The 142,069-nt window shown below is 39.9% G+C and overlaps 4 protein-coding genes across 7 annotated transcripts; 1 reads left to right on the top strand and 3 right to left on the bottom strand.

Moving 5' to 3' along the window:
• Positions 1-12,971: 12,971 nt before the first annotated feature.
• On the bottom strand, positions 12,972-29,678 carry eral1 (Era-like 12S mitochondrial rRNA chaperone 1). The gene is made up of 11 exons (XM_038297611.1): positions 29,439-29,678; positions 24,898-25,056; positions 24,627-24,754; positions 24,468-24,545; positions 24,348-24,394; positions 24,205-24,266; positions 24,010-24,122; positions 21,065-21,370; positions 19,507-19,656; positions 18,095-18,175; positions 12,972-14,873 (listed from the first exon to the last, which is right to left on the bottom strand). The coding sequence occupies exons 1-11, from the start codon at positions 29,542-29,544 to the stop codon at positions 14,751-14,753; spliced, it is 1,353 nt and encodes a 450-aa protein (XP_038153539.1). The 5' UTR covers positions 29,545-29,678; the 3' UTR covers positions 12,972-14,750.
• Positions 29,679-40,765: 11,087 nt separating this feature from the next.
• On the top strand, positions 40,766-97,696 carry fam222ba (family with sequence similarity 222 member Ba). 2 transcript variants are annotated; one of them, XM_038297589.1, is made up of 3 exons: positions 40,766-40,895; positions 83,649-83,776; positions 94,101-97,696. In XM_038297589.1, the coding sequence occupies exons 2-3, from the start codon at positions 83,695-83,697 to the stop codon at positions 95,789-95,791; spliced, it is 1,773 nt and encodes a 590-aa protein (XP_038153517.1). In that variant the 5' UTR covers positions 40,766-40,895; positions 83,649-83,694; the 3' UTR covers positions 95,792-97,696. The 2 variants fall into 2 exon arrangements, with proteins under 2 accessions (XP_038153517.1, XP_038153518.1); XM_038297590.1 differs by lacking the exon at positions 40,766-40,895 and adding an exon at positions 41,434-41,974.
• Positions 97,312-116,894, bottom strand: LOC119791467 (transient receptor potential cation channel subfamily V member 1-like). Of its 3 annotated transcripts, none has more exons than XM_038297587.1 (16): positions 116,735-116,894; positions 106,544-106,774; positions 106,226-106,380; positions 105,979-106,131; positions 105,693-105,830; positions 104,482-104,780; positions 104,158-104,334; positions 103,916-104,080; positions 103,754-103,846; positions 103,590-103,660; positions 100,844-101,009; positions 100,698-100,764; positions 100,225-100,541; positions 100,029-100,150; positions 99,179-99,294; positions 97,312-99,100 (listed from the first exon to the last, which is right to left on the bottom strand). In XM_038297587.1, exons 2-16 carry the CDS (start codon positions 106,750-106,752, stop codon positions 99,015-99,017), a joined length of 2,334 nt encoding a protein of 777 aa, XP_038153515.1. In that variant the 5' UTR covers positions 106,753-106,774; positions 116,735-116,894; the 3' UTR covers positions 97,312-99,014. The 3 variants fall into 3 exon arrangements, with proteins under 3 accessions (XP_038153515.1, XP_038153514.1, XP_038153513.1); XM_038297586.1 differs by lacking the exon at positions 116,735-116,894 and adding an exon at positions 116,267-116,490; XM_038297585.1 differs by lacking the exon at positions 116,735-116,894 and having other exon boundaries at positions 106,544-106,788.
• A 958-nt stretch (positions 116,895-117,852) lies between these two features.
• LOC119791468 (transient receptor potential cation channel subfamily V member 1-like) lies at positions 117,853-128,612 on the bottom strand. The gene is made up of 15 exons (XM_038297588.1): positions 128,368-128,612; positions 127,851-128,005; positions 127,604-127,756; positions 127,308-127,445; positions 125,567-125,865; positions 125,248-125,424; positions 124,999-125,163; positions 124,835-124,927; positions 124,671-124,741; positions 121,068-121,233; positions 120,922-120,988; positions 120,458-120,774; positions 120,257-120,378; positions 118,955-119,070; positions 117,853-118,873 (listed from the first exon to the last, which is right to left on the bottom strand). The coding sequence occupies exons 1-15, from the start codon at positions 128,610-128,612 to the stop codon at positions 118,788-118,790; spliced, it is 2,370 nt and encodes a 789-aa protein (XP_038153516.1). The 3' UTR covers positions 117,853-118,787.
• Between the last annotated feature and the right edge of the window lie 13,457 nt (positions 128,613-142,069).

Genomic DNA, 142,069 nt, shown 5'->3' with positions numbered 1-142,069 from the left:
CCATGAAGCAGCAGCACATATAGCTTCCAGCGGAACCCCTCTCAAAGCAGCCCAGGAAGCGGTGACGCTCCTGGTGGAATGTGCTCTCACACCGACTGGCAGGGAGCAGTGACCTGCAGCGTAGGCGTGGCAGATGACACTCACAATCCAATGGGACAGACGCTGTTTAGAAAGAGGACAGCCTAACCTTGGACCCCCATAGCATAGGAAAAGCTGGTCCGAGCGTCTCAGATTGGCGGTGGCTGCAATGTATGCCTCCAACGCTCTTACTGGGCACAACAACTCCGACTCATTCTCAGTTGTACCAGATTGAGGCTGAGACCGAGCGAGCCGCAATGGCTGGTTACGGTGAAAAGGAGACAACACCTTAGGCACAAACGCAGTATTAGGCCACAGGGTAACACCAGAGCCATCTGGATTCCACCTGATACACCTAGGGCTGACAGAAAGAGCATGTAGCTCGCTGACCCTCTTAGCTGAGACGATAGCCATCAGGAAAGCAGCCTTGCAGGAAAGCCACTTGAGTTCTGCTTGTGCCAAAGGCTCGAATGGAGGGTGGCACAGAGCTGTGAGAACCAATGGCAGATCCCAATCTGGGGCTCGTGGGGCTGGCCGCTGGCACAACCTACGAGCACCACGCAGAAAAAGTGAAACCAGTTCATGGCGCCCCACTGTACGGTTGTCAACAGTTCGGTGAAGACATGAAATTGCTGCAACATACACTTTAAGGGTCGAAGGAGAGCGGCCCTTATCAAGGAGAGACTGGGGGAACTCCAAAATAGTGGGCACCGAGCAGGAAAGCGGGTTCTCATTGTGGGCAGAGCACCACTGAGAAAAGAGGCGCCATCTGTTAGCATACTGCAGCCGAGTGGAGGAAGCCCTAGCACTCAATACGGTGTGTCTCACGGTGTCTGTACACCCAGTCAGCCTCCCAGGGGCCATGCCCACAGCTGGAGACGTTGAGGGTTGGGGTGCCATATCTGTCCCCCCAACTGAGACAGCAGATCCCTCCTTGCTGGAAGACGCCATGGAGTACCGTGACACAGACTCCAAAGCAGCGGGAACCACGGCCAGAACGGAGCTACCAGCAACACTCTGTGGCCCTGCTCGAGAACCCTCCGTAGAGTCGGCCAAACCAGTGAGAGGGGTGGAAAGGCATACAGGAGAACCTGCGGCCATGGATGAGCCAGTGCATCCTGGCCCAGTGCGCCCGCCATCCCGGTTAGGGAATACCATAGGGGGCAATGGGTCGACTCCTCTGTGGCGAACAGATCTACCTCTGCCTGCCCAAAGAGGTTCCAGATTATGCGCACTACGTTGGGGTGAAGAGACCACTCTCCCGGAGCAGGTGCCTGGCGGGATAGAGAGTCCGCAACCTGGTTCTGCCGTCCTGGCAGATACGCTGCGCGCAGGGTACACAGACGGAGATACGCCCATTCCAGGAGATCCCTCGACACCTTCAAGAGACGTGCTGACCTGGTGCCACCTTGGTGGTTTATATGATAAACAACAGAGGTGTTGTCTGTCCGAATCAGCACGTTCCTTCCCTCTAGGTGGGGCAGAAGGCACCTGAGGGCCATGTGCACAGCCCGCAGCTCCAGCACATTTATGTGTTCGGTGCGCTCCCTTGGGTCCCAGAGACCCCGAACAGCTCTGTGTTGCCACACGGCACCCCAGCCCATGAGGCTGGCATCCGTGGTGACCACCTCCCTTCGACACACTACTAGCCCCATTGGAACACCACTGGACAAAAGGGTCCCGTCTCGCCAAGGAGCTAGGGCATGGAGGCAGCTCCTGGTCACCATTAGCCTGCGATGCCTGTGCAGCCTGGCGTCTAGGCGAAAGCTGTTGAGCCATCGCTGCAAAGGACGCAGAAGGAGCAGCCCTAAGGGCACGACACGAGTGACTGATGTCAGTTTGCCCAGCATTCGCAGGAATGTGATGTAGGGAAACTCCCTGCCCAGTCTGAATCGACGGACAAGCTGGAGTATGTCGTCCACCCTGTGAACAGATGGACGGGCCATCATGGTAGCAGAGTCCTGAGGCATCCCAAGAAAGGTGGTTGTCTGAGATGGAACCAGACAACTCTTTGCCAAGTTAACTTTGAGGCCTAACATTGACACATGAAGTAGAAGCTGGGACGTATCCCGAGAGGCAGCTACCTGAGAGGGAGCACAAAGAAGCCAATCGTCCAGGTATGGCAGAATCCTGACTCCGGAGGCCTGTAGAGGAGAGAGGGCTGCTTTCACGCATCGAGTAAACACCCTCGGGGAAAGGGAGAGCCCGAATGGGAGCACCCGGAATTGCCAATGGCGCCCCCGATAGGCGAACCTGAGAAAACGGCGATGTTCTGCCGCAATAGGCACGTGAAAGTAGGCGTCTGTCAGATCTACTGATGTAAACCAATCTCCCGCCACAATGGTCTGAAGGACCTCTGTTATGGTGAGCATGTGGAAGGGAAGGACCTTCAGGTACCGATTCAGTCCCCTTAGATCTAAAATGGGGCGAAAACCGCCGGTCTTCTTGGCCACAAGGAAGTATGTGGAGTAGTAGCCTCTGGGTTGCTGCAGAGGATCTACAGACTCGATTGCCCCCTTGCCCAGGAGGGCGGAAAGCTCCTGGTCTAGTGCCTGAGATTTCACCGGGTCTGTGATGACAGTCATCTTGACCCGGTGTGAGAGGGGGGGCCGCCGTCGGAACTGGAGCCTGTAGCCATTGGTTAAGGTGGCAACCACCCATGGATCTACGGCATGAGCAGCCCAGAAATTCAGCTGCTGATGGGAAAAATGTCCGACGGCTGGCCCGGTGGCATCATCTTCTATCCCCACGGCCCCTGGGGGCTCTGGGGGGAGGGCGTCCAGGATTTGAGGCCCGGGTCTGTCTAACAGGGCGGCAGACTGGCTCACGAAAGTCCCTTCTCGGTCTCTGCCGCACATCATGGGGATAGGAACCAACAGGTCTGCCACCGGTCTGAGGTCGTGGCTGAACGCTGGGGGTAGTGGCAGGGCGGCCCGAACGCTGGGGAAAGGCAGGTATGCTCCTGCGAAGGCCGGAAAGCTGCTGGCTAGTCTGACGTGCCTGAGCAGTCCGTTCCAGCGCCTCCAAGGCAGCTGATCCAAACAGCTCCCCTGGTACAACCGGGACACCCCTGAGGGTCCTACGGCATGCTTCAGTCAGAGGAGACTGTGCCAACCAGACCTGTCTACGAGCTTGGACAAGGAAAGACATGACCCGTCCAAGCTCTCTGGTCATCAGCGCGAAGGCCTGCAGCGCTGCGTCACTATAACCAATCGCCGCACTTGCACCACCAGTGTCCTGAACAGATGCAGACAGGGCAAACATGAGGTGCGCCAGGGAATTGCCAAGGCGGCCAGCACGCGCTCCTGCATTGTACGCCTTACAGAGGAGGTCATCTGTAACCCGACATTGAGTCCGCGGGCACCGGACATCAGGACGCAGGGCTTCATCTGGTGACACAATCAGTGAAGCAACAGCTGGTTCAATTGCTGGCATACGGTCCAGGCCGGCCTTCACTGACTCATGCATGGCAGCTAATACACGACCATCCGAGGAGAGACGCGACAGCGCTCTCGGTTCCCGCCAACAGGCGTGTAACTCCTTCAGGTACTCCTCTGATGGAGGTACAGAAAAAGGAGTAGGAGCCCTTCCACGTCTGAAAAAAGCACTGCCAGAGCTGGATGCCTCTCCTTGTGGGAGTTCCAGCTGCAGCTGCTTCAGGGCCATAGACATGACCTCCCGCATGGAACCGTCACCGGCCTCTCCAACCGCACTCTGAGATGAAAATGAACCAGCCTCAGAGGCTTGAGAGGACCCTGCCTCCTCCTCATCTCTAAAATGAGAAGCGGAGGCAGCCAGAGAGATAACGTCATCCTCTACAACCAGCTCGGGCATTGGTGGGGAAGAGAGCCCAACCACTGGGAGCGAGGGATCAGATTGCCGTGTCTGCAACAAGGACTTCATCTCTGCCAGCTCTGCTGACAACTGCTCCACCCTTGTGGACAGGCCCTGGTCAGGGTTGGCCCGCTTCCTCCGGGGGAGGGGCACAGATGCTGTGGTCCCACCACGGCGCTTAGAACGCTTGGGGGGAACCACCTGCCCAGAGGGCGGAAGGTCCGAGCCCTCCTGGGGGCACAACTGGGCCAACCGGGCCACCCTCACTGCATGGGGCATAAAGCTGCAATTCATACAGGGGTTCTCAGACAGCGCCTCCAAAAGGTGCTCATGTCCAAGGCAGGTAGGGCACAGGTCGTGGCCATCCTCTGCCTGCAGGGCAGCCCCACAATCTATGCAGCTGTGAGAGCCATCCATGTCGAAGGCCGACAAGGCTTAAAGAACAGAAAGTTATCGAAAATCGGGAGAGGGGGCGCAAACGCAGCCGTCACCAATTACAGCAGAGAAACGAAAGAGGCTGCGAGCACAAGGCAGCCGATACTGGGAGAGGGGGCGAGAACCGCTACCGTCACCAGGTATAAAACCAATAAACCAAAAAAGCTAACAACGTTAGCTGTATGGAAACTTAAGTTGGAAGTAGGAGCGAACAACGCTGCCGTCACCAATTATAGCGGATAAAACAAGAGAGGCTGCGGACACAAGGCGGCCGATACCGGGAGAGGGGGCGAGAACCGCTACCGTCACCAGGTATAAAAGCAATAAACAAAAAAAGCTAGCAACGTTAGCTGTATGGCAACTTAAGTAGGGAGTAGGAGCGATAAACGCTGCCGTCACCAATTAAGAGAGCAGACCAACGAAAAGGCTGCAAAAAAAGGTTGATATTGGGAGAGGGGGCGAAAACGCTGCCGTCACCATTTATAATTAAGCAGACCGATGAAGAAGGCTGCAAACAAACCAAAAAAGGCTAACAACGTTAGCTGTCTCCAACTTCGGCAACGAAGTAGACCACACTTGGTTGGGAGAGGGGGCGAAAACCGCGGCCGTCAGTAATTATAGCAGCGCAGACCGGTGAAAAAAAGGATGCAAAAGTAGGGAATATACTGGGAGAGGGGGCGAAAACCGCTGCCGTCACCAGGTATAACACCAACAAACTAAAGAAGCTAACTACGTTAGCCGTATATAACTTCGGCAGTGAAGTTATTCACACTGGGAGTAGGGGCGAAAACGCTGCCGTCACCAGTTCGGAACAAAACAGCACGAAGCTGTAGGTAAAAAGCTAAAGTCGTGAGCCGGGAGAGGGGGCGCGGACGCTACCATCACCAGCAAACAACTCACTTACCTTCCGTAATCTTCAGAATCGACCCGTTGCAGCCCTGGGAGGGCGGAGAATAACCGCAACTCCGGTCAAGAGACAGGGGCTTCAGACAACGGGGAAGTTAGCGAACCGCTTGCGAGAAGAAAAAAGGAGCAGAGCAAAGGATGACACCAGGCTATATAGCTTCTGAGTGGTCATCCGGTGTCACAGGTGTGACTCTGTTGGTATAATTACTCGAACTGCGCATGCCCGAAGGGAACATTCAGTGCTTTCAGCACCGCCCTCTGGCGGTCAGTAGGGATGAAATAGAACTACCAACCTGCTTTTGAGGAGTTTATAAACATTTTCTGACAAATTTATTTTAGTTTTACTCAATAGACACTTGTTTTAACGTTTTCTTTTGTTTATAAGTGAATTTATAAAGATGGAGTTATATTACAATTATACATATCTGTAATTTTAAGCTTTCTCCATTTTCTGTTACTCTTATCAAACATATCAGAATGTATACCCAATCATACTTCTTTATATTTACCAACTGGTGTTAACTGTCCTGAAAGGGAATTTGAAGCACCTTTTGGTCCATTAGACTGAAACAAAGTAAATTTAAATACTTAATAAAAAAAAACAAAGCTGAACTATTCCATGGTTTTACTCTTAAAAACTAAAAAGAAGAGCTGGTTTAATTGAATTAAACTACAAAGTTTCCTAAAAAGGTCCAAAGTGGTAATCATGTTTATTTAGTTTATACTCTTGATAAAATTGCCTGGGAAGATTTCACATTTTAAAGTGGTCCTTTTAAAGGATCAAAACGCAAATGGAAGAACCAGGAGGACAAAAGAAAACCTCATGCCACCAATTAGTGAAAAATCCAGTTTTAACTCAGGGCTGTTCACTATTTCATTAATAATAGTTCTGCTTTGGTCCAAGCAAATTTAAAACTGCCAGCTGAATCTGGTGAAATGTAATTTTCAGTCAGAGGATTACCCATCCTGACACTATCTTAGAACATGGCGCCTTGCAAAGACTCCCCTTCCTCACTTCAGGTTGCACCAAATTCAGCTGTTACATGACCTTTTTCCCAAGAACCAAAAATAAAGAACAATCTAACCTGCATTTAATTATTAGACAAAAATACAAATCTTCCAAGATCTTGTACCACAACCTCCCTGTTTTAACAAAGAAGATTTCATTGTCAGGAGAAAACTAAAAATCTGCACTCCTTTGCAACACTGCTGAAATACGAGGCGTGTTTTCTCCATGATACAGCAGCTCCATCATAATCTGGGATCTTTTTCCTCAGAGGCACAATGGAGCCTCTGGTTGTGCTGGATGTGTGAAGACGCTGCAGCAGGATTCCTCTTTAATAGAGAAACTCTGCAGGTCTGGGCTCCTCCAGCAGGACAATAACCTTCTTTTGGCTAAAACCTGCTTGTTCACCAGATCCAAAACCCTCTGAAAAGATTTGGCAATGAATTAAAGAAAAGGAATTCCCTTCAGAACCACTGATGTCCTTTAGTAAACCATCTTTAACACAGTAAACCATGAAAACACCCCCAGCAACCATGTGTGAACACATTTTTATACTATTTTAGAACAATAGTGCTACTTATAACAAGGTTCTTTGATTGAAACTTTGAGTTCTATTCTTTTGTGGGTAATTTTTAAAAACATTTTAGCAGCTGATAAGCAGTTCTTATGTATATAGATGCAGTTTTTCATTATGAATCCTCTCTACTTAAAAAACCTGGGTTTGAAAACTAGTAAATTTTTATTAAAACTTTGATCAGTAGCTAGTTTATCAGGTGTCTTCTTTCATTCGGCTGTTTTTAGGAGAATCAGTGAAGCCTTTTGTTTCTGAAAATTAAACATTTCCTGGATTTATTTCAGCTTATTTTCAACCCTTTACAGGCGTCACAACAAACCGGACCTAATTTACCAGCGAGAGCCTGATGTTCCAAATGTAGTCCATTTCTAACAGTTAAAAGCAAGATAATCTGTTTTATATTGTTTCTATATGTCAGATCTGTGGTTCCAAAAGCAGAAGGTCGTAAATCATCAGCTGTTTGCTTTTTAGAATCAGAATCTAGTTTGTTGCCAAGAAGGTTTGAACTTACAAGAAATTTGACTTATATACAGAATACAGAATCTATAGTTATATACAATATAAAACATACAATATACTATATGCACTATATAGTACATAGCTATATACTACATACACAGTAGACGGTGCGTTAATGTAACGCAGAAGGTCTGGAGATGCTACGTTGAAGACAAACATTATGTTAAAAACTCAACTTTTGGAAAACATAAACAATAGGTTATTGATGATGGAGTTTATTTTAGTTTGATTAACTTATAGTCAGTGTCAAGTGGAAATGTTTCTAAACCACTAGATTAGTTTGGATTATCTCATTCTGAAATAAAAGAGACTTAAACTTTAAACAGCTTTTTAAATTATTGTCAGATCTCAACCTAACTTCATTTTTCCCATTTCTCAGGATACCTAAACCTTGAAAACATGGCTGTTCTGCTATTGTGGAACCAAACACTCAGAAAAAGTCCACGATTAATAAAAACATCCCTTCAGAGCGGGATTAAAACATCCTGTCCTCTCTAGATGCACACACTTCTGCTCAGTCTTATCTCAGCTGATAAGAAAGTTCTCTGCAGCTCAATTTTATGCACAAAGAAATACTTCTGTTGCTGTGCTACACATTTTTTTCTTAATCTGTAAAAACAGTAATAAGCTGGCCTTCAAGTTAATAACCTCATCTGGAGAATGCTTGTTAAGAAATAAACTGATGTGGGATATGGGCCTCGTGCACTGCTTCCATTTACTCAGCTTCTTAATGAGGTTTGTTGTTCATTCCTCCTGTTTTTAGGGCTGAATCAGAAGGTAAAGTGCAACCAGAATCATTTTTTTTCTTCTTTTTGAGTCTCTTTGATCACAGCCTGTATAATGTGAAGTAAAAACGTCTTTCTTCTCTGTTCCAGTAAATATTAAAGACAACCCAAACCTTATCTATGTGGTGTAGAAAGAGCAGGAGGTCTTCTGCTGCAGATAAAAGCTGCTGGACGGCTGGGAAACCACCCAGATAGTCCAGCCTGTCTTTATCAGCCCCAGCAGGAGGACCCCTCACACCCTAAAGCAGATCCCACACCCTGAGCAGGAGTTAGGAGGCCCAGCCTGACCCTCTGAGCTACATGTAGAATTACCCAAATAAAAAAACGGATTTGGTCAGAACTGTGGAGCTTTGATAAATGAAAATGACCTTATAGGAGTGCATTAAGAGAATATAGAGGATATTTTCCTATTAATGAGCTGGTTTCAGAGGAGGAGCATTCATCAGTACTGCTTGGAAAAGTCACTACACCTGGACAAAGCCTGCTCCGATCGTGTTAATAAATCATCCAAAGCTGTTTGTTTGTAGCTCAACCAGCTTCCAGCGGCCTGTTTACAACCGGGATGCTGTCAGTTTATGTTGGTAAAGCTGAAAACCTTCAAGTCAGACTCAATTCCTCCCAAAAAAAATAGCCTATTTTTAAGCACATCTGGACAAGCTGTCAGGGATTAAAGACAAAACGCAGCAGGGAAAGCACTCCATCACAGCTTTGCAGCAATTGGATGCTGTGAACGTGACGAGAACACGTCCTCCATGTCTGAAATAAAGGACAACGAGTGGCTGAAGCAAGTCAGATATAAAGGAAATAAATCCAAAACAGTGAAATGACACATGCAGACATGCTCAAGAGTCAAAGGACATAACAAGACAGAAAAATGACAACAGTATGTTTAAGTTCAGCATCTAGTGAAGGAATCCTACTGCTAACATTAATTCACACCTAAAATCATAATAATGACCGACATACACTGATGCATAACCTGGAAATAAAAGGAGAATTTCAAATTCATTTTTGCTAAGTTTTCATATAATTAAGAGCTTCAGTTTTTGGTGATGCATGGTGGTGGCAGCGTCATGGTGTGGGCTTGTTCTGCGGAAGCTGCTCAGAGTTAACAGGAAATTAAATGAAGCCAAACGTTGACTAATCCTGGAAGAAAAACCTGTTTCATTGGGCGGCTGCAGGTTTTTTTTGCTGCCTGTGGCCTGAAAAGTTTCTGTTCTTCTCTGCTTTAAATCAGATTGGATGGTGCATATTAACTATCACATCCTGTCAAACATTCTCATTTTGGTTAATATCCTGGTGCCTACTAAAAAATGAAGTTGTTTTTGATTTTTTTGTTTTTTCAAGAGTGGGCTGACAGGAAAGTGGGTATGAAAGAGGGGGGGAGAAATGCAGCAAAGGACAACAGGTGGGATTCAAACCCGGGTCAGCTGTGTCGAGGTCCACGGCCTCCATACATGGCTCGTGCACGTCAACCACTGCACCGCCTGCACGCTCAAAATGAAGTCAGGTTTAACAATGAAATGCAAACTTTATATCATATATATAACTTTATATTATATAGGGGACACCGGGTATGATTGTAACATAGGGAGAGTTGTAACACCATCAGTTCCAGCAATCAGGGATAACATAGGAGTCACATGATCATTTCAGTGTTTACCCGCTTCCTCCCCTATCCCAAATTGTGATTGTCAAGGCTGGAAACAGGAACATGCAGATACTAAGGAGAAAAAAAAGATTTTGAGGTAAGAAAATAAATCTTTTAAACAAAACTATATTTTGTTTAGTACTTATACTGTTGCAAATAAAACCGTGTTACTTACAATAGATGAACGACTAATTTCTCAGGCAAAATGTGATGCATTTTAAAAAATGTGATGCTAATTTTAAACCGCTATGCTACTACAGCTAGCTAAACATGGCTGACAGGGTTGGGGTGGGTTTTAACACATCTTTAAAAAGTGTTACAACCATCCCCTTACATACAACTAAGAACATTTTGATTTGAATAATTTTACAGAATGCCTAGGCAGTGGATACGAAAGACTGATAGAGGTTTGCCTGCAGATGTTTTAAAAAGTTATCTGATGAGGTCACAAAGAAGAGCAAGTCAATCAGACCAGCTGCGAAGGTGCATGGGATCTGCCATGCAACACTGAGCAGATACTGCAAATCACTGCAGAAGCTGAGAGAACAGGGATCCAGTGATCTTCCCAGTGTAGGTTATTGGAGCAGCAACACATTGAAAAACCAATGCGTTAGACCTACATGTTTGTTCAGTGTTCATTAAGCATAATTATACATGTTAAGGAAGTTTGTTCTAGTAGAATAATGGGCTCTATGCACAGCTCCACTACTTCCTGAATTTAAGGCAGCTCCTTTGTTTCCTGTCTTTCATTACTGGACGAACTGATTAATCCAGGTGTTTCTGGCCAGTTACTTAGGTCATACACACCTGGATTCATTAGTGCATCCAATCATGAAAGACAGGAAGCAAAGGAGCCTCCTGAAGTTCAGGAAGTGGTGGAGTTGTGCATAGAGCCTATTGACACACATACACACACAGAGTATATTTGAGTTATGGTCAGAGAGAGAGACGTCGTTCTTGTATTGTTCTTTTAATTCAGTAAACCTCTTTTTGAAGCATATCACATGGTGTGGCTTCTGTTTTTGCTTCTTTTGTCTAATTGTTACAACTCACCCCAGCAGGTGAGGAACACCATGTATTTGACATGAACTCATGAAGTCTGTGATATTCTTGCAGAGGTTTGAATTGTTGCCATCAAATATTCTGTGAGTTAAAGTTGCTGGAGCAAAAAGTGTCACAATCATACCTGGTCTCCCCTACTTTATACAGCCATGTGTTTACATCACTGCTGCTTACCTTTATTAAGGCTGCACTTTAAAAATGAAATAGTCTAGAGCAGAGGTCTTCAACAGGGGGTCCGCGACCCCTAGGAGGTCTACAGATGTACTGCATGGGGGTCGCGAAGTTTTGGTTAATTAGACTTATATTCCCCCCTGCAATATTTTCCACTAATTGAAATGTCTTTAAATCCACATTAACATGAATTCAACACACTGTAGTAAACAGATAAATGAAGGCAGAAGATGTCTTTCAGTCATCAATGCAGATCTGCGTTTCTGAGTAAAAATAAGTCAAATATCTGACAAAAGAGTGGAAATTAGAAGATTATATAAAAAATGTTTTGTTATTGTTGTTCCAATAAGTTTAATAGTAAGAACAGAAACATAGACTCTAGATTTTATTAGTTCTTTAAAAAGTCAGAGAAAGAATATCAAGATTTGATGCATAAAATATCTAAAAACATGACTTATATTTTTAGATAGTCTTCAACATAAATGACAAATGAACCAGAGAAAAGAGGTCAAACAGGTGTCCCATCAACCAGGAATCAGAATCAGAAATACTTCAATAATCCCAGGGTGAAATTACTTTCATTACATTACTCCATCTGTAATAGAGTGACTATAGGACCAGTTTAATATAACACAATTTCATACAATATATATAATTAGGGGGTCCCCGCTCCATCTCGCCATCAGTTTGGGGGTCCTTAGCCTGGAAAACGTTGAAGACCCCTGGTCTAGAGAGCTGTACTTGACAAAATTTCTTTTGTGTGTACAAAATGACAAAATAAAATCTGTTCAAGTCTAACTTTACCTTCATTTGGAACAGATGACTTTGAAACACCGAGCCAGAGTCCTTCTCTGCGGAGCCCAGGTCAGGAGCTTCTGGTGTTCGCTTCTAGCATGAAGTGGAGCATTTGCAGCCTGTGAGCAGCAGCTCCTGATGCCAGTCCAGAACACATCCCGCTACTTCCTACCACTTTTTCCCTCCACTCAACTTTCTATCAATATCACTCGATAGAAATACAATAACTAGCTTCTTCAGGTGTCCTCGTAATATCTGATCAGTCATAATTATCTCCTTCTGGCCCAGACTGAGACCCTTCAGAGGTTCAGGAAAGCTTTGCAGATGTTTCCATTTAGTCAGCTGGTTGGCGTTTGACTCCATGAGTTTATAATAGTTTGCAATAATCTAATTTGAGGAGAAGCTGAATCATATCTAGAACCCATAAGGAAAAAAGGTTGGATTTAAAATAGATTTTATGCAACCTTTCCTGTTATTCTTGGTCAACCATTTGTTCATCACTATTATCTAACACGCCGCTATGGTAACCATGTCCAAAGTTGGTCTTTAAGCTCCACTGACCTGTGGGTTTTTAATATTTCTCTGTTTAGATGCTGCATTTCAACTAATAGCCTGTTAATCAGCCGTCCATGGAAATGAGCAGTGGAAGCCTGCAGGACAGCAGCCCTTCAGGCCTACATTGGACATGTCTGCTTTATAGGACGGAGGTTCAGGTTTTAGAGGTTTCTCTGCTTGATTTGCATTCATAGCTGATTAACAGACTTATCAGAATTTACGGATCAGCTGTATTTAAACTGAAGCTTTAGTTTTCTACTTATAACTCACTAATAAACTAATAAAATGGTTGCAACGATTCACAATATCGGAGTAAAGTGGGCTGAATATAAAGCAACTTTGAAAAGTTTTCACACTGAAAAATCTAAAATAAACTGATTTAATTTTTATACTCTTCAAATGTATTCCTTAATTAGTGATTCACATAAAATACACAGAGGTTTCTTGCTGTAATGTGTTCAGATTCGCTGAGTATGGATCCTTTTTTTATGCCAGGGAACCACAGTAGTGCATCTAAGTAACAGGCTGCGCTCACAACCATTTTATTTTGTTGGTGTATTGCAGAAATAAAATATTTAACAGGTAAGAATAAGAGCAGACTTCATTGTTTTTTTTTTTTTAAACCTTTATTTTATCAGTGAAGTTATTTTTATACAATAACGAACTGGCGAGGTGGGAGACACAAGGACAAAAGCAACGCATCATTCCAAACTGAATACAGTTGAAGCGTCTCTCTGCTGCTGGGTGTTGTAAAGAGGGTGGGGACCATTACTGGACTGTGGCAATCAGGCTGAAAAAAGATAAGGAGGAAAAAAAAAAGGCTCTCCGGTCCACCCCAGATGTCATCGCCGTATGCTAATGAGCTGAAGGGCCCCTCTTTAAGTGTCGCAGCCCAACAGACAGAGCGCCAGACGAGAGAACCAGATGACAACATGCTAACAGGTGAGAGCAGCTCAGGCAGGAGCTCATTTATTTGTTGTCAGATGATTTCCATCCAAACTATCCCTGAAGGAGGGCTACGGGTCTGTCTTGTGCCCTGGACAGGATATCATCTTATACTGTAAGTTTTTTAAAGAGACACTACAGTATAGATGATGTACTATCCAGGGTTTTCATTCCACCTCCGCCTGCGACAGAGGAGAGCTGAAGCGACGGGGGGGCCGAACACGCAGACGAGGGGGGCAGTTAAACCGTTACCATTACTGAGTTTAAGTAATGGTAAGGGTTCTACGGCCTTCGCTCAATATCGACGGAGGAGACGAGGCAACGCCGCTTTGTTGAATTTTACGGAATGACCTTAAATAAAGAAACAGATTCCCGCTTACATGAGTGTCTCTCTGTGTCTGAATGACTTCTGCTTTTAAACTGCAGTTGGCTCGTCTAAGCTGGCGAGCTTTGCTGTCAAATCAGTGGGTAGCAGCTGTTCAGAGAGCTTCAGGGTCTGACACAGCTTCTGTTGGTAACTCCCTCCTTCCCTGACTTCAGGACGCTAGCTGGTTATTCATCAAGATGCCCTGAACTGCTGAGTTAAACCCACGGGCAGCAGGGATGAATCTAATCCCGATTATCTCACCCAATTTAGCATCCAGTTAGTGCTCCACTTTGCCATCCATTAGGGAGACAATGCAGCCCTCGGAGGCAGAGCTGCGCTCTATAAGAGCCAAAAGAGCAGAGCGAGCCATGAACTGAGGGACGGGATGGGGGGGGAGCAGAACAAAAAGTGATGGTCGTAGAGATGGATGGCTACACTTCAAAGGGCAGCAGAGGAGGCTAACGCCATGAAGGGAGCGCAGGGAGCTGGGTTGGACGGTACATCAGGGGCATGTGAGTGAACATGACGGTGCAGCTCTCGCCCGTCACTTTATCTACAGCGCCTGTTTGTGCCCGCCAAAAAAAAAAAAAAGAAGAAAAAGCCCTGAGAGCCACAGATAAAACGTCGGCCTTTTCACAGCCTGCCAAAGCCGCTCAGCCATGAAGGAGCCGTCAAAGTCGTGTCAAAACATCCATCTGATGAGCCGCCGTGTCATGTTTGTTACCAGAAAGGTATCGGAGCCTAGAAATATGCCAACACTTCAGCTGTTTCTTTTTACTGCAGCGTTTAGATTTGTCTCCATGAAATTTGGGCCCTCATCGCTCTGAGTGCAGCAGCACGGCCCTGTAAACAGGTTAAATAATGATGAAGGGCCTCCAGGAATAAAACAGGAGTAAAATGTTCTCTCCTCAGACGGGAGCCAGGTCAGCGGCAGTTCTTGGAGCGGAGATGAAGCATATGCTGCCTCCCGGCAGCAAGTCAGGCTCATCATGAGATCATAACCTCTTTAGCTGAAGCTCTGTCTTTACCAAACAATAGATCTAGCAGAACTAGTTCTACAGGATCCTTCAATTCTTCAGCTTAGCAGAGATCTTCAGCCTTACTTCCCTCAGGTAGACCCTGCTGAGGTCCTCCGCTGCTTCCCGGGCGATCCGTGCCACCATCTGCCCCGCTGTGCCGATCACCATCCTCTAAAAATAGAAAAGGAACAAGGAGCAATGACTCAAAATCAAAATAAAACCTGAAATGCATTCAAAACAGTAGAATCAAGCTGATAAAGAAAACAAAAAAAATCAATTTATCTGCTCCACTGATAAAGACGTGTAAAAACGCTCTAAAATAAATTAATCTTTTATTAAAGACAACATTTTAAATCTGACATTTAGTCTCATGTTTACAGCACTTCTAAACAGTAATCCATCACTTCCTGTTAAGTTGAAGCATAAATAAAACAGAATCCTTGCTTTAATCCATCAGGTAATGGCTATCAGGTTTACCCGGACAAGGTGACAAATCTCCAGCATTCACTGTTAAAGACCTGCAGCAAAGGGCAGCATCCTGTCTCCATAGCAACCATTAACCCCATTAAAACATCATTATTATGAAGCTGTTTCTGCTCTCATCCCAAACATAAACCTGGTAAAGTGCAGCTTTAATACTTCAGGGCGTCTGGTTTACATGCAGAGTCAATGGGAGATGCCAGTGAGGATCGCGGAGGTCAAGCATCCAGAGCGGCGGACGCTGAAGTCGGAAAATCTGACCTTCTGTGTCCTGATCCTGAGCGTCAACCAATCAGAGAAGCTGAGACAGACTACATGAAAGCTGTGATCTCTGCTTCTGCAGAGCTGTCAGCATGAAACTATGAAAATATTAGGGCTGTAACTATTTTACAATTGATTGATCTGTCAATTATTTTTTCGATTAATCAATTAATAATCGGATTGCAAAAGGTTCCTTGAAGAAGATTTTTTATGAAATTAAACCAGGTGAAACTAAAGCTTTACATTTGAGGAGTTCTGGATAGAGCAGATTGACAAATAAAACGCTTTTTTATCCTAGATGAAAAATGTTTATATATTTTTTTTACAATTTTGGTATAATTACTGGTCAAGGGTTGGTTGCTGTGTCACCTAAAGGCAAATTTTACAATCTCTAAACTTCAGTTAATGATTAATCGATTACCAAGTTAGTTGACAATTATTTCAATAATAGATTAATTGGATTAATTGTTTCAGCCCTAGAAAATATATATTAAGAGGTTAAACTGCACTGATTTAAAAAAAAAAAATCTTCCAAAGTGTCTGAGAGGCATTCGGGTTTAACACTGACAACTTGTTTAGTCTGAACGCAGCATAATAGTAACACCATTTTATTCTGGCTGGTGTTCCTTTATATTTAAATGTACATTTTTAAGATGCCTCCGACTCCAATCAAAAGTATTTCAACAGTATTTCAATTTCAAGTTTTCAACAGTTGAAGAAAAAAAAAATCCAATTGTAGTCGACCATATTGCAATGAAATAAACATTCCTCTCCTTTAAAGTCACAAAACTAACTTTCAACATCAAATTATTTCACTGTTAACTGTTTACTTTCCACTGTAATGGAATCAAAGATTTCATTAAGCTTTTTCTTTTAAAAATCACCTTGCTCGACCCCAACCCCCACCGACTCACACTCACTCACACTTTGGAACTGCTGGTTTAAGGGGAAAAGCTACAGACTTGGTAGAAAGCACCAGATTCTCCACCCAGATGTAGAAAAGTTTGATCCTCTGGTTATTTGACTTTGGAACATTAATGAATAAAGTGTTTTACTGGGTTTGCAGATCAGCTACCCAGAAACTTCTTAGAGAGAACGGGATGGAAAGAGACTTCCAGGAAACCTCCTCCTCAGGGAGAAACATTTAAACAGTATTTAGAGTTAACATTAATAACATCATAATACAAACACATTTGCCTCATCGCAATAATTACTTTAACATAGGGCTTCAACTAACCATTATTTAGCAAATCGATTATTTTCTTGATTTTTTTTTGCTATTAATTGATTGATAGTCGGACAGTAAAAGGTTCCTTAAAGAAGATGTTTTATTAAATAAAAAAATGTGAAACTAAAACTTTTCCACTTAAGGAGTTCTAAATAGAGCATATTGACAGACGAAAACATTTTTCTTTTTTAATTCTTAAAATACAAACAATTTTGTTATAATTAGTGCTCTAAGTGTGTTGCTCCATCAGATAAAGGCAGGTTTTAGAGTCTCTAAAAACCAGTTAATAATGAATCAATTACTACATTAGTTGACAATTATCTCAATAATCCATCAATGATGATTAATCAGATTAATTGTTTCAGCCCTACTTTATTATTTATCACTTTACCAACTTAAATGTTTTCTTTATATTGCCAATGAAGCTCAGCGTTATTTATTTTCTGTACTTTTGCTGTTTTTAAGCGACTGAAATGTAATCTTTTTTTTTTCCATGTACAGCACTATTTCATCTGAAATTAAAGTTTGGTGGATTGCATTCCAAAAATTAAAACAGAGAATAATGTTTGGTTTGAAAAAATATACTCTTTAGTCTGAGGATCAGTGATCAGTTTGCAGACCTACAATTTGCTTTTTATAATCAATCCAGGGAAAATATGTTGATCCTCCTGTAGCAGCCCTGAAAGATGCATCCACATGTTCTTCCTCGTCTGATATGCAGTCCAAAAAGGCTATTTAAATATTTAGGAGTTAAAAACACAAGAAAAGAAATGCACGTGTAAGGAAATGGTAAAAAATAGATATACTGAAGACCAGGAGAGAGGCTACCACTGGAGAGAACAAGAGATTCATTCATTCAGCTGTGAACCTCAGATTCCTAGAATAGTCCAAACAAAAATGACGTTTTCTGTAACTAATCAAACAAAACGATGACAGAAGAAAAACTGTGGTGCTTTTGCTGACATGTTTATCCAGCGGTTTTCGTCGTGGTGGTCAAACGTCTGCGTTTGAATGGATGCTATATGAACACAAACGCTTCAACGTTGGCTCCTGACACATAAACAAAAATGAAGCATAAAATAAATGCTCTAAACAAAACCTCACAAACACGCCTGCTAGCGTAGCCATAGGCTAACTGGGTAAGGCAACACTTAAAGGTTCCTCAGAAACAAGCGCTAACATCAGCATAGTTGTTTGACGCTGGTCTGTAAACAGCCTGCAGCTGCGCATCCAGGCCAAAGGCTCAGACGTTTACACCGTCCAGGACGTTTGTCTCCGTCTAGCAGATGGACAGCGGGGGTTAAGCTGCTGGACAGCTGCCACAGCTAATGATAGCATGTATAAACAGGCTGAACTGCTGGTAAACACAAAGTCCTACCAGCCAGTGGATGTAGAAGGACCAGAGTCTGTGAGGAGGACTTACCATGTGAGTTTCCTTCTTGGTGTAGAGTTTCACAGAGATATCCAGCTCCCCGTTTTCTCCATCTTGCCAGAGTTCAATAGACTGAAAGCAAAGACTCTTCATTAGAGAAACTATCTGCACTGACATGTAAAACTAAAGTTAGAGAGATTAAAACAGGGATCAGAGGTTCTCATATTATCGCTTTTAGTTGAAAACTCCTGAAGATGCATCAGGCTGACACATCAATACATCAGAGGCAACAAATAGAACAAATCAGATTTTAAAACCAAATGCCCAAACATTAGAAACTACTGTGTGATTTCAATAGGGGTGTGGGAAAAAATCGATTTGGCGATAATATCGTGATTTACGGCTGCCCAATATAATATCAATCTTTCAGTTCCTAATATCCATTTGAAAAAAAAAATTACCTAACACAATGAGGGAAAATGGGCTTCCTCTACACCGTCATTCTGGTAGATAGCGCTAGGGGTGAGCATCGGCTTGTGTGTTGCGATATGATATGTGCCACGATATTCCAATATCACTATATACGCAGCAAAAAATGGCTCCAAGGCACCATCTACCAGAGTGGCGGTGCAGAGGAAGCCCATTTTCCCTCATTGTTTTAGGTAAAAAATTTTTTTTAATTTATATTAAGAACTGAAAGGTCAATATTATATTAGGCAGCTGAAAATCCTCATCAGTGATAGCATCAAGGTGTTAATTTATTGCATCTCTTATACTATATCCGTTGGTTTTGCTTTTCTTTTTACATCTCTTTGCAGGTGATGAAGCAGACAGAAGATGTTTTATCATTATCTCCCTTTTATCTCCTCTTTCTTTCATCTGTTCTCCTTTTTTCTGTTTTTCCTTTCCAGTTCTACTTACATTGCAGTGTCCATATAATCTGTAATACTCCCTGCATAATTATAATAAAGCTATTTATGCATAAATCAAGCGGATCACTATGGCGATAGCCGTACTGCTCCACTTGTGAAAGTAAAATCTGTTGGGCTCTTTTTGGCATCAAGACAATTATTCTTATTGCCACATTGCCAGACAGGACATTGTTTAAAAAAAAAGAAGAAAAAAAAAGAAAATCATGATATATCGCCAAATCGATTTTCCCCACACCCATAAATCCTTAGAACCCTTTTGCTGTGCGGCGCAGAACCATTTCTGTAGTTGAAGCAAGTCACAGTAAAAGACATGGACTGACTCAAATGTATAAATTAATGCTTTTTTATCTATACATTTCATTTTGATAGCTGGGTAAAATACCCCAACATATAGTGATATTGCAATTTCGTGATAATATCATATTGTGATCCAAGAATCGTGACACGTATCATATCACAACACACATACCAAAACTCACCACTAGGTTTCAAACATAGAGAGACACAAAGCAGAAAACAAGCCAGTCTCACCTGCGTCATGGAGTAGGGCACTTCCTGTGGAAGATACTCCAGCAGCTTTTCTCTGATGATGTTAGTGCAGACTTCCTCTGGACTCTGGTCTGTTAGGACCTCACTGTGGTACTGCCAGGATCCAGGCTTAGCTGCAACCAGAAAGTAGCTCTGCAAGAAGAAACAAAAAACATGTTGTAAGGAAGGTTAACAAGCATCAAGATTAATGTGTCATTGGTGGTCGCATAGATTTTGATGCAGAAGTTTGAAGTTGCTGTAAAGTAGAAGGCAATTATGCTTTAAATTAAAATAATTAAATGATATAAAAGGTTTTCAATCATTAAAAACTAACACCTCTTACATATCCTCCCTTACAGTAAAGCACAGTGGTGGCAGCATTACAATATGGGAATTGGGGCTGCAGCAATGGGTTACTTTAGTACCGTAATTGATTAATCTATCGACTATTTTTTTAACTAATTGATTAATCTAGAAATAATTTTTTTTGTGTATTAACATTTCTAGATAAGCAAACATTTGAAAACAATGGGAAGTAGAAAAAAAGAATCTTTACTGCACACTTTAATGAAAAATTTGCATATACTTTATGTGTACAGGTTATATTTGAAGGGTTTCCTTATCAGCAGATTATGTTTTAGAGCCAGTGTACTATTACTCTAGTTTAGGATTTGGTTAGATTACCAAATTAGTTTATGAATATTTCAATAGTCGATTAATCCCAATCGATCAGAATAATGGTTTCAGCCTTAGTGGTACAGCTTCTCTTTAATAGAGACAGGAAAACTGATGAGAGCTGATGAGAAGAGGGACGGATGGAGAAGAATGCAAAAATAAAACCTGTTAACAGGCTAGAAAGGTTTTGATCCTGGAGCAGAGGTTGATCTTGCAGCTAAACCTATAAAACAACTTAAAAACTGATGTTAGCAGGAGAAATATCCCAGAGTTTAGGTGTCCATAGCTGGTAGAGACAGACGCCCAAACACTTTCATCTATAACTGCATCACAAAGTGGATCTGTAAAGTACTGACTCATGGTGAACACACTGCAACACTGTCTGAAAAGAAAAATGTTCATTTTTCCATCCACTGCTTTATTCATTGGTCTAGCACATTAAATACTTAACATTTTTAGGCTGAAGCATGACTGAAATAAAATAGTGTTCAGATGGGGACTGAATTTTTTTTATTGAATGATGTTAAAAACAGGACTTAACTGCAGGGTTTCACAAACTTTTCTGCTGCTGACCCAAAAAATAACAGCAGACGAAGTCCAAAACTCCAACTATCAGCCAAGTAGATGAATATTTCCACCAACCAGCTGAACAGGGGTGTAAACACTACATAAACATATACTAACAGCCAAAGATCTACTTTTATAGATTTGCAGCACAGATATGCTTTATCTCTTATAAATTTTATTTTGAAAAGGATCATAGGACCCCACTTATTGGAATCCACCTCTTTAGACATTTTACATACCTGGATCATCAGCTAGTGCAGCTAAATAACTTTTTACATCTGCTGTAGCTCCTTTCCTGCGGTGACCACAGACTGTTTACCTTCAGCGTCTCCACATCCTCTCGGTCCACAGACGACAGCATGAAGACGTCCTTAAAGTGAGGCCAGCCCTGCTGACTTCTCAGCTCCTTCAGTTTCTCTTTGCTCAGCACAGAGTTCAGCTCTGCGTCGTCCTCAGGTGCTGCGGCGTCCTCATCGGCGGATATCTCAGAAGCCCTCTCAGGTGTCTTTTGAGCCCACGGTGGCTTGATCACCGGCCTGACCCGCATTCTGCGTCCGTTCACCACTCCGCACGTCAGCTGAGCTGTGATGTCCAGCAGCCTGTCCTTAGCCTTCACCAGATCCACCTTGAAACCAGACAGACATCAGCAGGCTCTTTTACTTTGATAGTTTTGGGTTACGATCAAGAAAAGGTTGGCTCTTTAATACGATGTGAATTAAAAATGGATGAGAGGGGAACCACAGCAGAGCTGCAGGAGCCAGAAGGCTTGAAGCCAAGAGCCACAAACTGGAAATGAGAAGTTAGAATGAACAATATGGCAGACTGACAGAAATATAACAGACTCACTTTTCTCTATCACTGATGACATAGAGTAATGAATGCAGGCAGTGACTCTTTAAAGGGCTGATAAATAAGATATGTTCATGGATTATTTAAAGGACTAGTCCTCCCTCAATAAAGTAACTTCTCTGATAAACCGTATTAATAGATGTCTTATAGTCCTGTCCTCATGTCCTTTGCATTATTTTGACATCTAACTGGTGTCTAAAACTTATCCGTTTGGCGCCCCCTGGGGGTTAAAAACGGATCACTGCATCATATTTCTCTTATTAGCATAGCCGGGGATGTGACCTCAGCAGCTCTACTCTGGACAGCTGCTCTCTCCTCCAAAACAATAATTGAACTTTATTGATCTCACATTGGAGAATTTTACCTCTGCTTTTAACCCATCCTCTTGGCGAGCAGTGGGCTGCCACCGTGGAGCAATCTGGGGTAAAGGGTCTTGCTCAGGAATCAAGAGTAGAGGCAGTGGGAATGGGTTTCGAACTCACAACCTCAGGATTCCAAGCTCTATGCCCTAAGCACTAGGCTGCAACTCCCCTTACAAACAAAGAGGTTCATTGAGGGACTGACGATTCATTAAATTGTTTTCTTATAAAGGAAAATTAAGAATAAAGCATGATTTTATCTGATAATACTAGTAAAAAAAAAAAAAAAAATTTTGAAGTACGAAATAGAAGATGTATTAAAATATATGCAATTTAACAAAATGCATATTTTAGAAGAGAAGAAAGGTGCAGCTAAAAGATACATTCATGCATGCAAGTAGAAGTAAGCTATTTTTTCATTCAAACTTTTCAGTAAAGTCCTGCAGCAGTGGACCCTGAACTTTCAATCTTATGAACAAACCGTAACCCTGGAGTGAAACATCTAAGTGTTTATAGCTAGTGCAAAGGAAAATAGAAATATAATCAGAATATTAGTTAAAAGCAATTGAAATTCTGAATCGATTCAGCCCTGATTAAAACTGGATAAAAATTGGCATTCCTTGTCTTTCCAGTCTAAAATAATAATTTAGCATTCATTTCTTTATCATTGAGTCACAACACATGTGGGAGGAAGGATCGGCCACACAGAATCTCTGTCTGCAAACCGGTACAACTCAAAGCTGCTGCCACAGAACCTTCCTCTCTTCCCCCTCATATCCTCTGTCTCGGTTATAGACAGTCCTTCGCCTCCATCTCTACACTAACATCAGTAGAATTGCTCTGCTCGCCATGTTTGTGTTGCTGTAATCACCAGTGTGCCACATCTGAAACATTTCATTTGCCTGCTTGCTTGATAAAATGCCAGCCTGTTTTTAAATGATGCCGTTATTGTTGAGGTCAACAACATATAGCAGGAATCATTAGAAATCATGTCGCTAAGAAACGCGTCACTACCCAAGTTTTGCATAAAAAAGCAAACTTGTGCCTCCCCCCTAATGGAACGGATCTATACAAACTGGAGCTCTACCGTTAAATTAGCAGGTATGATATTAGGTTTGGACCCTGTAAATTTTGGGGTCAGTTTTAACCCATAAAACAGTTCTGGTCTCATTCACACATGACCTTGACCCAGTAAATTACTGTATAAGGTAAGGAAAAACATGAAAATCCTCATTTAACAATGATTTACTCTAAACTGCATTGATAAATTCTGTTAATTTTATTATCAATATATTTTTAAGTATAAATATGTAGGAGTTCTACAGACTTTGAGGTGTTTTAATGAGCTTGGGAAGTTTCTTCTGCACAAAAACAGAACTTTCAATGATCATAAACATTTGTTTCATCTGAAAAGACAAATTTCTTTTAGGGTTTTACATTAAACTAATACAAGTTGTATAATAACAAATAAATTATTATCTATAGTTCTTTATTGGACGAGTCCTTGTTCTGCCATAAAATCCCCAAATTTGTATTTCATTAATTGTTAATTTCCCATTTGATCCTTCTTAAAATCTGCTGTCTGTTTAAATTTTCCTCCATGGAGGCAAGTAAAAGTGTAATTAAAGAATATTCTGTAGAATATTCTTTATAATTGTCATGTTTGATATTGTTGCTATTGTAATAAATATAGAATTGTATCAAAGAAAATATGTTTATATGCTGAACAACTACAAAGATGAAACATTAACACAAAAAGTTAATATAATAAAAACAAAATCTGCAATTTGTTTGTAATTAATATTAAGTCAATTATGACCATTTATGCAAATAATCATTAGTTACTGTTATAATTGAATGACTGCTGCTGGCAAAGAACAATAAGTGCTAGAAGTTCCAGGCATTTATTAAATGAAGTAATTAAGTTGAGTGCACATCAAATGAAAAAAAAACAGTATCGTCAGCATGCAGCATGGTGGTGGTAGTGTCATGATGAGGGTATGCTTTTCTTTTACAACTGAAGGAGTGAAAGCATTAAGAAAATGGGTAGAGTTACCTTGTTGAGGACTAGGATCGCTGGGATATGCGGATGCTGCGCCAGACATTTCAGCACCTCAAACTCCAGCCTGGAGCACATCCATCTGTCTGAGACGTCCACCATGACAACCACTGGAAATGAACACAGACGCTCAAACTTTTAAACCACCACTCACTACAAACAGAGAGGTGAAGCTCAGGTCTGGTCTCATACTCAGGTCAGCTTCTTTGACGGTGGTCCAGGGGTCCAAAAGCAGGGATTTCTCCAGCTGATGTCTGTGGAATCAGAAGGTCCAGTCATGAATTAAGACACCAAAGAAACATTAAATAGTAGAAACTCAGTGAACAAAGAAACACCTTTTGGCTTTTGATGGTGTGGTGAGACCAGGGGTGTCCAGCAAGATCTGTGGAATAAACCCCAATGAATTAATGCAGGCCTTTGAAATCTTCGGCTAAAATCTTTGATGAAGCTCTTACAATCTGTGTGTCGGTCTCCGTTAGGACACCAAGTGCGCGTGAACGAGTCGTGTGAACTTTCTTGGACACAGCAAACACCTTTAAGCAACGAGGAGAGACTTGTTAGCACCACCTCCCACGCAGATGAAAGGATTGCAGGTTTAAAAGACGGATGAAGACCTTTCTGCCAAGAAGCTGATTGGACAGCGTGGACTTCCCGGCATTTGGAGCTCCGATTATAGCCACTCTCAACACCTTTGAGTCAGGAGGCTGATCGGGATGTCTCAGCAACAAGGATACCTGTTCACCTTTAAAGATGCAATGCACAGGAAGATAATTAGAGAGAAAATGAACAGATCGGTGACAGGATGACATCAGCACTTTTTAAAAGAAAATAAAGCCGGGCCTGCACAATCAGATCCGTAAATCTCTGAGGCAGCAGTCTGCTTACTGCTGTCTGGAGGTACTGAGGCTGGATGGTGATGAATGCTGCCGTCAGTCTCTGCTGCTTTGCCTTTCATCAGTCCGCTGAGAAATGCTTCAGATGTAATAAAACAAGCGGGGGTGAAGATGAATCCGGGCCTCCCGCCTCGGCTGCAGGCGGCGCTTCCTGTTAAGACATCAAAATCTCTGTGACTTTGGTGTCGGCACTACAGCGAGATGACCGATTACGCTTCCTGGATACTAATTGATTTGACACATTATAAGGATCTATTCACAGGTTCCTTGTTAAAAAACGCCTTTGCTAAAATTAATCAAAAAAACTGCTTATTCTCATGAAGTAGGTGCTGAAAAATGCATGAAGTCATCAATGTTTCTTAGGGTTCTTTTTCATAAAAATCTTCCTCTTGTAGCAGTTCCTTCTTTGCTACAGCAGATCATCATCTTCCATTTCATCCAATCTCCTCCGTCACCCCAAACCGCGACATATCCTTAGTTACAAGCCTCCTCAGCTGGATCATCCCTCTTTATTCCAGAGTAGGATTGCAACTAATGACTATTTTGCTAATCGATTCTCTTTTTGATTCATTGATAAATAATTGGAAGGAAAAAGGTTCCTTAAAGAAGACTTTAAACAGAATTTAATCTAAGTGAAGCTAAAACTGTGCCCTTTGACGCCTTATGGATTGAGCATGTAAACGGAAAGGTTTTTCTTCTTAAATGCAAAATATTTATACGTTTTTATTTTTATTTTTTTTTGGTAAAATAATTGCTTTGTGAGGGTTGCTCTTTCAGCTGAAGGCATGTTTTAGAGTCTCTATACCCAAGTTAACAATTAATGATTATTAAATTAGTTATAAGTATGCAAATAATTGATTAATCTCTGTTAATGCGATTATTTGTTTCAGTTCCAGAGTGTACCACTAATTCCCACAGCCTAATTTACTCTTACTTTAATTTACTATTAGAGCCATACTATTGGTTAGTACGTTTGGTGTAATACCTGAAAGTCACAGTGGGGTGTGTCATATGTTTAAAAGGAGTCACAGGTAACTTCTCAGCAGGTGTGCTGATTGCGGTGGAAATATACAGTTTTTGACTGTCGTGGATGTTGTTCTGTTTTAAACGTGTGTTGCAACCAGAAAGTGAATGCTTTGGGTGTAGATGGACTGAATGTAAAACAGAAAACGCATCTTGTTTGAGAGCAGAAAGGATCAATAAATGCTCAGAAATAATTTTCAAGCTTCATTCATTGGATTCAAGAAGGCAACGTGGCAACTAACTGCTCGTCAGCGGCCCCTGAGTGGCTAAGGTTGTTTTTTTGTTTTCTTTGGAAATACAAGTCACTCCAATCGCAACATCATCTGCAAACATCATAATCTTGGGAGACTCAAGGCAATATCTGTACACCTGTCCATCAACACTGTAGCTAGGAACCCTTTTATGACACCAAAGTCCAGGGGACACGTCTTACTTTGGAGGGACATGCTGACAAACATTCATTTGTTTTTTTTCCCCCTCCTTCAATTTTTTAATTGGTCCAAGCTATCAGGACGATGTAATACAGCTAAAATAGCTGCTCCTTGAATTCCAGCATAGTCGTTGGTTTAAATTACATAGTCACCCTATATGCCCCGACCAAAAAGACCCAAATCCAGGAGATTATGATAAAATACATATTTACACTACAAGCATCCATCCTGATAGTATTGTTTAAGTACTTTTTGAGCCTAAATAGAACTGCAGCACCAGACACCATGAGCTGACATAAACAGATGTGGCGCCATCTATTGGCAGTCCTGCTGAACTACAAAAAACTGGTGGCCACTGAAGCGACTACTAAATAAGTCCCGACTTTGCTATCATGCCTTGTTGACAACCCACAGCTCAGGGGAAAGGGCTTAAATGCACTGCTAACACCAGTAGCATTATTAGCAAAGACATGTATCCATGTTTCAATTAACTTTAGTTTCAGCGTACTCCAACAGTCATCCTGCTTTCCCAGCACAGCTCCAGTTTTATTCCTCTTGGAATCAAGTGTGTAGGACTTCCAGACCCGCTTGCCTCCATTGCTTCGGCTTGTTGACCAACTTCACGCATGAGCAGTGATGTAATCATAGATTGCTGTTTTGTAAATATACACAGAACAGCTATATTTACTAATAAATTGACCAAAAACAACTCATTAAGGACAACATAAATATTACAACAGCAGGTTGACATTAAAGAATGCATGCAACCAGAGTGAGTTACTGTCGAAGAATTATGTGACTAAGTCTCTGCTTTGGTTCAACCCAACAGTTTTTTCACAAGAAACGCACATGAGATGAAAGCAGCAGGTTAATTTCCTCATTTTTATTTAATGAGGGGCCCATTTGCCTTCCTACTGTAAGTGAGCAACACCAGAGTTTTACTTGGAAGTAAACCAAATGCAGCGTTTTTGAGGCAGTTCGGAATAACTTTTGATCTGCCCAAAACAATTAAGACATCATGAAAACACAATCTCTGCTCTATTTAAAGCAGACAGATCTGCTCCAAGTCTGTCACTTCTACCACACACTACTTAGCTCTGTCTCACTTTCTTTATGAATGTCCTGCACCATTCTCACATACATCTCCACCACCTGACTGAGTCCTTTAGAATCACATATCTTCTCCTGTCACAATTTGTTGGCAATTTTTGGACCCAAATGTCCAAAACAAACAGATTCTGAATAAATTATTTAGAAAATTAAATATCAGGTTTTCTCCAACTAGTTCATTTTTTTAACTGACATCCAAACAAGAGAAAAAACTAGTTTATTTCTTCCAAACACGATGCAAAACTTTGTGTGCTCTATGTTAAACCTCCCTCCCCAAATTAAAATGTTTTAAACTATTCGGGCCAAATCCAGTGAGCAAAAAGAATCATGACAGTTTGTTTAATATATGCTTAAGATGCACATCAAAAAGGCATGGGTCTGTCTGGATTTTTACATAATTAAAGACAAAATAGAGATTTTCAGGGTTTTTTTAGAACGCGATGTAGAAGACGAACAAAAGTAGATTGTAGATTTACCAATAGAAACCTGTGCCTAAGCCCTAATGGAGGATGCTTTCAGGTCGTAAATTTTAGAAAAGTTGACATTTAAAGATAATTTTCTTTAATCATCTTAAAACATTTCCCTTAAACATATTTTTTTTTATTATGTTTAATTATAGTCCTATATTATGTTTCTATTGGTTTGTAACATAACCTTGACCTCTATTACACAATTTTTTCAACTTTTAAGCAGCACTTAACTTCCTACTTTGGTGTTGTTGACGTTTCATTTTCTTTTCAAATTTTAAAATGTGCAATAATTGCATTATTTTTGCTGTAATTAAAAAATTGATTTCAATTCAAGAGTTAAAATTTTCCTTTTTTTAAATCCAAATCTATTGTTAATACACTTAATTACGCTACAAAAAATATACAGTATCTTCTTATACATGAGAAATCCAATCTTTTTGCTTTGTATAAACATCTTTCTTCACTTAATTTCAGCTATCAGATTGAACCCACCACGCTTTAAACTATTTCATACTGGTGAGTAAATACCACTGAACAATTACATATTTACAAGAGATGCACAATATCTTCGGCTGATAAAACTAAACATTGCAAAGAGTTTTTTTCCACCAATAAAACACTGATATAAAAGAGGATTCTGCCTGCAGCACCACTTGGATATGTGCACCCAACTCATATATGCAACAGGACACATATGCTGAAGTAAAAATGTGGAGGATGGGAATGTTTTAGAGATTTTAGAAACAGATAATCAAGCTGGTTGCAATGTCTACAAAGGCCTGGAGGGAGAAAACTAATTATTATCTCTGTAAGTAGGACATGTCAGTGTTGGTTATCAGCCAGTTGACTTATCAAATATGTGTATCCTTAATTCACCATGAGATAGAAAGAATATCAATGTCTAAGGAGCAAACTCTTTCTATTTAAATGGATCAAACCTTAACTTCTTTATAAAACATAACTTTTAATAGAATCCCCACAAAAATACCCTAAAATCTCAAAGTGGATGGATCTAATTATTATGCATTATTCTTATTACTATCATTATGAAAACATACCTTCCTTCTCAAACTGTAGATCTTAGTTAAATATGTGTAAAACTGTGACAATATACTAGTAGAATGACATTTAATACGACAAAACCGACTCAATACATAAATCACATGGAATAAATGACACTGAATGAATAAAATTTCATTCTACACAGAAATCTTTACAGCAGGGACAAAATAAAAATAAACTACATAAAAAATGCTTGATTTAGTTAAACTGAAGCAGTGATTAAGAACAGTGTCATTGTCTTTAAAGCGCCAAATAATTACTTTTAATAGCTAAGACAAAACAATCTGTCCATTAGTTTCCCAATCGACGTGAAAGCCTCCATTAGCTACATGTCGTATTATCACAAATGACCTGCTGCTTTTATAAGGTTCATATATGTGTCTCTCCTTTAATGGCCTCAGATAAATGAGCAGAATAAACCTTTAGTTAGCTCTGACCTGTAGCTAGAAGATGTGACGCATTTTCCAGCCGAGCAGACCCGACCAGCCGTCTGGAGAGGACGGCTCCGCCTCGGAGCAAACGACCGCATACCCTGAGAGCCATAATGTTCCTAAACACAAAACTGTTACACGTCAGATTATTAAACTCTAAATAAAGCGACAAATGTGTGGCCCTTGTTTACATTCACATTGCCTAAACGGGGACGCCATGTTCATTTGACCAACGACCACCTGTTTCCGCTTTGAAGAGCGTCCCTACTGATTTCTGTGGCAAGCTACACCGCCCCCTAACGCATACCATGGGAACTGCAGTTCTCTACTTCTGCACTGAATGCTTTGGCTGTTAGATGCTGGTGAAGATTGTCAGTCATCCAAGTCATAGCCATTCCGGAAAAGTAAAAAAAAAAAAAAACAATCTGTTAGAAGCTGTTAGATATTTGTTTTACTCAGAGGCGTAGCCAGACAATTTTTATAAGGGCGGCCAGGCATTATCCAATGTAAACTGAGGGGTGGTCGAATGCATATAGGCACCAGAACCTCACAGTCACTCTACACTGTTCCAACAGAAAAATTAACAAGAAAAACACCTATATTTTCTAAATAAAGAAAAACAATACTTTCCTACAACCTTTGCTAACAAATAGATTAATATATTCAAACATCCGATAAAAGGTATAGGGGATCAAATTCTTTCAGGTTTTGAGTTTTGAGCGAACGTCTTTTCCATTTTCATTACTTACCTACTTTTATCAGTCATCATTCTGCATAAAATTGATATTTACAAGTACTAATATCAACATAAATTAATAATAAGTTTGGATGAATATAGTTATTTATCTATGATTTCACTGAAGACTTATAGATGATTTGCAGAGACGCATCATTTTCTCTTTACCCCATAAAACACAAAATCTAGTTCTGAAAAGAGCATGAATTCTGTACTTATCATCTTTAATGAAAGTATATATTAGTTCTCATAATAACCACAGTGTTTTTGTTGTCAAGTTATTGTAATATATAAAAATTAAAAATGTTTTGAATAGTCCACTTAAGAGTATTACTGCTGCCACCATCTATATTAGAGGGAAATAAAGGGTAGGGGTGACCAATGATTGGCTAAGTGTGGCCTTGGCCAGCCCTGGCCCCCCATCTAGCTCCGCCCCTGGTTACACTTGATAACCCCGGATGAAAGGCAGACACATTTTACAGTGAATCGAAAGAAAGCAAGATTGTTGGATTTCTAGCCAGGTTAATTCCACCCACAGATATATTATATCTAAAACTATAATCAGGCTCAGACTGGGAACGATTTTCAGCCCTTGCATTTTTTCATCTACACCGGCCCATTAATGGACAGCATTTTAATTTTATCATAATTTAGTTTGTTGCAAGGATTTTACAGTTTGAAGAAATAGAAAAATGACACCATATACCAACCGTCACACGGATATGCATGAGAAGGAAGGGCTATATATACTGCATGCATCATTTAGGTACCGGTAGTTAATATTGTATTATTTCTTGAGCTTCTTGAGTTATTTACTGTCACAGGTAGAAGCTTCGGTTGGAGAGTAAGTGTTGGGGCCGGTATGATTTAAAGAGGGGCGGCCCTCGCATACTGAAATTAGGACGGGCCCACCAGGCAAATGTCCGGTATCACAGATTACCAGTCTGAGCATGACTATAATCTACCATTCTCAATACAAGAAATTGTGAGAAAAATGATAGAGTTTTGGTTAACATTAAAAAATTAAGAGTTTACTGGTTAATTCATGCTGTACAAAGACACCTATTTTTGCAAACATATCCAGAAACACATTGCCTTTTCTCAACAGGCGCAGCAATTTATCCACTTCTGCTTCTATTATCTGATAAAGACAGAGAAGTATTTGAGTCTGGAAGACTTCCCTGCTGTATTGGCTCTCTGTAGATGCGTACTATCTGTGATCCAAGATTGTTTATCTTTTTGTTTTCTTAAATTCCTCATGAGGACCAAAGAATGATATATTCTAGGCTTTCACCTTCTTGCTCCCCTTTAACCCCTGCCCTACGTCCAGAGCAACCTTTCCTTAACCTGTATTGACGTATGGCTTATCCAGGCATATATTTACCTATGGAGCGCTTAGTCAGTCTTTACCAGGGGTAAGCAACTTTTTCAATAAGCTGATAACACATTCAGCTTCAAATTACGAAGAAGCAAGAAAAAAAGGGAATGTTGATCAAGAATGAAAGTCAGACAAACACAGTTATACAACCTGCGAAAGCTTTCAGACCTGTTGAGCTGTTGTATTTTTGTGGGTCTTAATCTGAAAGATTAACACAAGTTGGTGCCAAAAATATCAGTCTGACATTATTGTTTGTTTATTTGTTTCAAATCAGCCACACAAAAAGAATATCCATATTCACATTTATAATTCAAGGAACACAAAGAAAACTACTATTTATCTATGAAGGTTACAGTGACAGTGTTTTTCTAAGTAATTCACTTTTAATTTTTCAATTTTAGGAAAAAAAAGGGGGTTTCTGTGGAAAATGTATTTTAGACTGAGATATTTTGTTTTACTTGCTGAGATGTACTTGTGAACGAAAAAAACCATAAAAGGGAAAAAATGATCAAACTCATTGCATCAGATTGTATCTATGGTAACACAACAATCAATTAATTATCTGCACTTTGTTTGTACTTTACATCAAAGTAAGTTTGATGATTCATTTTTGATCTTTGGTTCAAATAACTTAAGATATTTCAGTGGAACCAACCAAATCAGTTGTATTCTCATTTTCAAAAAATCCTTCAACTTTATGATGTTGGCTGATTACTAATGTTTTCCAGGAAACCTCTGAGGCGTTCAAAGAACATGTGAATTTATGCAGAGGATAAGTTACACAAAGGTGGACCCCTTTTCAACTCAATGCAACTCAACTCAGTTTATTTATTAATAGCACATATAAGTGATGATATTTGCTGGTATTATGTTCTTGACACTTCAGCAATCCCTCATACCGAGCATGCATGCAGTGACAGTGTAGAGGAAAAACTCCCTCTATACTGTCCAACAGAACCAGACAGAGTGTGAACGGGCTTCTGGGGGTTCAAGAGGAGAGAAGCAGATATACAAAAGGTAACTGTAAACTAGCTCCACGGGTGACTCTGTCTAAGAAAGAAACAATTAAGCAGACAATCTCTGAGCCAGTATACATGTCAAAGGACAAAAGGAACACTTAATATTAAGTCCCATTTTGTAAATGGCACGCAAAACTGAACCGGACCGTGCCAGAGACAACTAAACCGGTACTAGTTCAACGGTAGGGCTCAGCACAGTTCAGTTCTGGCTCAGTTCTCAGATAAGAAAGAGTGCATGAGAAGACTGAGTCATCTCCTTACAGTCAGCCTCCGTAATCATGACATTTCAGACATGCATGAAAATACTAGCTTCCCTAACGTGCCATACAATTTCCACTGGTAATTCTGCATAGCAGTGTGATGAAACTCAACATCCGTTGTTTTTACTGCGTGTGTGGGGCGGTAATCAATCAAGTCTGCAATCGTTTGTCTCCACTTCCCAAAAGCACTCAAGTAAATTCCCCAAAGGCTGCCCTCTTTGCCTGACTCTCCACAAACAATGAAATATGACAATTATAAACAAACTTCCTGAATGTTACGAGCACAGCCATGTTGATTTGCTTGTTTCCCTCTAGAACAGAGTAGTACCATAGATCGTCACTTGGAGGTGAGGAACCGTGCTAGCGCGGTGTGTAAACGGTCGTATGGAATCGAGCTCGCCAAGGTTAAATGATCCAAACTCTGCACGGATCAGTTTACAGAGGGTAGTGTAAATGGGGCTTTAGTCACAGTAAAGCTGAGCCCATAGCCATGTAGAGAAGAGAAACAGGACTAAACACTGAAAAACAGGCCAAAATCTAACATATATAAATTAAGGAGTTGATGGAGTCGCAGCTAAACAGGAACACACTGGATGAGACAACTATGAAGAGAGAAAGCAGAGAGAATATAAAGTTAGATATTTTGCCAAATGGTAGAACAGATATTGAAAAAAACAGAAAGATGAAAGGTGGTCCCTATGCCCTCCGGCAGCCTAAACCTATAGCAGCATAACTATAGAGGTTGCTCAGGATAAACTAATCATTTTTGGATGAGGTATGAGAAAGGAAGAACCATTTACTAATCAGATGAAATCTAACTGCAAGTGGTTCAACAGGATTTCCTTTAGGGGTATCTGGGTCTGAAGACATCTGCACTCCATGTTTCTCAGATTTCTACACCTTTGTCAGCAAGATACCACTTTCCTTTCACTTCACAATAATGCAGCCTCTCTCTGTGTTGTTCTAAAGTAAGCGTTGCAGTTTTACAACACTGTTGAACCTGCAGGGAGAAGAAAATCATATACATGCGTAATTTTGCAGCAAATCCTCTGTTACTCCCAGTGGGACCCTGGAGGTCCCCAGCAGAATCACTGTCAACAGTAGGAGAGACATTCAGAGGCGAAAAAACAAAAAAACAACCTCCAACAGCAATTCTATAAGAGCTCATCACAATGCAGAAAAACATCTGCTGATATGAGCAACTTGCAGTTTAAATGGATGACGGCGCTCGGGGGATTTTTAGGCCTGAAGAGGATGTTCTGTTGATTATTTTGGTTAGGGCTGCTGAGTCCTGTAACCACAAATCAGACTCTACTGCACAGACTTTTTCCTTCCCTCTGGTCCCCTGGAGCACACAGAACAGAGCTTATCCCCCGAGGGTGCTCCAAGCGCATTTGTGACAATGTTGTTAAGGTTATATTGAGCGTTCTGCCATGCCTGCTGTCATACCCACTCCCTGCAACTCTTCAGAACCGATCCACAATGACAAGCAGACATAATGACTTTATAACCATAAGGTCCGTAAGGTTAATCAACAGACCGAAGAGACACTGTTTGCACATTGATTGATTACTGTTACATGTTGTTCCAGACGTGCATGGCGAAAAGCAGGCAGAGCAGATGTCTCTCTGTAGTCTATCAAACCCGGCGGCTGTTTGTTAGTCCTTGAGGACTTGCTCGGGTTGGAACAAACACCTCCGCTGGGGGAAAAAATGATGAAGGATATCAGGTAGCTCACAATCTGTCATCATCTAGCTCTAAAAGCTGGGAAGGAACAGAGGGCGGTGGGGGGGTGGCAGCAAAAATGGAGCTTTTAGTAGACACTTACAGCCGAATTCCATTTGAACCAGAAACCGAAAAGGATATTTGAGGATCAGTAATGTTTAAACTTCCCCTACATCTGCCTCTCTCCCACTCTCTGCCTCTCAGATTCATTTAAGGCCCTTTTTTTTCCCACTCCTCCCTCTGGGCTTTCCTCCTATGGCCACTTCATGTGGGAGTGTATCCGAGTTCTTTCTGTAACACCATTAACTTTGGCCTTCCAAATAAAAAACCCCCACTACACCTCAACCCAAAAAAAAAAAAAAAAACAGGCTCTGCCTGCGTATCATTTAATCATAAGCACTTTGCTGTTCTGAAGTGCACTTGCCAATGAGATCCAGCATGTTGTGAGGAGAAAAAATCCTCCTTGTTGCTGCAATCCAATGTGCTGTTAGCAGGTTAGATCTCCCTGAATATGGAGGATGTTTCTGCAGCTGAACCAGGTGGTGTCATGACGCCCCCCAGACCTGCATCTCCTGTTGATTTAGTCGGATTAAACATGCAATGAGTGTCAGGTTCATGCACTAATAATAAGACCTCACCGCTCTCTGCGAATAACAAAGTATAAGCACAAGCCATGGGGCATGTCAACAGGGGAGGAGTGTGTTTGAGGGTGAGGGGAGGGCAGAAGGAAAACAATCTGTCAGAGCATCCATCTCTCCATCACTGCTGATTGCTGTGAGAAGCGTGATGTGGCACAAGCGGCTGACTTTCTATAAAAAAGCTACTCCTTAACTTAATCATGCTGAGACCTCCAGCAAAGATAGGCTATTTGTAAGGAATCCCACTGATTAATGAATATATGGATGCATTTCCATATGTAAAGACTGAGAAAAGTCCCCCAGGGTCCCTCCATCCAGCAATCACAGTTCCATACGTCCCCTGCTCAGGCCTTCTTTTTTTTTTAGAGGTGATTTGGCTCCAAACTACCCATATAGGTCACACTGATGCTCTGATTGTACAATCTCTTTCTCAGTGGGGGAGATAAAGGGGGGAAAAAAGAAAAACTTTTATTCATTCTAGGCTTGCAATCGATGGGACTTGTCTGTGAAGTGGATCAATAACGCCTCTCTTTGAAATCATCAGTCACGTCAGTGTTGAATTTAAAAAGCGTAATTAGGAACAGCGTTCTTAAACATCCTGTATTGACGTCTTCTTCGGTATGGAGAAAGACACCATTCTGCATCATTAACTTTGTATTATTGCCTGATGGGACCCGCTGCTGCCACTTCCCCACCTGCTGAACTGGGAGCGCCGCATGTGATTGGGCTTTCAGACCAAATTCTTCCCTCTTTCTGCTGCTGATGGGGGGAAGTGAAGCTTGCAGGCTTAAATTGGCTGAAGTATTGTAATAAGCCGGGGTCTGTTCTGCAAGCCGGGGCCTTGCCGTTATCTTTTCACAATGTGCCACATCAGGCATGTTTGTGGCTTCAAACGTGTGTAATTTTCTCCGGGACAATCATATGTGATTACTTCTGAGGTGACTCCATCTTGATATGACATTACACGGCCACCGGCACACGTTTTCAAGCGTCCTCCCTAACTCGGCCCAATCTTCAGTGTTGTCCGTCTGCCTCTGTCTGGTAATAAAAGGGTATCAATACTGTGGAGAGGGCAGGTGGGCGATTGTAATGGAGTAATTTATTTTAGTTGTCACAGAAATATAAGTCTTTGATTAGGGGTCCATACGCACCAGGCTGCACAAATAGAACATTTCATCAAATCACAAAGCATGTGACACTATTGACCAGGAGTGCTCTCTCTTGGCTTTATCTTAGCCGGCAGGATTTATTATATAGTTTAGAATGTGAGCAACACAATGACGAAGAACACTAAGATGATCCAGATAAGAGTTAGCTCTGTAAACAAAGAGGTTTTCATTACATAAAAAGTAACAAGAAAAAGATCTGGGTATTAATTTATTGATTTATTTTTATTTTTTTAATACATTGCATACAAAACAAGGCAACATTTGCATACAGAGCCCAAAGCAAAAATTGATTTAGGGGCCAATTTATTAGCTATGCTTTATAATTACAGTGTGAAAACTCACATTTTGTGCACTACATTAATTTATTTATTTAAACAATGAATGTCCCAATGTCACTCAGTCACTTTGTTGTTAAATGGCACTTTTTTTATGTTTTGGAAGATGACAGGTAGTAAATAAATTATAGAGACAATGTTATAACTTTAATATGCAACTTAAAGTCTGTCTACTTTGTTCTTTGTTTACTGAATGTCTCTGGACACATTAGGTTGTAAACCAATAAATGGGTTTGATTCTTTTCACATGCTGAATAAAAACACATTTAAAATTCAAAATAGTTAATTTTTAATCTGCTGTAAGATATAAGCCAATTTAAACCAGTCTCAGTCTTTAAAAAACTGACTGCAGATAAAGTTTTTTTTTTAAACTTCAGGGATATGAGCTCTCTAAGCAGTGGCTTATATGGGTGCAGAATAAGGAAGGGTTTATTTTGGTCATTTTGCAAAGATTTACTTTGGGCCTTGGCAGGATTTGCCTTTATTTTCTGCCTAAGCTTGTTCATGATCATGACGAAATATAAAGTTTTTGCCAAAATAAGTCTTATTTTTTGTTTTGTTTGTTTATAGTTTCAATAAAGAAATTAAAAGGAAGAGAGTCTTTGTTACAGTCCATTGGGGAAAAAACTAATTCCAGTTTGATTGTGTCACGATGGGTTCTCAAATGGAGACCCAATAATGCAGAACACCACTGACGGACACAAGGATGAAAGTTTAACAAGTTTATTAAGCACAACACACAGAATGTACAGCTGACTGGTTCGGGCCTGGGTTCTGGTTTCACCGGAGTCTGCGTGAGAGACAGAGCAGTTATGGACTGCTGACAGGATTTGATTTCCAAGTGAGTTCTGATAGTACCTTGAGGGTTCTTGAGGTTCTCTTTGGGAGAGTCACTGTTGGTTCTGGAGAGGTGTTTATCAGCAGAGTCCGTTTGCTGCTTCAGCATCTCACGTCTAGCTTGAACAGACCTTAGCTTTGGTTTCCCAGCTCTAGTCCAGAGCTGCTTGGAGGTTCTCAGAGAATCTTCAGGGTTTGGCTCAGAGGGTCGGCTCGGCAGGTTAGCTCTTCCTGAGCTTTCACGGAGGAGACACGGGTTTCCTGGAAACACAGAGATAGTGGTTAGAATCCAACCTGGATTCAAAGTCATGGAGATACTCAAAGATCTAGGCTTTAGCGCTGACCAACTGGAACAACACTGCGGCGTTGAGGCAAGGTCTGAAGACAGCTTATATAGTGGATCCTCTGATGATCTAGATGAGCTGCAGCTGTGCAGGAGGCTCCCTCAGAGGATCCACGGCGGACTCTGCTGGAGAAAGATGGGATTTTCTCCAGCTCCCAACAGATTGGAGCTTTAATACAATGAAGAAAATTTATTTTGATAATGTTAGTTGGTAGAAAGACAGTTGCATCATTTATTGACTTTGAGAAAACCTTGCTCAAAATCCAGTTTATCAGAACTGACACCAAACTGGGACAGGGGGGTGTGAAGTAAAGATGCACTGGTTTAGGAGTGTGTAAATTGAGTAAGATTTTAATTAACATACAAAAGAGGTGCAGCCCTGTGATAATGGACTGATACTAGACTTAAAACTACATAAAAATGAGTAAAAGAAAATAAATAACCCAAAAAAAGCATGACTTCATTCACATTCTAAGAAGATCTTTTTCCTGTTCTTATGATTTGCATTGAAATTATGGTTATAATATACATCCATACTGAACCTTTTTTAAAATTTTGACAAAGAGTAGAACGTTGTTAATTGTGATTTTATGAGGTAGAACAACATAAAGTAGCGCATAACTGTATTATGAAAGAAAAGCAGCACATAATTTGAATGGAATTGTATATTTACACGTTTTTGCAACACTTGTAGCTGTGAGTCCTTTAAAGAATGGCTCTTTATAATAGACAGATTAATGTACAAGCAACATTTTTTGAGTTGTTGCAGATTCTCAAACTGATTTTGATTCAGAATTGTTTTTCTATTTTTAATATAAAATATATTATGCATTGAGGTGTATTTGGCACGATCTACCTTCCAATTAATTCCTAAATCTGCTAATTAAAAGCATCCTTACAGCATGATGCAGCCAGCTCTGTTCCCTGTGAATATGTGGTTTTAAAGTTACAGAATGCTAAAAGGTTAAGTGCACGTGAGCTCCTCTGAGATCATACCATACCATAAAGGTGTGTGTTTGAAATAACTTTGTAGCTACTAACCTTCTGTGATTATTCTGCCGCAGCTTTGGGGAGAAAAAGTCTTACCCATATTTAATAATTCTATTAGGAAAAAAACCACATTCAAACACATATATAAATCAAATTATATATGAGATGATGTAAACCTCAACCTTCGGTTGCATTAAGATAAGATCACAGTTTAAGGGATGCACTGATTGCACTTTTATGGCTGATAATCGATCTTTATAAAGCCTGACATGTCGATTTCACTGATATACTTTATAACAGTTGTTACAAGTTCACAATAAACCTTGAATGTTTAAAACTTGTTTTATTCAAATGCAAAGATCATGACCCTGTTTTAACTGCACAAGATAACACTCTGGTATATAAGTTGAGGGCATTGAAAGTTGTGGTTTGTTAGAACTTGAGGTTGATAACATCAGAGGTTAAGATTGGTTTCACATCTATGTATCAGCCAATTACAGATATCCCAAAATTAAGGAAGTAAGCCTGATAAATATGTGCACCCTTACTTTTAATTTGAAATCATTGGAAAATTAGGAAATTACTATTCTTTTTAACCATTTGTATTTCAAAGCATTTTTCCATATTCTTTGAAATATTATGAAAATTATAAGAATTTTTTTATTTTTGTGCTATTAACAAATGGCACCCATTTGAGATCTTTCAGTATCCGACTTGTCAGAGGTGAGGTGTATTTAGCACGATCTACCTTCCAATTAACTCCTAAATCTGCTAATTAAAGGCATCCTTACAGCATGATGCAGACAGCTCTGTTTCCTGTGAGAATGTGGTTTTAAAGTTACAGAATGCTAAAAGGTTAAGTGGACATCTCCTCTGCAATCTACCAATGATATAATTTAAATCATACCATGAAGGTGTGTTTGAAATAACTTTGTAGCTACTAACCTTCTGTGAGGATTCTTATGGAAGAGGAATAGGGCCACAGGTAAAAAAATAAATAAAATTTACTGATTTTAAAAAAAAATTTCTGTATAATATGAGAAAAAAGTCAGAATTCTGACTTTAATCTCAGAATTCTGACTTTATTATCAGAATGTTGGATCTTAATGTAGATGGGCACCATGAAGCAAGAGATATGGGAGCACTCAGCTTCACTGACAAAGATGTGAGTTGTTTGGGAAGGCCAGTAACACATTGGTGGAAAATGATGAAATTAGGCAACTTTTTACGTGCCAGAGGGGTCCCTGGTGATACTATTTCATTAATGGATGAGCAGAGGGTCATTAAAACAAGAGAGCTCTACAACAGACATGGCTACAGCTTGATGCTAAAAAGTTGGTTAGCTGTCAGAAATCAGTCAGAATTCTGAGATTAAGTAAGAATTCAGGCTTTTTCCCCCCATATTAAAGTGAAATAATATTTAGGAAACAGTTAACCTTTTTTTTCAGTGGCCCTAATCCTCTTCTGTACTCTGTTGCAGCTTTGGGGAGAAAATCTAACTCATATTTCATAGTTCTATTTGGAAAAAATCCATATATAAATGAAAATAGATAAATAAAGCATAAAAATGACCATTCAGCCCGGTTCTGTTAGATGCGGGCTGATTTAGCCCGGGTTCTATTAGATGCGGGCTGATTTATCCCGGGTCTATTAGATGCGGACTGATTTAACCCGGTTCTGTTAGATATGGGCTGATTAAACCCGGTTCTGTTAGATGCGGGCTGATTTAGCCCGGTTCTGTTAGATGCGGGCTGATTTATCCCAGTTCTATTAGATGCGGACTGATTTAGCCCGGTTCTGTTAGATGCGGGCTGATTTAGCCCGGTTCTGTTAGATGCGGGCTGTACCTTTAAGCCTTCTGTCGCGCGGCTCTGTTTGGAACGGCAGCGCTCTCTGCGCATGCGCCGGAAGTTGGTGCCGCAGACAGCAGCAGCAGCAGTGATTCGGCCAGCGCAGGGCGACGGCAGAAAACCTGTCCGTTTTAAACCATGGCCACGGTCTAAAATGATGCTTTTCCCAGAGGTGAACGGAGGGTGAGTGCCTGCATCTTTTCCCTCGTGTTCGCTGCTCGGTACCTTGTGACATCCTCCTAAAGCGAGGCGTAAATGAGAGGGGAGGCTGGGAAGGCAACAATGGGACTGAGTATGTTTCAGACTGTCTGGCTAGCTTAGCCCGGAGCCCTGGCAGTCAGCTGGCACTCTGACTGGCAACCCGGGAGCTTTACGGCTCTCTGCTGACCCCGTTTTATCCCAGCTTATCTGTTTTCCTACCCGCCCAAGCAGCGGTGTAACTCTCTCTAACGGTAGCCTAATTTGACCGTTCACAGAGCAAACCAGGGTCTTATTATGGGGGCTTTTTATTTTAGCTAGTTCCATTCTGTGATGTGACACCAACCCCGCTGGGGGATTATTCATCTGCCTGCCATATTAAGATTCTCACACATATAAGTAGTTTTTACTCCACTTCTGATGTGTTTTAGGGTGTTTTCGTAAAATAACCATAGAAATAAAGTTGAGGTTATTTTTTTGTTACATTGATCCTTTTAAAAAGTGTTTTCCTGGTGATGATCCCTTGGATCCTGGGAAACCGCAGGCTAATTGTTCTCCCTGCCTCTCTAGTTATGTGGGGATCTGTGCAAATAGCAGCTTTTTCTCGCACAGAGGATAAAGTGTTTGCACCTGCAAAGGCAAGTGTTAAAGGTGATAACAAAAGGTTGACGTCACCGGGCTCATCCTGATCCTGCCGCACAACCTCGACCACCGAGGAGGAGGTGGAGGAGGAGGAGCAGCAGCTCCAGAGCAGGATAGCTTTAATGGATCGTGTCTGGAAGGAGGAGGACTATCTCTGATCAAATTTCGGGTATCCTAAGGGCGCACTTAACTAATGGGATCCTATCGATGCCTCCCCTCCTTCTCCCCGATGAGCCTGGTCTTTACGCGGAGGAATGTTAATGTTGCCACAGCCTGCCAGTCCGTGTTTGGCTGCCCTCAGTCTGCTGGGTTGATGTGATCAGGCTGTAATGTCACGGATTTTATTGAGGAACATACCGCAGTAGAGCAACTCCACAGCGACCGATGGGACTAGGGAAGTTAGAGGAGCATCTCGGCTCATGGTAAGACAGAACTGAAACAGTGGGGGGGAATGGATACCTGGTGGTGTATTCAGGATGGTTTTGTTTGTTTGTTTTTATTTATTTTTTCTTTTTTTTGATCAGGGTAACCAGATCCAGATGGACAAAGATTTTGTTCAACACATTTAAAGGACAGATAACATGGGCGGTTCTAGGCAGGGGCCAGTTCCCATTTAGAACAGAGTCATGGAGACCGTAGAGTTGCACCAGTGGAAGACCAAGCAAGTTAGGCTTTTATGGCATCCTTATATTGGCGGTTCATTCAAAATACAAGTAAATCTGTGACAGACCCAATACTTTTGGTAATTATGATCATGGGCGGATCTAGAGGAGGGGGCATGGCCACCCCTGTGGTCCCTCCGATCAGGTACCTTGCTGTTGTCATATGAATCTAAGGCTACGTTCATACTGCAGGCTTTGATGCTTAATTTCGATTTTTTTCGTGAAATCCAATTTTTTTGCGCTTCCGTTCACATTTCCAAATATATGCGACTTGTATGTGATCTCCTGTGTGAACTGCATTCATACAGCTTAAGTTTCCCACATGCGCAGTAGAGGACGCAATGACGTCACAAGCCGGCATACTTCTTGTTTACGGAAGTAAACATGGATGTAGTGATGGAGCGCATCTAGCGATCTTTCTAAACCTGCCTTTTAACATGGTTAAAAAAATACTGCTCTCCACATCATCGTCCACCAGGTGGTTGTTTTTTCTTGCCGCTTCTGCGTAGCAAGAAGCAGAATAGTGACCTATGTCGAGTATTGATGGCGTTCAGGTCGTATGAATGCAATCTGGCTGTTCAGACACAGTTCGCATTTAAAAAGATCAGATTGGTACCGGATCCAGGACCAAATAGCCAAGTGGCCTGGTCGGATTGGAAAAAAACGGATCTGTGTTGTTCAGACAGCCATGAAAAGATCAGATACAGGTCGCATATGGGCAAAAAAATCGGATTTGGGTCACTTCAGGCTGCAGTGTGAACGTAGCCTAAAGGGCTGGTTATCTTCCCGCAGCAGTGTGTCGCAGTGAGCTTGTTGCATATATTTTTGATTTCTGATTTGACCAATCAGATGCCTCCTGTCTGCTGTCAATTACAGTTTTTGAGAGGTCTGCGAAAGGGGCAGGGGCGTCTCCGCAAGCTGAAAGCAAAATATGGGTTAGAGTTTGTCTCTGTAGTCATCTAGCAATCTTCTATGTAGTCAAAGTTAAAGATCAGCTGCCTAACTCATTAAACGTATATATTATCAAGAATCATAAAATAATTTAAACAGCAGGGGTTATACGGGCGTATAATTATGTGAGTAGCTCTATTAGTAAGGGCCATGAAAATCTGGTCTGTTTTTACCGATTTATTTGGAAAATATAGATGTTGTGCTTGTTCATCTTACTGTTGGTTGATTGTGATTAGGGGTGGGTATTGCCAAAGAAGTCACGATTTGATTCGAATCACGATTCATAGGCCACGATGCGATTCTATCACGATGCATCACGATACTTGAATTATTGCGATGCATTGCAATATTTTCTCCTCCATGTTTTGTTTTTGAATGACTCGGCGCAGTATCCCGCGGCCGGAAATGCTTGTGACACAAGGCAGCGTGCGTCAACACATCCACAGCGAAATCTACTGGACTGGAAGTTGTATTACACTTGTTTTTGGCTGATGTTCGCCAACCATTCATGCAATTTTATTTATTCATTTTTTTAAATTAATAATCGATACTTGGCGTGAAGAATCGATACAGTATATCACGAAAATTAGAATCACGATGCATCATCATGACGATTATTTTGCACATCCCTAATTGTGATCGGTACAGATTAACTCTAAGCTGGTTTTGTTGCCTTTCACTTTTCAGCCACCCCTCATTCAACATTGGTCCCTGCTTGGCCACCCCTACAAAAATGTTTCAGGCTCCTCCACTGATTATAACAATAATTTTAGCTTTAAAAGCCTGATAAAGTGACCTAAATTGGATACATTTAAAGGGAGAAACATATTAACCTACACTGGTGGGTGAGCCACTGAGCAGATGATGTAAACCACAACCTTCGGTTGCATTAAGATAAGATCACAGTTTAAGGGATGCACTGATTGCACTTTTATGGCTGATAATCGATCTTTATAAAGCCGGACATGTCGATTTCACTGATATACTTTATAACAGTTGTTATAAGTTCACAATAAACCTTGAATGTTTAAATCTTGTTTTATTCAAATGCAAATAACATGACCTTGTTTTAACTGCACAAGATAACACTCTGGTATATAAATTAAGGGCAGTGAAAGTTGTGGTTTGTTAGAACTTGAGGTTGATAACATCAGAGGTTAAGATTGGTTTCACATCTATGTATCAGCCCATTACAGATATCCCAAAATTAAGGAAGTAAGGCTGATAAATATGTGTACCCCTACTTTTAATCTGAAATCATTGGAAAATTAAGAAATCACTATTTTTTAAACATTTGTATTTCAAAGCATTTTTCCATATTCTTTGAAATTGAATGAAAATTAAATGATTTTTTTATTTTTGTACAATTAACGAATGGCACACATTCGAGATCTTTCAGTATGTGACTTGTCAGCAATGATCACTCTGATTGCTAGCTCGACGAATAGCTAAATGACATCAAAATCCTACCTTCATATATAATTTTATACTAATTATGGAATTTTTTTTAACAAACTTTTAATTTATCGAATTAGTGCTGGGCAATAATAGACGATAGTAATTGTGATGATACTTTAATGTATATCAGTACATTATTTTAAGTCATTTTTTTTATTTTTATCTAGGGCTTTGTTCGTTAAAAAATTTCTGTTGGAAGTTGAGGAAAAGCGTTGATTCGACTGTTTGTTGATTTTTATAGTTACTGTTTAAATGAAAAACATTGAAATTAATATTATGTGTTGCTATTTAGCTAAATATTAACAAGATATTAGGAATATATAGAGGCATTTTTATCCCTTAAGTCCAGCCCTAAAAGGAATGTTAAAACATATTTATACAAATACCATCTTCTGAGCTCTAAATATACTGTAGTTCTTGCCACTTTCTCCAGTACAACTGTTTGAGTTGTGGCATCTATTTGTAAAAGTTGTTTTTTTGTGGTTTATTTTGCTGTAATGGTCAGTGAAGTCTCTAAAAATCAGAGCTGGCATATCATCAAAAAAGGGAAATATGAGTCTTGTTTTGAAATTGTTTAAACAGCTACTGGGTTATAAAAAAAAAACATGTTTTGGCCAATTGATACCAATCAGGATGGTACGTGCTCTGATTTGTGCATCAAAAAGTCTTCAGTCAACCTGCACCCCCTGAAAAATATCAAAACATAATTGACCAGTGATGGCTTCTAATCACTTTTGCTTAACTTCCATTGAAACCCCACATGCAGAAGGAGTATAAATAAAATCTGTAGTCATGTGCAAAAATATTTCTCCCCCCAAAAAAACAAAGATGAGACTGTTTAATTTATGGCAGCATGGAGGATGGGCTCAGTGATATCCTCCTCTTGCTCAAACAAGAGCCTGATATTAGTTGCCCCAAAGTGCAGTTTTGCAATGTGGCTTTCTCCCCCAACATTTTCCAAGGAGAAGATAATTAAATCTCAGACCTTGTTGTTGGGGAAACTCAGTCCCCTCGACTCCCTGCAATTATCAGTGCAGAAGGAACCTTCTTTGCGTTTGGGTGCTACGTTTCCCAGCACAATGAAGATTAATTAGGTCTTAGCAGCAAATTACTGTAAGGCCTCTCCTCATCTGTAAAATGCAGCTCATCTCTAATGACGGTAGACTGATAAATTACACACAACTATCTGCCTGAAGATGCTTGAGATACTTTGTGACGCTGAGGTTAACAACCTTTAAGAACACGCTGCCCGGTGTGTGGCTTCTATGCCAGAGGTGTGACTTTCTCTGTGTGTTCACAATGCTCTGTTTGAGTCTAAAAATGACGTTTATGTTTGCTCTTAGTCATAAAGCCAGGCAATCAGTCTGAGTGTCAGGAGCACCTGGTTCGCTTGTTCATGTCACGCTGGTCAGCAATGCAGAAAATTACTGCGTTCCACCAAATGGAAATACCACTTGAATGCATGTGTTAATTAGATCTCTGCGTGGCTTTTCAGAGTGCCTCTCCTCCTTAGACTTAGACTTAGACTTAGACTTCTTTATTTGTCATTTTGTATGCACAGGGTGCATACAGAACGAAATTGCGTTACATACAGCTTATGAACGTTGCATTGATATTTCACAATGGCACGAGTTATAGAAAAATACAAAAAGTGCAGCAGTGGTCAAAGTGTGAACAGTGCAGAGGATAAGAGACAGTGTGCAAGTTGCAGTGGTTCAGTGCAAAATGGCATTTGTGCAAAAAATGCGTTATTGAAAAATACAATGAGATGAACAATTTAAAGGGCTAAAAGTTAAAAGTTCAGCAGCATTTGATGCCCGATAATGTGCAATAGGTGCAGAGTTCGGATTGTGGATCAAAGGTTCAACAGTCTCCTCCTCTGCCCGTGAGTCATGTGCTGACTCTTTGACCTGTCACTGCAAATCCAGAGTCTCTGCTGAGGGCAAACGGACAGAAAAGCAAGCTCGCCCTTTTTTTTCCCCCTCATGATCATGACAAGTATATTTAAACATATTGATTTACAATGTGGTTTTTAGCAGGAGAAGTTTCACGGCCAACTTTGGCGTGGCACCTTAAGCCCTCTTTGTTTGCTCATGGGGTATGTTTGTTGTGTTGCAGAAAAATAACACTAGATTATAAGATAGTTTGGGCATTTTTCACTGTAAAAATAGGATCTGATGTTTTCTGCACTACTTTTTATAAGGAATTCATAAACTGTTTTTACATTTTTTTGAGGGAAAATCCACAAATGTAGATGTATTTAAATTGAATTAATGTGTTAGACCAATCTAGAGTATGTTTGTATGGAAGTGAAAACTCTGGATAAAGGGGATGCATGCACCGAATTTCGTTCTGTGTACACTCAGTGCATACAAAATGACAATAGAATTTGTCTAAGTCATCTGACATCCCTATTTAACTTCTTGTGGAACCTCCTGCTTTCACAAGAATCCTAATTAGTAAATAAAGTCCATTTGTATGTGATTTAATCTCAGGAATAATCCAGCTGTTCTTCAAAGTCCTCAGGATGTTTGTTAGAGAACATTGGAGACCAAACGGCATCATGAAGACCTAATAACACTGTAGACGAATAAGAGGGGGAGTTGTGTAGAATTTTAAAGCCCATTTATGCTGTAAAACAATATGGTCACTCAGGAGGAGCTGCAGAAATCTATAGCTCAGCTAGAGGAATTTATATGAACATTAATCTATTAATCACTTTTACAGGTGTGGGGAAAAAACATCTTTTTGGCACTATATTGCGATGTTTTTTGGCCACCCGTAATATTATTAGTCTTTTAGCTTCTAATATATATAAATTTTTGTATTCTGGAGTAGAGGCAGTCATAGTGGCAGGCATGGACTGACTCACACCCAAACATGGCTACCAAAATAACTGACTGATCAATACCTCGTGATGAACACATTCATAGTTTGCTTTTTTATCTCTTAACTTAAAGTTGATATTAGCTGAGGAGAATATCGCAATATACTATGATATTGAAATATCGCAATAATATTTTAATGTGACACATGTCGAATCGCAACGTCTTTGGCAATACTCTACCCTAGTCATCATGCTTATTGCTAAAGGTGGAGGGAAAACAGGTGGTGATGGTATTATGCTGCAGGGATTATTTTCTTTTGCTGGTTAGTGTTGATAGAAGGATCTGGAGTTAGAAGAGGCTCCAAATTACTTTAGACCTTCCAGCAGAACAAAACTCTAAACATGCCTGAATAAAATGCAGGGCCTGCTAGAGGATTGACACTTAATGTCTTCAGGTTAGCACTGGGAGAAATGGCTTAATCCTTTTTTCACCATTTCGTTTCATAATAAAAATAACATGCATTACTTTTAAAAACTAGATTAAATTTAATCATTTCCTTTGTGGGGTGACTTTAATGTTAAGGGCAATGAAATTAAAGCTGTGAAGATGCTAAACTCGATCATTTTTCACAACAAACAATTAAAATATATCAAGCTAAATATTTGCAGCTAAGCGTACTACTCTGAGCTAGCCCATAAGTTATGAGTATACATCTAAGGACGAAAAGTGATGATTGTTTATCACTATGAGCTACAGAAGCCCAAGAGCACATTATTGAGGGCAAAGAAAAAAATCCATATTTTCCAAAAATTAAAAACAGAAAATGACTTCCTGAAGGTCTGGATGAAGTCAAAATATCTTGGAAAGAAGCAAAACGGTCTCTAGATGTACAAAGTTTTTAGCTTCAATTCCAAGTATGTTTTTGGAGCGGCAACCACACTTATTAGATAATGTAAAAATTTAATAAAAAACAACAAAAAAACATGCAGTTTTCCTCTCACTTTTTATTTATAAACTGCTTTGTCTGATAATTAAAAAAATACATTGAAGCTTGTTTTGAAAGGACAAAATATGAAACCATTAAAGGGGGTATGAATACTTTTGCTAAGCTCTGTGGATAAATGCTATTCTTGGAAGCAAATGTGATTGTTGTTTGGCTTTAAAGGGATCAAATCAATTTTTCTGCAGATCGTGTTGTGACGCCCGGCTGTTTTTGTGTTGTTTCGGACAGCAGTAAAAAAAAAGAGGATAACATCAAAGCTCTGTTTTATTTCTCAGAGACTTCAGAGCGGTGCATGAATAACAGATCACAGGGTACAAAGAGTGAAAAACCAGAGAACTTGAGCAGCTTTTCATGTTTCAGCTGTTGTTGGGAATCATAGGGGGCTCATTAAAATACATTGATTAGTAACAGTCCGGACTCTGTGATTGTTGACTGTGAAATCACTTGCTGAAACCAATAGTGTTTTTTTTTAGATGCGATGATGTTCCGGGCTGAAATGAGCCACTTGGCTTGCGCTCATTTTGGGTTATTCAAAGCCAGTGATTTGGTGCAGCGTTTTTTTTTTTTTTTTTTTTAGTGGCGCTACTTGAATTGGAAATGTGTAACCGCATGCCCTCCCTGATGAAACGCCTTTGATTCTCTCATATTCCAGCAGGAACTCATGCATGCAAAATCTCTCCCAGGTGCTGGTGTACTTGATGTGCCTAGCAGGTTTTCACTTTTCCTCACCTCGTCATTTTCAGAGTAGAAACGTTTTCTGGGATATTATCCATTTAGCAAATGAGGCTGACCCCCACCCCCCTGATATTTTATCAGCTATCTGCCAGCCAGCTCCACCTTTTAGCCCTCTAGTGTCCAGCATAGCTGTCTGCCCACACTCACCCACTCATCCACCCACCAGGAGGAGAACCTCTCTGTGAGGCCACCCTGTGACTCCTCTGCTGTATGCTTTTGGTGTCAGACTGAGAGCAGGTGCTTGCTGGGATATTTCAGGTCATGTTCAGAGAAGCTACCTGGAATCATAAAGCATTTTAAATCAGGTGTTTCAGATATGAATATTACTGTCCTTGTATAAGTGCAATAACTTTTCTGTTCTCTTAGCAATAGTTTGTTGCCTGGTAGCTGATCAGGCCAATTAAATAAAAAAGCCCTGCTTTTCCTGGCTAGCTTGCTTGCATTCAGCAAACCAAATGCTTTAAGCCAGGGAATGACATTACAAACACTTGGACCAAAGGGATTTCTGAAATTGTTATGTCTTCAGCTTGAGGGTAATCATGTAGGAATCTTAAGCCTCCCAGTAACAGCAGTCAGAGCAGCAGGATCAACAAGGCTAGGTTTAGGAGAGCGTCTGTGTGAGGAGGCAAGGCAGAGACGCGTCGTTTATCCTCCTCCATCTCCCTGGAACAGCAGAGGAGCGAGGCAGATACCGTTATCTGTTTATGGCATGAGATAAGGTCGTCTCAACCGGATCCCCGACGCTCCTGGTCCGCACTGCCAAACGATCTGTGGTGAGAGGTTGCTAGGCAAGTCCTACATCACTCTTAAGTAATCCCAATAGATGCCATTAGCATGTCAGCGGTTATTGCTGCACTTTTCCAACGTGGATGCCAGCTGCACATATCAGGATGTCATTAGCTACCGAACCAGAGGCTCAGAGTCTGACCTGAGCTGTTGGGTCAGCAGGGATTTTACAACAAAGCACCAGTAAAGCTGTGGGGAATGTCAGGGGAAGGGGGGCAGAGAGCTCCAAGTGTTCTAGCTGGTGAGACGTTAAATAAGGCCCAGTTATGAGAGGATTAGAGATGGAGAAGATGTGAAAATGCTGCCGGCTAATTGGGCTTTGTGTTATATATTTCAAAGGCTTGGTTGGAATCTAAAATTGGTCAAGTGTTTCACCTCTGTCCTTCACGTGTGACGACGTGGGACAAGATTTACAATCTACAAAGATTATATTATATTTGTACATGCCACAGGTTTACAGCTCAGTTTTCTAGCAGTGAGATTCTTTGGATAGGTCTCATACCTTTGGCAGAAATTAATCAGAGGTTTGGGAGAAAGGAATAAATCCTGTAAGATGAACATTTGGGGATATTTTAAACCACTAACACTCCCATGTTCATTTTCTTGTAATACAGTCTCCTATATTTACCCTCTAGGGTTAAGAAAGTGTTGAATTTGCTGAAGTTTGCACCCAGCTGTACCCACCTGTATGATCAGCTGATCTTCAGCCTGCAGTCTACAAAACCACAAACACGTCGTTATGGTTTTTAATAGAAGTGGCTAATAATTTCTCAGAATGTATGGGTAAGAGAGCAAGGAAGTTTCTCCTGCTGTTGGGCATTGCAGGTCGGCTGGATGAAAGGACTCACCAAAAAAAATAAAAGAAATATATTATTTGACATAAAAGGGTTAAAATTCAGCTACTATTAACTTGGGATCATGGTTACTCTGTCAAAGCAGAACAGAAAAAATGTTTGATGTTTTAAGCGACTAAGCGATTAAGGCTTAAAATGTTTTAATTTTACCAAAATGGTTTAACTGTGACCCAGTTGGAGGCAGGGAGATTTCCAGCCTCAAAGCACAAAAAGATTAATCCTCAAATTATCTTTAAAACATGCAAAAAGCTGGATATCAACTCTAGGAAAGGTTTGATGTTTATAATGCTGATCTGTTTTTCATTTTTTAAGCTGTAAGGTAAACATTTCCTTTTTTTTATTAAAATGTACATAATAATTTTATATATATATATATATATATATATATATATATATATATATATATCTCCGTTTGGGATCTCAAATTATCAGGGTATGAATAAATTCAAATTATGTAGAAATTGCCTAAAATAAGTTTAATTGCTCTTAATTTGAGCAGTAAAATAGGATGATTTGTCAATGGAATTAGCATTTTTGACTTTAAAATAAGATAACTACATATGATGCACTTTGTAATTTGGTTGTTTTTTTATTTAAATGTTAGTCATCTTATTCTTTTGGTAATTGTCTTATCTGCTCAAAATAAGGGAAGATGCATATATTTTAAGGAAACTATACCTGCTTAGAATCCGTTTTTTGCATCGATCTGAATATTTACGGTTTAATTTGTTGTAAATTCCTTAAACACCGTAAAATAAAAGGGAATAGATCGGCTTTCCTTCACTCTTCAAATTTATTTCAACTGAAAATTTTAAGTATTCGAACAGATGCTAAAAACAACTTCTCGGAACCTCATTACAGAAAACATAAGCTCTCCCTGTAAGGCTTTGGTCCCAAGTGGAGGTAAAGGTAGTTAAAATAGGATTTAATTTCCTGCCAACCGAGTAGCCGTATGTGTGATGTTCACCAACAAACTATAACCTAAAAAAGATGATGATGGCTTCCAATTTCCCAATATAACAAAGCCTCCCTCCACAGGGCTGACAGAGAGTTGGAGCTTCAGGATGTGGTCTGTGTGTCAGGGTCAGCCATGGCTGAGCTGAGGGAGGTGTTCAGGAGGGCGGTCAGGCCGAGGCACTTGGCCACGACCCCTCCTCATTTTATCATGGATTACACCACTTCTCCAGGCCTCAGTGTGTGGGTGTGCTGTTTTTTTCTTTTTCCATGCATGCACTGTACTGGAGAGCCAGCTCTGCTCAGAATGAGTCTCTTTATAACCTTCTAACCCTCCGGTGCTGTTTGCAGCCATTGTTGGCCGCTGTGAATGGTATCTCCGTGCCTTGAAAAGTAACCAGATGACATTCTTCCTGTTGTTCAAAAGGGCCCGGGGTTCTGTTGTGAAAAGCGGCTGAAAGGATAGACTAGGACTGTGACCTTCAGAGGCTAATCTCTGGCATGTCATTCAGCGGAGGCAAATGCAGGCCCTGCTCTCTGATAGCAACGGACCAATTCAAACAAGGCAGAAATTCCTCTGAGGTTTTCAGCTGTAAGACGCAAAAAAACATTCACTGTAGTTTTTGATTAAACTTCCTGAGCGACCAGAGGGTGTTTTGTAGCAGCTGAACTGAATCGTTATTCCAGACAGGCAGTGTGTCTGACTCCCACATTGTCCAAACAACCTCCCCAGCCTGTGACTGAGCCCTCTGTGCACAGACCGGTGGCATCAGCAAGCCCCTCTGTGCTGCAAGCTGAAATACCGTCGCTGCTGTGAAAGCAGTGGGGATGAAATGCACTCTGTGAGACAGTAAACATCGTTGCAGCTTTCAAACTAGCTTACGTTGTTTATGTCTCTGCCTCTCTGGTGTATTTGCTGTCTTCAGCTGGCTTCCTTTCCTGGAATGTACAGAGATGCAGTTGCTGCTCTGCGGGGGAATGTTGGCTGTAATCACACTGCATAGTTAAACCGTGCAGTTTTTGAATCAGCTGAGGAACAATAATATTTCAGAATTCTTCAGTGCATTGGTATAACTTTGATATAAATATGGAGGTCTCTCTCTATTTCTGCTTAGTATCTGATAAACAAATCTTTGCTTTTGGTGGAGTGATTTCATTCATTTAAAAAATGACAGCCTTCATTCATGTCCCCTGCTTGTTTTGCTGTATTATAGGCTCTTCATATTAATTTGTTAGTCAAATCAAATCTATTTCCCTTTAACAGTTCAAGCTTTTCTCACCCTTTAATGTCACTTTCATGGGGAAGTGGAAAATGTGTTGACAGTTGCATTTCTAGAGTTCAGGATGTATTTAGACATCGGTTAAGGTAGTTTATCTTTAGGATTATGTTAAAGCAACCTTGTGTAACATTTACCAACTAGCATTGCTAAATATGTAACTGCCAGGTTAGCTCCTCTAAAGGCAAATGGCAGCACTGCCGTGTCGCGAAAGGAATCGGTCTTTCTCCGTGTCTTGGAATCTGATAGCAGACCACTTTAGACCAAAAGACTGGGAAGGTATGGAGCAGTCATATTTAAATTTCAATCATTCTGGCTTAAACGTGTATATAAATGTACTGTTTTATCAGACAATATTGTCCCAAAATTTAGAAAGTTTATATAAAAAAAAAAAATCCTGTCTTAAAATTTGTTGTTTTTTCCCTCGTTATCTTATGCAGGCCAGTTAGTTATACGTCGTACACCTAAATTCGGCCCATCATATATCAATGATCATCTGTCAATCACATTTTTTTGGTCATAGCATCTTGATTCATATTTCGCAGCTAATATACGCAACGGTTGAAATAAGAATCATTTACTTTACGTTTGAGTTCCGTCCCAGTGTTCACAGGGATGGACGTCTGTGTCTTTGGCAGGCGTAAAGCTATCAGAACTGGCAGCGTTGCGAGGCAAGGGCTCAAACATGTACGACTGTAAGCCTTCTACACCAATTCAAGCTTCTGCCGCCCTGGCGTCCTCTTCCACAACGTCTTCGTCCCCGTTTCCTCTTCTAAATAAAAAATGTATGATGGAGGAGACTCATCCATAACCTCCGACAAAAAACTCTCCTCCTCTTGCATGTTTCCGCTGTCCATAGCGTTCCTTGACAGCCTACTGTCGCAACAATCCCGCCCTCTTGATAAACGACCGATCATATTCACTTTATTCACTGGTGTAAAGTCGTGCACCACTCGGGAGAATTCGAAAATGCAACGCTTGGAACGGCCGTTTCCCTGCGACTTTAAAGACAAGACCACATTGACCCATTTAGGTTTAAAAAACCCACCAAAAATGTTTAATCAACATTAGCTTTCAGCTTAGTTAGGTTTGGTGCTTAATGGGAGTTCAGACTGTTGTAAAGTGGCGCTCTGGGTCACATGACAGCGACCGATCCCACCTTCTCAAGTTAAATACGTGAGTTTTTAGGAAGGGCAGCCAGCATGCAGCATTGATACTGCCCAAAGGCTGAATATTGACCTGAAAAATTATTTAATGTATTTCAAATTAAGCTAATACTGGGGTCAAAGGTTACATTGTTGCTTTGATTAGCTACCATGCTGCTTAAATTCTAAAAGTCGTTACATCTTAATTGTTGTTAAAATATTTTAGGAAGTGACTATTTATGTAATGTAAAGATAAATTTGGTAATGTTTTTGGGTGCAACAAATGAATTGCCGCTAAAACTCTTCTCATTAAACTTCAGCCAGAAAACAAGTTTTTGGTTAATTTTGTCGATTTACCAAGACTGGAACTTTACTGAAACATATTTGCCAAATTATTTAGAAACATAACATTAAAAAAGGCAAACATCAGCTACCATTAGCTAACCACTCAGATGTATTATTTATTTTATTTAAAAACAAGGTGGGCACCGGGTCACACACAGTAATATTGTTGTAGCTTTGCTAATTGAGTTAACCCATGTCTTCGTTTGGGGAAAAGTACATTGATTTTACAAGCAGATGCATGACATGACTTAACCTGTCAAGTAAACTATAAGATATATATTCTTTTCGCAATATGGAGTATGCATTTGTTATGAAACATTAGTAGTTTTTCCTCCTACCTAAAAGGAGGACACTGGCTTCAAAGCGTAGCCATTTCTGGGTGTTGCCCATTTTATGATGTCTCTGCGGCATGGTATCCCACCACTTCTGATCATTCAGTCTATTTTAGGAATGTTAAACAAAGTCTGAGACTGTTTTAGGCTGAAAAATACATTTTATTGACGTGGTGTGTTAACTGTGTAAATTAGCTCCTAAAAAAGCAACTTAATAATAATTTTGCTTTCCTTCACCACTCGCGAATCTGTGAAGGTTATTATTCAATCAATAAAAATACCACTTTATACAGGATCTGGAATAGCATTATAATATTAAAAGCTCCAAACAGTTAATCTTGCATGATATTAGCCATTTAACTAGCTAATGAAATGACTGGAATTTGATTCTGTATCAACAAATCCTTATGGATTCGAATACCTAGAGATGTTGGGGTAATATTGACCTAAATATTTATCACAGCATGTTGTTGTACTGTGATAAAGGTAAGAAGTATTGTTTGAAAATTCCTTTCAGGCTTTTTTTTTACTTACTCTGTTTCACAAAGTTATGATATAGCGAACATTTACGTCGCATGAATGATCAGCTGTTTCTGCTGCTAGCATTAAAATTTAAATTTCTCTCCTGACACTTCTGGACTGCATGTGCCTTCATCACTACTAGCTGATGATAAAGTAAGTGCAGCTTGCCTAATTGCAGCACATTGATTAAAATTTCACTCCATTACTGATCTGTGGTCTGCTTTAGCTGCCATTTCTACATCTTGTTTGTTAAAGCCAAGTGTAACCTAAAAGTAGGACAACATACTGTACCTTCTTTATAGTCGATGGAAATATCCCATATTTGCAATTTTTTGTGATGAACAAATTAAAAGTTAGCTCAAACTCTGCATGACTTTTGCATGGAAACATAGTTTGTGGCTGTAGCTGGGTTTCCATCCAACTGAAATGTGAAATTTAAGCGAACTTTTTAAATAAAAAGGAAATGCCATGTTTCCATTTGGTTTGGAGCAAATTAACCAAGCGACGTAAAGTGAAAACGCCGTCATTCAGGCTGCACTCTAGCATTGATCGCATATGGAGGAAGGTTTTAATGAATGGGCTGCCATTAGGCATGTTGTTCTTATGTTAACATGCCAGCTAGTGATGGTGATGTTTCTTTCTGCTGTTTTTTTCTATCTCCAGTTTTTCACAATAACCCCTTATTGCAGAAAACAAATACCACCTTAAGTGATTCTAAAAACGTTTTCGCTGATTTAATTTGAATTTAAACGCACCTTGTATGTCACTGAGCTCAAGCCCCAGAAGCACAATACCCTTCCTAAAATAATCAGACCTATTTGGGCATGGACCTCTTCAGGTTACCAGTTACTTAAAAAAGTGTGACTCTTATCTCTAAACTGCTTTTAATCATTAAAATTTTTATATGGCATTTTTTAATATAAATATCAAATGTTCTTTCTGGGATTTTCAAGCATCTTTTTGTTGCTATTTATGCTTGTCACTATAAATCCAAATGAGTATTATTACATTTGTTTTTTTGGTATTCTTCCTCTTTTATCTTCCTGACGATACCTGAGAGTGGTAGCGTCTACAGCATAGTACAATGTTGTATAAAAGTAGTTAAGGTTAACATTTTGACTTGCCCTTCAGCAGGTGCTTATAGTCTAAACTAAGAACAAGTCATGTGTTCAAGAGGATTTGCGTTGCAGCGCAAACATGTTTCCTGGCATGTTGGTGTCTGTGCTTTTCCAAGTTATCTTTGGAAACAGGTCTAAAAAAACAGTTTTTTCCTCATCGTTCCTGCTGTGTTAGAGCTGTAGCACCTGTATGGGGTTAAGATGGAGGTCATTTGTCTTTGAGTGCTCTGCTGTTCGGGGGGCTCTCTTTCAGGGGCTGTGGATTGAGTTGGAAAAGAAAAGCCGTCATGTTTCGAAGGCCTCTTTGTCAGACGTCTTTCAGCTCCCGATGATTGCCGTATCTCTTGCCATTTCCTGCTTTTGTTTGCTGCCGTTGAGTTATGAGAGCAAATAACGACCCTCACCCGTTATAAGCGATGCATTGGCAGGCTGTGTTTATGCGCACGCATAAAAAGGCGAGGTTGTTTATAAAGGAAGAACCGGATTAGAAAAGGAAAATGTCAACTTTTATCATGCTGGTCCACATCCATTTTACATTAGTTGGAGATTGTCCCCTGAAGTGGTGTAACATCTGCTAAATGTGACTGAGATAGTGCAGAAGATGCAAAGGAAGAAAGCCGGGCTGCAGGATAAAAGACGTACTTTGTCATATTTGTAAAGAGAGTCCTGAGGGAGGTTGCGTTGATGTGCGACAGAGAGGCATTGCTCTCTCTGTAGAGCTGTCCTCTAGAGGGTTGGCTTGCACTGCGTGTTCACTGTCTGTAATTAATAGCCAGTAGCCTTCTCACCTCATCTAGAGGCCAGGTGCTGCGTACATCCGCTCCAGCGCTAAGACACCGGTTGCAAGTTTCACTCTACTTTGCGACTAAGCTCGCAGATGTCACAGTCGTCTCGCTTACCGTCAACAACCCTGCTGACTGCGTACATGGAAACACACCCTCACGGACTCAAAACAAAGCGATGAATTTTAATGATGCAGAGCTGATGGATTGCTTGTTGGTGGAGGATGTGGTTCATTTAGTCCACTTTGCGTCAAGCACCATTGTATTCACGTCCTGTGCTGTTTAGCAGGGCTCGCCGCCCTGACAGATTGCCATCCCGATGGGGAGATTTACCCTGCCAGCACAGCCAATGGCACTGACACCATCATTAGGCTTTGATCAGCTGCAGTCTGCAAGGGGAAGAAGAGAGAGTAATATTCTTGATCTAATTACTAGGAGACATTTCAGGCAGTGTAATGTGTGATTTAACCTCTTGTCAGAGGCTATAAAAGGAAGCTGGGTTAATCTTCCTGACAACCTCTTTTCCACTCAAGGGACGGGGTCTTTAAATTTCCTTTTCCCATGAACATAGTGTAAAAGCAAGCGTAGCAGGGCTCTGTGTTAACTCACTGCAGATTTTTTGTAGTTGAAATCTCCTCTGGGAAGAGTCGTGTGACCTTTTGAAAGATAGCAACAGTTGGTTCTTAGAAAAGCTTGTGCTGTGTGCATTTTTACAATTGCAAATTGAACAAGAAAAAAAGTTGTCCTTTTGACTTTTGTATTCTTCCTCCAAATGGATTGTTTGGCTGCCCCTTTTTGTTTCTTTCCATCTTGCGCTCTCTCGCTCGCCATCGCCACCCACACACTGCATCAAGATGAGTGCAGGGGACTCGATTGAACAAATAGATTGTAAGTGGAATCGAGAGGTTTGGGTTAATCAGTCAAACATAGTTACACAATTCTTTAGACACGAAGGGATTAGTCCTGCTTCCGTTGAGCTCATCAGAGCTCATTCTCCCCAGAGCTGCCTGGGCTTTTAGGGCCAAGGGCCACGGCCTCTCCGGCTCTGAGGAGAACCACACACGCACCCCTTAGCATGCTCCATTGGCTCTGAATGCCCCACCACTCTCCTTTCCCTTTGTTGCGACGTACAATTGGAATGATGGATTAGCAAATTAAATGCGGACCTTTCTATTCACAGCCCTTCCCGCTCAAAGTCTCATTCACTGGATCTATCACAGTCCTACTTTCAAATGGTAACCATGTCCACAGTATGCCATCCCGTTTCTTCAGGAAGAGCCTTTTACCCTCATGATTGGAAGCCAAAATAAAGCAGCTCGATGACTCTCTCCCAAACAGCAAGCCTCTCTCCATCTTGCTTTTACAGGAAGACTTCCTGCACATTTTCTCCCTCCTCCTTCTTTAACCGAGTGGTGATCATTCATATGGGAAGTAGCCCTGATATGATGATGATGCTGCTGATGTGTTGGCAAAGGCAAAGTGCACAGCTGTGCCAGCCCAAGCCTGCTCTGTTGCTCTCATCCACATTTCTACATGCTGAATATTGACCTTATTGACCTACAGATAAACATTACATTCCTAAAAATAGGTTTCATTTGCCAGGTTTAGTTTATTTACTGTAACATCTTGAAACGCCTGCTTATAATTTCTTCAATTTTACACTTATAAACATTTTTCAGAACATCTAAACTGGTGAGCAGGCAGCTGGAAAACTCCAAAATATGACGTAGAACATCTAAGCATTGTTAGGTTGCAATAAAGACAACACTGTTTGGGGGTGGGGCTGTTACAAAGTGAGGAACACTATGATTTGGGTATTATAGTTATAAATACAGAGATATTTAACCCTGTATGTAAAGGGACTATTTATATTGAAGACAGCTGAGGATACGTCTGTGGTTCAGCCCACAATGAAGCAAGAAAGAGTAAACATGTTCCTTTTTTTATCCTTTTGAGCTTTTAATCTGTTTTTATGGCTCCTTCTGGATTTGCGATGTGTAGACAGCCTTTTGAAAATAGTGGGTCCTGAGCCCAATTTCAGCAGGTTCACAACTCTTTGTCTTTTCAAGAAACACCATGACAAATATATGAAGTATCGTCTATCTGTACTCCTTAGATAAAGTGGCAGTAATTCCCTTTAATGTGACGTGACACTCATTGCTTCTCTGTTAACAGATCCAAATGAAAATGATTCAGCAACCATTTCTGCACACAGAACACTTAAAAATGTTGAAAGGTCACTGCGCTAGTCGGCGCCGTTTTCCTGCACTTGCATACAAACTGCTTTATGTTGTTATGCTGTTATGTGAAGTTGTTATGCTGCAAAACACATGAATCTTACCTGATCAGACATGTTTGTGTTTCTCTGATGTACTCTCTCTGTACTTAAAATATGAAATTATCACATACTGTTCAATAAATGATGAGTGTTTTTAATTAAGACTAATTTCATTTTACTCTGCTTTACTGGAGACATCCATGTTTGTCAAAGAATACTACTGGCACCTACCGGTTTGTGACGTCACAGTGCGGTATCGGCCATTGATCAAGCCCCAGTGTTGTATCTTGTGTTTGTCACAACGTGCTATTATCCAAATCATCTTGAAAACATTCTTGTTGGCTACATATTACGTGTTTTTTTTTTTTCTGGCCAGAAGTTCAATGGCAAATCCTCCCTCTTCAAGTTGGCAATCCAACGACGAACCCGTGCAGGATCATGAATCGGAAAGGTGAAATAACACTTTTTTTTTTTCTGTTTTACGCGATGTATTACAACATCCAAGTGCCATGCACGTGGGCATTGTCGGTTTAACTATAGCTCTTGCGAATTTCAATGGTGAAGTCCTCCGGAAATCTTAAATAATTGTCGCGATTGCAGATGTTACTAGTAGTTCCCATTGATTTTGCTTGTAAAACGGGGAGAATGGCGCTAGGCTAACCGCACCGTGACACTACTGCCGGAAGATGTCAGAAATGAGGTGTTACTATATTTGGGCAAAAATGGCTGGTCACGTAGTCGGTGATCGGGACGAAAATTGATTAACACTAAATTCATTAAATCACCGTAAATGTATTAGTTCTAGGTATAAATAATGACACACTGATTATTCCTTGCTGACCGGACTTTTCCTTTAATCTAAAGGGAAGAAGATTGTAGCCTTAATTTACAAGGAGCTCCATAACTTCTCATTCTGTTGGTCCAAAGTGGTTCCCTACCAGGCACTGAGGCAGACTGATCATTTTTGCGACAGTGCTGTGTTGCCAGTTGCTTTCAAGGCCATTAAACAAGGAAGTTGCAGGTCTAACGCCCCCAAATGGCTGCTCTATTGCTGCTGTAGAGAAAGACTGGTTTATTTATATTGCACATTTGAGCCGCATCACAGTTTTGCCATACATAAGATGGAAATAAAGAAATACATAAAGGTTTCAGAAAAACTATAAATGAATATTGAAATAAGATTAATATATAAAAAATATTACACAGATTATTAAAATATTGAGAGAAAGTTGGACTGAAAGCTTAAGCAGTAATGTTTTGTTGCTCGTTTATAGGCTGCTCTAAACAAATACATTTTTAATGTTAACTTAAAGCAACTTATAGTGTCAGTTATTTTACCTTTTTTTCTGGGACTTTTTTCCAGATCAATGAAGCAAAAGAACTAAAACCTTCTTCTCTATGTTTGTCTCTGGTTCCGGCTCTGCCATAGATTTAGAGCCACAATCTCTGAGAGGTCTGGATGGTTGTTCCACCACCAGTAAGTTTCTAATTTATTTTGGAGCTAAGCCATTCAGTGGTTTATAGATTGACAGAAGTATTTTAAAGTATGCTATCTGAGAAACAGGGAGCCAGTGGAAGGACTCTAGAGCTAGGCTGATGTGTTCTACTTTCTTTAGTTATAGTGAGGATGCTGGTGGCATTAGTTTGGATCAGCTGAAGTTGTTTGATGCACTTTTTAAGCAGACCTGTGTGGATACAATCGCAGTAATCAATTCTACTAAAAAATTTTTATTAGGTCACGCATTGATCCAGGAGATGTTCTTTACATGATAGAAGGAAAACTTTGTTACTGTCTTAATGAGCCTCTGAAGATTCACGTCTTAGTCCATCACTGGTTTCTTGCTGTAATAACTGAAACTGTGTGCTAACTTTTGAAGGCTCTTCCTTTGGTCCAAATATATTATTACTTGAGTTTTTCTTTATTTGAGCTGAAGAAACTTTTTGCAAATCAATTTGTTGATTTCCATTATGTGTTTAGAGAGTTTGAAAGCATTCATAGTCGCCTGGTAACATTGAAATATATAACTGTGTCGTCTGCAGAGTTTTGATAACCTATGTTGTTGTTTTTTTGTTATAATCTAAGTTAGTTGGAGCATAAAGATTTAGGGAATGCTACATGTGGTTATTTTTCTTTTGTTTGTGGTCTCTGATGTAAACTCACCTACTGACACAAAAAAACTCTTTCAAGTAGGATTTAAACCAGTCCAAAGCTGTACCATAAAGGCTGACCCAGTTTTTCAGGTGCTCTAATAGAATTGAGTGATCAATACTCTTGAATGCTGCAGCAGGAGGAAGAGCTTAGTTGGGGTACGTTTTCTTGGAAGTACTTGTATATTTGATGGAATTGAGCAGTTCTAGTTAGAGACAACTTTGATACTGGGCATGATACAGATGTTCAGACCTTCTCTCTAGACATTTTTGTCCAATAAAGGTGTTAGTAGGTTTGTTACAGGCCCTGGTGGAGTGGCCAGTGGTAGTTAGGGGAAAACGTAAAGCAGATCTAAAGGACTTTCAGTTTTGGTTAATTTTGGCTCTGTCCAGTGGACAAAAGTTTTAGTTTTGCTGAAGGAAGACCACATCTCCCATGAGGGCCGGTGCATAGTGTGGTAAAATACAGATTTCACCATCCTCTGCAGTTGGATTGAACTACATTTCTGTTTCCAGTGGCTGTGTTAAAGATGAATAGCGATGAGGTAATGGATCTAATTGTGGCAAAACAATGTCATATGATAGTGTTGAAAAAATGAAATGTTTGACTTTGATTTTGTACAAAAGGTTCTGATATTATGTGGTTATTATATTGTTGGAAATAAGGGATGCACGATATTGGGATTTTGGCCGATATCCGATATGCCGATATTTTAAAACTCATGTAGCCGATAACCGATATCGATACCGATGTTAAAGCTGGACAAAAATAAGTAGTCATTGAAAATAGCAGTTTTGTTATCCATTTCTGACACTTTGAAAAATAATATACTCAAATATATTTTCATATGCTGATATCAAATTGATTTTTAAAAACGCAGTATCGATCTATTTTACTTTCAAAATCTCGTGAAATTTCATCGTTCGGTTACAAACTCTCGTGATATTTTACAAATTCTTGTGAGATTTTGTTAGTAAAATAGATCGATACCGTGTCAATATATCAACATATAAAAATATGGCAAAATTTCGTAGATTTTCGGGGGATTACGTTGCATAATGATGACATATAGCAATATTTCATTAGTAAAAGAGATTGATATGGTGTTTTTAAATGGCAATATATCAGCATATGAAGATATTGTGATATTTTAATGTATCAATCAATCAATATTTTTTCCCTCATCTTTAGAAGTTTTTAAGTCTGTAAAAAAGAAGTTTTTGAGGAAGAAGTAGTAGTATTTTTTTTTTTTTTTCAGACTTTAGAAACTCAGAAGCTGATCAAATATCGGGTTAAATATCGGTGGGGTGGCCGATGTTAGATATTCAGTTTTAAGGCCGATACAGGCCGATACCGATAGGGGGCCGATTATATCGTGCATCCCTATTGGAAATCTACATTTTATTTATCAATGTCCATGTTAAAGTGTAAAACTGGTTTGGTTGCACAGTCTAATCTGAAATGTCTAGCTGATTTTTAGGGTTTAAGAATGATTAGTTAAACATTTATAGATGTTTTTTTTTTTTACATTTTAAGGAAACATCATAAAAGGATTTTCAGTTTTTTGTTCATTTGAAATATTATTTTCTAACCAGGAGTTTTTTTTCCCCAAATTAGTTTCTGAAGTGCTTTTTTTCTATTTACCACAGAGCAGAAAATCTCTTGCTATCTCTCTCTCTCTCCCCCGATGCCCCAACAGCCCTTCAGTGCACTGTGAGTGGGGAGTAGATTGCTGCTCTCAGTTGAGACCCCAATTAACAAGACTTGCAGGCCTGCTGAAGGTCACTCCCTGAGCTTTGGTGTGAGAAAGGAGGAGGGATGGGCTGGTTAGGGGCACTTCTACCAGTAAGGAGGCCGAGGCCCTCAGCTGGACCCTGGGGTTCTCACACAGAACCCAGCTCTTCCTTAACCTCAGCAGCTGCCCACATAGTTATAGTTTTTTGTGCATTGTACAGCACTTGCAAAAAGTGGCTGAGGATTTTGTTAAAGGTCAAGTGTTCTCTGCAGACTGTCATAGTATAGTGTGACCATATCTGAGAGATCCATTTATCATTAGCTCCAAAGTCCCCTGCTTCATCAGCCCATGTCTGGTGTCGGCTATCACAGCCTGATTGATGGCTCTGTCCTTATTGCAGGGAACTGAGGTCGATAGCAAAAATTTGCTGCTGGGTGCATTAATGCCGTGTTCAACGGGATAGACCTTTGAGCAAGCCTCATCAGTCTTAAATCATCAGACAGCCACCGGAGATCTGTATAAACAGCTATGAAGCAAGAAAGAAGAAACTGAAGCAAAAAAAAAATCTATATATTTTTATCAGCTGGGTTGATTCTGTTATTTCCATGACTGTCTCAGTAGTTTGGGCTAGAAACAGATATTGACAGCTTAATGAGTAAAAAAGTCATCAGTGTCCTTACACTAAATAAATCATAGTATTGACATGTCTCATTATTGCAGCAGCCGTTTTCAAAATTCAAGGTTTTTGTCAAATTCAGCAGAGCACATGTAAATACATTCGAGTGTTTGCTGATTTAGTTTACTAATAAAAGAACTAACTGCTGTTGTATTTAGTCCAGCATCAATCATGGCTTCCATCATGTTTTTAGCATTATAACGGAGAACAATGTGAACAGAACATTGGGTAACCTTCCCAGTCCTGCTTTTTATTAAACACATTAATTAAGGCTTTACAAAGGAATAAAAACCTACAGATAGACCATTACCTCTCTCATTACCAATCTGAGTTTTATTGGCTGAATTTGCACCTTGAGATCATGTGGTGAATATGTCTGGTCGTTCCCTCTATTTTTATATGCATTGTTTATTCTTGGTTTGTTGAGGTGTCTGAATCTTTTTACATTAAGACTTTTAAAAATTGTATTGTCATCGGAGAGACTGATGTCAAAACAATGAAACAGTGAACATTTTGTCCTTCTTTAAACAGAGTTTTGTATAAAACTTTTTTTTTTTTGTATAACTCTTACTCAGGTCTTCGTTTTGTCACTTTCTTTCACCTTCTTACTGCATGTGGCTTTTTTGCCTTTTTACCTAAACTACCTGCATCTTGGTGCGGCTTCACCTGCTTTTATACTTTCCCAGTGGTTTAATGAAATTATTTCTGGCATTAATTATAAAAAGCGTATTAAACCACATTGTGTACAAGGTTAATATAGACTTTTGTCTGTTCTAGAAATGTAATCCCTGCCCTCCTTCCTGGAGCACATATTCCCCCATTGGATTGGTATTTGTAGTCATTTTTGGTTTCATATTTGCATTTCATTGTCGCTGTATGATATAAAGTTCATTATAAAAATAAAATACAAAACGGGTAGAATACTAAAAAATGAGTTGCAATCATATTTTCCCAGACTACTCTGAGTTGTGCGATGATGGCGTCAGACAAGCAATATAGCGTACAGAATGTAAACTCATCGATTCTCTTAGCAAATGTTTTAATTAGTGTTTTATATAATGTATTTTAGTATGCTTTAATAATGTAAGGATATAAATAAGGGCTTTCAGTAGTTTAATTAGTTCATTATTTAATGACGATCTACGGTAGATAGAATTTTGGTTGCCCATGAGCTGAAGGGACAGATCGTACAGATCTGGTAGTGACAGTCTGTCTTATATTCATTAGTTTGATCCCACTCCATGGTTTTCTTCTTCCTGTACTTACCAGGAGTGCTTAGCCTTTCTACCTGCAGCTTTCTATGCATCTTTTCTTTTACTACAAGTCCCACATTGTTGTGGTAGCTACTCTCTGTAATGGAAATCTAACCATGGAAATCTTAGTGTTGACACATGCTAAAGTAAAGCAAAAAAAGCTGGTACTAATAGAAAAGTGTCATTGGAGTAACAGTTTGTCCAAATTCTGTTAGTTTTCTTCTTTTAATTCAGTCTATGTTTTTTTATGGTGTATTACTGCTACTTTTTGCTTTGGAGCGTGCCTGTCTAAACTCATACTGGCTTTTAGAGGAAAAACAAAACTCCTATCCAACTGGTTTTGAGTCCTAAAGTATCAGAGCTTGTATATAAATACAAGTAAAATGCTCATTTTGTGTCAGGCAAACTAATTGTACTCAGATCTGTAAAATACTATTAGTGCCACACAGAAACACAGAACCTTTTTACAGATTTAAACCTAGACATATACAGAGATGGAAAAATGTGCATTAAAAACTATTTACTAAATTTTTTGTCTGATTGTAAATAAAATTAAAACTACATGATATCTGATTGCCATCATGTTTTCAAAATATTAGCAAAAAAAAAAAGAATATGAGAGGCAAAAAAAAAAAAGCACGAAAAATAAAACTTTTGTCAGAATTAACCCAAATATTTGATATTTGAATTTGTTCCTGACCTTATTTATTTATATGCCTTCCAAGTTTTTTTTTTTATATACCTTATACCTTTATATGTTTTCTTAAAACATGTGGTGAGATGGTAACGGTATGGAACAAATCACCTTCATGCAAGATGTCTGCTACCCATGTTGGCAAAGAGAAATATTGCTTATTGGAAATATCTCCATCACTATCAGAATCCAAAATGTGGAACCTGAAAAAAGCTTCACTCTTTACTTTGCCAAAACTTTTTTAAAGCTAAAGCTTCTAAGCAAACAAGCAACATTGTCTATTAGCAGATATTAATATGACAGCTTTTTGTGGGGGCACAAATAGTCCAATGTTCTTGGCGAAAGGAAATTAAAAGCAGCTTCTAATTTAATGGTAATTAGTTCTATATTTCAGTCTATTAAAATAACATAATGTTAGTTAACAGTGTTTTTTTTATCAGCATAGCAGCAGTAGAAAAATATCACAGCTTTTCACCTGTGAGAATAAAGAAAGTAGGTCACATTATACATTTGTTTAATTTATTTTGTGTAAATCCTGTAATACCCTGGTATTTTTAGATCAGTTTATTATACTGGAAGAATATCATTGTAGCCCATGCCTAATGTACTCTATGAAGAAAAACCTCCCCCCATTGTTGCTTCTCCCAGTTTAAAAACACTAATATTACTGCCTGTGATTCATGTCAGAATTGAAATATATTGTTTTTTTAGCTAATTATTTGCACTCTTAGCCAGTTTTTCTAATGTATCACAATCATAGATAACTAGATTTGGGTTGGAAATCTGTAAGCTGTACTCATTTGAAGATAAAATGAAAAAGTTCTTGTCTGCAGTATTTGACTTGCTTCTTCCAGTACTGCAGAGACTGTTTTTGTGTACCAACCAGTACCTGTGTAGGAGTTAAAAACTCTGGTGCCATGACAACACCAAGATACACCAACATTGTGTGTGGGCTCACATTTTAGACAGACGGACGGCCCTTTGAGCCTGCGAGGGCCAGATGTTCCCATGCAGTCACAGAGGTGAGATGTTTGCTGTGCCGAGCCTCGTGTTTGTCACCGCGTCTGCCCTCCGTCCCCCTCCCTCCCGGGGGAGCTGGGGGTGGAGATGTGCTCACATGTATACTGTAGACCAAAAATCGACCGCAGATGTTTCATGTATTGCCAGGGGCAAAAGTAGCACACTGAATTCTGCAGTGGAGAGGGATTCTTCTCTTCTTCTTGTCTGGTCTGCAGATGCGAGGATGTTGGTTTTGGTCATGTCTGAGGGCTTGCTGTTATAGAAGCAGCTGAGCTCACAACATTTTTAGCTACTTTATACTGAAAATGTCAGTTAGGCTGTGCAGTTACCCTGCATCACAAAAAAATGTCACCCCATTTGAACTTTTTCACCTTTTTGATGGACCAACACAAAGATTTTTCTGGAGCCTATGTTGATGGTGGTACAAAGAAAACTGCTACTTGGTTTTTCTTTCAGGTGAGGTCTTCTGTTCCCCTGTTAGGGAGTGGGGGTTGCAATGACAGTTGATTCCTTCCCGATATCCTCGCAAACCTCACCCCCTTACAGGGGAGCAGAACACCTTGTCTGTTCAGCCAGATTAACAATTCCCCTTAACAACCCCCCCTTTCAGAGACATAGACAGGTATCTGTTATTACAGGCTAACAAAGAAGCCAAACAACCCCCATTCCAAAGAGGCGGTCCAGTTCCATTTGCATGTTTTCTAAGCCAAAACGAGGCTTTTTTTTTTAATCCAATTTTAAAACTTTAAACTCAACACTATTTCTGACATTTTGACTTGAAAAAGCTTCCTTGATGGTAAGCGAAATTTCTTCAAACTTGGAAACCAGGTCCAGTGGATTGTTTTTTGACTGTTTTGGAATAATCTCTTAGATGACATGAAGAGGTATTGAATGTATTGTAAATCACTGCGTTAATTTTACCTCTATATGTCATGTGGTATTGTAAGATTGCCGTCTGTATCCTCTACTGCCCTTAGAGTCGACCAGCATAATTGGTAGAGCAGGGAAAGCTGCCACAGTTTTAATGCTTTAGTGTTTTAGCAATGTTCCGCAGAGAACGCAAATACAAGGGAAGCAAATTTTTGATTAATTAATCTAAAGTCAAACTTTCTTATCGATCAACTAACAATTGATAAGTGGACTTTTTCTTATAGAAACCTGAGTATTCTCTTGTATCAGGAGGATCTTTTCATAACATGAATGGCATTTGTTGCACATTATGCTGAATTAAAAGAAATAGGACATCATTATATTATTTTGTGCAAGCTGTATTAATATATAAACAAAAGATGTTTTCTTGCACATTATTTTATCTGGTTATAGAATGAAACAAAGGATCCTATTAGGTTACTGAATTATGAAATGTTGAAATGTTAATTATTTCTAATGTAAACAGATGGTACATCTGTCATTAAAGGTATAGAGCACAATCTTTTATTTTCGGGTGGATCATCTAAATAAGTGGTCCTCCTAATTGTCAATTATTCTGGTGATATGTTTATGTAAGGCCGTCCTACGTGCTGCATATCTGTGGTGAGCTACGGTTTCAGACAGTCATTGAAGCTCACATTTCTTACCATGATTTTAAACAGGGCATGCACAAGGAGAAATGGGCTCTTGCATGCCCTTGCGCACACATTCTTTTTTATAAAAAAAAAAAGGATCTTTTAAAAAAATCCTTCATAATACCTTTAAAAGACTGGGTATGTCGCTCTGATATACTGTCAGACTATTTTTCCACTTCTTTTCATGAAGTGGATGGTAGGTAAGATACAGGATCTGCTTAAGAATGAACAGCAGCGCCCTCTAGTCCACGGTGCTAACATTACAATACTGAAAGACATTCCTTTTACGTGGGAATTAATTGGATAGAGGAAATTTGTATCATTAACGCATTAATAGACAATTATATGTAGAATATTTGTTCTCCTGTAAAAGCGTCAAATAAAACAAGCGAAATTTGACAAGAAAATGTCCTCTATCAGAGGCTTCTTTAGATCAGCTGCAACACACACTGCTACGAGCTCCCAGTGACTTCCGAGGCGTAACGACTCTAAAGAACTACGTTTCTACTGCAGTGATAGTTTTCAGTGTTGTTTTCAGGAGGATTACGCCATTGAATACACGCTCCTCACTGCTAACCATTCCAAAAAGGTAAAAAAATAATCCACTGGACTTAGTTTCCAAGTTTGAAGATGTTTTGCTTCCCATCCAAGCTTTTTTTCTGCTTACCTCGCAGGTGGCAGCATCATTCTGTGGCGAGGCATTTCGTTAGCAACAGAAGCTAACGGCAGCCTATCAGTCTGCACCAGATTCTATATCTGTAGTCTACACTCACCGGCCACTTTATTAGGTACACCTGTCCAACTGCTCGTTAACACTTAATTTCTACGCAGCCAATCACATGGCGGCAACTCAGTGCATTTAGGCATGTAGACATGGTCAAGACAATCTCCTGCAGTTTAAACCGAGCATCAGTATGGGGAAGAAAGGTGATTTGAGTGACTTTGAACGTGGCATGATTGTTGGTGCCAGAAGGGCTGGTCTGAGTATTTCAGAAACTGCTGATCTACTGGGATTTTCACACGCAACCATCTCTAGGGTTTACAGAGAATGGTCCGAAAAAGAAAAAACATCCAGTGAGCGGCAGTTCTGTGGGCGGAAATGCCTTGTTGATGCCAGAGGTCAGAGGAGAATGGCCAGACTGGTTTGAGCTGATAGAAGGGCAACAGTGACTCAAATAACCACCCGTTACAACCAAGGTGGGCAGAAGAGCATCTCTGAACGCACAGTACGTCGAACTTTGAGGCAGATTGGCTACAGCAGCAGAAGACCACACCGGGTGCCGCTCCTTTCAGCTAAGAACAAGAAACTGAGGCTACAATTTGCACAAGCGAAATTGGACAATAGAAGATTGGAAAAACGTTGCCTGGTCTGATGAGTCTCGATTTCTGCTGCGACATTCGGATGGTAGGGTCAGAATTTGGCGTCTACAACATGAAAGCATGGATCCATCCTGCCTTGTATTCAGGCTGGTGGTGGTGGTGTCATGGTGTGGGGAATATTTTCTTGGCACTCTTTGGGCCCCTTGGTACCAATTGAGCATCGTTGCAACGCCACAGCCTACCTGAGTATTGTTGCTGACCATGTCCATCCCTTTATGACCACAATGTACCCAACTTCTGATGGCTACTTTCAGCAGGATAATGCACCATGTCATAAAGCTGGAATCATCTCAGACTGGCTTCTTGAACATGACAATGAGTTCACTGTACTCAAATGGCCTCCACAGTCACCAGATCTCAATCCAATAGAGCATCTTTGGGATGTGGTGGAACGGGAGATTTGCATCATGGATGTGCAGCCGACAAATCTGCGGCAACTGTGTGATGCCATCATGTCAATATGGACCAAACTCCCTGAGGAATGCTTCCAGCACCTTGTTGAATCTATGCCACGAAGAATTGAGGCAGTTCTGAAGGCAAAAGGGGGTCCAACCCGTTACTAGCATGGGGTACCTAATAAAGTGGCCGGTGAGTGTATATTTAAGAAGCCAGATGGTGAAATTAATCAAAGTAAACTTTATATTTCAGTTTCAGAGGTAAGTCTTCACAGATGAGAGACTGACTATGAAACAGCTAAGTTCTTACTTATCTTTATCGACAAAAGCAGTCATTTTCCTTGCATTGCATAATTTTGCACATAAATCTCTGATCATGAAGCTTTGATTTATATCCAGACAGGTCATCCAGTTAAATAACACAGTAAATAAATCTCTTACAAAACGCCCATATAATGCTGGAGGCTTTTTTTGTGAGTGAGTGTTGAACCCTTTTAGGATGATTTGTGAGAATCAGCGCCTGCACAGTTCTGCCTGGAGAAGTTGCTCTGCCCCCACCCCCAGCTTCCCAACCTTAAATCAACTCAGTGCTTGCAAACAGGCCAGGGCTGGTTAATGCTGGGTCAATAATACGGGCCTGAATGGGACAAACAAAAAGCCTCCACTTTCCCCCCCCTCTGTTAAACACGGTGTACGTGTCGATAGGAATGCGCTGGAAATACCAGAGGAGGTAGATTTTTTTCCTGTTTATGTGTATAAACAGGGCTTGTATGGTTTCCTACGTATGCGGGCGACTTTGGGGGCAGACTCAGACGAACAGCTGCATTGATTTGGATTTGTTTGCAGAGCACTCTGAGCAGAAATGTAAGCCGTGGGAACACCTGGAAAACGGGAGGGGAGGAGGTGGTATCGGCTCTGCTCCTGGCTCCGTACCAGGCGTACATGCATGCAAAAACACACGTCTCGCATGTGTGAGGCCAGCCTGGGATCCCAATCAGCAGCACTTAACAAAGACGTCCCTCTTTCTCCCTTTAATCGCAGGCTCAATTTGTCGCTGGGGTGTCGAGTTCCTGATAAGCGCTTTGACTGAAAGAGGCGAGATGGGTATAGGGAAGAACACAAAATGGATGCACCTGCTAACAAATGAAATCAAACCACTCAATCTTCATTTCCCCCTTTTTTCCACCAGCTGGAACAATGCTACCTCACTTTAGCTTGAAGCACTGAGTTATTTCCCACTAAGGGGGGGGGCTCAGTTATAGGAATGTACCAGAAAGAAGCTCCTACATCTGCTTTTAAACCTTTTTATAGTCTGTGTTGCTTTATTTCAGCTCTTAACCTAAAATGAAATAAATGATTCAGCTTTCTTTTTTATGTCAGATTTAGTCTTTTTCCTTTTATGTAAGTTTATTACATAAAATCTTGATTGAACTGCATCTTCGGTCAGAGGGTGAGAATACTTTTACAAAACATGGTGTTCCTTTTTAAGAATGTAATCAGCAAGTCCTGCTTATCTGCACTCCTAGGTTTTCTCATCCTGCTTGAATGATTGCTCTGTAATTTTTTTGAGTGATCACACAAGCCACGCAACTTGAAAAACAACCCGTCTGAGCTGTCACATCCGATGATTTGCTGTTTGTGTTCCTACCTTTACAGATACTGATAATGCTAAACCATGAAGAAATGCATGCAGCTCGTTGGCTCTGTAATGTTTGTCTCACCGTGACATTCCAGTCATGCACCAAACCCACCAGTCTGACATTTGACAGATCGTAATGTGACCCAACACATTGTTGTCTGGTGAGATGTGAGGATCTGTAAAGATAACACAGATGCTGTGGCACCGCTGAAGAGATGAAAGGCGCTCTTTCTCTCGCATATGTATGAGCGCTGCCTCGGCATGTATGATCGGAGGGCTGGATTACCATGAACGTCTCCACAAGCTGTCCTAATATGATTGATCTGATATAATTTCCATTCTTCAGCTCCAGTTTCAAACTTCTTCCTGTAGTTTTCTGATTATTTAACCTCTCTGTTCAACCGCTGTTAATGTAGCTTTCATTAAGCACTCTGTAAAATCTGATACTGTATCTTAATGTTATCACAAATATTTGTAATAGAGCTTCATTTATGACTAAATCAAATTCAGTTATCTCATGAGTTCTTTTTATTTTTCTTCTCCTTCCTTCCTGAGGTAGTTTGAGTCTGTCATGTCTCAGACTAGGTTGGATTTCTCCTCACTGAGACATGTTCAGCTTCTGTCGGTGCTCTCTGTGGATTTGCAGCAGATAAATAAATAACTAAGCTGGCACCCCGTGTTTTGGACCGCCTCTGTTTTGGCAGCCCATACACACGGCATTTCCTATCAGGTGTAAACATGTCTGTCAAACGCTGCAGTCTGGGGGCCTCGGCATCTTGGCATTCAAGGCGCCTCGCTCGCCGTACTGCCAGCGCTCCCTGTCCGTCTGCCTGACCTTGGATAGCCTGGATATGACTGAGCACACATAGCTTTACCTTCCACATGTTGTGGGGCTCTTTGGGAAGCAGAGCCGACTTAAGTGGCTGTTACTGAAAACTGACCGCAAGTTGAAGGAAGGACCTTGGCTGGGTGTCCTCGCAGCACTGATGTGTTGGACGGGTAACGACCGTGAATTAGCTGTGGTAGAGCTAGCCAAGCCAGACCAGATAACTCTCATAATCTCATCTCTCAATCATTCCTGTCATCTTTTCCACTGTGAACGAAATCAGTCATCATATGGGACGATCTAATCTACTGATCCAAATAAGGCAGCGGATGGAGGAGGAGGTCAATTTGGTAAGAAGTCGTTTCATACTTTCCCACTATCACGTCTGAGTAGTTCAACTGTAGAACCAACTTTCCATGTGTGACACGTATGCAAAGGATGCCGCTGCTCCGGAGTTGGACTGCGCCCTGTTCCACGGGCACGCTGTCTCTTTCTGCTCCATATCCACTACCTCACCTCTGGGAACTGTCACTTTTTCATCAGTCAGTTACGAAGCGTTCACACCGTCTCCCCGCTCCCTCACTAACCCCCTCCCCCTGAGGAGCAGTTTCCAGTAGCTGTCTTCTTCTCTCCCACACTACTGCAGCAGTTTTTGCTGCTTGACAGATTTATCCCTGACACACTATTTTACTGACTCTCAATTAAGGTGCTACAGTGCCTTCCAAAAGTATTCATACCATTCAAACTTTTTCCACTTTCGCAGTACTTTGTAGAACCACATTTTGCTGCAGTTAAGGCTGCAAGGGTTTTGTGAGGTATCCTCCTCCAGTTTACTCATCTATAAACTGGAGATTTTACTCAGATCACTGTTAAAAAGTAGCTCAAACTTAATCAGATTGAATAAAGGGCATCTTTTAAATGGATATTTTTTGCTTATAGATGTAGATTGGTGTCTGGACTTTGACTAGGCCAGTATAACTTTGGTCTAATCTAGTCCACTGCAGTTCTGGCTGTATCCTTAGTGTGACTGTCCTGCTGGAAGATGAACCTGTGGTTCAACACATAGTAGTTAAAACCTTTCCAGACTGGATTTATACTGTGAATTCTTTTAGACTCATCATTTAGGACTTTAGTGTTATAAACCACTTCCTCTCATTTAACAAGAATGGGAAAAAAGTAAGACAGTGAGCTGCCAATTGTAAATAAATATCCAAATAAAAGCATTTTCTCCTCTTTTAATTCAAAATGTTCACATTTGCCCCTATTTTCTCATTTTGTATAAAGTATAAAGAAAAAAACCTTAAATATTTAGACTTGACAACACAAGTTAAAATGATTTCTCTTTGAGGGGAATCTTCCAGTCCTAATGATCACAGAGATGACCAGATGTAAAAAAAAAAAAACTCTTGATGCCCAAATGTGCATACATGTATGTGATAGAAATGTTGTGTTTTTTCCTCCAAGTCAGCGACAAAGTAAGTTGACATTGTTACTTTGACAATTTTGCAAAAATTTTGCAAAAACATCACAATTGGTCAAAATAAACAAACAAAAAATCATACAGTAATAGTTTTTATCCACAGAAAATGGATAACAGATTTTTACCAAACAAATAACATTCAACATGGTGAAAATCTGTGAAAACAGTTATCAGGGTCAATAATAACATCAAAAGAACTTGGTGATAAGTTTTACATTTATATCTCAGCAGATTATTTTAAGGAAGGTTAATTAAAAAAGACGAGGCAAAAAAACCTGAAGAAAACTGTCCTCAAAGCGGATTCTACTTAGCATTTGCACAATGCCCTAATATAGCTGATATTCTATAGAATAAAATATTATAAAAACAAAAACAGATTTTGGTATACGATAGTGACCCAATAAAGTATTTCTGATTCTGAATACGACATTGGGACAAATCACACCGGCTTTTATTTCTTATTGTATACTTTAGAAGTCAACAACCAAAGGTATAAATAAACTGACCTGTAAAAAAAAATCTACCAATGAGTTACAGAAACTTTAACGGAGATTGATAGAAAATCAATCCGATATTCCTTTTTTGGCTAACATCAGGCGGATATCCAATATTAATATCGGATCGTGACATCCCTTATTATCATGCTAGGATTTATTTTAATGACCCAGTTTTAGTGCTCACCTCTGCTGCTTTTCCTCCTCTTCATGATCCTCACTAAACAACTTGTGAGGAGAAATAAATCTCCCTGGTTCCTTCTGGATTATTTAGCTCTGTTGGAGCAAAATTGGTGCTTGTTACCACACGTTACCCAATGCTTTAAGTAAGTTTGGCTTGTTGTCCTGTTCTTTTTCTTCCCTCTGCTGGTCAGGCCAGTAGCCATCTCCACCTTGTGGGGATGAGTGGGGATGAGGGGGGGTCTGTGCTGCCTGACAGAAACCAGCGGACTGCTCTCAGCCAGGTTGTGCTGGAGTCATCAGGATGCTTTGTGAGAAATTGTGAACCGGTGTAACTTGGCCGCAGTCTTTTGCAAGCAACAGAAATCCTTTTCAGTTTGTAAAGCCTAATAGCTTAATGAAGGCCATAAGAAACTATTATTCTCTTTCTTAGTGTGCTCAAGAAAGCCAAGGCAACTCCCCCCCCCCCCCCCCCCATTTCTTTTGACAAAATACTTTGGCTGGGTATTCAACGGTAAAAAGCTGTTCTCATCTTCATGTTCTTTTCTCTTTTTTTCCCTCCTATTCAGAGACTCGTCTCAGGAAGAAAAGTAATTTCTCTCTCTCTTTCTGTCCCTGAGAGAATCAACACGGTGAAGTTGCTCTGAATGTCTGCAGCAACATTTTTTTTCCTTGGCTCTATTTCAGACCCATAACCTGGGGGTAAACATGCAATTAAAATAACAGCAGCTTGCTTTCTCCTCCACTCTTTAACTCTCCTCTCCTTTAGCCATGAGCACAAGTCATGTGCAGTGCACTGACTGGCTTCTTCTAATTGCCTTTTCTAATAATTGTTATAGAAAAAAATAATAACATTCAAACAGAAAACCAAACATGCTCCCACCTAATTTGGCTCCTTTCATTGTTTTTCCTCTCCTAATATTATTTGTCTTCCTATAATGAGCTCATTTCTCATCTACAGTACCCATGTATTACTGTTTGGGAAACTTTAACAGATGATTTCCAGGACTATTAGCCTCTTGCAACTCATTTGATGTTTTTAAATTGCTATTTTTGCACCAGATTAAGACAAATTGGACCAAAATAAGTTCTTAGATTTGCATATTCTACCAGTTAAAATTATGGACGTGTAACATATTTTGCATTAAAATAATAATAGCAAAATCACCAGTTATAGTGTTGTCCCAAATAACTTCTTGGCTGCTATGGACTCCACTAAATTTGGACACACCTACCTCAAAATGTAGATACAAAAGTGATATCAGCACCATCCATGGGAAGAAATAATAGCATGGAAAATGTGGGTCTAATATATTGAAAATAGAAAGATATTTAAATATTGGAATTGCAGATATAGGAAAAAAAAGTAACATCATTGTTCCAACACCATGCATAGAGCTTGTTCAGTGACTGACTCTTGCATCCCTCATGCACAAAGGATCGCTTCTGCAGATCCCTCCTTCCAAGCTGCCATTATATACTATAATCTTCATAACTTCCAAAAGGCTCGGCATAATCTACAAACGTGGAACTGGCTGTATAGCTTCTCGATGTGATCAAGATAATGTATTTCTGCTGTTCTTATTCTCTTAAAGCGATATTGTGCAACTTTTAGCCACTAGGGCTGCTAAACCAGTAACTTCCAGGTTTAGCGCCACTAATAGGAACTGACGGCATTTCACTTTTGTAAAATTAAATTGTGTCTCGTTCTGATATCAGACCCCTTTGCACCAGTCATGTTAATTCGTGGAGTCATTTAAAGACAAGGGAATAAAGTACTCCTCTAGATACAATTCTAAAATCTTTCTAAAGACGTAAGTTTCAGATCTGTTTTGTTGCCACCAACAACATTTAGCTTAGTTAGCTGTGATGTTGAAGGGGAGCTCAGAATGCTTTAAAGCAGAGCTCTGGGTCACATGACCCATTCAGTGACGAATCCGACCCTCTCAAGTTACATTGGAGAGTTTTTGAGATATGCATTGACCTAAAAGATAATCTGATATATCATAAATTAAGCCAATACTTAGAAAAAACTTTAGTGTTGCTTTAATATGGTTCTTAAACATTTTTTTGAGGAACAATCCTTATCTTGATATTTGCATTTGTTTTCTTCAACTGCTTTGGATTTATTTTTTCTGTTAGTTTTTTTTTTTTTTCATCTTTCTGTTTACTTTCTGATCTATTTTTCTCAGTTATTTTTACCTGAATATGCTTTGTTCTTATTTATAACTGCACAGCATCTTGGGTGTTTCCTCTCTCAGAAGTTTTTTTCCTATTTCTTACACTGTACATCTTAACTTTTATTTGATCTTTTAAGGTTATGTAATGTATTGATTGCTTTTGCAGTGGTCTCACCTGATATTACGCACTGTGGGATAAAACCATTTTTTTATTATAAAGCACCTGAAGCAAAATGTCAGGTCTCAGACTCTTTATTGGATTTAAAGCTGGACTTTGATTAGGCCATTGTATTGTATGAAATGCTTTGCTGCCTACATTTCTGCCCTGGTTTTATGCTTATTGTCTTAAATGGGAATCTCTGCCCAAAGATTAGAATTTTCTGAATTCTGCTCATCATATCTGAGCACCTTCCCCAGCCTGTGCTGAAGACGAGATTACCCACAGCATGCCGCAGGGATCACTATAGACGTTATTTAAGGCTATCAGAATAAAGCGGATAGAATAAACGTTTCCGGAGGATTTGTGTGAGAAAATAAAGCTCCCTATTTTCTTTGAGCTTCCCAATAACTTGACGTTGAGATAATTAGGTAGTTATAGTTTTTGGTTGTAACAGTTGATGAGTTTGAACACTTTGTGAAGTGTTGGTGTAACACCTCCATCATTCTTGATCTCCCTTCTTTCAGGCTGGCTTACTTCCTTCCCCACCGAGGAATGAAGAGAAAATATAGGTCAGCTTTTATGGGAGCAATTTGACACATGACACAAGCCATGCGCGTCACTCGCTCAAGTCCTGCTTTGTGTGCTTTTATTTGTCTATAATGAAAGCTCCAGAGTTATTCACACACTTTTATTACAGCTCTATAAGTAGCTGGCGGAGGCTTGCCGAGTCACAGGGGGACCACAGTAATATTTTCAGAGCCCCCCGGTGTCTGTCTGCACGGGGGTTGATAGAAAGAGACGCCTGGCTTAGCTCCACAGGCCTGCCCAGCTGGCCCAGCTCGGTCTCCACAGACCCAGCTATGTTTCTACTCGCGCCAGGTGGAGCTTGACTCGCTATCACAAAGCTACCAGGCCACTTATTCCAATACCTGTTTGCCACGGCCACGCTAAGACCCCCACCTGGCGGTCAGTCAGCAATTAGGACTCAGAGAGCCGAGTCAGCTGATTATAACTGGCACAGAGTCCCTGTCTGGGTTTGACTGTCGGCTTTAGTAAGCCGGCTGCACAGAGAAATGGTCGGTGTTAAAAAGCCTCTGCAGGGGTGTGCCAGCATTTGCTGTGTGCTGCTGTGTTTGATGTCACAGTGGCAGCGCTCGACGTCAGGCTTCTGTCTGCTGGGTTTCTGCTCGCCGCTGTAAAGCACAGTGTCAGCTCAGGCATTACCATAGGCTGACCTTTGCCGCTGCTCCCCCCACTGCAAGGTTTTCTGACATTCAGGGGCGCTGTAGGGGAAGCAGGAGGGGGTGGCCTGCTGCATGCATGTGTGTGTGTGTGTGTGTGTGTGTGTGTGTGTTTTTTTAGCCTTTAATGTGTTGATGTGTGTGCCGTTTTGTATTTTTATTTTAGTTATGCGTTACTGTTTTTGCCTCTGGGAGCTTGGAAAACAAAGACTCTGATCTGTCTGATATTCAGCTTCCCTCCACCCTGAACCTGCCTGTTGTCAGAGAGATTGCTGTTATCTTTCTGCAAAATCTTTGGCAACCAGATAAATGAGAGCTGGAAATCCTGCCTGCTAACATCAAGGCTCCATGTACCTAGAATCCTTCCAAGGCCGGAGGGAAAAGAATACCACATCAGGCCAATTACAGTTAATGCATGGTGACACGCTGAATCGAGGGCAGGGATCGCCGCCATATGGCGGCCCAGGCTGTAAAGCTGAAAGCAGGGGAAACGGTGCAGGATCAGGGGAGTGGGAGGTTGGCTAAGAGAAAAGGTGACGCAGCATCATCAGGGCAGAGTGCCTCCAAAACCTCCAGATCTGTCTCCAGACAGCCACTCCACCACCCACCGTGAGCCACCCACCATTCTCCCCCTTCCTCCCCTTTGCCGCTGTGCCCCTGCTGCACCCCCAGGTGCTACGCCCTCAGGTATCTGTGTATTACTGGCAGCTTCATTAAGCCTTGTTTTCTCCTCTCCCTGGGAGGATTTAAATGAGCTGTCATCCTGACCTTTTTGAGCTCCCGATATTTTTTTTTTTTTTAAGCAAGTCAAACCCCTCCTTCCTGCCACCAGTTTTTCAGTCTTACCACCTTTCTCTCCGGCTTTGTCACTCTTTCCTCCTCTTGTCTATCCTCCCTGCGGGCGGTAAGGCACTTTTAAGCCATCACCCTGCGGCAGGCAGGCATGCCAAGGTTGTTTTGTTGGTAATTGCCTCTCTTATAGAAGCTTTTTGTCTGTGCAAACTTGCTGCCCTCCTCTGATGCCACACAGCTAACGGGGAGGGCACGGACTCTGTAGACTTAATTTGCTCCCTGACTGTTCTCCAGCGCTGATTAAGCAAGCATCTGCGGTGTTTAGAATACAGCAGCAAGACAAGTGGAGCATGGCTAACTATTCCCCTTCCTTCTCCTACTGAGTTATTGCACATAGTGGCTGACATTTATAGGAGCTACAGCTGTCCTTATTAATTTCCGCTCATTGCATCTTGAGCCTATGTCTCTAAAACAAAGGTCTCTTTGAATTCTGGAGACGTTTTAACCACCAGGACTCTCGTATATATTTTCTCTTCATATCGAAAGAAACTATTTTAGAGCAATAGGATAAAATTTTTCAAAATTGATCATTAATTTATCAACTTATGACAAACAGCTGACATTTAAAGACTACATGTTTTATATATGTTATGTCCTTAAATGTTTTACTCACATACAAGGGTGTAGCTTTGGGATGAAAGTTGGTGTGAACGCTCTAATGGTGGCGGCCCGAACACTTTCGTTAGATTTTTGTATTTTCCAAAAATGAGCTCAAACATATATTTATTGAATGCTTTCCTATTGTTGAGAACACAAGTACCACAATACACTGATATTTATAGGTAGTTAGACAGATGCCTTTTAGTGCATTACATATATAGAGCCCAAAAACATCAATGTATAACAGAATAACAGCTGATTACGATGCCAAAATCGACATATCATGCATCCCTAGAAGTACAATTTCAATTCCATCCATCCAAAATAATATGGATAAGCTGCATTTTAATTATTGCATTGCATATTTTTTCTTGTAAACTTTCTGGTAACTTGGAGATATATTTTTTGGCCTGTTGCATATCCCAGTAAATCTGTTTCACGTTTAAAGCTGCAGTTGTCCCTACTTCTCTCTGTGCTCTGTTTAAAAAGATTTAGGAACCTCTTTACTAATATATTGATGGCAGAAACAAATTTAAAGATATATATATATATATAGAAGCTCTGCAGTCTTTTTCTGTCTGTGCAATAAGAAAACATCTTAATTTTAACCTTCAACTTGGAGTCATGGTCCTCTGAGAAGCTAAGATTTTGTAGTAAAGAATAACACAACAAACTGTCTTCTTAAGCTTCTTGCATTATATTACTAACTTGGATAAACTTATCTGTTGCCATTTTTAGCTGAAAAAGTCTAACAAACAGATTTTTCGGTGGCATAATTTTTTTAACCAAACCCGTCTCCCAACTTTTACATAAACATCATTTGAAGTAGCTGCCGGTTAAGTCTGCTGTGTGTATCTCCCCCTCCATGTAGCTACTATGTGTGCTGCGAATAGGGACTGCAGGTAATATTATGTCTCAAATCAACGGATCCGATGATGTTACATCGAGAAGCGGGACACGGGAGCAGCGTGAGAGAGGAAAAAAAAAACCACAGACTCAAAACGCTCTGAACACAGATAGCTGCACCCAACATCTGTTACCTTTGGCTAAAGTAGATTAGCAGAAAGGGGGGAAAAAAGCAGAAATTATTGGTGGGGACTGTCCCCACCAGTCCTTCACAAAGTTACACCTGTGCTCACATTAATGCACTAATATGATAAATCTGAGCCGATATTTATCATATACTTTCCTTCCCTTTGGATACTATGAAAAAAAAAAACATAATGCTAAAACTTCAGTTAAACACCTTCAATCCTAAAATTCATCACAATCACTGTTGACCTATCCACTCCTCCTCCTTTAACAAAAACTAAATATTAATATTAATGCCGATTTATGATGCAACCCTGCTTGTAAAGTTAATGGTGAAACTGTATCACTAACTACAGTACAATTGTAAATGTTTAAGCAAACTAAGTTCACAAACCAGTAACAATTTCTTCCCAAATATATAATGAATAAAGAAGCTAAAGGAAAAGGAGAATTTAACAGATGTGTAGATAGACCGATTCTTCTGCCGGCTGATATTTTTGGCCGATCTTAGCCATATATCTGTATCAGTTGATATTCAGTTCAGATGAGTTATTATTGCATTCAGAAGTCATGCCTTGCTGCTCACTGTGTTGTCTGTCCATTGTTAATATTTTGTTTGATTTGTTAATAAATGTCTATTTACTTTTTGTTTATTTTGAGACTTGTAAAACATTTTTATAATTGTGTCATTTTTTTATGTAAATGGAGGAAGAAAATCTAAATCAGTCTAAAGAACCAGTCCAAAAAAAAAACAGCACTTATAATGGATCGGTTAATCCGATGTTGTAATAATCAACTTTTTAAAATACTTTGTATTGGTTGATATATAACAGTGTGTCCAAGCGACAGCATAGAACTCTTCTCCACATTCCAGTACCCCTCTGGGATACTACATTTACTTTATTACTGTGCTTATTTTATTTATTTATTATTTTTTTGAGTATCTTTACTTGAGTAATTTCTTTGGGGGGTACTACATTTCAAAGCAAATATTGAACTTTTTTACTCCTCTACATTTCTACTAAGCTGCTAGTTACTTGTTCCTTTTGGCTCAGCTTAGCTTTTTATTCACTGTTGCTGATTTTCTATCTTGAAATGCAATCTTAACATGCAAGTAAGAAGCAGCCCTCAGAACTGAATTTGGTCACCACTGTTTTAGAAATTTGAATTAAAATCCACAAATGTGGGGAAATTCAGGGCAGATATTATTTGTAGTATATATATATTTTTTATTAAGGTGTTAGGTGTTACCATGTGACCAAGTTGTTCAGTTGGATGAGTTCTGAAATCAGCTGGCATTATTTTGTGGTAATAAATTCAATTGTAAGACCATAGTGAAAGTGTGAGGAGCATCAAGACTCTTCTGTTTTCTTTTTGGTTTGCTTTTATAGAAATAATAATCGAAATGGATGCCCCTTTTTTTAGTCATTTTTATGCTGAAGTTCTTAACAAGTGGTGTTGAATTTGTAGCAGGTGGTAACAAATACATCAGGTGGTTTCTGAAAGTTACAAGGTTCTTTAAATATTACTAAATTATACAGAAATGTACTGATACTAGAAAATCAAATTGGTATTTTCATATACTTAGATACTTTTAAATGCACATACTTTTGAATACTTCAGTATTTCAAAAGTGAGTACTTCATACTTGCGTAGATGTTTCACTGAGTAACTTGTACTTTTTGTTGAGGAAGTTTTTACTTTATGTATCAGTACTTTTACTCAAGTACCAATGTTGATTACTTCGTCCGCCACTGGCTATATGTTTCTGGTCGTTGTTTTCTCTCTATTGTCTCTAGTTTTATGCAGCTGCTAACAGCTTATCTTCCACGTTCACCCCATTTACATTTAGCCCAATCTGTCTTTCATTTTCTTTGACTAGTTTACTTTTGTGCCCTCAACATGATGCTGCCAACAAGTTTCTAGAATTGTTTCTTTGTTTAATAATCAGGGTGTTTTCTGAAGGAGATCTGTTGCACAGTAGTTTAGGGTTTTTGAAGTACAACAGAATAAAAATGCCCCGCCCCCTCCAAAGAAGATGTTGCACTTCTTCACTATTAATGTAAAAAGACAAAATGTGGAAAAGTTTGGTTACTTCCTCTGGAAGATGATGTTCGAAGCTTATTAATACCTTCAGCTGTAGATCGAAGGAAGGCAGAGAGGGCTGACTAGCTGACTTAGATGCAGGGTAGACGAGGTAGAAGTGGGGACTGGGTCGATTAAAGCAGCAAGTCCCTCAGGCCCAGTTTGCCCGTTTCACTTCAGCTGTTTGATGTTTAATTGAAGTTGTTATTGGCTTCAAATGTCACCTTACCTGATGCTGCAGGTGTGAATCAGTTTCTAATTGAAAGCTAACTATGTCCTCCTCAGCCCCATGCCTCCAGGGAGCAGCTCCAGACTTCTATTAGTCCAGACCCAGGCTCTGTATCGCCACGCACCATGTGCTGCCTTGCAGTTATGACTGACCTCTCCCCTATCCCTTCTTCTTCTTTCCCCTCTCTCTCTCTCTATGCAGTGTGAGGAGAAGTGCGTGTCCCATGTTGCATTAGTGTCTGTGTGAAATGCTGGCCTGTCTGCCAGGGCCAGGTGACCTCCCCCTCCAGCTTCTCCACCACACGCAGATGAACACTGGACTGCAGAAATGTAAGTACTGATCTCAGGACACACACCCCTACACGCAGACACACACACAGACACACAACCCAAAGCCGATAAAATTTCACATTAGATCCCACTGCCAAACCCAGCCCCTGCTCTCTCTCTTCGCTCGCTCTGCATTAAACCCCCGAAACGAGGAATATTTTTGTTCTCCTGAAGTGCAAATCTGTCTTCAAGGGAAATTAGGATGAACTGCGCCATTAATTTGCTGATGAACTAGCTCCCCCTCTCCCACCCCACCCCTCTCCCTCGTCCCCCCGTGAAGACGTGTCTGTCACCACAGCGCGGGCCCTGCGTGCTTTACCAGAACACCGCCATCGCCGCCGAGTGTTAAACACAGCCATCTCGCCTAATTTTCACCATCAGGAAGAGTCAGTTAATGTCAGACTTGCAGACAGATTGCGGCTGAGTGGTTTTGCCCCGCTGATCTTGTAATGCGAATGAATTTAAGATGCAATCTGCTGCCCTGGTTTAACAGCAGACTTGTCAGTGCCTGCCAGCTGAATTAAATGTTTAAATTTTACTACTGAACTGCTGACAAACTAGAGACTTTTGGCCATCTGAGCCTGCAGTGCAAATGGAAAAGTTAAGGTCAGGAAGAGGAGAGGATGACTCTTAGTGAGTGGTGGGGATGAATACATGAATATAAATAGTTCTATTAAAGTTTGTTGTATTTTTTAACCAATATATATATATAAAATTTTTCAAATAATCAACAGTAATTTGTTGATTTACATGTGTTTTATTCAGCAAATTTCTGGTTTTTACAAAAGGAAACAGCAGAGCTGCGGTTTTGATTGCGATCCATTAGGTTTGCTACCTTCACCTCATTTCAAACAGTCTCCTTTTCCTCCCATCTGAGTCTCTCTCTCAGCAGAAACCCGGCCTCAGTCTGACCCATTTTTTCCCCAAGCTTTCTTTTTGTGAAATGTTCCTGCTCATCAAGACTGTAATTTCAGAATCTCAGTAATCAGCCAACCCCCAGGAGATCAGCGAGCATGAGGGAGTCTGCTAAGTGCCAGCGTCTGTTGCTTCTCTCAGGCAGCCTTGTGACACGGTGCAGCCCAGACTGTGTCTCTGCTCTTCCCTCATTTCTGACGCACCAAGACACATCTGAGCAAAACTGGAGTTCATTTTGTTTTTCCTGTCCAACACTGTAATGCATTATGTGTGAGTGAGTTGTGATCTCAAGAAGGGTAATTTCAGTCCATTTTTTTCCTTTTCATCTGTTCTTCAAACGCACTGATACATCAAAGACATAGATCTATTTCATTTCCGGTTTTATCAAGAAGACAAAGAAAAATCCAGTCCAATCTCAGCTATAATCCAGCACCTATAGATCAACTCTATGTGAGCAGCTTTATTTTCAGTCTATTTCTCAGTCGTTTTTAAATACTTCTCGTGCTTCTCAAACGTATTTAAACCTCTTCCATCTTTCAGTTCTCTGTTGATCACTCAGTGTGTTTTTCTTGGGATATTCTGTGATGGAAAACAAAGTAGAACATAAATACATAAGAAACCGAAAATGATTTAACAAAAAAAGAGACAAATACAAGTTTAGATCTGGTCTGGATTTAGTTCAACACACTTAAATAAAATGCACATCTGGTTTTAGGGACAAAGTTTTTGAAGTAGTTTAAACCAGGTTTATCTTGTAAACCAATACCCCTAATCCCTAAATCTGTTTAAAGGTAGTCACCCCCTCAGGTGGGGGTGTCTGTTGATAAAACAGCCATGGAGTCCAGAAATCTAGCCTTTGTCAAGATCTGACAAGTGGAAAGCCATTGTTGAAAGAAAGCAGCTCTTTGGCATTTGCCACAAGCCATATAGGAAGTGTGGAAGAAAGTGGCTTTCGTAGCTTAAAGAATAAAATGGTCTTTTTTAGGTCTACGTAGAAAAATCAGCCTGTAACGGTAAACCAGAACTGGAGATTAGTGTGAGTACACTGTAAATACACAGAGGTGGGGTAGTAATTGCTTACATTTATGCAGTTAAATTTTCATGAGTATCATAAAAAAAAAAAAAAAACATTTAGGAGTAGTTTTACCTGAGTAATACTTCTCAGTATCGCTTCTCTGATTCATTTGCATTATAATACAAATATGCATGTTTATATGTGATTAAAACAAGGAAACAAAGAGGAACAGAATAAAAGAAAATAAGGTTGATCTGCTAAGAAATTGGAAATAAGCAAAGGCTTTTTTAATCCCAATCCTTGCTATGCGACATTAGCTGTTCCATATATATATAAATATATACACACCCTACTTCCATATCACAGAAAAACATGAGTTGAATGTATCATATATAATTTTCATTGTAAGATTTGATTTCATAAGATTTTCTTTGTCTAGAAAATTGATTTGGAAAAGTTTCTTCTGCATGAATTCATTATTTTTTTTATGTTACTTATTTATTTATTTTTAGTCTTTAAAACACCAGATCTTCCACATAACATCTAACTACATAATTTCTAAATTCCCATTTATGATACAACATTTAAGCAGTACATGAGTGGCCTTTTTCATGAAATACTTTCAGGTCTTACACCGGGATCATACTTAACGCAGTGCGGCTGCAGTGCAGGGGCCGAAACGAACCAAAAATCTTTCACATCAATGTGTCCGCTCATTGCGGGTATGGTTACCAAGGCTGCGCGAATCAACAAAGTTTTTCCACAAGAAGGAAGTTTGGCGGAACATTCCAGCGGCCTGCATCAAGCTTCTTAATTTAATACAACAAAAACGAAAAGGTTACCCCAGACAGAAAAGGTTTCCATTATCTTATTATTATCTTAACAAGTGATAACAAGAGAGCAAAAGAAAAACAGAGGGCATATTGTGGTAAAAAGGGATATTTATTTGCACAGCTATCTAGTTTTCTTTCCTGGTAAGAGTTTAAGCCCATAGAAACTTTTTTCTGGAGCGTCGTTTCTGCAGATGGAGCCACAGCAGGGAAAGCCTGGTGGCAGCGGTCACTGTGAGTGACTTTCTGCAACACACCGGCGTCACAGCGTCTTCGCTTTCAGTGTGAGCCTGGTGTGACTCAAGTGGTTTCTGGGATGACTACTTTTTAGTCTTAACAAAATGTTGAAGTAGTGCTACTCTTACTTGAGCACAGTTTTTGGATACTCTACCGATTACCAACTGAAATACGGTGGTGAACTCTTCCTGCTGTTGGTAGGTAAGCTAATCCAGATTTAATGGGAAGATGGATCCAGCAAAAACTAGGTCAATAGAACTAGAACACCTTGTATCTGCCATATAAACCCATTAGATTAGAGGTTCATAATGATCCTCAAAATACAGTTAGAGTTGCAAAGAAATTAATCAGATAAAACCACATTCCCATAATGGGATGGCCAGAAGTTTTAATTTGCTACTTCTAGATCCATCTCCATCCCGGGGTTAAAGGGTATCGACACCCTACAGATCTCATTTGGTGATGTCTGAGGACTGAATTTAAAGCAATTGTTGGATAGAAGCCTTTAGAGAGGGAGAAGGCTGGTCAGAGAGACGAGAAGTGATGCTGCAAAAAAAGAGAATATTGATTTATAAACATAGACACATTTCTCACACCTAGAAAAGTCTTTAATATCATCTATATCTCACAAAAATAAAGATGTTACACAAAATAGACTAACCCAGCGGATGAATCTTGCTCTCGAATCCTTCATTCTGCATTTACCAAGTGCTCCAGGTTGTACGGCCATCCTCTTGTGCTCTGCTGAATCTGAGGATGGGAGAGTCGTTTAAAGTTACGAGCTCGCAGGTTGCCGTCAGAGACGAGGCCAGAGCAACCGCTCTATATCTCATCAGGGAGTGACTTTTAACAGATGATGGCTGTAAAGTGTAAAGGCTGCCAGAGGAGTATTTCAAGTGAAGAAAACAGGCCATTTTCCACTCAGGATGACTGGAGTGCCTCAAAGTGGCTTTTGTTTCTCAGCTCTTACAGATGGAACAAAACGGGGCACAGCTGGGACTCTTCTTAGGCACAACTAATCCTTAAACTATTTATCTTTTCTTACGCTTCTTGTTCATTTATGTAGGTTATATTGCTCTATTGGCGTCGGCTCACCCAAAAAGGACAAAAAAGGGACAGTGGGAAATTTCCAGTTAACATCACCACAAATTAAACCGACTCTAATTTAAAGCTGGGGCTTCAGGTCTAATTTGCTGCTCATGTGCGAAAAATGCAATTTTCAGCAGCATGAGTTCCCTCTTCCCCGCTGCTTAAACCTTGCTCAATAAAAACAGTAGTTTGAATAAAAGAAACCCTAATTAGTGCCTGCTGACTGTGCACTTGTGTTCCAATCAGCTCGCTAGAAGTGGGATAATTAGTGCTTGGCCAGAGTGTCCAACCCCCCATATTCCTCCCTGGCAACGAACCTACCTGCACATCTGAGACGTGATATGCTCCAAGCCACCAGCAGTCACCAAGTTTAATGTTCCTCATTAACCTTCCTTTGATGCTTGTAGCTCATCAAATAATCCAGGTTACAGGTTATGGTGGAAATGCTAATCATCTTGGTAGAAGATATAATCAGTAGCTTTTAACTGATCCTACCAGCAAGACACCCATTTTATCAGCTGTTCAAGGGCCAACTTAATAGATTTATACCTGTTAATACATAATTTAAAGCAGTGCCATGTCAGGATAATGGGCTTGATCTTTTTATGTTGAAGATTGCTCCCAGATGCCATTATTTAAAGCTTTCTTTTATGTATAGACTTTTTTTTTATGTCGATACCGCTTTCTCCGTTTATAAGATAAAAATTACAAGTTAACAAATGTTACACAAGTGTCAAATATAACAAAAAAGAAAGTTATCAACTAATCCAACTAAACATAACAAATGGCAAATGGAGGGAGCAGCAATACATGCGCCTTACAGGATGAAAAGACATGGCTTCTGAATGCACTAATGAATCGGCAAATACATGGTTTAAAAAACCCTGCAAATATCGGCCAAAAATATCGGTCATCCTGTTTATCCATCTATCTCTAGTGTAATAATATATACAAATTAGAATATTAACAAACAAGAAAATCAATGTTTTAAGTCTAAATTTAGTAGGCCATTTCAGATCTGTTATCTTTTTGAGATTTTCCAGATCTGCTTTAAGTAGACACTTTTATCGAACGTAACTAACTATTTAGGGCATACCAATGCAGTTAATATCAAAGCTAACGATAAGCTACCTTGAAGGAAGACCAATTGTCAGGTTCTGTCAGAGTAGACAGGAGTGACTGTGTAGAAATGGTTTCAGCCTAGAGCGAAGAGCATAAGGTAAGCTGTTCAAAAGTACAGAATAGGAGCTGCTCTCTGAAGAGCTGGGTCTTTAAGAGTTTCTTAAATTCTGTTGCTCAGTCAGTTAAACATGAAAAGAATCCGGATAGTCTTGAGCACAGTGTTTGCCATCCAGCAACCCATTGACAAGTGAAATGATGTCATGACATAAGCCTTTGTGAGATAATTTAGGTAGTTGGAAGCACTTTGTAAGCTAAAATCAGTTAGATGATATTGGCAGCTAAGGGAAGCCAGTATAACACTGTGGGTGTTGTGTTATTTCCGGCTGATTGGAGACGAGACAATCTGCCACATTCAGGGCCACCTGCACAGGCTGTAAGACCAGTTATGTCGTGGGTTAGGAAGTGAGATCTCCTAAAACACTGCACTAGGACCTGGGTAACATGCGGGGTTAGGTCCTGCCTCGAGCAACAGAGTCTACTTGAGCTTCATGTGTCAGCTCTATGTTGGCAGCCATGTTTCTTTCTACCTTTAATGGAGCACGAGGGATTGACTTCCTATGAAGTTTCCATTACCTACAAAACCGCTTAGTACTGATAGATGTGCCCAGCATCCATCTGATCAAAGAAACATGTTTACCAGCATGATGTGATGAAGATATAATAACATTCTTGGTTGTTTAACAGCTTTAAATGCCTTTAAATAGTCTGCACGAGGATAATGATATAGCTTGAAAACCAGGACACAGTGCTTAATGCTGTGTGCATTGGAAAAAAACCCAACAGGGATGAATGATGGGAATAGTTTTTAGCCACTTTGGTTCCCCATGTGTGATTTGAACATGCTCAAAGTGAAATGTCTGCTAACAACGGATAAGGAATATTGATTGATTGTCTGAAAATTGTCCAAGCAACCAATAAAGACCTGCAAGGCTTGCTACTCTATTTGTAATAATGTAATGTAAATGGTGTATCTCCTTATGCACTTTTATTCACAATTGCTCTAAGAGGGCAGATCTTTGCTTTGAAGAATGCTGCAATAGAAAGAGCCTGAGACATTATTCACCAAAGGCTCTATGGACTAATGGTCGGTAGGAAGCTAAGAGGTGATGATAACCTTAGCATCATTGGCAAACTGTTTTCGTAGTTAGGCCCACTGGAAGTCTATTAGCTGACTTTATAGGCACAACAGAGGAATTTAGCAATTATTGCCTCCAGATAATCGCCTCAAATGTAGATATAAGGGGATGTGGAGCTCAAAGTGTATGGATGGGGTTTTGTTCCAAGGAAAAAAAACATTTTGCAAATTGAAATATGATACATCCACAATTGTAGGTTTGAAAACATATTAATTAGAAAAAGGTTTTGAGAGTAACTTTGATTTTGTTTTTAAAATTCTTTTTTCAAATTTAACTTTTTATTCAAACTTCTGTTTTTGAGATTGACTTTTAAGAATTGCATTCTTTTCTAATCTCACATCACATCATCTTCACTTCTGGGAGCGGGAGTGAAAAATGAAGATGCGGTTCTATTGGTCTGCATACTTTAGCACATTTTTTATTGGTCAATTTGCTCTCCTAAAGTAAGCGTTTGTATTGGGCTTAAAGGGATAAGAATGTGATCTATGAAAATCAATTTGAAAAGAGTGCAATTCTGACACTCGGCTTAAAAAAACAATAATAAAAAATTTTTTTTAAATTTGAAAAGGTAAAATTTTCCATTACAAAATTTGTTTTAACAATTAACAATTTAACATTTCATTTTTATTACTCAAAAACTTACATTTCTATTTACAAAACGTGTTCTTTACTTGCAACAATATTGGAAGAAGCTTCACTCCATAAAAGCTCTCTCTTTCAGATGTTTCAGAGGAAGTCACATGCTCTCATCAGGTCAAAAGACATCCTGCAACTTGAAGAGAAATATCAAGACGTTTCTCATGCCACCATTAGCAATACAAATTTTATATTTTTTCTTGCAGCAGATCATGTTTCTCTCCTCCTCCTCACTTACAACCCTTCATTCTGCAGCACACGAGACGGCAGGAGGTGTTCTCACCATGAGGGCTGTGTCAGAATCCCTGACGGCGGCTGTATTTTCCAGTAAAATCAGCCCCGTATTTATTCAGTCTGTTCCTGTCACAACCAGACATAATTTCCAACGAGGTCATTAATCATTGCTTGTGTTTGACAGGCGAAACCTATCCTCAGCACGCCTGTGCGCTCGTATGGAAGTGTTCATTTCTCTGTGTTCGCTTAGCCTGGCATTTATTCAGTGACAGTCTGACACTGGACCTCGATGATGGCGGGGTGTCAGGCTCCAGCTCCTTGGCCCAGACCCCTGCATTAATGAAGCTGCCATCAGTGGGCTGAACACTTTGTTTCAGAGGGAGCCCCCCCCATGCGTGTGTACGTCTGTGTGCCGCCTCATACCAGCCCCCGCACATCACTGCCCATTGTTTCCTGTTCACAAATAAAGCAGGAATTAATTAGCCAGTTGGCACAACTCCTGTTGCCCCTTCAGTCACTTCAGCTTTGTGCCTCCTCCCCCTTGGCCAACCTGCTTTGAGACTGAGCATTAGCACCACAAGAAACCACAGGTTTCTTCTTTACTCTGCACCAAAGTAAGCTAAAGAGTTAACTTGACCAGATCATCCGTCACTCTGTGACCTTTCTTATGCAATCTGACCATCAGATCTTTGTTAAAAATGTCTTAAAGATTCAAACACTTAGTTTTTGAAAGACAAACAGGCCCACAGCATCACAGGTCCTCACTCTACTTACCAGAACACGAGTTCAGTATTCAGCAAATTCCTGTTAGTTTCTAGAGGATGTCCAATGTTTTTTATGGAGTGTTGGTAACCCCCAAGATGCTAACAGTGAGCTTTGTTTCTGGCTAAAAGAAACAGCTCTGATTCCTACACTTCATTTATAGGATTCCTAGAAAATCGAAATTAATTACTTGTAAAAATAAAGAAAAACTGATCAATGATTATTCCTTTTTATTTATATTTTTTCCCAATTTATCAGTAATTGTGTGATGATTGTGTGATTTTGGTAAAGGCAGTTATTTATTCCATTTAGATTTTCCGTGCTGACATTTAATCAATTCAAAGTACAGAAGTTTGAAGTATTTTCTATCTGGAATTACACAAGTACAAAATTATGAAAATTGCTATAGGGCATTTTTTACACCCATTTATTAGCTGTAAATATGTAGTCCATCTGTTTCTCTGTAGGTTAATAATTGACAGGTTGTTACAGAGGCTGCATAAATACAGGGTTTTAGTTCCAGCAAACTCAAAAGATTGAGTAGTAAACAGAAAAATGAAACTAACACACAAACATGAAAATCACATGTTGGGGAAACAAATGCTATAAACTGCAATTACAATAAATAGAGAGATGCACAGTTAAAACATGCTGTAAATACATAAATGATGCCAACACAGAACAGAGGAAAGGGAAATGCTGCAAATAGCGATACCTGCTGCAGTTAGCAAAAACAAACTGCAGGTTAAGAAAAGCAGCAAACTAGATCTGCATGATGGAAGCCTTCCAGACCACTAGGGGGTGTAACTATTATTAAAGTATAACCATTAGTTAAGGCATATATTTGATTCTAAGAAAGATTAAGTGTAAAATTTATTTTAAAAACCTTACCGTTCCTTTCTCCCTCTAGATTTCCTCTGGAAAGTATCCTGTTTATGTTTTTGCTAAGGCTCTGGTCCAAAGGTATTACTGATGTAATGTTTTTTGTTCTGGTCCCATATGAGTTAATGACCCCTAGTTGACTTCTGCTATGCAGCACTAGTTTGCAGCTTTTCTTAACTTGTATTTTTTATTTATTTTTTTTTGCTAATTACAGCATTTTCCTTTTGATTGTTTCTTCGTAAACATAATTTATGTGTTTGCAGCATGTTTTCTCTTTTCTTTTTTCTATGCAGCATTTTTTTCTTTGCATGTGATTTTGGATTTTTGTGTCTTTAGGACCTTTTGAATTTACTTTGAAATCCCTTTATTATTTTACAGCATTTGCACCCCTTGGCACTAAAATCTGTTTGGATAAAAAAAAAAGGAGAAACCTATGAGATTAAATGGATTATTTCGACACATGAACCAAGCCTTTTTGTGGAGGTTATGAACAACCTCACACCCTCCCACATTCTCAAACGGGTAATCATGTTGACATTGTCACTTTGGCATTGTTAAATTTAGTCGCAGTGCTTAGCAGGTGTAGCAGAAGCCTGCGAGCTGAGTCCTAGGAGGTGTTCCTGCACATCAGAGACGCTGCTTCTGTGTCTGATTAGTTGTCTGCTGTCATGGAGGGCTGCTCCCTGCGTCTCTCTTTCACTCTGTGTGCTTTTTTTTTTTTCTTTCTCCCTGTTCCAGCCACAGGGGACCATTACTGCCTCCTCTTATTCTTTGTTTGGTTTGTGATTCAGCCACTACATCTCAGCCCACCCTCAGCACTTATTCTTGGCCTGAATGTGTCAATTAGGGCCAGTAATAGCTTTTGACCTAAAAGTCAGTAACCACTGTACTTAACTGGATTTCACTGCATTTCTTTTTTTTGGGGGGGCGGGGGGCTTGAATGTGTCAGCTCTAATATTCCTGCTGAGTACATGAAACATCATTCTCTTTATCTAATCACCATACCATCGGAGTTCTTAGTTTTTTCTGATTCATCTTTCTCCAAGATCATCAAATTTCAACAGATTTCAGTTTTTGTGTCACAATAACCTTACAGTCATACACCTTGAGCTTCCCTGTGATAGAACCACAAACTATGATGTAATTTAATTGTGCTTTATGTGATACACTAACACAAGGCAGTGCAAATGCATGGAGAGGAAGGAGAATCCTGTAGGATAATGGTGTAGGGATGTTTTTCTCTCAGAATGACAGGGAAGCAGGTTAGAGCTTATATGATAAATCATTTAAAACGTTTGGGTTTTGGTTCTGTACAATTGAACTAGATTAAATTGTCTGTTTTGCCTGGCTTTGCTCTTTTTTTTTCTTCTCACCCTCCTAACTCCATCTGTCCTGTTCTCCTCCAGGGGACACCATACAAAGGATGAGATCCGCTCCGTTTCCAACCCCTGCAGAATTGGACGCATATGCTAAGAAGGTTGCCAACAACCCCCTCACCATCAAGATCTTTCCCAACAGCGTCAAAGTCCCCCAGCGTAACCACGTTCGCCGTACGGTCAACGGGCTGGATACGTCGGGCCAGCGCTACAGCCCTTACCCCCCCTCTCAGGCCAACGCCAAGACGGGACTCCTCGCCATCGTCAAGGTCCCCACAGTCAAAGGTATCCTGAAAGATTTTGATGGTAGTCGGGTTCGCTTGCACTCGGAAGTGAGTATGAATCCTACCACTGGACCCTACCAAGTGGCTTCAACCAGCACTTTAAACCACCACCCACCTCTGCCCACCCTGCCCCTCCCCCAGCACAGCTTAACCCACCAACAGCAGGACCTGCCTCAGACTTTACATCTACCCCTTTCTCAACAGCAGGCTCACACTCAGAGTCTTAGACACCCTCCTCCTCTGGCCCTACACCCTCAGGGGCCGATCAGACTCCAGACTCTGTCTCAGCACCCGGCCCTCGGCCACCCGCAGGGGCCCCCTGCAGTCATGCTTCAACAACAGCCTCCACATGGGCTGCAGGGGACCAGAAAGCTGCCAGATGGCGACGTGCCACCTAACGTTACCGTCTCTACCTCAACCATTCCACTCTCGATGGCCGCCGGTTTGCACCAGGCCCGTCAGGCTGACCTGAGCACCATTGTGCATCAGCTCAACCAGTTCTGCCAAGGGAGGGTCCAGGGCCCCGGAGCTAGCTCCATGTGTGAAGGCCAGATCGCCAACCCCAGTCCCATCGGTCGCAACCTGCTTATCAGTGCATGCTCCAGGGTTTCCATGCACAGTAACCCCGCCACCCCCGGCTTTCCACCACCCAACTGCATTATCGCCCCCCAAGAAAAAGCCACAGCTCCGATGGGAGCCCACCCCCCATCCAGTGTGGCTGGTATGAACCACTTGCCTTCCAACCACGCTGATCCAAAGCATCAGCAGCACGTGCAGCATCATATTCACCCCCAACAGAATCAGCTCCAACATGCCACCCAGCAGCAGCAGCAGAAGATGCGCTCCTGGAACCCCCATCAGCTGGCTCATGTCCCCCACATTCAGAACGGCTTGACGCACCTCTGCAAACAGCCTTCTAGGGACCCATCCTTCCATTTTAAAGGCATGGGGTACCCTGCAGAAGTGTTGGGGGGTCAGCCGTACTCACTGAAGCCTCCAGTGGACAGGCCCACGCCTTCCCCGCCCGTCAACAGCAGCAGCATGCCCGGTCCTATGGCCCACTACACTAACGGTCACTACTTCCAGTCCCACATCTGGAGCAGCAGCATCCTTCCCACACCCAACAGTGACAGCTCTGGGTCTCAGGATGTAGCCATGTCATTCCACAATGCAGGCCCAGGAGGGTGTACCACGCTGGACTGTGGGCCCCCTGGGGCTCCCCATTACAGGCTCCCAACGAGCTCCACCATGTCCTCAGCCGGCCAGACTAATCTGATGCAAACGGCAGATTACTTGGGTGGGGACTTCCAGACGCCCTACTTCCGCGATCAGAATCTCGGGTTGATGGGCAAGATGCACAGGCCCCCTCTGAGCAGGGTAGGTCCAGAGGTTGGAGACGGCAGAACCGCTCTCATCCAGCACCCAGGGTACAGATAAGCTATGGCCTTGTCTCCACAACCATTATCAAGCCCCTTTGTTTAGTCTTAAGAAACGAAACACAAGAATAAAACTCAACAGATAACTTAAAGGACAACAAGTATTAAGAGGGTAAAATAATATATTTAATGCAGAACAATATTTTTTTTTGTCATTCTTTTGTTTCATCTTGCAAGTGATCAATTGCTGGATTTAGTTCACGCTTTTACCTGCAGCCCAGGTACCCTGTTTCTGAAAGTGTGTGTAAACAGTCCTCTCTGCTTCTTCCTCCATCATAACACTGAATATCTGTGCCTGGATTTGAACAGAGTCTGTCTTCTCTCTTCTTCAGATCCCCAATGAGACTTTTCTTATGCATGTAAGACAAAATTGAAAGTTATCCCACATAGGAAAAAAAGCGACATTACCTGATATTTTTTCTTTTTTTTTTTTGGCTGGAACTGGTTAAGACATTCACTTCGGTGGTGATTTTAAAATTAAGTACAATCACTTTCATGCAGTAATAAAAAGAGAAGATAAAGAGACAGATGGGGAAGGGGCTATAAAAAAGAAACACATAAAGAGGCTTTTTTTCTTTTTTTAATGTTGTGCATAGTAGGACTACTACAGATAAATTCCTTTCAGGCTGTAAATGAAACATTTAATCAGGTTGTTTGTACGTTTTAAAGACAAAACTGGAGCAAATATGACAAAAAAAAAAAAATTCAATGCTTCTTTCTGCTTATGATGCTGCAGTGAATTCAGGTATTTAGAAGAATTAGCCTTGTTACTATTCATATTTAGTGACAAGATATATAAACATTAAGGGCAGATAAACACGGAAACCCTCCTCTACCTTAAAATGGCCAAAGTCAGGTTGATGAAGACACACCAGTGTGAAACTGTGCCATTGCATCTCTTTCCACTTTTCAGATTAGTTTTCCTTTTTATTGTTTAACCAAATGTATTACTTGAATGTTGAGTTCTTCATTTTGCAGGTATTGAAAGGGATCCGTCTGCTTTGTGGAGACTGAAGAAGTTTGTTGTTTTAATGTGACGAAGAATCTAAAGCCAAGGCGGAGCTTCTAACCCCACCGGGGTTTAAAAACCCACTGAGTTGCTACTGATGCTGATGTGAAGTCTGCTCCAATAGACCAAATTGATCACTTGCAAGATCGAGGGAAACGAACCCCTCCTGGGTTTCGGGTTTTAACGTGAAAAACAGCAAATGCATTGTTTATTTTCTTGTACACTGGCTTACCTACTAGACTACTGTAACTTTTAATGATTGTGTGTGACTGCTGCTTGCTGACGCGGGCGCAGATAAGTGAGCATTGAGGTTTGTGTGTGAGTGTGTATGTGTGTATAATAACACAATGACACCTATGTTTTGTTCACCTAACTCCCTAACAGCCCTTAAAAAGCCTTAAGTGTTTGGTCCTTGGACTTTCCTTTGACAATGAGCATGGTTTTAATAAAACAAAACCCAAATAAAGAGAAAGAGGAGGAAAAGGACATACAGAAACAGCAATTTTTACTTTTTTTTTTTTTGCCTTTTATTTGAATGAAGTTTTTTTCATTAAGAGCAATTCCTTAGAGATTCCTTATGGTTGAAAAGTGAGAAAAAGGAGGAATATTTTGTAATGATATATTTTTAGTAATGTGTAGTTACTGAGCTGTAACTTTTTTTCTAGTTTCAAAGCTTCAGTTTGCAGTTGTGACTATTTATAACTATTGATTTGCTTGTTATTTAAATTTTGTTTTTCCTCTTTGTTTCTTGTACTATTGCTGTGAAATGGAAGAAGGTCCACGAGCCTTTCTTTTGTGTCATTCTGTACGACAGATAAGAGGCAAGAGCGTGAGAGTTAGGCTACTCTTTTTGTAATATTGTAATAATAAAATAAAGTTCTAATTTATGCTTTGAAATGCGTCCAAACTCGGTCATTAGTGATGCTTTGCTTCACCTGGAACCACTTTGAATTTATTTAAAACTGGTTTTGATTTTTGTTTTGGGTGATTTTGGGTCCGACCAACTATAAAAAGCTGCTTCTTCAAGCGTGGCCTGATTCTTCAGCTAGAGGAGCAAATCTAAATAGAACGTTGCTTTAAGTGAATAGAATGATGATAAAAGAATCCTCTCAACCATTTTAACTTCACCTGAAGTCAATACAATGATTGAAACATTGACACAGCTCCATGTACCTCTAGGATAGGGATATCAGAACTGGTTTGTGAATAACAAAAAAAAAAAACAGGTTAATGCTGAGCTTTTGCCAGTGACCCACACCAAAACCCAATTTATGGGCTAATCCTTGGTTGGAAGCCTTACTAGTCTGAATAGTCTACAACATTTCCAATTCTTCTTGTGATCAAATAAACAGTTTATGGTTTAACCAAATATTACCCAATTCAATAAGCAATTACAAAGTATTGATAATATGTGTATTTCTTCCATTTTCAGTGCACCTAAAAAGAGAACTGTTTAAATACATTTCTAAAAGCCATATTAACTTATATTAACATGAAAGTGAGAGAAAACTTTGACTAAAACTGTACAGCCAAACAAGTAACTCATTGCCTCCAAAAGGCTAAAGCACATACAATTTGTAACGGTGTCAACCTGTGCCGAAGGTGGCGATTGCTGCCCCGATTGCTGTGCTTTCATGCCCTTTCTCTAGGCCTGCTTCTGCCTCATCGCCAGAGGAAGTGGAGTAGACGAAGCAAGCTGTGAAACCTGCAGGGCTGATCTGGCTGCAGTAGATTTAGCTTGTCTGGCTGTGATGAAAATGGGACCTGTATAAAGGGCACGCAGCGGGAGGTGCAGGATCAGCACCTTGGTGATCAGGATAACTCCATGATGGATTTTAGCTATGCCAGAGGCGCTGGAAGGTTGCGGCCTCGCTGTAAAGGATATGCATCCAGCAGCTCACTTATACGGCTTGTTAATATCACAAATCTTAATTAAAATTGCAGTATTTTTTTAAGGGATTAATTAACACTTTTTACAGCATAAGTAACGCCTGCTTTTCAACACAGTTTTACATGTCAGTCACTGAGTGTTTTGTAGTTCCTAATGATATTACTTAAATGTTTCCTTATATATTGCATTTTCATTGCAGAAAACAGTACAGTTTAGTTGGAGACATCCTTCCAAGCTTTTTGTCTCTTAAATAGAACACTGCGTTGGAGTCCTTGTTTATATCATGCAAGCTGAACAGCCATGGAAAAAACCCTCAGGGGTTCTTCAGCCGTTTAGGACCCTCATCTCATTGGACTGAGACGGCATCGTCCTCCTCCTGCTTTCCATGAAAAGGCCTCTCCAGCTACTCCCTGTGGAGAAAGGAGAAAACGTTACAGGATTTGAATCTGTTAAGTCTTGAAAAATCAAACTGCTCTTTGTTTTGGAACCTCTGTCAAATCCACGTGTAGGGTTTTCATGCTGGTCGAACTCCTCTGAAAATCCTGGATCCTCGCTGATGTTGATCAAGTTAGTGTTCCACTTGTTCCAGTTCATACTCTCGACCCTAAGAATACAGGAGAAATGCACTTTTAAATCAATGTCTACTTTATGACACCTCAGATGGTTTTTATTGGAAGAAAAAAAAAAATCTATTAATCAATCAGCCCTGATCACACAGCTGTGTTTTCTGTTTATCTTACCTGGGACCTTTTTTCTCCTGACTGATTAGTTCTTGCTGAGGTTTCCCTTTTTTTCCAGCAACCGAGATTAGTCAGCAGTGTGAATCAGTTCATGTGCAAATGGCTTTTCCCTCACAGACTAATACATTCCCATAGATTAAACTGTGACAGGAGTCCAACTATTGTGTACAAAAGCAAAAACTCAACATGCAAGACAGATGGTGAGCAATCTAATAATGAACCATTGAAATGTTGGACCCAAAATGTTCACCAGGTTAGAGGAGAGACTATAATCCTCATCATTCTACAAAGACCACCATTAATAAAGCTGATCAGATTAAAATGAAGCTTTTTTAGTGGATTAAAAGACATAGAATAACAATGCTATGTAATAAACTTTATGTAATAATTAATTTAGTTCATATTCAATTTTTAACTGTTGAATGCTTAGCTAAATTGGATTTTTTTTTTCTATCAGACTAAATGAAATGGTAAATTGTAAATGGCCTGTACTGGTAGAGCTGGCAAAATTAATCAAGAACTTTTCAAACGGAAATCTATAAGTCTATATTTCACAGCACTCTGTTCAAACAGCTGAAATGAACTTTAAGAGGCAGACCTGAAACACCTTCGCCGATCTTCTCCAAGAGCTGTGAAAAGCTTCTTCTCCACCCCAGAGCGAAAACACCCCTTTAGACAGCAGGGAAGCCTTTTCTCCATGTCCAAGATGGTGCCAGCCCTCTGGAGACGATCACAGCAACTTATTTAAACCTCACTCCCTTTAATAAATAATGCCAGGGACAGCATTTGCTCACCTGCAGGTTCCAAAGGCTTTTGCTCTCCTTGGTGATGTTTTCCACAGTGCGGTTCATGAGGGCTATGAGCATGTTGAGCAGCAGGATGTAAGTAAGAATGATGTAGCCAATAAGCAGGATGTAGAAGACCTCCATGTACTTGTAATCATGGGTAAAGTCGATATCTCCCATCCCTATGGTGAACTTGAAGAGCTCCAGGGTGGTGTATGAGAAGTTTCTATAGGTGGGTTTGACACACTCTGAATTAGGTGCAATGGTTCCAAAAAGTCCCCTCCCTGTCGCTGGCTGCTCTGGCTCTACCAGCAGTGTTACCACAGCTAGAACAGGAAACACAATGTTGCTTTAATATTGTATTTAAACAGTCCTGGTTTCTAATATGAAAATACAGTTTTTCTGTAATGCAAAGCTGGGGTGGAGGTACTAAAAATCCTGGAGTGGTTAACTCTAAATTAGTTTGAGCCAAGATAAAATACCTGCTGAGAATCCAAAGAGATAAACGAGGTAAACAAAAAGAAAGTGCAGGATATCACTGAGGATCATCTGCAAAGAAAACAGAAGTTAGAAGGCCTTAGAACAAAGTGTCCTCTGGGATGCTAACTGCAGCTGAATGGAACCCTACCTTCTGTATCATGACGCTGTAGACGCCCATGTGTCTGTCGCCCCTGGAGTAGTAGAGCACGTTCACCCAGCTGAGAGCTATACATATCACCAGGAAGCCCAGGTATTCATCCCTGTCCGCCACATATAGAACGGTGGAGATCAGGAAAAGGAGTCCCTGCATAAAACTGTGAACAACATGGATGTTAGACTGACCCAGAGGGACCCATGTTAACCTGTATTAACTCCACTTTAAATATATTTATTCCCAGTAAACGTTTTTCACATTCGCTGTTATAAAAAACTATTGAATATATTCTATGGGTTTTTTATTCAATTCAAAAAATGCATCTGTTGTCCAGGTGAACACTGAGGTATGTATGCTCCTCCATCACCTCCACTTTTTTTTACATGATAGTAGTAGCATTGAACTTATGCCTGCTTTGTTTTTTTCCTGAAATCTACAACTTTCTCTATTGTTTTTCTCATCCAGGATCAGATGGTTGTTTCCACAGCATGCAGTGGTTCACCAGCTTCCTGTACTCAGCCTCTTGTCCATCTCTAATGCACCCAGAAGAGTCCTCTGAGTGTTTCTTCAGATGACAGGACTGTCTTGTATTGAAGGTATACATAGTGAAATGAAATGGTGGAATGTAGTTCCCCCATGGTGCTTCTGTGCTGCTGACTACCTGATGTCACAGTTGACCCTTTAGCCTCAAGAACTGATCTGGTTGACAGGTAGTCTTTGATCCGGGTGTTTGCTGAGGACTCCACCGCAGTCTTCTGGAGTTGATGAAGAACTTCGTTCTTACAGTGATGCTGGTGAAGATTCTCAGTCATCCAGGTCAAAGTCATTCCAAAAAAGTAAAAAAAAAAAATAATCCACTGGACTTTGTTTCCAAGGTTGAAGACGTTTCGCTTCCGAGCCAAGAAGCTTTTTCAATTCAAAATGTCGGAAATAGCGTTGAGCTCGAGGCTTTATAGTGTGGACCAAAAACAAAGTCTTGTTTTGGTTTAGAAAACATGCAAATTGAACCGCACGAATAATCCGCCCTTAGGAATGTGGGTCGATTGGCTTCTTTGTTAGCCTGTAATATGTGATACCTGTCTATGTCTCTGAAAGGGGTGTTAAAGGGAATTGTTGGCCTTGCTAAACAGGCAAGGTGTTCTGTTTCCTCTGTAAGGGGTAAGGGGTTGTGATGATAGCGAGAAGGAATCAACTCAATTGCTGCATTGTAGGTTTTTGAAAGCTGAAATCCACACCCTCTGTTTAAGGTTGGTTTTCCTTTCTTGACATAGATGGCTTCCTTCAAGCCCCTCTCAAACCACCTATCTTCTTCGTCCAAAATGTGAACATTCTTGTCCTCCAAAGAATGTCCTTTGTCCATAAGGTGTAGATGTACTGCCGAGTCTTGTCCCGAGGAGGTCGCTCTTCTGTATTGGGCCATGCGTCTGTGGAGAGGTTGTTTGGTTTCTCCAATATAAAGATCACAGCATTCTTCACTGCATTGAACTGCATACACCACTCTGCTCATATTTGGTCTGGGGGTTTTGTCCTTAGGGTGCACTAGTCTCTGTCTCAGGGTCTTGTTTGGTTTGAAATGTACTGGGATTTTGTGTTTGGAGAAAATCCTTTTGAGTTTTTCAGAGACTCCAGAAACACATGAGATGACGATCATCACAACCCCCAGGTGTTCTGTTACAGTGGACAGAACACTTTGGTGTCAAAACAATTAGTATGGTGAACTCCCTGGTTAAATAACATGGAAGAAAACTCACTGTCAATAGTTTGAAATTTGAGCTGTGGAGATGAAACGTCACAGTAACAATCCTGAGTTTTCAAACTCCCTTTAAATCTCTGTCTACTTGTTTGGTCAGAAAGCCTGGCAGAAAGACTTTAAAGACAAGGATATAATCTTGCTCCCATGTTTCAGTAAAACACATAACACTTCATTCCCAATATTCTGGCTCAGTCCTTGTTAGGACTTGGAGTTCTTCTTACTAAAGGTCACACATTGCTCATAATGATTGACAGAAGAGATGGCTTGAATTTTCTCCTCCTCTGTTTTCTCCTTCATCCTGCTCTGCAACCCCTGCCCTCCTTTTCATCTCAACTGGGTATTATAGCTGACATATTATTTCAGGATTTGAGAGAATAATGGGCTGCTTCCTGGTGTAAAAAAAACAACTTTTAGTAGTCCCTATGGTTACACATCATAACAAAAATCAACGGTGAAAAATCTAAGACCAAAGTTAAACATCATCAGACAAAAACTTTGATCCACAAATGGAGGAACTGAGGAACTAGTTGAGCTACTCTAAAGTGTAGCCATCTTGAGCAGTGCAGTTCTAGAAAATTATGCAATAAAATATTACCATTTACTGTAAGATCATGTTTAGATAGCATTTTAGATTTTTCAAAACCTCTTTTGTAATTGAATATTTAAAAACTGGCATGCCTGTTACCCAGCTTTTTTGTATCCTAATACCACAGAATAAAGCTTAATAAACTCCTAAAAGTTGCTGAGTTATTAGAATGAGTTAACAATGGACATTTTATGTATCTTGATAGCACTATTTTATTTGGTAAACATTTTCTAATACATATTTCTTTTTCTTTCAACTTCATAAATGCCAATATGAGAAAATGTGACTGGGTTAGGTAGAAAATCCCAATAGATTCCTCTAAATACTATTGAATTTCAGTGTTCTATGACAACTGTTTAGCATATCTGTTATGAAGAATTATCTGAGAAAAATCGACTTACAATAGAATCTCATAATATCCATCAATCAGCAGTGTCTGCATCTTTGGCCTCTTCCTCGTCATGTCCAAGATCTGAAGGGGTTAAGAGATCATTAAAATATTCACTGAACCTAAACCTCCACAAGATGGCGATATAAACCACAGGATAAAAAACAGCTCACATACCCCAGTGACAAAAAAATAACAATTTGCTAATAATGTCACCAGCTGGCCTGAAGCATACAGGACGCTCCATGTTTTGTCCACTTGAAACCAACCCTGCAGGAGACAGAGGAGACATCAGGACAAGCTTTGCTCCGGTCTGTTAAACAGCGTGTAACTATTTACCCTTAACTCCTGCCACTTTCTTTTGTTGTAGGCTACAACAGTAAAGATGGACAGGTACACAAGGTAGAACAGGAAGTTGAATAAAAAAAATCCAGCTCCAAACTTCTTCCACTTATCCTCCAGCAGGCAGCTAAGTGGTTCTGTCTCCAGCATCGCGTGACGGTTCTGTGAAGATATACAATATCATGGCTTAATGTGAAGATTCAGTTTTTTCCCAATGTGCCAGCAGAGCTGGAACTCACAGGAATGTCACTGCCATAGATTATAATTTCCAAGACAGAGTTTTTCTCGAATGAATCCACAGAGGACAGGTCATACAGGGAACTGTGGACAGGTCCATAAACCCACTCGGTGAATTTACGGGATAAGTGCTTGAACTGATTCTCATGAAATTCTCTTTGTAGAATGTAAGAAAAAATCTGCAGACAAACAAAGAGGAAGTAAGAAAACCCACCAGTGAGAGTGCAGATTCACTAAATACAAAACAGATTATAATCCTCTCAGACCTGGAACCTCCAACCAAAAAATCTCATCTTAAAAAAACCAAACTCTAAATGTTTATTTACCTGATTTCTGCCCAACTTGGCAGCCAGTTTGAGAGGTGTTAGACCTTTCTCGTTCTCTTTCTCCTCCAGCTTTATCTTAGGATGCAGTCGGGCATTGTTCTTTAGGATACGGTCATAAATGGCCGTTATAAATTCTGTGTTCTCCTTTGTGTTATCAGCAACAAACACCAGAGCATGCAGCACTGTGTTGCCGTGAGAGTCAGTCATCTTAGCATCCGCTTGTAGATACTCATTCTCCATGAGGTAGTCCACTATGTCGGGTTGGTTGGTGCAGGCTGCTAGAGACAATGGCAGCTCACCTAAATGAAATGATCATACAAAAAACATCTGAAATTAATTTTAAAAGCAGAAAATCACCAGATTTAATTTACTTTTGATTTTTTCCTATACACACAAGCTCAAGCAACGAATGTAAATATGGCTACACTTTTTTGAGGTAAACCCTTTGCTAAGCAAGTTCAGGGTCTATCATATATCTGCCATAGTTTAAAGTCGACTGGATACCTGACTTTAAAGCATAGTTAACAAATATACAATATAACTAAGATAAGGGACTGCCTAAACTATTTTTGATGTCTTTTTGGAGTTGTTTTGGTTTAAGACCTACTTTTCTGTCTTAGGTATCTGGTCCAAATTGCCACATTCAGATGAAAGGGAAGTGGTCGGGATGACCATGAACTTTAAACTACTGGAAAACCAGCGTCACTGTGGCTAAATTTACATCACCATTGAGTGAAAGGCTTCTTGACCAGCTAATACATGCCTTTACCTAAAAGCAGGGGTCTCAAACTCTGATCCTCAAGATGTACTGTCCTGCAGGTTTTAGATGCTTCCCTGCTCTAACACATCTAAAAACATATGAATGGTTAGTTACCGGGCCTTTGCCGAACTGGATGACATGCTGAAGAGGTAATTCAGTCTTTTAGGAAGGAATGCGTCTAAAATCTACAGGATAGTAGATCTTTATGACCAGGTTTAAACCTGCTTAAAGCCAGTCTTCCAACCCTTCTTGAATGAGCCACCATCTAATCTAAACGAGGTCTCCCCATTCTAATAACACACTGATTGACTGTCCTGCCAGGATGATGCCAGAAGCTTTTCTGATTTAGATTTTTAGTGATTTAGATTGTAGCCAAACCCAATTTTATGCCAACAATTTTACATAAAGTGGAAAGTAAGGAGTTTTATATGAGGAAGAAACACAAATTTACCAAAGTAGAAGTTGGGTCCATCATGTGGCTGAAAGAACTTCCCACATGCTTTAGCATGAACATCTGCACCTTTGCTGACAAGTAGTTTCACATAGTTAATACTCCTTCTCTCAATGGCTATATGAAGAGCAGTCTGACCTATGAGAACCCAGGGAAAATGTATGGTTATTGTTTTTTGTTGCAAACAAAAATGAAAGTAATAACATATCATTTGCTACTGTTATTAAAATAGCAGAATATTGAAAGAGAAAGCAGACTGGCAAATTTAATTCAGAGGGAAATTGACCTTTATAGTAGCTACTGGTGTAGGCTGCATTCACAAACTCTTTAATGTCACCAATCCTCTCTGAAATGTCGATCAGCACGTCTATGGTTTGGTTTTTGCCATCTTTGAGGTGCAGTAGAGCCTTCATCAGGGCGGTTTTTCCATATGACTGATCTGTAGATGTAACCGTTAGATGGGGGAATCAGAACTCAGATCTCCTTTGAACAGTTTGAGACACCTGCTGCATCATAGCTGCTCTCTCACTTACACAAAGAGTCAGAGAGTTTCTTCATGCTCTGATGCAAGTACTCGTACAGGCCGTCCAGTTTCCCAGGGTCCCTGCTGGCAACTGCTTCAAATAATCGCTCCATGGTAAAAGTGGAGCTATCCCTCTTTTGCTCTGGTGGCTCACCTCGAATCCCTCTGGAAACAAAAGGTGTTGCATATTTGCAGGGTTTACTGTGAGTCAAACAGCCTATTAGTCTATTTTAATCAGCAGTGTGTGGTTTGATAGCACACAGAACCCGTTGTAATTTAATTGTAAAAAATCGCATAAATCAGTTTATGTCTCAATGCAGAGACTCACTTGTCAAAGTTGAGATTGAATCGGATTGCAGGCTTGAGTGGTTCCATTTCTTCTTGGTAATCAGTGTCCATTGGGGCCTTGGGCTCCTCTTTGTCCATACCTAAAGCAGAAGCTAAACCATCCTTCTTTGGTGCCTTCTGCGTTGATCTTTCTTCCTCTGTTCTGTCATCAGTCTCCAGATGGAAGTCCGACATCGGTGACTTCTTCATCTTTATCTGTAATGCTGCCAGTCTAAAATAAAACATAATATGTGTTTATCATTCAGTGATTCTCAAAGAGGGCACCTGAAGAAGTGAACAAACAACTCTTTAGTATCATCAAACAGGTTATAATGTTCTTTTTATTTACTTGGCCTATGTAGTTTAATTAAAATTTTGTTCTAGAATTTCCATAAAGTACAAATCCAGGTTAGTTAGACTGGTTGTAAATTGCGAAAGGCTCCGGGCTCAGTTCATTACTTTACTGACAAAATATACTAGCAATAGAACTAATTACCGTAGAAATATCTCATTACTTAGGCTTAGTTTCAGCACTGCCCATGTGATAGTGACTACCAGACAGTGCTTTGCCTATTTTAATGCATCACATCAGACACACACAACCCCTCAAGGAGCAGAGAGGGAGGGGAGGGAAAAAACAAACAGACCAGGGAGGGTCTGGCTGTTTGTGGCAGTGGCCGTGCTCAGATAGTGCCCCAGTGCAGGACACAAACCTCCCTCTGTGCCCAATTTGAACTAAATCACACTATATTAGGGCAACACAATATAGGCTATATGTATTAATTTAACTAAAAAAAAAAGGAATCAAACATAGGTATGGCCATGGCCTGCCTGAATCATTGGTAATTAGAGGTACGGCTTGTCTTGTGGTTGAGGTGCCACGGGGGGTGGGGGCAGTGATTGCTTAGCTCGGGTCCAAACTAGCAGAAATAAAAAGTACTAAGATTATTCTTCTTATAATGTTATTAGTAGTTATAGCATTTATATTATGTTGTTATTTATATTATTAGATATGTAAATTAGAGCCCCACCGATTAATTGGCGGGCCGATTTATGAGGCCGATTTTAGCATCTGAATCATTAATCGACATCAGCCAAAATGTGGCCGATATAAAAATTCTATTGCGTTGATTCTGCACCTCTGCCCCCCCTGCACCGCCACTCACCGCAAACACATATGCTCACAGCTGCTGGTAGCATAAGGACAGAGTTAGAAAAAGAGGGAGAAACTTATGAAGTTAATTTAGAATTAAAACTATTTGTACATTGTAAGTGTGAATTTAAAGTTTGAAGAGTGATATAATTTTTTTAATTATAGAATTAAAAAGGAAAATCACAAATACAATTTCTTTTAAACCTGTTCACATTTTAACAACAAGTACACTAATTGTGCTCTACAATTTGCACATCAAAAACCTCTTGCATTCTTAGTTTTGCTTTAAATGATCCAGGGCTTATGTTGCAAAATCATTTGTGCATTATAAGTTTGAAGCTTTGTAATTGTATATTTTATTTGTCACAATTACAAAAAAAAGGTACACCTCAAAGTACAAATACACAAATTGTATTCTGTAATTTCTGTGAGTTGCACTCCAAAAATGTCTCCCAAAATATAAAAAATAATTGTGAAGCTTTTAATATAAGTGTTTAAATTGGTTTTGCACCAACAAAAATGAATGGAAGTCATTGTTGATGTGCAACTCACAGAACACAATTTCTGTACTTGTACTCAAGAATTTGAAAGGGTGTAACTTTTTTTTTATAATTATGACAATAGTTTTGGATCATCAGGATCAAAACTGAGAATTTAAGACATTTTTAATTTGCAACTTACAGAACACAATTTCTGTACTTGTACTCAAGAATTTGAAAGGGTGTAACTTTTTTTTTATAATTATGACAATAGTTTTGGATCATCAGGATCAAAACTGAGAATTTAAGACATTTTTAATTTGCAACTTACAGAACACAATTTCTGTACTTGTACTCAAGAATTTGAAAGGGTGTAACTTTTTTTTTATAATTATGACAATAGTTTTGGATCATCAGGATCAAAACTGAGAATTTAAGACATTTTTAATTTGCAACTTACAGAACACAATTTGTGTACTTGTACTCAAGAATTTGAAGAGTTGTAACTTTTTTGTAATTATGACATATGAAAAAAAAATTACAATTACAAAACATCAAACTTACAATGCAAAAATACTTTTGCAACGATACTTCTAAACCGTTAGGAACAAAAGTGGGAATGTAAGAGATTTCTAATGTGCAACTTACAGAACCTATTTGTGCACTTGTACTTAAAATTTGAACAGCTGAAAAGAAAATGTGATTTTGTTTTTTTATTCAATTACAAAACTTGTAATGTAACTCTCTCTGCAACTTCAAATTCACACTTACAATGCTCCAATAGTTTTAGAAAGTGAGGAGTTTACTCCATGGTAAGCTGCTATTATGTACAGTAAAACTATATTTTAGTGCCCCATGACAACAAATCCTCGTGCAAACACACCGTTAGGGTGCATTAAGGAGAGCAGATGAGTTTTATATGTGCTAGTTTTGGAATATTACCATTTTAACTCTTTGTGAAATAAACATAATTTTAAAGGAATTTTGTTTGGGTGTTTTAAAAGATCCAGCATTTCTTCTTAAATCTAGTTCAGTGCCTTGTGTTCAGTGGAACAGAGAACTTTTTAGTTGCTTGTAAATATGACAAACTAAATTATTTTATATTCATTTTACAGGCAGAGGGGAACAGTTATCTGTGGAGCCACTTCATGAATGATCTAACAGCAGTTTGAAGATGCATCTGCGGTGTTAAAAGTCTGTCAGTTCGCCACCAGCCACGCAAAAAACACCCCTCATTTGAGGCAATATCTCAATCAGCACCAAAAAAATGTATCATATTTATAGTCTTATGCTGATACTGCTCAAATTAAAGTTGCATATTTTAATTATGTAGGTCTATGTTTTGTTTCTTTGTCTTAAATCATATTTTTGGTTGAACTTTAGTTGGACAGTGCATATCCTGTCTATATCCATCTGTCGATATTTGATATCAACCTATTTCTGATATTGGCCAATATATTTTTTTAAAGCGCCTAATATCAACGTTCACAATCCTATATCGGTCAGGCTCTAATATAAATATTTTATATATATTTATAGATTATATCATATTACTATATCAGCACTGCTTATAAAATAACAATTATTTTATTCTTATTATAATTCTCGCTATTTATCACCACCATTGTCATTATTATCATAGTTATTGGTATATTTTTGTTATTGTTGCTGTTAACTATGATCAATCCTATTAGCATGATCCTTATTATTGTTATCACTGCTACTACAACACATAATTTGCTAATTTTATTACTACTAAATTAGAACTGTGATTATAAACTTTATCCATACACAAATTAATCATTTATTAACTCCTTTTTTTTCTTTTCCTCTTTGTTGATTCTTTGCTTATATTCCATTCACCACTAATTTTTCAATAATATCATTATGACCAATCTATGCCACACAACCGCTACTTATGTTTGTGTCCGTATGTTGCATATTTTCTTCCCTTCTTCTCTCCAAATGTTTCCAATTCCTAGTTTTCTTATTGTAATGAACATCATATAATAAAAAAGAGACACAGTTCTATGACTGTGAGGGAGTACACAGTCTTCTTCACTTGCTGTGCTTTGTAGTTTGTTTTGATTAGTTTGGATTGTTTCTGTGTATGTATGTATATGTATATATGTATGAGTATGTATGTGTATATGTGTGTATGTATTTATGTATATGTATAGATTATGGGAGATGCTGTTTTAATGTCCATATAATTTTATTTCATTTGTATTTTTTATTTCATCTTTTTTGTTGGACCCCAGGAAGAATAGCTGTAGCTTGCTACAGCTAATGGGGATCTTAAATAAACTAAACTAAACTAAACTACTCATTCACTACAAAATTCACTAAATCTCTCTCCAGTTCCCGCCAGTGTGGATCCTGGGTTGGTTGAGTACCATCAGAGGACATTACAGAAGCTATTGACATAAATGTGGTATGCTACCCTTAAAGTTATATGTCAACCACTACTTTAGCTAAAAGACATTCCTCCAAATCTTCCTGAATGTATTACTATCAAAAAGCCATCTTACAGATAATCTAATCTCCTCTTTCAGAAGCACTTAGGAGACATTAGTTCTTTAACCCTTTGCCTCAAAGACACTTTACTCCACCACAGCCAGACTCAAAGAGCAGATCTAATTTACACTAAATGCTTTACATTAGGGGAGCTGCACGGTGGCGCAGTCTGTAGCACTATTGCCTTGAAGCAAGATGGTCCTGGGTTCAATTCCTGTCTTTTGTCAGGAGTTTAGATGTTCTCTGCTTATGTGGGCATTGTATCTTCCATAACCCAACATGGCTGTTGGATTATTGTTGACTCTAAATCCAGCTTAGTTGTGTAAGCATGGCTGGATGTGTTTCCCTGCAATAGACTGGTAACTTTTCCAGGATACACCCCATATTTCACCTACAGACTGCTGGAGATAAGATAGACATGAGCCTGATGAGTAGTTTATTTAAGCTCAGTGCATGATTTATATATTGCATAGTTTTATTACAAATTTTTTCACTTGCTATTTTAACAGAATTTAAAAAAAGATATCTTTATATAATGTATGTATTTGCTTGCATTTTACCCTTTTTTTTAACTTTAATTTAAGTAGGTTATTTGTCTCAAGAGGAAAGTTTCTCTATAAAGTCATTATCAGTGGCTACAGCTGCTGACAGGAAGAGTATTTTTAAACAGGCTTTGTTGCGATGAAGTATCAAGAAACCTCCAAAATTGTAATACAGATGCTCGCAGTTATCTATCATGCTCTTGCTTTTGCACAGAATTCTCTAAGAGCTCTAGAACAGTCCCCTAGATTGAGCAAATGTTTGTATTCTCTTGATAGGTTTCATTTTCAAGTTACATGCTTCTGATGCTGCCATCAAACACGATAGCAGGGGACTTAGAGAAGATATGTAGCACCCTGCTTGAAATTACCCAACCTTCCTCAGGAACTCTGTGCTGTCACTGAAGTTATTGAAACTTCTAATACATTACTCTTAGAGGGAGGGGGCAATTCTGCAATATAACAGAGACAAGTAGTACTTCAAACAGAATCAGAACAAATGCAAAAATACTAGCCCATGATATTCATTCATCATCATCATCTGTGCCTATTTCTCTGTTCAAGTCTAGCTAATGTGGTACAAATGAGTCTTTAACTCGAGGCATTATCAAGGCTTTTTTTTTTCTCACAGTGGAACAATGAAACTTCTTTTGAACTCGAGAATATTCCGATGTAAGAACTTGTGGTGTTTCAGACAAAAGGTTCTCAGTGTGTCAGATGGCTCCCTTTTCAAACAGATGTTGTGGGGACAATGAGTCCGGGGTAGCCATGATCTTGCCTCTCATCTTCACAAGATTCTAGACTCAGATTTTAGAACTACCAACCAATCCAACCATATCTAAGTATGGACTCTATAGTCCAGGGTTTGGGAACCTAAGTTTGGCTTTTTGATGATTGCTTCTGGCTCGCAGATTTCGGCTTTTCAGATAAAGCTTAAAATTGATTTTCCACTGCTCGTATCCTCTTCAGGACAGCAGTTGGCTGCAGGAGCTATTGTCGTTTATTTTAATTGGATGATAATAGCCTACGTTGGCTGTTGCTGAGTAAACAAGGAAACACCCCTTTTTTAAATCAGTCTGCTCAATCATTAGCTCAAAGATAATCCTTTGATGAAGAAGATGGGAAAAAGAAAAAGAAGGTGATGTGTATTGTACATTTCAGGAAGAATGGACTAAAGAATTCTCCATTGCGAAGAGAGCAGATTCTGCGGTGTGCCTAATTTGCAATGACAAAATTGCATCTATGAAACGGTTGAATGTAAAGAGGCACTTTGACACCATGCTACTTTCGCATCAAAAAGCCTGCTGGAGACAGCAGAAAGAAAGCATGCCAAGAGCTACTGAGCAGGGGGCAATCTAACCAGCAGCATCTCCATATAAGGTGACTATTATTCCACCCGTTTTGCTGGATCTTTAGCAATATTGAGGAACGGAAAACCATTAACAGAACGTGAGTATGCTAACACGCAAATGGTGGATGTAGCCATTTAACTTTTTTGATGATCTTCTGAACAAAGACAAGATAATGAAACAGATAGAAGACATGCCTCTGTCGGCACAAACTGTCCATGATCGTACCATCATGATGGTGGAAGAAACGCAAGGACATAAATCCAACGGCATTCTTTTCCCTGGCTTTGGATGAGTCAACAAACATAAGTCATTTGTCCCAGTTCAGTTCAGCAAATTGTTTGGAATCCAGTTTGTGTGGGTTGTTTTTTTTTTTTTTTTTTTCCTCCCCCTGGATCTCGTTGGCCTTCTCACACACCAGCAGATGGTTACCTCATTACCGGAGGACTCTTAAGCTGCTGACTGCCACTACCTCAAAGCCAGAGTGTTTGCCAGTTTTGGGTACTCTAGCCAAGCTGAGTTTTGCTGAGTCAAACTGGGTTTTTTTCACCTTGTTGTTGTTGTTTGTCTTTGCCTCTAGGCAGGAAGTCATCCTGCAAACTGGATGTTTTGGACCTTTTCCCCCCTGGAAGGATACTCTGAGCGTCAAACTGAGCTGAAGATTCAAACTGGTGGTTTGGATCAACTTTTCCCCCAAGGATTGTTTGGGCATCTCTCTGAGCAGGGAATTCATCTCCAGAAGAAACCGTTCAAGTACCGCAGGAAATCTAAGTGGCAGTCAGCTCCTCCATTCCTCAAGGAAACACCTCGACTTGGTTAAACCCTGTCCACCCTCCAACGAGCAAGCCTATTACTGGGTCAACCCACACCGACTGGATTCAAAGAAAGACACCTTTTTTCTGGAAACGTGAGTCCTGTTGCCTTTATTCCCTTTTTCAAATCAGAGACACAAATTTCCCACTGAACCTGAACTAACCGCAGAATCTTCCCCTTCACTTTTCAGTCCCGGTTTGCCAGTGTTTAGGGCAGCACTGGACTGATTCTTAAATGTGGATCCTGGAGTCTGGCTACCTATTTGCCTTTTAATATTTTCCTTCAGGTGTTTTCTGGAGCAGTCTGGGAGAGGAGCGCAGGTGTTTCTCATCTACGCTCATAAACAGAGAAGCTTATAAGGAGCTCACTGCCAGCACTTCAACGATAGAGTGTTACCCATCATCAGTAATTCTTTTCCTGAGAATTTCTATGGTTCCCCTTCACTCCAAGCTCCTTGCCTCTGATCTTCCATCGGGGTACCTGGTCAGACTGAACACCGCCTCCCCTCCACTTCCTCCGCTCATCTTCAGACCACCTGAATTGGCCGTTCAGGTGGTGCAGTGCTTAGCACGCACGACCCATGTACATGGGCCTCAGTCCTTGACGCGGGCGACCCGGGTTTGAATCTGGCCTGTGGTCCTTTCTCGCATGTCTCTTCCCCTCTCTCATACCCCCTTTCCTGTAAGCCTACTGTCTATGAGCCACTAGTGCTGTAAAAACGCATAAAAAGAAAACATAATTACTCCTGGAGAAAGGACATTCTAAATTCAGGAACCTGTTTGTCCTCCTAGGATTCTGCTCACTTCCTTGAAGCAAACATTCTCGTTTCTACTTGTAGGAGATAAAATCTATTATCTTTTCACTCCCTCATCTACAAGAGAAATAACCTTTGCTGTTTTTCCCAGGGAGGTGACGTGTCCCAGGCCCCAGAAGGTTCCTTTCCTCTCTCCGTCTCCAGTTCTTCTAATTGCTTTTAACATAAACATTCTTTAAAATTTCTTCTGGATTCTGAAGTGTGTTCTACATGTGGGTCAGATCTCTGCCTTAAATAATGACAGGTTACCTTGTAAAAGAGTGACTAAATAGTTTTGGAAACGCCAAACAATTAAAGTCGTCTAAGTAAATGAAGGGAGTGGTGAACCCTTATTTGTGCATGTGCAGTGCGCCAAGTTGTGGTAAATCGGATTGTAGACGCTCGTAGCTCTGCTTCAGCAGCAGGATTCGATAATGATAACCTCACGAGGCGACTGAAAATCAAACATGTTGGATTTTCTCCTGACGTTAAGATTCCTGATCGGAAGGCTAATTGCCCCTCGTTAACCCATGTAAACCATACAACAATTTTCGCACGACTTGAGAATCGGCCCAAAAAGGGGCAAAAACTCACACAGTGTGTGCCCACGCTTAGCAGAAAACATCTTACATTTGTCTGCTTTGGCGTCCACATTTATAATCAAAATACATTTAGATGACTTTTACGAGGACTATTAAAGTATAAAAAATTTTCAGGGCCATTTTTTTCTTAATTTTGTTCATTGTTGCAGGAATTGTAAATAAGGGTGTGCCAGGAACAGAAGATATTTTCCAGGAACTGTTTCCTAATTTATGAAGATAAACAAACAATTGCCTTGTTTTGATGGGATGTTGTTTTTTCCTTTCCCATTTTGAAGAGTTGTTAAAAGCGTGGGTCTCTTCATAATTCCATATTTTAATATCAAATGATAGCGGAAAGATATGGGAAACTGATTTAAAGGTTAACTAACATTTGGGTTAGGTTACGCTAGAGCTGCATTATTGACCAAATATTATTTACAAATATACTGAAGCTCTGAAGACTTAAGGGTAAGGGTTGGGTGTACAAAAATTAAAGGTTGTAAATTAGGAAAATATATATTTTAATTGCAATATTGTACCACAGCAATTTAAAATGACTTTTTCTATTTTGTGTATCTTAACCAGGCATGCCACTATATTATAGATGTACTGATCATGACCAAGAAGAATAAAATTCAAAATATCAATACAATTTGATCACATTCTTCTATTAGCACAGCTACATGTTAAAGAAGGTTGCAGTAAACAATGCTGGACAGTGTGTTAAATGTTTTGTGATCATTTATACCACAAAGTTCCGCCTCTCCTGGCCTTAAAGGCATAGGCATATTCTCAGACATGTGATGTTTCCTTCCTGGTGACCAACAAAGCTGTTTATTTAGAAGATTTCCATGGCAGCAATTACACGAATCCATTGATATATCAAATATTTTCTTCTTTGGAGTCAAATCTAAACCTTTCGCAGTAGAATTTAGGAAAACTGTTTAAAAAAACACAGTATTGTAAAAAATAATCTCCCAAAACTCAGTTTTTCACAAAAATCAGACTTGTTAAGAAGCCGGAAGAACCTACAGACATTATTCGTGGCTCTTGGTTCTCCTTTTTGAGAGAAATGGGAAATCACGCATTTAGACTCCACATCATATGACAATTATACACTAACACAGAACACATAAATAGAGGAAAACAGAATGATTCAACTAAACCACAAATAAAACTAGGAATAGCCTTGTCCCATTAACATTTCATTGTGGTTGGAGTGTGCACAGGAGCACGTTCCACATGTTTTCCTGTAATATTAGAGGATCTATTGATTCTTGGTGCTCAGATATGTGAGATGAGCTCCTCCTAATAAGCCTTGTATATTGCACAATAAGGATTTTTGTTGTGTTTCAAATTAACAGAGGAAACCAATAAACATATAAGAAAGAAACGGTTATCGTCCTTGCAACAGTCAGATATTCTCTACATTTTAAGACAGCCTAAAGATGATCCAATGCAGGAATTCAATTTTGCAAATAAATGTGTATTTAAACTCACCAAAATAATCCTTGTTCCCTTGATGTCCCTCTTCATAAAGAAATTATTTTGATGTGTAAAAAAAACAACGGTTCTCCGTCCGGCTCAAACTAAGGCGTGTGATCATAAGATGCTCATGTAGTTTGAAGGCAAGTGGTCAGATGTCCACTGAGGCTCTGAGTGCTTAAAAGGAAAGGCTGCTGTATTGACTATTAACCCGTCCAAGGAGTAGAACACATTAGGAAGAACCATACATGTTTATACTGCAGAGACAGCAGGCGTGTCGTCTGACATGAACGTAAATCGGTTTCCTGATGACTTCAGCAGATTTATTCCTGCTTAAAGAGCTTCTGCTTATCGTAAACTGCAATTTGATGATCTTGATTGTCTGAAGAGGATCCCGTGTGCAAAAAGGAAACACTGAAACATATAATTAATTAAATATCTTCATGTTTTTAACCAGGAGTAAAACTTTTAAGAGACACTTACCAATTCACAGTTCCTGCATATTCAGACTGGTCTTCTGTCACATGTGAAGAAAAAAAAATCTTAAGCTTTTCTTAGTTGCTGCAGAGCTTCCTGTGTGCGCCTCTTTGTGCTTCATTTCAGTTTTCTGCCCTTGTGTGTGCTTCGGCTCGCATCACTGTTGTTGTCCTGTGACTGTGTGTGGTTGGAGGGCTCATACCAAAGGGTTTAGTTTAGGTTATTGATATGGATCCCCATTAGCTGCGGACACACTGCAGCTTTTCTCCTCAGGGTCCAACAAAACTGAGAGTGAATAAAGTATTTGCAAATGAAGCAAACAGTAAAGAATAAAATCAAAACAAGGAAAGCAAAAAGAACAATATGGAAAACATTATGATTTTACTCAAACAGACCTTATCTTCTAAGCACATTCCAGGTAAGATACAGTTCAAGAAATCATCCATTGTTCTCCTGGGGTTTTGGAGTTTTGTTGTTTTATATGGCCATTATGTTCGGTCATTTTAATTATAACATGTGTAAGGTGTATGCAACCACTTCAGAATGTTTTCCAGGACCAAATTGTGGATGCTTGCAAAGCTGAAACTGCAGTGCTCACTGATGGCTTTTTTTCTTTTAACAAAGATGGCTTCCTTCACCCCTCCTTCCAACTATCTGTTCTCTCTGTCCAAACTCTGAACCTTTGGGTCGCCAAAGGTATGTCCTTTGTTTTTGAGATGCAGTTGTGCAGCTGAATTTTGGCCACAGCTCCCCTGTGCTGCACAATGAGTTTCTCAAAAGTATGAGTCTGAACAATCCTTGTCTCACTGGACTGCATAAAAAAGGCCCCTCAGCTTTGAGAGGAATGCTTTCACATTTTTCCCCCCGAGAGAAACCACTTTTAAGCCTATTTGTTGGAGATATACTATTCTTTGTCGTTTTCTCTATGGAAGTGGGTTAAAAATGCTTTGCATTCCAGACTCATCATTGAGAGAAAATGACTGAGAATATGCTACCTGATGCTGTAATCTCTGATTGAAAGGAGCAATATGGAAGACATTTACCATAAAATTAACTGAAATCAATCTCATTGGTCATCCAGGATCCGTATAAATGAACGGTCCTAAAAAATAAAAATAAACATATTCCTGTTTAAAAGTTTTATTATATGAGAATCATGTTTTGCAATAGTATAAAAAATACAGTATTTCTAGATTAAATCAACTGAGTTATTCACGAGGTATTTGGATCCCCTAACAGTGGAGAGATTTCTGATCATCTGAATGCATGCTTGCAAGTTAAACACCAATACTTGATAAAAACGCTTTTGGCCACAAAAGCTAGTTTAAGACAAAAACACCAATTGTGAGAAATATAAAATTATTATAGAGTAACTTACATACAAACTAAGATGATTTGAATAACCCTGTATTGTTCCACAGTAGGGACATATATAATTGTTTATGTCCTGCTGCCATTCTTGACCAGCACTCTCTTGAAAAAAAGATTTAGTTTATAACAGAAAAAACTGAATGATTATGAAAAACTAGATGCTCAAATCAATGCAATTTGAATTTTGAATGTGATAATTAAAAAAAGTAACGAAGTAGACATAAAAAACGGCATTAGACTATTTACAAGGAAACTAGAAAACATGGAATTAACAGCAGAGATGTAAGCAGCTTATTTAGCTTGCTATAAGCAATTTGCTGAAGCCTAAATGGTTGCTGGAAGGAAGGATCTGCTATAATGCTGCTTAGTGGACCTAAGGTGCAGCAGTTTATTCCTGAAGGATCTCTCCAGCTCTACAACAGCTTCATGTAAATCTAGTCTGACACTTTTTCATTGGATGGAAAAAAACACTTTTTCCATCACAGATTCTCAATTGGTTTATGTCTGGAATTTAAATTGGTAATTCTAACACATGAATATGCTTTGATATAAAACATTTTGTGGTTCATCTGGCGAGATGTTTTGAGCTGTTGTCCAACTGGGAAGGGAAACTTCTATCAAACTCTCTCTTCTGCATCCTTAAACAGATTTTCCTCTAGTATCTTCATGTGTTTAGCCCCATCCATCTTCAGATATTTAGGGGCCTCATTTCAGTGGAGGTTGACGGCATCCTCCTTCTTCTGCTTTCCATGAAAAAGCCCCTCCAGCTCCTCTCTGTGGAAAGAAGAGGAAATGTTACAGGATTTGAATCAGTTTAACGTCTTGGAGAGATGAGACTGCTTCATATTTCTGAACCTCTGTTATATCTCCCAGTTGGAACGTCAAGCTGGTGGATCCGCTCAAAGCATCCTGGATCCTCGCTGATGTTGACCAAGTTAGTGTTCCACTTGTTCCAGTTCACACTCTCAACCCTTAAAGGACAGAACAAGCACATGCTTCCTTCAATTTCTACTGTGTGACTCTCAGATGGTGTTTAATGGGAAAACAAACCAAAAAAACAATAAACCATGAATCCATCAGCCCTGATCACACAGCTGTATTTTCTTTAAACCCTAAACAGGACAAGGAGACCTCTGTCTCTGCCCTCTGATTAGTTCTTGCTGAGGTTTCCCTTTTTAGATTAGGCACAGTGTGAACCAGTTTACGGGCAAATTATTTTCATTTCACTGAAAAGAAAATATAAAAAGATTAAACTGTAAAAGGAGGCCAACTACTGTGCACAAAAGCGAAAACTCAGCATACTAGCAAGATGGTGAGCAATCTAGGGAATAAACCATTGAAACATTGGACCCAAAATGTTCACCAGGTTAGAGGAGAGACTATAATCCTTATCATCTACACAGACCACCATTAATAAAGCTGTTCAGACTGAAATGAAGCTTTTGTAAAGAATTAAAATACATTGAAAACTATTCATTAGGGCTGCATGCTGTCTGTTTCCAGCAAAAATGACCTTTGGTTCATGATCACAGCCATTATTTCTGTGAATATTGGCCCCAAAACATGCATGTAAAGATTATTAGCTTCTCTAAATCATCCTAAGGGTTCATTCTTTTTTTTTATTTCTCTAGGTTTTAATGCAAAATATTTGTTTCTTTAACACAAGTTGAATTGGGTTAGCGAAGTCTGAGCTTTAACTCCAGTGATTTTTAATGATTTGGTGGATCTCTGCTCTCTTTGAAAGGGTCTGTTAATTTTTTCTCTACTTTTGTTTCTCTGCTGTCACTGTTGTGCAAATTGCTTTGGCTAAAAATACCCAGGATTTCTGATAGATTCATCACATCTTCACTTCATTCCCATTTAGCTCACACTGTATATTTATATTCTCAGGTATTCCATTAAGTTCTATTCCATTCTTGCCCTCCCCGACAGTTATCTCATATTACATTAATGAACTTCCGGACTTTGGAGGGCCTTTATGTTTAATATAACTAATGTATCTCATCTATAGCCTCTAATGCACCATTATAACAAAACATGACTTGTAAGTCAACCATATCAGGTTTTCTTTCTTCATACAAAAATACTCATGACAAAGTGAAAAGAACGAAGCCAATTAGAGTGTTGTTTTCTTAAGGAATCATTAGAGAGGCAGACCTGAAAAACCTTCGGCGATCATCTCCAAGAGCGGGGCCAAGCTTCTTCTCCACCCCAGAGCGTAAACTCTCTTTCAAACATGAGGGGAGCCTTTTCTCCATGTCCAGAATTGTGACGGCCCTCTGGAGAGGGTTAGGGTATCAGTAACTTATTTAAACCTCATTCCTTTTTATAATTACTGTCAAGGACAGCTTTGCTCACCTGCAGCTTCCAAATGCTGTTGCTCTCCTCCGTGATGTTTTCCACAGTGCGGTTCATGAGGGCTATGAGCATGTTGAGCAGCAGGATGTAGGTGAGAATGATGTAGCCAATAAGCAGGATGTAGAAGACCTCCATGTACTTGTAATCATTGGTAAAGTCGATATCTCCCATCCCTATGGTGAACTTGAAGAGCTCCAGGGTGGTGTATGAGAAGTTTCTATAGGTGGGTTTGACACACTCTGAATTAGGTGCAATGGTTCCAAAAAGTCCCTTCCCTGTCGCTGGCTGCTCTGGCTCTACCAGCAGTGTTACCACAGCTAGAACAGGAAACACAATGTTGCTTTAATATTGTATTTAAACAGTCCTGGTTTCTAATATGAAAATACAGTTTTTCTGTAATGCAAAGCTGGGGTAAAAATCCTGGAGTGGTTAACTCTAAATTAGTTTGAGCTAAGATAAAATACCTGCTGAGAATCCAAAGAGATAAACGAGGTAAACAAAAAGAAAGTGCAGGATATCACTGAGGATCATCTGCAAAGAAAACAGAAGTTAGAAGGCCTTAGAACAAAGTGTCCTCTGGGATGCTAACTGCAGCTGAATGGAACCCTACCTTCTGTATCATGACGCTGTAGACGCCCATGTGTCTGTCGCCCCTGGAGTAGTAGAGCACGTTCACCCAGCTGAGAGCTATACATATCACCAGGAAGCCCAGGTATTCATCCCTGTCCGCCACATATAGAATGGTGGAGATCAGGAAAAGGAGGCCTTGCGCAAAACTGTGAACAACATGGATGTTAGACTGACCCAGAGGGACCCATGTTAACCTGTATTAACCATGCTCTATAAAAATATTTATATCTAGAGAACATTTTCACATTTCTCTTTCACAACAAACTGAAATATATACAGTGATGTTGGGCTTTTATGCAATAAAACAGAGTACTCTGTTTTTAAATTATGTTTTCCTATGAATATCTGTCACAGATGAGTTGTGCATGTTAACTAGCCTTCTTTTTATATCTTAATACATAATCTGTTCAAAAGTGGCTGAATGAGTTATCAATGTCTGCCTATGTGTGATTTGATTTAAGTATAAATAGCTGTTCTGTAAAGGCCTCATAAACAGCTTTATGTTGTGTGATGCTGTTCTCAAGCAGGTACAGGGAAGATAGGCAGATTCAATAGGGGGTTTTCAGGTGACGTCACGCTCACGTGACTACTCAGCGCGTCCGCCATATTGGGTGGCAGTCGTTTCGCACCGTTGACCCTGCATTGTATGACGCCTTAGGCAGTATTGACAGTGAAAAATGGTGAAAACATGTTTAATTGTTGGTTGCACGGCCCGTGGAGGTGGAGATCAACGCTCTTTCTATCGCATACCAGCCGTAATCGTGAATCATTGTGAAAAAACAAAACAGCTATCTGAACAACGCCGTCACCTATGGCTGACACGGATATCCAGGTCCGATTTGGACAGTGTTAAGCTGGAATACGCCAGAGTCTGCAGTGCTCACTTTGTCACAGGTAATTAACTGTCAAGCATTTAAAACATGTAAGAATATATTAATAATAGGGCTTGGGTGTCATGACGTATTACTTTCCGTGGCCGCAATGTTGACTGCCTCCGCCGCCGCTACTCAGACTACTGCCTATGACCACCGTGTACTGGACTCCCTCTCTCAGCCGTGTTTTAATTTGATTAATTTCACCTTAACTTGATATCAACCAGCAGGAAAAGGCTCAAATATGTGAGAAACCCGGAGGGTTTAGGGAGGTTTGGCAGTTAAAGTTACTAACCAAACCTTTGAAACACATAGCAGCTAGTTAAAAGTACATTACATGCCTGAGTGGTTGTTAGCACTAACGGTTAGCACTGTTTGCTGGCTTTATGAGCTGCAGCTCCTGAACCCATCCATTCGTAAACTGCACATGAGACTCCAAGGACTTGTAGCCAAGCGTGTTCGCGCACCGCCGGCCGCTAGCCACCTAGCATAGCGAGCCCTGCGTCGGATTGTTTAAATTTTTACCCTCTTATTAAAACTCACACATCCACGTATGATGGCGATTTCCTTCATGTACATCACTTCGACATCTCGTACCCAACCAGATGTGAACTGGTTGTGAGCCTCTAGACCCTTGTACGCTCTCATTTCCTCAAGAGTGTGCAGAGGGTTTTCACTGAACACCATGTAATGAACTATGTCGCCGTGCTCTACATTTGGCCAATCATCTGGATTAGTGCTAAACAAGGCACCGTGGAGGGCATAGGGGTCCATATGGTCGATCACAGAACATTTCCTCAGATATGTTCCATGATCTGGTGGCTCTAGCGTGCTGGCGTACTTATCCATTCGCGACATGATATATATGATATACGATAATATGCCACCCAAGATGGCGGACCGGAAGCTGGCCAGTGACGTCACTGAAAACCCCCTATTGGAGGAGATAAGTTCAGTTCAGTTAAATAAAAAATAAAAAAAACCCCAAAGGGAAATTTAATGATGCAGTTATTCATAGGCAATTTTCAATAAGATGTTATAATTGTTGATAGCTGTAAGCAGGAAGGACCTTCTGTAGCGCTGTCTTGCACCGGATCTGCCAGTAATAAGCTTCTTACTGAAGACTCTGTTGTTGTTTAACAGTCTGATGAAGAGGATGCTAACTGTTGTCCATAATGTTCTTGACTTTATGAAGAACTCTTCTATATGAAATCCTATCCAGAGGTTCTAGAGGAGTTCCTAGAACACAGCTGGCTTCCTTTATAAGTTTGTTGAGCATCTTTAGGTAATTTGCTTTGATGCTGTTGCCCCAGTAGATGATGGCAGAAGAGATTGCAGACTAAACAGACCTATAGAAGATATGTAACATATTGCTGCACACACCGAAGGACCTAAGCTTTCCTAGGAAGTATCTCTACTTACTCACGCATGATTTTAATAGAATTCAACTTGTTCCTTTCCTATGGTGTTATCCATACAGACGTTCATGTAGTCAGTCGCACACTCAGTGCACACTCAGTGCACTGATGTTATCTCCCTGTAGAAGACACAGTGCATCCCAGTCTGTAGTCTTTAGGCAATTTGCAGAGTTTCATCAGCTTCCTGTGATCCTCTCCTCTTAAAGTTCTTTTAAATGCAGCTTGTCTCTTATATATTAGCTTATATTCTGAAAAAAACAACAAGACTATGATCTGATTTCTCAAGAAGGCATCTTACTTTAGAGATGTAACCTTGAAATTTGGATAAAACAAGTCCAAGGCTTCATTTTTCTCCGGTACAGCGGCTTACAAACTGTTACATTGGCAGCGTAGCAGAGAGTGAAAAGTACCGGTAATTAAAATCACCTGTTATTGCCACAAATGCATTTGGCAGTTGTGTAGCTTAGCACCAACAGGAGTGATTAAATCACATGCAATGTCAACAATTGCAGAAGGTGGAATGTAAACTGTTGCCAACAGAACACCGGTAAATTCTTTGGGCAAATAATATGGCCAAAAACCAAGTGCCAATGGTTCAATATCTGGGCTGCAGTGAAGAATCTTCGCAGTAACAGCTACTGGATGAAAGCATCTGTTGTTCATGAGCACTACCATTCCACCTCACTTGATTTTTCTAGTCTTCTTTAAATCTCTGTCTGCTTGTAGGGTGAGAAAGCCTGGCAGAGAGACACTGGAGTCTATGAAATTATCCTGCAGCCATTAAAACAAATAATTCTGTATTACTGATACTCTGGCTGCATCCATGCTGGGGCTTGGAGTTCTTCTAACTTGTTTCCTAAAGATCTCACATCCCTATAATGATTGATGGAAGAGATGCTTAAATGTTCTGGTCCTCTCTCTTCTTCCTCCTTCTCTGCATCCCTGGCCTATTCTTTTGAACTTAGCTGATACTTTGGAAGTAGTTGAAGTATTATTTCAGCCTAAGAGATGTTAATGAGCTGCCCTTCGGTGTAAAAAAATCTACTTGCTCTGGTTATGATGGTTATACATCATACCAAGTGTTGAAAAAGGAAAAAGACCAGATTAAATCCTTCAGTTTCATAGCATCCAACACCAGAGGCAAAAAATATCAGAGTCAATCTAGCAGGGCTATTCCAACATGCGACCACCTTAAGCTGCTCAATTCTAAAACGCAGGGAAATTGTGGTAATCAATCTGAAACAACTCTTGACCATACCTGTAACCAAATAATGTCAGAGGAAATCTACTTACAAGAGAATCTCATAATATCCATCAATCATCAGGCTCTGTGTCTTTGGCCGCTTTCTCTTCATGTCCAAGATCTGAAGGGGTTAAGGAGTTTTTAAAGTTTCCAATGAACATAACATAACATTGTTCACAGCATAGACTGCTGGATAAAAATGCAGCTTACATACCCCAGTGATGAAGAAATAGCAGTTTGCTATTAATGTAAACAGCATGCCTGAAGCATACAGGAAACTCGACATTTTGTCCTCATGAAACCAAACCTGTGGAACACAGATGAGGCATCAGGACAAGCTTCTCTCCGGCCTGTTAAACCATGTTTTAAGCTGTTTACATTTAAATCTTGAAACTTTCTTTTGTTGTAGGCTACACCAGTAAAGATGGAAAGGTACACAAGGTAGATCAGGAAGTTGACAAAAAACATTCTCCCTCCAAACTTCTTCCACTTATCCTCCAGCAGGTCGCTAAGCAGCTCGGTCTCCAGCATCGCGTGACGATTCTAAGAAGAGACACAATATTATGATTTAAGGTATAGATTAAAATATTCCAAATGTGGGATTGCAACAACAAAGCTGGGATTTACCGGAATGTCACTGCCATAGATTATAATTTCCAAGACAGAGTTTTTCTCGAATGAGTCCACAGAGGACAGGTCATACAGGGAACTGTGGACAGGTCCGTAAACCCACTCAGTGAATTTACGGGATAGGTGCTTGAAGTGATTCTCTTGAAATTCTCTTTGAAGAATGTGAGAAAAAATCTGCAGACAAACAAGAGAAGAGAAGTTAGAAACTGTCAAAGTGAGAATGCAGATACATCTCATGAGACCAAATTGGTTCCAATCCACTCAGACCTGCCACCTCCAACCAAAGTACTCTCACTCATAAAGACTAAACTCTTACCCCATTTTTGCCCAACTTGGCAGCCAGTTTGAGAGGTGTTAGACCGTCCTTGTTCTCTTTCTCCTCCAGGTTTATCTTAGGATACAGTCGGGCATTGTTCTTTAGGATACGGTCATAAATGGCTGCAATAAACTCTGTGTTCTCCTTTGTGTTGTCGGCCACAAACATCAGAGCATGCAGCACTGTGTTGCCGTGAGAGTCAGTCATCGTGGCATCTGCTCGTAGATACTCATTCTCCATGAGGTAGTCCACTATGTCAGGCTGGTTTGTGCAGGCTGCTAGAGACAATGGCAGCTCACCTAAAATTCAAATATTTTCAATTATATTTTAACCATCAGATTTAGATTCAGAAATTTTTGCCAGGTAGTGTTTTTACAGATACAAGGAATGTGGGGATCTGGTGGGACATTTAGACAAGCAAACAATAGAAAGGGAAATATACAACAACACTATGAAATTAGACATTATTTTTAGGTACTAATGGTCTTTAGTTTTTGATTTTTTTGAAAGTAGGCAGAGACCTGTAACAAAGTTTAAAAGCAATTACCCGGCAGACCGAATTTCATGTTGACTGTTTTCCCAAGCGGTCAATACAAGTACACCTCTACTTAGACTTAGACAAACTTTACTGTCATTTTGTATACACAATTTTATTTATACAGCTTTCAGACAGTGAATGAGCAGCAGCTTAGTATTGAAAGGGCATTGAAATTTCCATTCATAAAGTCTTACAAAGCCTTTTCTTTACTTATTTGTGATTAACTGTTTCTTAGCAAGTTCAACCACAAACTTTCATCAATAATTTTCTGCCATAGTTTTAACTGGAAATTTGACCATTCTTCCTGGCAGAATGGAGGTTTCTGATTGGCTTGTTTTCTGTTGGCCTCTAGTAAACTAGTTTTCTGTGTTTGGGATCATTGTCATGAGTTAAGACCCATTCATATGTTTAAGGAATCAGGTTCCAACTGTAACACTTGGATGAAAGAGAAGTGATTTGGTTGATGGGTGGTAAATGAAGCAACAGAGTTGAGTATCCTAACTAATACAATAATTGTTTGCTAGGTTGCTAACAGTTGGAACAGTGTGTACTGTGGTTGATTACATTCTGCACACACACTCAGAAAACCTTGACAACTCTGAACAGATGAAAAAAACCTAGAGATGATGCATTTTTCTACTGATTGACATGCAAAGCAGTGCACTGACATCTTAAATGCACTTAGTATTTAAAAAGTTTTCATTATTCACCCAAATTGTGAACTGGAAAGAAAAATCATATAGTCAGAAAATGCTAGTAAAATGATGAAGATAAGCTACCATCAAATCTGATGTTTGACACACTTTGCTATTCCCACATCACATGATTCCAGAGATCAAAACCTAAAATGTATTTTTTATGCATATGGTAGGCTAACATTGAGTCTTGAATGGCCCCAAAACCAACCCTTCTCTGTACCAATAAATCATCTAATTTAGACCAGGTTCATCTTTTCCGATTAAACACAAAAAAAATTTATAAATTTTTCAGGCAGGATGATGCTAGAACCTTGCTTGGTTTCACATTTTGTGATGTCACATCTGCTCCCGACATAAGTTAGTAACTACCACTCAAGATTGGAAGAAATTAATTTGAATGCTTCTCTTGGATCTGTGTATGTTGTATTTCTTATGAACAAGAAAGGTCCATAAACTAACACCTTTGCATTGTAATGTTTCGTACTGAGAGAGAACAAAAACTCACCAAAGTAGAAGTTGGGTCCATCATGTGGCTGAAAGAACTTTCCACATGCTTTAGCATGAACATCTGCACCTTTGCTGACCAGTAGTTTCACATAGTAAATACTCCTTCTCTCAATGGCTATATGAAGAGCAGTCTGACCTATGAGAACCCAGGGAAAGCGTATGGTTATTGTTTTGTTGTTGCAGAAAAAATTTAAGGTAATAACATATTATTACTTGCTACTGCTATTAAAATAGCAGAATATTGAAAGAGAAAGCAGACTGGCAAATTTAAGCTTCATTCAGAGGGAAATTGACCTTTGTAGTAGCTATTGGTGTAGGCTGCATTCACAAACTCTTTAATGTCACCAATCCTCTCTGAAATGTTGATCAGCACATCTATGGTTTGGTTTTTGCCATCTTTGAAGTGCATGAGAGCCTTCATCAGGGCGGTTTTGCCATATGACTGATCTGTAGATGCAACCGTTAGATGGGGGAATCAGAACTCAGATCTCCTTTAATCAGTTTGGGACACCTGCTGCATCATAGCTGCTCTCTCACTTACATAAAGAGTCAGAGAGTTTCTTCATGCTCCGATGCAAGTACTCGTACAGGCCGTCCAGTTTCTCAGGGTCCCTGCTGGCAACTGCTTCAAATAATCGCTCGATGGTAAAAGTGGAGCTATCCCTCTTTTGTTCTGGTGGCTCACCTCGAATCCCTCTGGAAACAAAAGGTGTTGCAATGGGCTCTATGCACAATTCCTCTACTTCCTGAACTTAAGGCAGTCCTTTGGTTTGCTGAACTGGATGAACTGATTAATCTAGGTTTGTCTGGCCATGGTTACTGAGGTCAGGCAAACGTTGATTATTCAGTTCTTCCAGTAGAGAAAGAAAGGAAAGAAAAGAGCTGCCTTAAGTTCAGGAAGTCGTGGAGTTGTGCTTAGATCCCATTGCAGGGTTTACTGTGGATCTAACTGCCTATAAGTCTATTCAAATCAGCAGGTTTGATAGCATGTAGAACCCCTTGTAATTTGAAGGTAAACAAATGCATAAATATGTTATTATCTGAATGCAGACACTCACTTATCAAAGTTAAGATTGAATCGAATTTCAGGCTTTCGGGGCTCCATGTCCTCTTGGTAATCAGTGTCCATTGGGGCCTTGGGCTCCTCTTTGTCCATACCTAAAGCAGAAGCTAAACCATCCTTCTTTGGTGCCTTCTGCATTGATCTTTCTTCCTCTGTTCTGTCATCCGTCTCCAGATGGAAGTCCGAAATCTGTGACTTACTCATCTTCACCTGTAATGCTGCCAGTCTACAATAATACATGAAAAGTATTTATCATTCAATAAGTCTCCAATTAAACAAGCATAAACATTTGAGTGAACTCCTCTTCAATATTATGAAACATATACTGTTCTTTGATGACTGCTGTACAATTAAATTCCTTTCAGTTCAAAAATACATTATTTATCCCATATGGAAATGAAATGTTGTAGTATGTTATATTTTTTTTCAACACTTTGTTGTAGATGTTTATAGCTGTAGGCAGGAAGGATTTCCTATAGTGGTCTGCCTTGCACTAGATCTGGAGAAGATTTTGCCTGATGACAACGTTTTGTTATTTAATAGTCTGGAGAGGATGTTCAAGGTTATCCAGAATGTTCTTCATTATATGCAGTCTCCAGAAAATGTTAAGAAGTTCCTAGAACAGAACTGGCATTCTTTATCAGTTTATAGAGCTTCTTTATGCTAAATCGATCTGATGCTGTTACCCCAGCGGATGATGGCAGAAGAGATCAAACTCTCCACAACAGATTTATAGAAGATAAGCATCATCTTACTGCTATGATGGCATCTTTAACTCCAACAGCATGGAGATAAGCAAACTTCAGGGGCCCTGATAGCTGCTTGTTTGCTTACTTGGGTGTCACAACAGGATGTCAGAGAAACAGGTCAGGCCTCTGAGGACCGTTAGTTAAGTTTCTTTTGGTACCAGAAAAATGCAGGAAGTCTTTATTATCACTGGAATTGTCTCCTTCATCTAACTTGTTTCCAAAAGTTTTCAAGTTGACAATAATAACTGATAAAAGAGATGTCTTGAATTTCTTCCTCCTCCCTCTTCTCCTTGTTCCTCCTCTGCATCATCAGTGCCTCCTTTTTTTACTTAACTGGGTCTTCTGGAGTTTTAATGAGTGGCTTCCAAGTGTAAAAAAATATATATATATATTAAACTTGCTTTAATTTTAGTAGTTAGGCATCATTGCAAATGTCCAAAACTGAGGAGATATCAGCAAACATATTTTAAGCTCCACAGCATCCAAAACCAGGGAGGAAAAAAACAGACAAAAGAAAACTTTGATCCGCAAACGGAGGAACTGAAATTCTTTTATAAAGAATATTAAAAAAAAAAAAACTAGCAGAACTATTCTATGTGTTGCCACCTGGAGCAACTCCCCCTAAAACACCAGAGGTCATTTATATTTCGGTTTTTAGGCTAAATCTGGTTGGTCTGTTTTAGTCTTGATTTAGTCCAGAAATAGTTGCTGAAAATTGAGCATTGTTTGGTCGGATTTTGTCCCACTTTAGTCCAATAACAGACCTTGAAATCAGGGTTTTAATTACAGAGTTTCACCTTTCACTTTTCAACCAAATGTAGATGTTTGGATGTAAATAATGTCGTCTTTTCAATGTCTTTACAACCAATTTTGACTCTGTGGGAACACAATTCTTGGATTCTTTGTTCTGCTTAAAAAGCTATTAAACCTTGGTTTGTGTAGTTCACTTAGCATTTGGCTGTATAGTTTCCAGACAGTAGAAATCCAGGTTAGTTTCTAGATTTGGGTTCCACAAGACTACAACTTGGACAATTTTGACATCATGACAATAAGAATGCATCATCCTTACGTTTGATTAGGATAAACCACAAGGAATTAATTAACAGGATTGTATAAACAAATCATCATCTTAGATTGTAAATCCATTCAAAAACGATTACATTAATCTATGATTATTTAATCAAGATGTTAATTTAATGTAATAGTATCTTTACATAAATGATGTGACAAAAGAGGTTGTTGCTATTAATTTATTCATTTGAAACTTATTTCTTTAATCCTAAGGTTTTGTGGCGCTAGCAGCAGGAAGTGCTAACATGCAGGAAATGTCTTTGATACAGCCCCGCCGAGGACTAGAGCCTTTATATATGGCCTGCATGCTCTACACAAAAAGAAAAGAAATCCACAAAATTTATGTTGGTTACAAACCATAGCATGGTTCCTGGTTTGGTTAAGTAACATCAGAAGGCATTATAGATGTTACTGACAAAGATGTGTAGTACTGCCATCTTTAATCACAAGCTAAAAGACATCCCTCCATCTCTTGCTGCATATGTATCAATATTGATCATCTTAGATCATTTTATCTCCTTCTGCAGAAGCACTTAAGCTATACTAGTTCATTAACCTCTTGCTTAGAGACACTTCACTTCAACCAGGCTCAAAGAGCAGCTCTTATATAAACAAAAAGGTTTATTTACACCCAGATTCTAAAGCTTATGTATAATTATAATTATTTTACATTATACATATACACAATTATAATTTATTTCCAATTTTAATCTGATTTTAGAAAACTAACCAGCGCACAGTTTAACGATTTATTATATTATTTACATGCTATAAATTATTTTTGTTATATCTTTTACTACAAAAGATTGGGTAATTCTAAAACTGATTTCAGAGCCAGGCTGATTAAGACCCCACTGATACAACTGTCACTTTTTGTTGCCTTTGAATAATTTTAATACATGTTTTAATCCAATCTCATTTTAAGGAGACTGGTTGAAATCATTTAGTGAGGTTAAAAATCCCAAGCTAGCGAGTATATTTTCAAACATAAATACTGGTAGTATTGTTGATTGTCCCCTTGTTTCCGATTATCTGTAAAGCTCCTTTTCCCAGTATGATAATACCTAGTCTTATATTATACAGTATGTCCCACACTTTAAACATATACTCAGTGTTTTTCTTACTATTACTCTTTGTACATTTTTCCAGATAGTCCAGAGTTCTACTTCCTCTCACCCCACACCTACTTCAGCTCACCCCACAGTTTTTCTACAAGACCCCGCCCCTCTAAAAACCTCCCCTTTCAGAGACATAGACAGGTATCTGGTATTACAGGCTAACAAAGAACCCATACAACCCCCGTTACTAAGGGGCGGACCCATATGTCTGGTTCAATTTGCATGTTTTCTAAGCCAAAAAAATGTTTTGTTTTTTTTTTGGGTCCACTATCAAACTATTTCTGAAATTTAGAATTGAAAAGGTTTCCTGGATGGGAAGCAAAACATCTTCAACCTTGGAAAAGAAAGCCCAGTGAATTGTTTTTTTTTAACTTTTTTGGAATTTGGTGTGTCAGACAAAAGGTTCTCTGCTTGTCGGATGATTTCCTGCTCAAACAGATGTTGTGGCGACAATACGTCTGGTGTGGAGAGAGGAGAGTGGTGAGGACAATAGGAATCATCGGGGCTCCTCTTCCCTCCATTGAATACATTTCATCCCAGCGCTGCGTGTCCCGAGTCCGTAACTTCATCAGTGACCCCTCACACCCCCACCATAGGCTGCCCTCTAGGAAGAGGCTTTGCAGCATTCAATGCAGGACCAGCAGATTCTGCAACAGCTTTTTCCCTGCTGCCATCAGACTGTTAAACTGTTGAACTCTAAACTGGACTCTGCTTCACACTCGCATCATTAATCTGCACTACTAATGTACTGAACTTCTATAATCCTGTTAAATAAGACACAACTCAAATGTTTCTACTGCATTTTGCACCATATTTGCGCTGCAGCGAATCTTTTTCATATCAACGCCCTTTTGCACCATCATTTAAACTTTTTTTTTTTTCTCCTTTATATTCTGATCACTGCTGCACTTTATATTTGTAGTATTTATCTTACTCCAACTGTAATCCCATAACACTGTTGGAAACTGTATGCAACGAAAATTCGTTTTGTATACACCCTGTGCATACAAAATGGCAATAAAGTGTGTCTCTGTCTAAGTCGTGATCTCACCTGCCATCTAAACCAGATTCTGGACTCTGGTTTTGCAACTGTGAGGTTATCAAACCCAACAGTAAAAAGTCTATCTAAGAATGGACTCTATGATGTCTCTGTAAATGATTCACTAAATAGTTGTGGAATCACTAAACCATCTAAATTGTCTAAGAAAAAGAAGACATGATAAACTTTTGAACTAACACTTGCTACATGTGTCACTCTCCTTATGAAAAGTTACGACAGCTTTATGGCCCTCGGTTTTGCCTGCCAGGAAGCTATTGCTACTGTAAAGTGTTTCACTGTGCATCTCCATTGTGGTATTTATACCCCTCTATGACATACACTTCTTCATCAATGATGTCTGATATATTCCTGTTTATTTTTGAATCAGTAATCATCTTCTATGTTGGGGAGATGGTGATCCAGTAGGTAGGACTTTGTGATGTAACCAGTTGGTTGCTGGTTGAGCTCCTGCTGTCTCAGTTGTTGTCCTCGGGTAAGACAGATCACTGTCCTAGCCTGCTGTTCTGGTTCAAAGGGGTTGGTGTCTTCACTTCTGTCAGTGTGTCCCAGGGCAGCTGTGGCTACAATGTAGCTTACCACCATCGGCGTGCAAATGCAGCATGCTCTCCTTGGAATTGTTATAGAATTATACAAGTACAGGGCATTTGTTACCTCCGCCAAGGAGGTTATGTTTTTAGGTGAGATTGTGTGTGTTTTTGTCTTTCTGTCTGTCTGTCTAAGTACAGAATAACTTAAAAGGTTTTGAACAAATTTTAGTCACAGTTTTACCAGAGGTGTGCCTCATGCCAAGGAACGATCCATTGAATTTTGGTGATGATCGAGATCATAATCCAGATACAGGAATATTTTTAAAGCATTCTTTAACATTGTATGATAGAGATTTACAGAGGAAACAAGCAGCTCCCCCCTAAGCCAGAGGGTGGCAGCAGTGACTATTCATAGATTCAGCAATGGACTCCAAAAGTCATGACCAGATGTGCAAGTTTTAGCTGTAGGTGTAAGTAAAAATATGAGGCAAGATTGGCTGTTTTCTACTTTACATATGAGTTAAAAGACCCCTTTGAGGCAGAGAGCTCTTTTCTTTCACAAGGTTGAGATGGGAATACCATCATCAGAGTGGTGGACTAGCTCTCTGCACTCAGATTCTTATCTACCTCTGAAACAATAGACAACTACTGCAAAGCCATGTAAGTGTTTCTGCAGATTAGTGATAAGCGATGATGAGGGTACAGTCCAGGCAGAGGACACTGAATTTCTACAGAACCTTTCCTGGGGTCTTGTAAAACATTGATTATAGGATCCATACTACAGGTTTTCCTATGCCGAATACCTAATAATGGCATATTTAAAAAAAAATCTAAATTATGAAACCATGATCCAACACAAAACCATTTAATTTAACTTCATAAATCACATCTCTACCTCAGAGTTTGCACACAAGACTCCACCTCATGTTCGGCCGTCTACACATCCATATTCAGCCATGAAGGATCCATGTAAAGCACCACATGAATGTAGGTGCCAAATTAAATGAGACAGCTGATCGATCTTATCTGAACATCTAAACATCTATTATTTTTCCAGGTTAAATTGCACATTTTCAACCTCTTACCTATCATCACCAATGATCATCGGTGATGATAGGTAAGAGGTTGAAAATTTGCAATTTAACCTGGAAAAATAATAGATGTTTTGGGGAGTGAGATAAAGAGCCAGATAAACGTTTCATAGCCACAGTAGTGGACTGACAAATAAAGAGGAAATAGTATGTATTCATCATGTTTAGAGTCTGATGTCTGGACTGAGCTTTTTAACAATGATATATACATAGGCAGGCAGTAATACACTTTGCACTGATACCTCAGGCAGTGAATTGATTCTTGATTATTTTTATCATATTTGGGGGAATTAGCGCCAGTTTCCAGGAACCCCAGGATGTTTAACAACTTTAATTAATGACATTTAAAAAATGAAAATCTGAATAAGCATGTGTTGTCTGAACATTAATACATTACATATGTATCAAGTCCACATTACTATGTAATTGTATGTCTTGGGAACTTTGCAGCCATTCTTCCCCTTTTTTGACCTCTGTTAGACAATGGTGTCACCACACTATTAAAAACATTTACAGCAATCAGTGTGAATGCAACACACCTTGTTACATTTATGTGCTGATTTGTGGTATCACTTGCACTGTTGGGCATCACAGCGAGGAATATAATGGTGAAATGATCAAATTTGATCAGGAATATCACCGTGGTTTCAAGTCTGTTAGATTTGATCTATGATTCAAGTTGAATTAAAGTTTTGTACACAAGCTTTATAGATGAGACCCAAGGTCTCTTTTGAACTTTTGATGATCACTTTAAGGATTACTTCCATGCCTACGCTGTCACGCACCCAGCTGTGTTTAAGATTGTTTTTATTGGTTGTTATGGAGACTTGGTGACCTCTAGATGCCATTCTATGCTGCAGCTCTCGCCTTCCTATATTATTCTGACTTTTTATAGAGAGGATACTTGTTTTCTACTGCAACTGTTTCTTGATTAATGAAAATAAACATCAACCTTGATTTTGATGGGATGTGGTTTTGTCTTTCCCGTTTTTTGAATAATGGCTGAAAAGAGGGGGTTTGTTCTTCACTCCAAATGTTTATCAACTGGAAGTAGAAAGACCTAAGTTACTGATTCAAAGTTACACAAATCTTCATCCATTTCTGTCACACTTGTCCCTGCTGGGGTTGCAAGGGGTGCTTGTGCCTATCTTTAATGGGTACCAGCACTACAGGTGGGGTACACCCTGCACAGGTCGCCAGTCCATCGCAGAACAACACAAAAACAAACAGTACAAACCACCATTCACACACGCCTAAGGAAAATTTAGAGAATTCGATTAACCTAACACTCATGTTTTTGGACTGTGGGAGGAAGCCGGAGTACCCGGAGAGAACCCACGCATGCACAGGGAGAACATGCAAATTCCATGTAGAAAGACCCTGGGCTGGGATTAGAACCCAGAACCTTCTTGCTACAAGGCATCAGTGCTACCCGCTGCTAAACTATGCAGCCCTACACAAATCTCTGATCAGCTGAAAGTATGTGTTAGAAACTGTACACCTGCATTACTTAGCCATGTTAGGATTCCAGTTTGTATGGGTTGTTTTTGTGTTTTTCCTCTCTCCACCACCAGGTGGTGCCCTGTCCTCGTTGGGCCTCCTTGCACACCAGTGGCACGTTGGGTCATTACCAGAGGAGTACTTGAGCAGCGGGCTGTCACCACCTCCATGCCAGAGTGTTTGCCAGTATTGGGAAGACTTCCTGTGTTAGTGGATAAGCCTGGACCTTCTACCCCTGGAAGGATTTACTGAGTCTCACTGAGCAAGGGGAAAACCTCCACATGATCTGTTCAAGTACACTCCTGGAAAACCAAGTGACAGTCCTCTCCTTAACTGCTCTGGGTCCAACGTATGTCTGCCTGTCTGCTCTCCAACGAGTTCCCTCATCTCTTGATTAAACCCCCACAAACTGGATCCAAGGATAAACCAAGAGCCCCCAGAAAGCAAGTGCCTCTATAGCAATATTCAAGCCTAAGTCTGTTTTCCCACTGTCCCTGAACTGATCACTGTTATCTTCCCTTCAAAGTTTCCGGTTCCGGTTCATCAGTCATCCACAGCATTGTTTCCCCACAGAGTTACAATCTCCATCAGTGTTTGCTAACCTACAATAAACCTGTTAAACTTTTAAAATTGGTCTCTGAGTGGTTCTCTGCATGTGGGTCAGATCTTTCAAGCCCATTATGACAAGCCAAATATTTTTGATTAATGTATTGTAGTAATTCTTAGATGTACACAAATTAAAGGTTGAATAAAAACAATGCAGATATAGAGCAAGATTATGGCACTGCAATAAAAAATGAATTTCTTTCATTTTAGTACATCTTTAGCAGGTGTTCCACTATATAGGAGGAACCTGTACCAATCATGACTGAATATCAACCAAGAGGAAAAAAATGTCAGAAATATTCCATAAAAAGTTTTCTGGAATAACTATGACCTGGATGACTGAGAATCTTCACCAGCATATTTATCAGAAATAGTGACATATTTTATTAGCACAGCTATATATGAGAAAGTTCCTGTAAACAATGATGAACTGTTTTTGGCATGTTCAAATGTATTGTGACCTGTATATACCACAAAGTTCCACCTCTCCTGCCTTAAAGGCACAGACCTACTCTAAGACTTGATGCTTCCTTCCTGGTGACCAACAAAGCGGTTTATTTACAAGATTTCCATGGTAGCAGTTACACACATCCATTGATGTGGGAAATATTTTCTTCTTTGGAGTCAAATTAAATCCTATTAAAGCTCTTTGACAACAAAAATATTGTAAAAAATAATCTCCCAAAAGGTACTTTATCAGAAAATAATCAGACTGAGAACCTACAGACATTATTGGTGGGTCTTGGTTCTCCTTTTCAAGAGAAATGGGAAATCACGCGTTTGGAATCCATATCATATGAAGATTATACACCAACACAGCACAAAAAAAACAGAGGAAAACAGAAGTAGACTCATTTTATTTTCAGTTTGTCTGAGTTGTGAAATGATTCAATTGTACCACAAAGAAAACTATAAATATTCTTCTTCCTTAAATGTTTTTTTTTACGCGGTTAAAGTGGATCCAGCAGTACGTTCCACACGTCTGCATTCCCTGTAATTTTAGAGGATCTATTGATTCTTTGAGCTAAAAAATAATGTGAGATGAGTTCATGATAAGCATCCTATATGCTGCCCTCCAAAGCTTCTTTTTGCTTGAAATTAACAGAGGAAGTTAATGAGCATGTCATGAAAAAAACAAGTTGTCATCCTTACAACAATCGTATAGTCTTTACACTTTAAATCTGCCTAAAGATGATCCAATTAAGGAATGAAAAAGGTAAAGAATTGTGTAATTTAATATGTAAATTCTAAGTGCTTAAAAGGCTGTTTAAAACCCTTCATAGGAAACAATAGAACACATTAAGGAGAACTATACATGTTTATACTGCAGAGACTGCAGGCGTGTCGTCAGACTTGAACATAAATTGGTTTCCTGATGACTTCAGCAGATATATCCCTGCGTAAAGAGCTTCTGCTTATCATACATGATGATCTTGATTGACAGAGTAATTTAGAGGATAACATGAAACACTGACACATATTAGTAAAATTTATCAAACTTATAACTTACCAATTCCCAGGTCTGGGGCGTTTAAGGCTGGTCTTCTCTTACATGTGATTGATACAGCTAAAGTCTTTCTTAGTTCATGTAGTCACTGCAGAGCTTCCTGTGGGCGCCTCCTTGTGCTTTCATTTCAGTTTTTTGCTCTTTTGTGCGCGTCGGTTCTCAGAGCTGTTGTGGTCCTGTGACTCTTTGTGGTTAGAGAGCATCTGCCAACCAGTGTCAATCGTCATCTTGACTTCCTTTTTGTTAAAATGGGGCAAAGGAACCACGATGCAGTGAGATAGCATCAGTGTCCAGAATCTTTACTGTCATTATGAGACCAAAATCACATTTTGTTAAGACATCTGGCTCAGAATATACATTTAGTACAAAGACTTAAAAAAAAACATGTACAGAGGAAGAACAATAATTATCCTTAGAGGACACGTTTAAAAATATTAAACACATTCAAGCTAAAAACCATGAAATGTTAGACTCTAAACATGCTTAACCCTTGGAAGAGGAGTGGCATGCACTTTTTTTTATTGTTTTATTTTTATCTTATATATTTATATGACAATGAGTCTGGAAGGAAGGAAGTGTTAAATATTGGAAGTTAGGTCCCCTTGAAGGCAGCTGTGCCTCGGAACTTCCCTACCGGTTCTTTACCTGGGAGCAAGTTATTTACTACTCTTAACTCAAACTGGGTAAAACCATGTAAAAAAGAACTATAAAACAGGAGTAAAAAAGTAACTGTGTTTATTCCAGGTCAGGTTGTTACAGGACAGAGAAATGGCTTAGGGTTTGCACAGCTGTGGGCTCAAAAAACGTCCGAGAGCATCTAGCAAAGATTGAGCCCTGAACAAGGTCATCTCCTGCTTCTTATACCTCAAGAGTCTATGTGTTGCATCAGGTGGATGCCTAACTGTATCAGAAACTGACACGCCATCCATGCCTTCAACTTTTACGCATCTTGCCTCTTTAGCCCAGGATTACACATTGCTCTCCTTTATCAGTCCGGCTCCAAGATGTGTCCATATCCTGTGTATTCTTAAAGACACGATGGCTGTCCTGATTAGATGGCCTCCATACACACAGTGATATCCACCATGTGAGGGAAGGCCTTCTACTCTGACTAATCCAGCTAATAGAAAAACAATGCAACAATACATCATGTATAAAGAATAAACCTAACAGAAGGAAGGAAGGAAGGAAGGAAGGAAGGAAGGAAGGAAGGAAGGAAGGAAGGAAGGAAGGAAGGAAGGAAGGAAGGAAGGAAGGAAGGAAGGAATAGTGTGTGTGGGTGTGGGTGTGGGGGGGGGGGGGGATGGGGGGTTCTGTATTTTAATAGTAAAGTAAGGAATTGATGTAAAAGAAGAAGCTTTTTGGTCCTCCCTTAGGGGTTAGGCTTAGGTTTGGATTGTGAATTCAGTTTAGGTTATAGCACATGGGGCAGATGTGAGTTCATCTATCCTCACCTCCTGGGGATTGTTGATGAGGTAATCACTGATCCTGCAGCAAAGCAGTGCAGATAAACACAGGTTGTTTAGCTTTGAACCAACATGTCAGGGATGAAGGCTGAGCTGAAGTCTGCAAATAGCCTCTTAAAACAGGTTTCAGGTTGCTGCAGATGATTCAGAGTTAGAAAAATGCCAACAAGACAGCATTCTCTGTGGATTCTCCCTGTCCAGGTTAGCAGGAATGCTGCTGATATATTACAGGAGAGTCCTGTTAAAGAATGTCATATGATGGGCTCAGAGCAACATGATAGAAACCACAGGGGAAGGTGGTGTTTAGAGACAGGCTGAATATTGGACGACTGCAGGGATCATAGAAAGCAGCAGGGAAATGTTGAAGAGGTCTAGAAAAACCCTGCAAGTTGGTCTGACTGCTCATGATTTTAGGGTCCACCACATGACACCCCTCTGGGACTGCAGCTGTAGTGATGCTGATCTTCCTGAAGGTGGAGCACACTTGGAGCAGCGCACAATAAGAGGCCCATATTCAGAGCTTCTGCTGCTTGAAGAGTTCATGATGGACCTGTTATCAGTCATCAACTTACATGGGCTGTTATTATTGAAGTTCTCCTCAAAGCGCTGTGTGCAGCTGGAATTTAACTGTGAATCATTGAATGTTATCATTGTGCTCTTTATCTGAGAGGCTTTTTTAATTCAAAGAAGTGGATGGGTTTGCTGCTGTGGTATCTAACTTAACATGTAGATTTGGCCTCTAATCAGTGTTGCTCATTAAGACTCATTAGGGCCTTTATAAGCATTAGGGCCCTTGTAAGAACCAGATTTCATATTCTATCAGCTCTGAAGGAAAAAGTTAAACAGTAAGAATATTTAAAAACATGCTGTCCTTAGTTTTATTGTTAAAGCTACAGTGTGTAATAATTACAGGGATATACAGTCAGAAAGGTAATATATTATACATAACTATGTTATTTATCATCATCTACGAGCTCAGCCTCTTAACCTTAATATTTGCGTTGCCTTAGAATTCGTTATTTATAATTACATAGGAGCGGGTCTCGCAGCCATGGAGGCAGACATCTTTGCGCTACGGCAGCGCAGAGCCAACAAACTAGCGATTGCGAGATCGCCCATTACGCTCGAAAGTAACTACGGCAAGTTGAGAGAGAGGAACTGAGACGGTACTGAACAATAGATGGCAGTATTATGCCTGAGAATACTATCTGTAAAATTATCTATGTAAACAAACCTCATCACTTGAGAAGGTAGGTGATGCGGACGTCGTGGAAGATATATTGTCCCGTAACGCTCGCCGTACTGTTGGGGGGGAGAAGCGGTGTGGGGAGATGTTCATGTTGCTGCAGTCTGCAGTCTGACCGCTAGATGTCCCTAAAAGTTACACACTGTAGCTTTAATTCTAGTTGGCTTTTTCAGATTCTCATTTTTCTATGGATTTGTTTATAGTTTTATAACTTTTTTTGTATTTTTCCCCACAAATAATTTGGGAGAAAAACTTCAGATTTGGTATAGTAAGTGTGGACTCAGGACTTATTTTGATTGGTCCATGCACATACAGATTATTTCATATGAAATCTTTTTGCTTTTAATATGTTTTAATTTCCAAAGCTTAATAGCTTGGGCATTAGGAGGCTGATGTAGATGTTGCTATTAGGACAATTGACCCTAATTTTTGGTGTTTATATGTTTCCCATCAAAATAGGTTCATTTTATTCAGGTTTGTTTAATATGCTTCTGTTTATTCATATCTAAAGCATATGAAAATTAAATGTTCTTTTGAGGCATATTGAGGCAAAACTCTACAATTGTTCCAAAATAAAATCAGATGTGTGGAAATGATAGTTATGCAATCATGTGTGTGACAGTGTGAGGTCCTGTCACTATGCCTCCGACCGACCATGCCCCTTGTGACATGGTCAGCAAGCATGATTTTCACCTGGCAGTCGGGGGATCAGATTCTGCCTCGGCCCTCAGTTGTGTACCTCATCACATATGGAAAGACTCTACAGCATGTTGCAGAGTTGTTGACTAGGAGTAATGCTGACATTTAATGTTTCTATGCTGTAGATGCGTGTGCATGCTTGAGTAAATTAATCTGCCTTTAGTTACTTTTATCATCATCATAATTGACGTTTTAATGTGTTGCTGCTTTCAGCAGTTGTAAAATTATGTCAATTCTACTTCTGGAACCTTAACTGTTCATGGAGACGTTATTAAAGTTAATAAACACAAACACTAAACCACTGGTGCTGTCTAACCTGCTAATTTCCTTCCTTGCATATTCTTCTTCCATCCTCCATTAGATCCCTTCTATGTTTCTCTGTCAAATGTTTTTTCATACTGCTTCCTCTAACCAGATTCATAAAAACATTCCCTTTTGTGCAAGATTACAACTTTAAAGTAGAGCATATTTGTTAATTGAAAGGAAAATATAGTATACAGAGAAGCAGACAGAGGAATGGTCGAGGAGTATCGAAAAGTCAGGACTTCCAGGGAAATTTAAAGCGTGCCTCTATCAACACGGGCTGCTGCCAAGGCTCACATGGTTACTGACTGTGTATGAAGCCCCAATGACAAGCGTGGAAGGGATGGAGAGGAAAGTCAATAAGTATCTCCGGAAGTGGCTGGGGATTCCTCCAAGCTTCACGTCAGTAGGCCTGTACATAAGATCAGGACAACTTCAACTTCCTCTGACATCCGTGGTGGAGGAGTTTAAAGTTGCCAAGTGCAGAGTCGTCATGACCTACAGAGACTCCCCCGATGACCAAGTCAGACAAGCAGGGATCGTCACGAGATCCGGCCGCAAGTGGGGAGCTGAGGCAACGGTCACACAGACGGAAAGCATGCTGAAGATCCGTGACATCATTGGGGCACCATGCACAGGAAGACAGGGTCTTGGAACATCCCATTTCCAACAGTGGAGCAAGGCAGGAACTAGGGAAAGAAAAGTGATGATTCAGGAGGAGGTTAGAAGTTTGGAGGAGGAAGGGCGAAGGTCA

The sequence above is a fragment of the Cyprinodon tularosa genome, unplaced genomic scaffold (assembly GCF_016077235.1).
Source record: "Cyprinodon tularosa strain WSP-4 unplaced genomic scaffold, ASM1607723v1 ctg392, whole genome shotgun sequence".
Taxonomy (NCBI): domain Eukaryota; kingdom Metazoa; phylum Chordata; class Actinopteri; order Cyprinodontiformes; family Cyprinodontidae; genus Cyprinodon; species Cyprinodon tularosa.
The sequence above is the reverse complement of the archived record's forward strand: the minus strand, read 5'-3'. Positions and strand labels throughout refer to the sequence as shown.

Bases quoted from the DNA above. Each gene is read 5' to 3' on its own strand.
- LOC119791468 (XM_038297588.1), bottom strand. From the start codon at position 128,612: ATGTATTATTGTAGACTGGCAGCATTACAGGTGAAGATGAGTAAGTCA. The intron at 124,928-124,998 runs GTAAACAGCTTA...TGTGTTCCACAG, and splicing joins GAAAGTTTCAAGATTTAAAT to GTTTGGTTTCATGAGGACAA. The intron at 119,071-120,256 runs GTCTGCCTCTCT...CTGTCCTTTAAG, and splicing joins GATCGCCGAAGGTTTTTCAG to GGTTGAGAGTGTGAACTGGA.
- LOC119791467 (XM_038297585.1), bottom strand. From the start codon at position 106,788: ATGTTTTATTTTAGACTGGCAGCATTACAGATAAAGATGAAGAAGTCA. The intron at 106,381-106,543 runs GTGAGTCTCTGC...TTTTGTTTCCAG, and splicing joins TTCAATCTCAACTTTGACAA to AGGGATTCGAGGTGAGCCAC. The intron at 99,101-99,178 runs GTTCCAAAACAA...CTTTCTCCACAG, and splicing joins TACACGTGGATTTGACAGAG to GGAGTAGCTGGAGAGGCCTT.
- fam222ba (XM_038297589.1), top strand. From the start codon at position 83,695: ATGCTGGCCTGTCTGCCAGGGCCAGGTGACCTCCCCCTCCAGCTTCTC. The intron at 83,777-94,100 runs GTAAGTACTGAT...GTTCTCCTCCAG, and splicing joins GAACACTGGACTGCAGAAAT to GGGACACCATACAAAGGATG.
- eral1 (XM_038297611.1), bottom strand. From the start codon at position 29,544: ATGGCTCTCAGGGTATGCGGTCGTTTGCTCCGAGGCGGAGCCGTCCTC. The intron at 21,371-24,009 runs GTAACTCTACCC...TCTGGTTTCAAG, and splicing joins CGATCCTAGTCCTCAACAAG to GTGGATCTGGTGAAGGCTAA. The intron at 19,657-21,064 runs GTAAACAGTCTG...TTCTTCTTGCAG, and splicing joins AGGATGTGGAGACGCTGAAG to AGCTACTTTCTGGTTGCAGC.